Here is a 144,179-nt window from a genome sequence, read left to right as displayed (position 1 = left end):
CTGGCTGTGGAGGGAACTTTAACTCTGCGATCTCCATTCCTGCCAATCACAACGGTGACTGACTGATGATGAAGGCCGGGTCGATTTTCTGTGAAAGAGAGAACCGATCCGCCCGTCTACAGTTTGTTCAGCATGGGAGCAGTGCTCCTGTTCCTTTACTCCTGGGCAGTACAAGTACCACCATACCAGCTGTATGCTAGCATCGCCTCTCGGCTTGTCCTTTGTCTTTGCTGTTGGATCTTCCACTTACATGTCTTTTCGACAAACGAGAACAATATTTATTTATGTATTTATCTGGTTTTTTTCTTTTAGTCTGTTATATATATATACACTGAAGAGCCAAAGAAACTGGTACACCTGCCTAATATCGTGTAGGACCAAGTGAGCACGCAGAAGTTCCGCAACACGACGCGACGTGGGTCGACTAATGTTTGAATTTGTGCTGGAGGGGACTGACACCATGAATCCTACAGGGCCGTCCATAAATCCGTAAGATTACGACGGGGGGAGATCTCTTCTGAACAGAATGTTGCAAGGCTTCCCAGACATGCTTAATAATTTAATGTCTGGGTAGTTTGGTGGCCAGCGGAAGTGTTCAAACTCAGAAGAGTGTTCCTGGAGCCACTCTGTAGCAATTCTGGACGTGTGAGGTGTCGCATTGTCCTGCTCGAAATGCCCAAGTCCGTCGGAATGCACAAAGGACATGGATGGATGCAGGTGATCAGACAGGATGCTTACCCACGTGTCAGCTGTCAGACACGTATCTAGACGTATCAGCGGTCCCATATCACTGCAACTGCATACCCCCCAAACCATTACAGAGCTTCCACCAGCTGAAACAGTCCCCTGCTGATATGCAGGGTCCATGGATTCATGAGATTGTCTCCATACCTCCATACCCATACACGTCTGTCCACTCCATACAATTTGAAACGAGACTCCTCCAAACAGACAACATGTTTCCCGTCATCAACAGTCCAATGTCGCTATTGACGGCGTAAAGCTTTGTGTGGCGCTGTCATCAAGGGTAAACGAGTGGGCCTTCGGCTCGGAAAGTCCATATCGATGATGTTTCGTTCAATGGTTCACAAGCTGACAATTGTTGATGGCCCAGCATAGAAATCTGCAGCAATGTGCGGAAGGGTTGCACTTCTGTCACACTAAATGATTCTCTTCAGTCGTCGTTAGTCCCGTTCTCGCAGGATCTTTTCCCAGCCGCAGTGATGTCGGCGATTTAATGTTTTACCGGATTCCTGACACCCACCGTACACTCGTACAGAAAAATCCCCACTTCAGCACTACCTCGGAGACGCAGTGTCCCATCGCTCGTGCGCCGACTATAACACCACGGTCAAACTTACTTGAATATTGATAACCTGCCATTGTAGCAGCAGTAACCGATCTAACAACTGCACCAGACACTTGTTTTATATAAGCGTTGCCGTCGAAGTTCCGTATTCTGTCTGTTTACGTATCTCTGTATTTCAATACGTATGCCTAGAGCAATTTCTTTGGCGCTTCAGTGTAAAAGTACAGACCGAAAGTTGCACGTAAATTGGTATGAATAAAGCACATAATATTTTAACATAGTTTCAAACGTGTTAGTAATAATTAAGCTTTCTCCTATTTAAGGGGGAAAAATCTACATAGAATAACTCCATTCAAACAATAATAATAATAATAATATTAAAACAATAATAACAATAATAATAGTAATAATAAAATAAAAAAGCCTGCATACGACCGTTTGGCCATCTGGTGCACAACATCTACATCTACATTTATACTCCGCAAGCCACCCAACGGTGTGGGGCGGAGGGCACTTTACGTGCCACTGTCATGACCTCCCTTTTTTGTTCCAGTCCCGTATGGTTCGCGGTAAGAACGACTGCCGGAAAGCCTCCGTGCGCGCTCGAATCTCTCTAATTTTACATTCGTGATCTCCTCGGGAGGTATAAGTAGGGGGAAGCAATATATTCGATACCTCATCCAGAAACGCACCCTCTCGAAACCTGGACAGCAAGCTACACCGCGATGCAGAGCGCCTCTCTTGCAGAGTCTGCCACTTGAGCTTGCTAAACATCTCCGTAACGCTATCACGCTTACCAAATAACCCTGTGACGAAACGCGCCGCTCTTCTTTGGATCTTCTCTATCTCCTCTGTCAACCAGACCTGGTACGGATTCCACACTGATGAGCAATACTCAAGTATAGGTCGAACGAGTGTTTTGTAAGCCACCTCCTTTGTTGATGGACTACATTTTCTAAGGACTCTCCCAAGGAATCTCAACCTGGCACCCGCCTTACCAACAATTAATTTTATATGATCATTCCACTTCAAATCGTTCCGTACGGATACTACCAGATATTTTACAGAAGTAACTGCTACGAGTGTTTGTTCCGCTATCATATAATCATACAATAAAGGATCCTTCTTTCTATGTATTCGCAATACATTACATTTGTCTATGTTAAGGGTCAGTTGCCACTCCCCGCACCAAGTGCCTACCTGCATTTCGCTGCAATTTTCTAATGCTGCGACTTCTCTGTATACTACAGCATCATCCGCGAAAATGTCTGTCCATTCGGAATCCGGAAATCACACAGTACTTGTCTATCGCTCTTTGCAGCATTAGTAGACCACAAATTTTGTAATTCATTATTCCAAACTACATCATTACAACACTATATTACACAGCACTACACTACACAACGATACTGTAGTCGGTATTAGAACCGAGCTTGATTTCTCATTTGTCTGGATGGCTAGCCTCTGGCACACAGAGTTGCAACTTAGGATTGACAGGGGCTGTGCTGCTGTCCCACCAAAGGTGTAGAGACTGGGAGATGGCTGGCAGGTTCCCAGGAAATCTTTCGTGGTCCTCCCCAAGGCTCGTCTCCTCACTGCTTTCAGAAGGTTGTTTTACGTGGATGTTCTGCCACGGCGCGTCTCGTTATCATGATGTAAGGCCTCTTCTTGGTTGTCTCTCAGCCATGTAGGCTTACAGTTCATTTGCTGATATCTTAGGTATAACCGAGTTCAGAGAATGGCACAGTTATTCATTCCTTATTATATTATAGGCTGCTATATTTCCAAATGCATTCTTGTCCTGGTCTGTAACGGCACACTCCCAGATGATGTGATCCAAGGTATCAATTGCTCCATATTCACAAGTGTCTCTGGTGCTCTGTCTTACTGACAACACAAGCATGCAGGTTTCTGAGCCAAAGTGAAGCACAGCTTCATTCAAGAAGAGCACCGAGGCTCCAACACACATCAACAGCCCCCCTGGGCAGTGTAGTTCGCGCAGAATGCCGTGGTCGGTAGATGCGTAGGGCATGCGTTGGGAGAGCAGTAGTGGTGGGGGCTGCAGGCAGGTATTGTAGGGGAAATGCCGAGTGCTGGAGGGGAAGTGCCGTTCTAAACTGAAGCCTAGGCTCACACTTTTTGTCTGTATGCGCTTGCATGGGGACCATTCAAAAAGATCTGCTGTCACCTCCCTTTTGTTAGTATCTAAAAAAATATTACCGAAAATGCCTGGTGCGTTAACCATTTGTAACTTTCAGAGAAGTGTCACAAGTAGCGAATATTGAGTAAAACCTACAAATTTCTCTTGCTGACATGTTAAAATTTGCTTCTTTTCGCAAAACACAGCGGAGTTTACACAGTCTCGCCTCATCTACATGTTGTGCAGACGCAGTTGTGAGAGAATTTTGTAACAGTGGTTCAAAAGTGGGGAACTGAGGAAAAACAAGGTCCCTATCTTATGAAAAAGCACATCCTCGATACAAAAAACGAGTAATGTCTTCACATATGTTGTTCCAAAACCCATAGCATTTCTCGTTTAACCAGCTGTCGATGGCCCTTAGGAATTACATTCTTTCACCGAAAAAGTCTGTAGTTACTGGAATAACATGGTAGGAAATGCAGTTTTACATAATAACGATATGGTAAAATACTCCCCTATTTGCATGCTGTCATTTGCCAAAATCTCATTTCGATGTCTGAAACCGTTTATGAAATATGAGGAATGTAGTCGATATTTCACTCTGGCTTTATAGCTGGCCCGGCGTGATCGCAAATAAGTGTGCTACATCAGATCAATTTTCATGACAAGTCTAAAGAAAAATTCAATATGTTAGCTAAATTTCATACGCAACATGTTATGTAATATGCACCAAACGCAAAATCACAGCGACCTCTATATTTCAATCCATGCTTTTCCGAATTTCACACAGTGTCTTACTTTCATGTAAATATCACAATAACTATGACCTTTGACGAAATGATGGGCACATCATCATGAACCTGACATATAAAAATGTAAGTGAAGCAAAAATTTCTCATACACAAACAGCAGTTGACCGGCGTTGCCTGGTGAAACGTTGTTGTGATGCCTCGTGTAAGGAGGAGAAATGAGTACCATCACGTTTCCGACTTTGATAAAGGTCGGATTGTAGCCTATCGCGATTACAGTTTATCGTATCGCGACATTGCTGCTCGCGTTGGTCGAGATCCAATGACTGTTAGCAGAATATGGAATCGGTGGGTTCAGGAGGGTAATACGGAACACCGTGCTGGATCCCAATGGCCTCGTATCACTTAGCAGTCGAGATGACAGGCATCTTATCCGCATGGCTGTAACGGATCGTGCAGCCACGTCTCGATCCCTCAGTCAACAGATGGGGACGTTTGCAAGACAACGAACAGTTGGACGACGTTTGTAGCAGCATGGACTATCAGCTCGGAGACCATGGCTGCGGTTACCCTTGACGCTGCATCACAGACAGGAGCGCCTGCGATGGTGTGCTCAACGACGAACCTGGGTGCACGAATGGCAAAAGCTCATTTTTTCGGATGAATCCAGGTTCTGTTTACAGCATCATGATGGTCGCATCCGTGTTTGGCGACACCGCGGTGAACGCAGATTGGAAGCGTGTATTCGCCATCGCCATACTGGCGTATCACCCGGCGTGATGGTATGGGGTGTCATTGGTTACACGTCTCGGTAACCTCTTGTTCGCATTGACGGCACTTTGAACAGTGGACGTTACATTTCAGATGTTTTACGACCCGTGGCTCTACCCTTCATTCGATCCCTGCGAAACCCTACATTTCAGCAGAATAATGCACGACCGCATGTTGCAGGTCCTGTACGGGCCTTTCTAGATACAGAAAATGTTCGGCTACTGCCGTGGCCAGCACATTCTCCAGATCTCTCGCCAATTAAAAACGTTTGGTCAATGGTTGCCGAGTAACTGGCTCGTCACAATACTCCAGTCACAACTCTTGATGAACTGTGGTATCGTGTTGAAGCTGCATGGGCAGCTGTACCTGTGCACGCCATCCAAGCTGTGCTTGACTCAATGCCCAGGCGTATCAAGGCCGTTATTACGGCCAGAGATGGTTGTTCTGGGTACTGATTTCTCAGGATCTATGCACCCAAATTGCGTGAAAATGTAATTACATGTCAGTTCTAGTATAATACATTTGTCCAATGAATACCCGTTTATCATCTGCATTTCTTCTTGGTGTAGCAATTTTACCGGCCAGTAGTGTAAATGTCTGCTAACTCAACAGTGTCTCATTAGCAGCCCGCACTCCACAAGATCCCACCACCACACTTCCTCTCGTTTATCCTACACGCATGTAGGAGACCGCATCTGGATGGCTCCTACACCTGTTTCCCAGATCGTAACGTAAATAAATCAGACGCTGATATAGAGGCTACAATTAAAAAATTCAGCGGTTTGATTGTCTTCTACTTTCCTCTTTGGCTACATCTTGTGGTGGGTACTTCCAATATGCTCTAAGTAATACAGTGACTGCTGGTACCTACATCAAAACTTTCAAGCTGCTGTGCTAATACTACATTGTCATAAGTATGTGACACTTCAGAAAAGGTTTCTTTCTTTATTTATGTTTTATATCTCCATGTTGACCAGCGAGGATCACTTTCCATCTTTAATTACTATTGTTTCTTTGATTTTTCCATGTCATTTACTTTATTCTGTCCATAACGATTTATATTTTCTATTTCTCCAATAGTTTCTTTCTAAATTTAGTAATTTATCCTTAAATGAGTTATATTCGTTATTCTTTAATCTTGAAGAACGTTTCTTTTCAGACCTTCCTTGGTTTCCATCATCTGAACTATACTGACTGATTTTCCACACAGTGAAGTATGTTTGTTTAAACACTTCTAGAAAGATCACCTAGTTACTATCAGCTCTCTACTATCTAATTCTCATTCTTCACCCGTCTTTTGGTTCTACAGTATCTTTATTGCAGTTTTTTTTTGTGCCACCATCATATCTTGTTAACAATTCATTGCCAATCATTCACATGCATACAAAAGTTCTGGTCTAACTATTTTAATATGCTGTATTTCCTTTGTACGTTTGTCGTTGTAGGAGCTCTCTCCGTTCTAATGGTACTTGCTTTTGTTGCTGTTCTTTCCATTCCATTTCCTTGAATGATTTCTCCAAGATATATAAACTTCCTTTTATGCTATTTTTAAATGTTTCCATTAACATGTATTTCGGTAGATCTTTTTAAAAATAATTTGATCTTATGACTTACGTCATACACCATTTCTACTGTCTTGTCGCTAAACGATTTTTATTTGTAGCTGCCTGTTTCAGGTTTTTTAAGACTATTGAAGAGTCACATTTAAAGGTTAAGAAGTTAACCATGATTCTAAAGGAGTTTCTTCCTCAGATGATTTGTTAAAGTTTATGGACTCGCATTCGGGAGGACGACGGTTCAATCCCGCGTCCGGCCATCCTGATTTAGGTTTTCCGTGGTTTCCCTAAATCGCTTCATGCAAATACTGGGATGGTTCCTTTGAAAGGGCACGGCCGACTTCCTTCCCCGTCCTTCCCTAATGAGACCGATGGCCTCGCTGTCTGGTCTCCTGTCTCAAAACAACCCAACCCAAAGTTTATGACTTTACTCTTATGTATGCCTAGACCTTACTTCTTTGTGTTATACATTTGAAAAGTGAAGGCCATAGGCGTCCTTCGCTTCAACACCAGTTCTTATTTCGAAAGACGAAAGTCCTTACTTAGTTTACACTTTAAAAATACACTTCTCAGCATCATAACTACTGCCCTTCAAGGATATATCAGCAGAGAATGAATGTTACTCCATACACATCTATCGCAAATGCATCTTTACAGTTTATCATCATCAGCCAATTAACTTCCACTTTTAGCACTCAGTACTGTCTTCTGCTGTGCTGCTCCTCCGCGTTTTCTGAGGTTATCTACTCGTTTTGCATTAGGTTCAAAATGGTTCAAATGGCTCTGAGCACTATGGGACTCAACTGCTGAGGTCATAAGTCCCCTAGAACTTAGAACTAGTTAAACCTAACTAACCTAAGGACATCACAAACATCCATGCCCGAGGCAGGATTCGAACCTGCGACCGTAGCGGTCTTGCGGTTCCAGACTGCAGCGCCTTTAACCGCACGGCCACTTCGGCCGGCTTTGCATTAGGTCATTACCTTAGTCTCTTCTTATCTCTTGGACTCCAACGAAGACGTCCCAGATATATTTACTACCCGTTCGCCTTGCTACGTTTGCCGTAAAACTCTGTGTCTTTCTTTTCACTACGTCATAATTAAATATTTCACTTTAATTGGTAACCTGCTCTACTTTTTTCTGTTTTTGTGCCTCTAGTTGTAATCCCTAAAGTGAATCTCTCCATTACTTACTGAGAATTCCTCAATTCCTGAATATTTTACATTAAAAGTACATCTCATTTACGGAAATCGAAACTGTCAAAATATATGGAATACAAACTTAGCTTTCAGACAGAATAAAAGCTGTTGAGCTCTGCTTAGTTCACCAAAAGCACCCCAGGCAATTTTCAGTCATTTGTTTATTTACCAGGACGATTACATTTGGGAACATCTTAATAAGGGTCTTCAGCATCAGTTTGAATCACATACCGCTAACAGTCAACGCACAATCTTCAACTAATTCTTTGCAATTTCCGCAGATACCTCCACAGAGACAAAACAACATAACAATTCGTAGCTTTGTGAATCCATAGTCACTCCAATTTGAAAACGTTTTAGGTCTCCACAGGAATAAATGCGATATACACTGAGGAAACAAAAGTCATGGGATACCGCCTAATACCGTGTCGGAACGACCTTTTTGCCGGCACGGAGCAGAAAATTGACGTGGCACGGATTCAATAAGTCATTGGGAGGCCGTTGCAGATCTACTGGGCGACGCTGCTCTAAAACTGCCCATAACTGCGAAAGTGTTGCAGAGCAGGATTTTGCGCACGAATTCACCTCTCGATTATCTCTCACAAACGTTCGATGTAATTCATGTCGGGAGATCTGTACCGCCAGATCATTCCTTCGAACTGTTCAGAGTGTTCTTCAAACCAATCGCGAACATTTGTGGCCTGGTGACAAGGCGCACAGTCATCCATAAAAATTCCATAGACGTTTGGGAATATGAAGTCCAGGAACTGCTGTAAACGATCTCCAAGTAGCCCAACGTAACCATTTTCACTGAATAATCGGTTCAGTTGGACCAGAGGACCCAGTTCATTCCATGTTAACATAGTCCACACCATTATGGAGCCACCACCAGCTTGCACAGTACCTTGTTGACAACTTACTCCGTGGGTTCGTAGGGTCTGCGCCACACTCGAACCCTACCATCAGCTCTTACCAACTGAGGACTCACACATCAACTCCACGGTTTCCAGTAGTTTAGAGTCCAACCGATATGGCCACAAGCCAAGGAGAGGCACTGCAGGCGATGTCGTGTTGTTGGCAAGGACACTCGGGTCGGTCGTCTGCTGCCATAACCCTTTAACGCTAAATTTCGCTGCACTGTCCTACCGGATACGTTCGTCATGTCACTCAATGATTTCTAAGGTTATTTCAGGCAGTGTTGCTTGCATGTTAACATTGTACGCAAACGCCGTTTCTCTTGGTGCTTAAGTGAAGGTCGCCGGCCATTGTGTTGTCTGTGGTGACAGGTAATGCCTGAAATTTGGTATCCTCAGAACACTCTTCAAACTGTTGATTTCGGAATATTGGATTCCCTGACGATTTCCTAAATGGAATGTCCCATGCGTCTAGCTCCAGCTACCATTCCGCGTTCAATGTCCGTTAATTCCCCTCGTGTGGCCATTATTATGTCGGACACCTATACACCTATTCACATCAATCACCCGAGTACAATTGTCAGCTCAGCCAACACACTGTCCCTTTTATAATTTGCGCACGCGATACTATCGCCATCTGCGTATGTGCATATCGCTATTCCATGACTTTCGTCACCTCAGTGTGTTTATTTTAATTAAACTCTTCGAGGTCTGTCTCTTTCGTGAACTCCTCCTACAGCTGGCTGCTAGAGCCACAGTCTAATAAAAGCTTACCAACCATATCTCCTAGCACTGAACCACAACAGTTGCCAACAAACTTTGAAACGACTGATCAGAATGCCACGCTCGCTGACAGTAAACGTACTAAAGAAATCTTGTAAACAACCCTTGGCAAAAGAATTCACCACTTAGTGTAACCAGTGGTTTCTTCGTATCAACCCCTCCGAAACCCAGGCAATCATCATAGGCTGCACCACCCGCTCCTTCCATCTTCATGATTTCTACCTCACCATTTATGGTCATCCCACCCAGCTCACCCCCACCCTGAGATACCTTGGCCTCACCCTCGACCGTCATCTCAACCTGGATGCCCTCATCTCCTGACCATCCAGCAGAAAGCCCATTCCCACCTCTGCCTCCTGAAACGCCTGTCTGGCCGGACATGGGGATTGCATCCTTCCACCATCCTCCACACCTACAAAACCCTCATCCGCACTATCCTCTATTATGCCTGAGTTGCCTGGATCTCCGCCCCCTCCCCCCACTTTTAAAGGCCCTCCAAATCCTAGAGAACACCACGTGCTCCGTCTGTTTGACCTCATCCCCTTCTCCACCGCCTCCTTTTCCTCCAACATCTCTGCATCCTTTACACTGTCTGCAGGCTTGATCCCCCCGCCCCCCCACCCCCTGGTTTCTTCCTTCCTCTCCACCCCTCACCCATTGCTGGGCCTCTATTGCTGTATGCTTCCTTCTCACCACCTCCACACCCTCCATCTCCTTAATCAGGAAAATTTCCATCACCTCCCCCTCCCAGATGTTGAACTTCACCGTGACATCTACCCTTCCTACCAACTGTAGCCTGGCCTTGTTTGCCCCTCCCCCCCTCGCCCCTCTGCTCCACAGGGCTCCCCTTTTCTTCTCCCCTCCTGCTCCCACAGCAGATTTCCCTCCTTCCCCCTGTCCCTGCACCCCATCCTCAGCTGGTTTCCTCACCCAACCGTTCCCTCCCCAGCCCTCCTCCAGTGCGCCCCCCACCTCATCCCCCGTTCTCTCCCTTCCTTCCCACCTCCTATTCCCTTCTTCCTTGTCACCCACCGCCCTCCTGGCAAATTCATTCTAGTGTTGCAGTAGTGTTGTGTTCGGTGCTGTTATACAGTGTCACCAAGTGATGTGGTTTTAATTGTGAACTCGACCTGTGTATAGCCCATGATTGTTTGTGTGCTTTTTATACTGTGGACAACTTTTAACTTGTTTTGGCCTGTAGTGTTTTTTAAGTGTGCTTCACATTGCTAGCTGAGTTCTTTTAACTTTATGTCGACTTTTTAACTGTCCCCCAGTGCATGTCCCCATATTAGTGCGTATTTTAACTCCCATCATATATCCCCCTTTTCATCCCTCTTTTATGTAAGAGTTCGCCTTTGTGTATTTTTTTAAAGCCCTTTGGCTGAAGAGCAGTGGACTATGCCGCTGCCAGCCTTCCCATACCCATGTGGGGCAGGGGAATGAAATTACAATAAAGAAAAAAAGCAATAACTTTGTCAAACATTATGGATTACTAAATTCTCGCTCCATAAACGTGATGCTTTTGCACATCGCCTCTGCCCCAGGGGGTACACAACACTGCACATAGACCACAGAGAGTTCCTAACCAACTTCCATACATCCATACTTCACTGTTTCTGATCATACGTTACCGAGATAGTCTGACAGCTCTAAAAAGCCTCTAACCATTAAACAAAAGCTTCTAACCATTAAACAACCTAGCACACTCTGACGACAAGATTCAACATACACTGTGAATCGCCCTAACAATGCTTTTCAGGCGGATTAGGCTTTAAAACGTCTTGAGAAAAATCCTCTCTTACTTCGCTAAGAGCACCTCTGAAAGCCGCGCTCTCAATACGATCAGACTCAAATGAATGTAAAATCACTGACACATTCAAAATCAAAATTGTATGAATTCTATCAGAAGGAAGACTCTTTTGAGATAACAATAAAATTTCAAAGAGATTAAATGGCTGCCTGGTTCTCAGCTTCAAGAGGCGAAGTTCTAAGTACTACATATAGATACACACAAAAAAGGTGTTTATGCTTTCGGAACTTGTTTTCTTTCTAAGGGAATAAAGTAGGATATCCATAGTTTCATTTTGCGTATATGGAACGGGCTGCAGATGGCCATAAGACTTGAAGGAAAGAAATACCAATAGCTGTAACTTTATTAATTATGTTAGATGACTACCAGTTTCGGTGCCTCATAGGCGCCATCTACAGGCCCCTATACACGTGGTTAGACAAGTGTTCTAAACGTCCACTTTATTATAGGGATTACTAATTGAATCTGCATGCCGTAGATTTCTAACAGTTCTCTGTAGATGTAGACTCGCCACACCTCTAGCGACGACTTTCGACACAAGCCTTCAAAGAGGAATGTGTGGAGATTCGACGCCTACAGAGAAGTTTTAGAAATCTATGGCAGCCAGTTGAAATTAATAATCTCTGTAATAAGGTGGACGTTTAGATGACTTTTCTAATTACGGGTATAGCGGTCTGCCGATGGTGCTAATGAGGCATCGAAACTGATAGTCAAGTAAAATAATTAATGAAATTACGTCTGTACCTAAAACTATTACATTTGCATGACTGACTTCTATTCCTCAAGGTTAGTAAGCGATTAAGCTGCCAAATGGTGTTTCCTCAGGCACAGTTACCTAGTGAACGAACTGGAGAAGCGTACTACTGCATCTGCTGTGGGTTTTAGACCTGAGCTTTCTTGACCACAAATGTTTGGCTTACTTTTGCGGAACGGCTTATTGCAAAATAACACACGAGGTACTGACAAGCTTAAGCGTTGCGATAGCATTGCGTAACTGTAATTTTGTTACGTGACGTTACATGTGCAGGTGATAACCTCGCGTGCTGGAAGTGTTGCGCTCCGTTTACGTGAGGCTGCCAAGACGCACGCATACACAGGAGTTTTTACGATGGTTTGAAGTAGGTGGTCGGGACGGAGTGGAAGAGCGGCCTTCGTCGAGCCGGTTCTCCATGGCTGAGTGCCCCACGAAAGCGAGGCGTGAAAGGTCGGCGAGCCATGGGACGCCTCGGGCTCCACTGCGGCCGACAAGGTGGCAGGCGGGTGGGGCGTCGGCACAGACGGGTCGGGATGGGGTTGTCCAGCAGTCCAGCTCTGGGTGCCCAAAGTACATGTGAGGAAGTGCAGGGTAACTGGGACATGGTGTCTTTCCAAGGAACTGGTGGATGCTTAATTCTTTTAGTGTTGTCAGCATTGAATTAGATGTTTTATCTTTGTGAAACAACACACTGAATCTCATTCACAAACATTTATTAGACACACCTAAGCTATAATGTTATCACCTAGATAGGCTGTACTATTTTCAGTTGGTTTTCTTCCTAACAACGTGGTGTGGTTGGAGGCTTGGTTGATTCCCACAACAACCCAGTAACTGTTCCTTTTGTTCAAAATGATTCAAATGGCTCTAGGCACTATGGGACTTAACATCTGAGGTCATCAGTACCCTAGACTTAGAACTACTTAAACCTAGCTAACCTAAGGACATCACACGCATCCATGCCCGAGGCAGGATTCGAACCTGCGACCGTAGCAGCAGCGCGGTTCCGGACTGAAGCGCCTAGAACCGCTCGGCCACAGCGGCCGGCGTTCCTTTTGTATTGACTGTTTTTACATATACAGGGTGTCTCAAATATTTTGGGTCAAATTTAATCAGGTGATAGTGGGTCCTCATTACATTGAGACAGGAAATCAATGGTCGGAAACGCATATTTACTATGTTATGGGTATACACAGCGTAACACCAATGTAGCTCATAATAACTGTTCAAAGTGACGATCGCCAATTTCAGTGCATGCATGACAACGGCGCATCAAGTTCTGCAGCGCTCTCTCCAAGATCCCTGGTGTATGTTGTACCAGGAGACAGGCAGGCAGCTTGGATAATAGCAAGCAGGTCTTCATCCTTCTCTACGGGGATTTCACACATCAACGTCTTGACGTAACATCAGGGGAAAAAGTCGAGAAGTGAGAGATTCGGCGATCGCGCTAGCCTTGCGACAGGACCTCCTTTCCAATCCAGCGATGAGAATACGTGTTCTCCAGGCGCTCGAGGACATTAATAACATCAAGGTGGACGGGTGCACCGTTGTGCTGAAACCACATCCTTTCGCGAACAACTACGTACAGTCACCAAGAACTGTGGCAGTACATCTCGCAGGAACACCAGGTAACGTGGACCAGTCAAGTGGGGAGGCAGCAAATAAGGTCCTGTTAAGTGATCTTGGACAGTGCCTGCCCATACGTTGACAGAGAATGGTTACTGGTGGCCACTGATGTGTCTGGTGTGGGAATTGTCCTCACTGCAGACATGACAGTTGCGGCTGTTGAAAACACCATCACGGGTGGATGAGGCCCCATCTGTGAACAATACAAAGTGTACGAAGTTCGACACTACAGCAATGCAATGGATAATGCACTGACAGCAGTGAACATGGGGCTCAGAATCTATTAGTTCCAGTGCTTGCACTCGTTCTTTATGATAGGGGTGTAATACCTACACCACTAATACTCTCCATACTGTATCCTTCAAAGTGTGCATTTCACGGGCAAATTGACGGATACTTCTTGCTGGGTAGTCGACCACACGATCCTACTCCGTCCCCTCTGTCTGGTGTTCGGACATGTCTTCGGCGGGAACCTTGGCCGGCTCTCTGTATCGTGAACGACCCCGTGTCGAGGGAAGTTGGTATCCACAGAGACAAACTTCTACCATTTAGTATGACGCCTGTGGGAAAAGTGTTCTCTCTGCTGCTTTACGGGCACTACATCCTGCCGCACCGTACATTAAATGCATGTCTGCCAACTCTCGTGTCGAGTAACGTTCCATCTTCGATTACGCGTCATGCGCGGTACGCAGTAACTCACCTCATCGTGGACACATCGTAAGTTGTCTGATGCAGTGGACAACTTACACCAGACTAGTGGTGTGCGTGGGGCACAGGTTAATGCGCCGGTGAGATACATGTAGTCGTCACATGGAACACGTGCTGTGAGCTACGTTGTGTACAGTATGTACGTCTGGTCGTCAGGGCAGTACTGCGTTTATCCCCGTTGTCTGTTCCAGTGTACATCGATACCCGGGATCTTTGCAAGAGTGCGGCAGAACTGTAAGTGCTGTTGCAATGTATGCACTGAGGATGACGGTCGTCGTTTTGAACGAGAGCTATGTTGCTGTTATGCGGTGTACGCCGAGTATGTCCTTAAAACAACAAATATAAGCGCTTGTAGACTCCTATCACCTGTTTCAGTTTGACCCAAAATGTGTGAGACACCCTGTGTGGTAGACAATACAGATTGCACACGAGGACTTGTTCCTGATTCTGAAGTTACTGTTTTACTCCAGGCATGGGTGACCCAATTGCCCCCTACAAATTTGTGAAATGGGACAGCTGGTATATGCTTGGGGCGACTCGGCCAGGCGGGGTCATCGCCCCAAAATTTTGCGCCACTGTAATATTGAATATAGATCTAAAATGAATTTAAAGATGTCTTCGTGATAAAATTAACACAACTTTCATTCAGCATATTTCACGGTGCAGACACACAGGAGAAAATCAGAAGAAGGGACTGGATTTACCACAGTAAGACGTGAAACAAGCGATTTTGTACGACATTCGTTGCTCTACAGTATCTTAATGATACACGAAGAAAGGAAGATTCGGATTTAACGACCAATCGACAACAAGGTCAACAGAGACGGAGCACAAGCGCGGGATGTTTTGTTAAGGATGGACAAGAAAATCGGTCATACGCTTTCAATGCATTTCCCTGGAGCGATTTAAGGACAGGTACACGAGGAAAAGTGCATCGGTCTGTCCTGGGTATCATGGAGCGCTACTGAAAAGGAAAGAAACGACAATCACTATTCAAAAATCAACGACTGGCATGAGGTTTTTTTTTTTTTTTTTTTTTTTTTTTTTTTTTTTTTTTTTTTTTTTTTTTTTTGGGAAAGGTCGAACCTTGGCGGCTCCTGTGAGATCGTGCGCGATCCTCGGGCGCCAGTTGTGCTCGCGTTCCATCGATTCTGGGCCACGTCGTATCATCTTTGCTTGGTTGTGTGTTCCCTCTGGGGTGTGTGGTAGCAGCGGTGTGCGGGGCACGGAGCCGGACTGGTGTGCGTGAGTACTCGGCGACATGCCGGTTGCAGCGAATTGAAGCCGTTGACCGTGGGGCCAGTGGGGCCCGAGTTTACCTGCAGCGTTGACCGTTGCTACCGGCGAGTTTAGCGGGCAAGGAGAGACTCTCGGCGCGTGCAACCTGGTTACGAAGTGCATCAGTCAATTGTGGTGCGCTAAAGACGCCGAGATATATCAAACAACTTGTTAGCAGTTACGAGCAGGACGGCAGTATTATCTGGGGCCTACCTGGAGTTCTGAAGCTGTTGGCCTCCTTGGCATTTATTTGAAATTAGTATGAAGACTGTTCAGTAAGTACTGTGCTTAAGGACTTTTAATTCTGCCCCGGTGTCAGCTGGCCAGGAACCCGCTTCCTTTATGCCTTTCAGTGACCGCTTTTGGTGCTGTGTGTGTCAATCTGGAGATTTCTGTTGGTGCCAACCTAGTATTTTGCAGTGTTAATCTCGTACTTGAAATCAATGTTATCATTGAGTATTTGATGCTACTGATCGTAATTTCCGTTTGTTGTAGACCTTATGGCCCTTCCTGGGACGAGTTTTAGGTTTTTGCCTATAACTAAAGTTGTATGAGCTCAGCTTAAAGGTACGCACTTGTGGGTCATGTGTAAGTGTGTATGCTTGTTTGTACACATTGACTTACTCAGTGTTGAGCAGCTCTTCGGGTTATAAGTCCACATATTAACTGGCCATCTGCCATTTGACGCGTATCCAAATTACAGTGTCTATTACTCCCTAAGAGGCCTCAGTACAGGTATACCTTGACTTATTTAATCTTGTTTGAATTATTATGTTATTATTCTTTTAAATGACTTTGTATACATTTTTTCTTGTTATTACTAGGAAGGTTAACTTACAACGTTTATGAGCGCGCCGCTCCTATACTGAAGTTTTAATGGTTAGTTTCCTTGAAAATAATCTTTAATCGCCCGTTTAAGTATTGCTGTGTGCGTTAATTTCTATCAAACTTGTTTGCTGTTTACTGCTTGGTATATGCTGACAGCCTTGTATCGGCAGCACCAGACGCGTTGCTGTTCTGCTGGTCCGGAGCAGTGGCGCGGTTTTCTTCCGCTTCGGCGACTTTCCCGTCATCGCACGATGCTTAGGTGTTGGCAGGTCACATGCGCTTCTGTGGATCTCCCGTTACAGCCTCAAGTTGAGTAGTTTATTGGCATTCTTTTGGTAACCTGCCGCGGCGGGGGTGCCGCTGGATTAGGACTTGGCTTTAGTCATTGTGAAGAATTTACTCAGTATTTCTAATAATGTGAGGTCCTTGTGGGCGTGTGATTAAACCATTTGGCAAACTGAGCGCAGAGTTTTTTTATTTGTTTAAAGAACTAAGGGTTCAATCGTCATTATCATTTTAGTAGTGTTTTAGGAGCCTGGTAGTTTATTTAAGTACTTAACGTGATTTACGCGTAACAGCCTTACGGTCAATCAGTGGACTACCGCCATTTGTTACGGATTTTTAAACATGGATAGCGTTTGACCAGCTTGGCCGTATTTTGTCTATATGGAAGCAGAATAGCATTGTCTTATGACTCTCTTGTCCTAGGGGTGGGAAATTGCCCCTAAAGGCGGAAGAATCAGCAATGATCAACGACATGAGGATGTAGAAGGCAATGGATACCACTGCATTAAAGACACGTAACGTGTATCCACAGGACATGTGGCCTGTAATTGAAGAAGTGTCATGATGATCTCTCCATTGGCAAAAGATTCCGGAATAGTCCCCCATTCGGATCTCCGGGAGGGGACTGCCAAGGGGGAGGTTACCATGAGAAAAAGATTGAATAATCAACGAAAGGATAACGTTCTACGAGTCGGGGCGTGGAATGTCAGAAGCTTGAACGTGGTAGGGAAACTAGAAAATCTGAGAAGGGAGATGCAAAGGCTCAATCTAGATATAGTAGGGGTCAGTGAAGTGAAGTGGAAGAAAGACAAGGATTTCTGGTTAGATGAGTATCGGGTAATATCAACAGCAGCAGAAAATGGTATAACAGGTGTAGGATTCGTTATGAATAGGAAGGTAGGGCAGAGGGTGTGTTACTGTGAACAGTTCAGTGACCGGGTTGTTCTAATCAGAATCGACAGCAGACCAACACCGACAACGATAGTTCAGGTATACATGCCGACGTCGCAAGCTGAAGATGAACAGATAGAGAAAGTGTAAGAGGATATTGAAAGGGTAATGCAGTATGTAAAGGGGGACGAAAATCTAATAGTCATGGGCGACTGGAATGCAGTTGTAGGGGAAGGAGTAGAAGAAAAGGTTACAGGAGAATATGGGCTTGGGACAAGGAATGAAAGAGGAGAAAGACTAATTGAGTTCTGTAACAAGTTTCAGCTAGTAATAGCGAATACCCTGTTCAAGAATCACAAGAGGAGGAGGTATACTTGGAAAAGGCCGGGAGATACGGGAAGATTTCAATTAGATTACATCATGGTCAGGCAGAGATTCCGAAATCAGATACTGGATTGTAAAGCGTACCCAGGAGCAGATATAGAGTCAGATCACAATATAGTAGTGATGAAGAGTAGGCTGAAGTTCAAGACGTTAGTCAGGAAGAATCAATACGCAAAGAAATGGGATACGGAAGTACTAGGGAATGACGAGATACGTTTGAAGTTCTCTAACGCTATAGATACAGCAATAAGGAATAGCGCAGTAGGCAGTACAGTTGAAGAGGAATGGACATCTCTAAAAAGCGCCATCACAGAAGTTGGGAAGGAAAACATAGGTACAAAGAAGGTAGCTGCGAAGAAACCATGGGTAAAAAATGGTTCAAATGGCTCTGAGCACTATGGGACTTAACAGCTGTGGTCATCAGTCCCCTAGAACTTGAACTACTTAAACCTAACTAACCTAAGGACATCACACACATCCATGCCCGAGGCAGGATTCGAACCTGCGACCGTAGCAGTCGCGCGGTTCCGGACTGCGCGCCTAGAACCGCGAGACCACCGCGGCCGGCACCATGGGTAACAGAAGAAATACTTCAGTTGATTGATGAAATGAGGAAGTACAAACATGTTCCGGGAAAATCAGGAATACAGAAATACAAGTTGCTGAGGAATGAAATAAACAGGAAGTGCAGGGAAGCTAAGACGAAATGGCTGCAGGAAAAATGTGAAGACATCGAAAAAGATATGATTGTCGGAAAGACAGACTCAGCATACAGGGAAGTCAAAACAACCTTTGGTGACATTAAAAGCAACGGTGGTAAGATTAAGAGTGCAACGGGAATTCCACTGTTAAATGCAGAGGAGAGAGCAGATAGGTGGAAAGAATACATTCAAAGCCTCTATGAGGGTGAAGATTTGTCTGATGTGATAGAAGAAGAAACACGAGTCGATTTAGAAGAGATAGGGGATCCAGTATTGGAATCGGAATTTAAAAGAGCTTTGGAGGACTTACGGTCAAATAAGGCAGAAGGGATACATAACATAAAACGACTATTCACGTTAGTGTGTAGAATATATGAGTCTGGCGATATACCATCTGACTTTCGGAAAAGCGTCATCCACACAATTCCGAAGACGGCAAGAGCTGACAAGTGCGAGAATTACCGCACAATCAGCTTAACAGCTCATGCATCGAAGCTGCTTACAAGAATAATATACAAGAATGGAAAAGAAAATTGAGAATGCGCTAGGTGACGATCAGTTTGGCTTTAGGAAAAGTAAAGGGACGAGAGAGGCAATTCTGACGTTACGGCTAATAATGGAAGCAAGGCTAAAGAAAAATCAGGACACTTTCATAGGATTTGTCGACCTGGAAAAAGCGTTCGACAATATAAAATGGTGCAAGCTGTTCGAGATTCTGAAAAAAGTAGGGGTAACGTATAGGGAGAGACGGGTCATATACAATATGTACAACAACCAAGAGGGAATAATAAGAGTGGACGATCAAGAACGAAGTGCTCGTGTTAAGAAGGGTGTAAGACAAGGCTGTAGCCTTTCGCCCCTACTCTTCAATCTGTACATCGAGGAAGCAATGATGGAAATTAAGGAAAGGTTCAGGAGTGGAATTAAAATACAAGGTGAAAGGATATCAATGATACGATTCGCTGATGACATTGCTATCCTGAGTGAAAGTGAAGAAGAATTAAATGATCTGCTGAACGGAATGAACAGTCTAATGAGTACACAGTACGGTTTGAGAGTTAATCGGAGAAAGACGAAGGTAATGAGAAGTAGTAGAAATGAGAACAGCGAGAAACTTAACATCAGGATTGATGGTCACGAAGTCAATGAAGTTAAGGAATTCTGCTACGTTGGCAGTAAAATAACCAATGACGGACGGAGCAAGGAGGACATCAAAAGCAGACTCGCTATGGCAAAAAAGGCATTTCTGGCCAAGAGAAGTCTACTAATATCAAATAGCGGCCTTAATTTGAGGAAGAAATTTCTGAGGATGTACGTCTGGAGTACAGCATTGTATGGTAGTGATACATGGACTGTGGGAAAACCGGAACAGAAGAGAATCGAAGCATTTGAGATGTGGTGCTATAGACAAATGTTGAAAATTAGGTGGACTGATAAAGTAAGGAATGAGGAGGTTCTACGCAGAATCGGAGAGGAAAGGAATATGTGGAAAACACTGATAAGGAGAAGGGACAGGATGATAGGACATCTGCTAAGACATGAGGGAATGACTTCCATGGTACTAGAGGGAGCTGTAGAGGGCAAAAACTGTAGAGGAAGACAGAGATTGGAATACGTCAAGCAAATAATTGAGGACGTAGGTTGCAAGTGCTACTCTGAGATGAAGAGGTTAGCACAGGAAAGGAATTCGTGGCGGGCCGCATCAAACCAGTCAGTAGACTGATGACCAAAAAAAAAAATGACACCAAAGTGTCGTCATTTGTCTCACGCCCCCTAGTATTGTTAGTAAAAGGAAAATTTGACGTCAGCGTGTACCTTTGTGTACCTCCTAGTGATGAGGCGGCTAATGGACTTTGGACACCAATGTCATGTGTACTTGTGTCTAATTTCTTGCCTTGGAGCAGGCTTAGAGCTTACTGTTGCATTTTAATGTCTTTTGTTTAACGTATGTTGAAATTATATTCAAGTCCTGTTGTGGGATTATCTCGCAGTTGTGATGCTGGTCGCGCGGGCAGAATGGCGCAGCGGGTTTATTTAATCAATGAACATTTTGTAATCGGGCCACCATTGTATTGCACAGCTGGCATGTTCTTCGAACACCATTTGTAATTTAATGTATAATGCATTCTGATATTAATTTAAAAACATTAACTGTTTGTATGAATTTGACGAGAACCTAGGTAACTGTTAGTTGGCTTATAATAGAATAGTTATTATATAAAAATAGTTGTTTGGGAATGATAAATGACGCATCAAGTACGGCCACCCTTCCACGTATTTTGCTTAAATTAATCCCGATCCTTGTTCTGGTCTCAAAGGCATTCTTTATGAAGCAAACTCAATGTACTGAATATTTTCATTGTGATCACGTGATCAGGGGTTGATATATGATTTTTTCTAAAGGTCACTGCAACTGTGACGAACTAAATCTGTGGGGAAAGGGACGACAAATACACGACTTCAGATGGTTCAAATAGCTCTAAGCACTATGGGGCTTAACATCTGGGGTCATCAGTCCCCTAGACTTAAAACTACTTAAACCTAACTAACCGAAGGACATCACACACATCCATGCCCGAGGCAGAATTCGAACCTGCGACCGTAGCAGCATCGCAGTTCCGGACTGAAGCACCTAGAACCGATCGGCCACAGCGGCCGGCAATACACAACTGTAGCGAAACATTTTTCTCGGGACCCTTCCAAAAATAGAGTTGTCGCAGCAGTTGACATCAAAAACAAACGTAAGAATATTTGTTATGGGCGAGAAAATACTACAGTCTTATTGTGTCCGTCAGCTGATGATAAAATGATGCCAATGCTTTTGTGTGTTTAAAGGAAGGCATGCAATGGAAAACCGGATTGTCAGAGAGGTGCTTAGACAGTTGCAGTGTGAGCGAGTGATCGAGGTTTTGTGAAGATAACACTATATTTCAACTGATTTACAGATGTCATTTTAAAGAAAATATTCTCATGGAAACCAGCATTGTTAATTTATGTTGGACACGCAACCGACGTTTCAAGTTAATTGATCCAGTTATCTCAGGTAGACAATGTTACTATCATGACGCTGCAACACCACTGCTCTGATGTTGGTGATAGTGGAGCTACTGAAGAAAGTGATTTTTTTGTGCAACTTTAATACACTATTGGCCATTAAAATTGCTATGCAACGAAGATGACATGCTACAGACGCGAAATTTAACCGACAGGAAGAAGATGCTGTGTTATGCAAATGATTAGCTTTTCAGAGCATTCACACAAGGTTGGTGCCGGTGGCGATACCTACAACGTGCTGACACGAGGAAAGTTTCCAACCGATTTCTCAGCACAAACAGCAGTTGACCGGCGTTGGCTGGTGAAACGTTGTTGTGATGCCTCGTGTAAGGAGGAAAAATGCGTACCATCACGTTTCCGACTTTGATAAAGTTCGGATTGTAGTCTATCGCGATTGCGGTTTATCGTATCGCGACATTGCTGCTCGCGTTGGTCGAGATTAGCAAATACGGAATCCGTGGGTTCAGGAGGGTAATACGGAACGCCGTGCTGGATCCCAACGGCCTCGTATCACTAGCAGTCGAGATGACAGGCATCTTATCTGCATGCCTGTAACGGATCGTGCGCCACTTCTCAATCCTTCAGTCAACAGATGAGGATGTCTGCAAGACAACAACGAACAGTTCGACAACGTTTGCAGCAGCATGGACTATCAGCTCGGAGACCATGGCTGCGGTTACCCTTGTCGCTGCATCACAGACAGGAGCGCCTGCGATGGTGTACTCAACGACGAACCTGGGTGCACGAATGACAAAACGTCATTTTTTCGGATGAATCCAGGTTCTGTTTACAGCATCATGATGGTCGCATCCGTGTTTGGCGACATCGCGATACTGGCGTATCACCCGGCGTGATGGTATGGGGTGCCATTGGTTACACGTCTCGGTCACCTCTTGTTCGCATTGACGGCACGTTGGACAGTGGACGTGGCTCTACCCTTCATTCCATCCCTGCGAAACTCTACATTTCAGCAGGATAATGCACGACCGCATGTTGCAGGTCCTGTACGGGTCTTCCTGGATACAGAAAATGTTCGACTGCTGCCCTGGCCAGCACATTCTCCAGGACGAACAGTTAACATAATGAGATTCCAGCTTCGATAAGTCCTTGTCTTGCCCACCAAACCATGTCAAGATGCGGTGAGACAAAACCACAAACTGCCATTGACAACCCACAGCGAAGAACGTCAAAGTGTTTTGTATTCGTGTGCAACATGAAAGTTCATTAGTGCAAATTTAAGCAATAAGCAAATGCCGTGCAATTCACGCATAAAAAGAAAACAATAACTCTACAAAAGAGACAAAATCCCTAAACTAACTAAAATATCGTACAAATGTACAGACAATGATTAGTGTATAAGCCATCTACCTTTGATTTTCATGTTAGATTATAAGTTTCTCTCTTTTCAGCAAGACTGAATTTATTAAATTTAAGAATATGAAAACTAGATCAATCTGTTGCACAATTATATTTCAAGCAATGAAGGTCACCGCCTGTCCATAGACAGACGAACACAATGACCGTGGCACCAATCACAATGGACTGAAGCATAATAGTGCGAAAACAATGGACTTCAAATTCAAGGCATAAACACTTCTATGCACTTATTTGATAAATATTATGGATATTATGATGTATATGTTATGGCAATTAATGTAAGAGTGTGATTTTGACAATTTACGTTGTAAGTAGGCTGTTTATGTTTTCTTATTGGCAACGTTACGTAGCGCTCTGTATGAAAATCACTGGCTGTGCTGTGTGCAGTCTGTGGCCAGTTTGCATTGTTGTCTGCCATTGTAGTGTTGGGTAGCTGGATGTGAACAGCGCGTAGCGCTGGGCAGTTGGAGGTGAGCCGCCAGCAGTGGTGGATGTGGGGAGAGAGATGGCGGAGTTTTGAAATTTGTAAGACTGGATGTCATGAACTGCTATGTATATTATGATTTTTCAACACTATTAAAGTAAATACATTGTTTGTTCTCTATCAAAATCTTTCATTTGCTAACTATGCCTATCAGTAGGTAGTGCCTTCCGTAGTTTGAATCTTTTATTTAGCTGGCAGTAGTGGCGCTCGCTGTATTGCAGTAGTTCGAGTAACGAAGATTTTTGTGAGGTAAGTGATTTGTGAAAAGTATAGGTTAATGTTAGTCAGGGCCATTTTTTGGTAGGAATTTTTGAAAGTCAGATTGCGTTGTGCTAAAAAAAAATATTGTGTGTCAGTTTAAGCACAGTCGTGTATAATTGTTCAAAAAGGGGACGTTTCAACATGAATACATGTACTGTGCGCAACTACAATATCACTGGAATTACGTGTGGATCACGAGAATCCAGTAGAAGTTCTCGTTTTCCACACGGGAGGCGATGAGATGTATTTTGGCACTGCCACATCTCGTCACATAAAACACTGATTTGCATAATGAAAGAGGCCAAGAGGCATTTATTTGCCAGTATATAATATTTAACTACGCATTGTAATGAGATATTTTAACGATTTACAAGGAGAAATGAATCCAGCGCTACTGACGCGCCAAGGAAACTATAGACTAATTCAGCGCGCATGTAAAAAAATCGATATTAAAGACAGACTCTGAAGACATTTGAATATTACAAACGACAAGCGCGCAACGCATCGTCCACTGCCGGACGATATCTCTCTCTTTTTATATCCTGTATAATATGGACGCACCATTACATAGGCGTCATTATAAAATTGGTAATCTGTTTAAATCTATTGAGAAATACTGTTATTTTGTTGCATGTGAGACTAGTATGTGTGAAAAGCACAGAGTGGTTAATGAATGGACATTTCTACGTGATTTATAAACTCTTATGGGCATAACAAACCACTAAGGCTCTGTCATTGTTTTTGACGTAAGTGTTAATATGTTATATGTTTTCAAATCCAAGCTCGTAATTATAGTGTCAATTACTCTAAATTTGTATTTGCTTTAGTTGATAGACAACAATCACTTAATTTCTATGCGCCAAGTTTTTTTCATAGAGCCAACCGTGTCCGACGTGTCATTGTGTGGACAGTAAACTCGAGGCCGACGTTAACATACTACTTTTATTCCCCTACTTGTAATGTTCTTCAAACTCTGTTATAAAATGGCCCTTAGCTACATTTTCAGTGCGAGTGACGTCCGGGAATTTCTTAGCAATCTTCACTTCTCAAGTCGTATATCGCTCGCACAAAGCCTCTCTGTTCCACAATGGTACGCGGCACTTTCTAAACGGGAAACGGACAAATGGCTCTGAGCACTATGGGACGTAACATCTGAGGTAATCAGTCCCCTAGAACTCAGAACTACTTAAACCTAACTAACCTAAGGACATCACACACATCCAAGCCCGAGGCAGGATTCGAACCTGCGACCGTAGCGGTCGCTCGGCTCCAGACTGTAGCGCCTAGAACCGCTTGGCCACTCCGGCCGGCGGGAAAGGGACCCACGCAAGTATTTGTTGCTTCCCCTTCTCAATCTGATGCTTAATAATAATACTATTTCCTTGGATCAGAGAGCGTTGTTGTATTCCATATATATGATGTCGATGTCGACCCAAATGTTATGTGATGAATGAACCAAGACCTTTTCTTTCAATGTGTCATGATGTGCTCAGTGCTCTATAAAAGGCGTCAAGTTCAATGCTTCTCTGCAATTCTTCAGTGTAGAAACTTACTACTATTTCGATACCTTTGCTATCCTTGAGAATGCACCTTGTCAGATTTATCTGCTGCAGTTTGCATACTGTAATTATCTGTTGACTAGTTTGGTAAGTGTGATTTTTTGAATAAAGTTTTGTATTATGAAATTTGTACTAAGCACTTACACATTAAATTTTTATTTTCTTGGTTCCACTATTGTAATACGAATATTTGCAATATTTAGAAACTCATTATTGCAAACCTCAATTTGTTTCATGTTTATTGTTTGATGCATCATTCGGTTATAAGACTCAGTTATTTGTAAAAGAATATCTATGCATTTGTTTGACCAGCAAAAATTAAAACACATACACACATGGGTTTTTATAGTTTCATTCGAATGTTCTGCAATACTTGATTTCATATGAGAGAATGTGTACTTCATTAGTCCAGTCCTGCCTTGAAATGTCTGTTACAAAACTCACCACCATGTTTGGTTTGAAGGTTTAGTGGACTGTGATTCAAAGCTGTCTGCAGCAATTGGCCCCTCGCCTGTGGAACTGTCTTGCCTGTCTCTTTTCACAGGTTGTTGTTGTTGTTGTGGTATTCAGTCCTGAGACTGGTTTGATGCAGCTCTCCATGCTACTCTATCCTGTGCAAGCCTCTTCATCTCCCAGTACCTACTGCAACCTACATCCTTCTGAATCTGCTTAGTGTATTCATCTCTTGGTCTCCCTCTACGATTTTTACCCTCCACGCTGCCCTCCAATACTACATTGGTGATCCCTTGATGCCTCATAACATGTTCCTACCAACCGATCCCTTCTTCTGGTCAAGTTGTGCCACAAACTTCTCTTCTCCCCAATCCTATTCAATACTTCCTCATTAGTTATGTGGTCTACCCATCTAATCTTCAGCATTCTTCTGTAGCACCACATTTCGAAAGCTTCTATTCTCTTCTTGTCCAAACCATTTATCGTCCATGTTTCACTTCCATACATGGCTACACTCCATACAAATACTTTCAGAAATGACTTCTGGACACTGAAATCTATACTCGATGTTAACAAATTTCTCTTTTTCAGAAACGCTTTCCTTGCCATTGCCAGTCTACATTTTATATCCTCTCTACTTCTACCATCATCAGTTATTTTGCTCCCCAAATAGCAAAACTCCTTTACTACTTTAAGTGTCTCATTTCCTAATCTAATTCCCTCAGCATCACCCGACTTAATTCGACTACATTCCATTATCCTCGTTTTGCTTTTGTTGATGTTAATCTTATATCTTCGTTTCAAGACACTGTCCATTCCATTCAACTGCTCTTCCAAGTCCTTTGCTGTCTCTGACAGAATTACAATGTCATCGGCGAACCTCAAAGTTTTTATTTCTTCTCCATGGATTTTAATACCTACTCCAAATTTTTCTTTTGTTTCCTTTGCTGCTTGCTCAATATACAGATTGAATAACATCGGGGAGAGACTACAACCCCGTCTTACTCCCTTCCCAACCACAGCTTCCCTTTCATGTCCCTCGACTCTTATAACTGCCATCTGGTTTCTGTACAAATTGTAAATAGCCTGCCGCTCCCTGTATTTTACCCCTGCCACCTTTAGAGTTTGAAAGAGAGTATTCCAGTCAACATTGTCAAAGCTTTCTCTAAGTCTACAAATGCTAGAAACGTAGGTTTGCCTTTCCTTAATCTTTCTTCTAAGATAAGTCGTAAGGTCAGTATTGCCCCACGTGTTCCAGTGTTTCTACGGAATCCAAACTGATCTTCGCCGAGGTCGGCTTCTACTAGTTTTTCCATTCGTCTGTAAAGAATTCGTGTTAGTATTTTGCAGCTGTGACTTATTAAACTGATTGTTCGGTAATTTTCACATCTGTCAACACCTGATTTCTTTGGGATTGGAATTATTATATTCTTCTTGAAGTCTGAGGGTATTTCGCCTGTTTCATACATCTTGCTCACCAGATGGTAGAGTTTTGTCAGGATTGGCTCTCCCAAGGCCGTCAGTAGTTCCAATGGAATGTTGTCTACTCCCGGGGCCTTGATCCGACTCATGTCTTTCAGAGCTCTGTCAAACTCTTCACGCAGTATCGTATCTCCCATTTCATCTTCATCTACATCCTCTTCCATTTCCATAATATTGTGCTCAAGTACATCGCCCTTGTACAGACCCTCTATATACTCCTTCCACCTTTCTGCTTTCCCTTCTTTGCTTAGAACTGGGTTTCCATCTGAGCTCTTGATATTCATACAAGTCGTTCTCTTATCTCCAAAAGTCTCTTTAATTTTCCTGTAGGCTGTATCTATCTTACCCCTAGTGAGATAAGTCTCTACATCCTTACATTTGTCCGCTAGCCATCCCTGCTTAGCCATTTTGCACTTCCTGTCGATCTCATTTTTGAGACGTTTGTATTCCTTTTTGCTTGCTTCATTTACTGCATTTTTATATTTTCTCCTTTCATCAATTAAATTCAATATTTCTTCTGTTACCCAAGGATTTCTACTAGTCCTCGTCTTTTTACCTACTTGATCCTCTGCTGCCTTCACTACTTCATCCCTCAAAGCTACCCATTCTTCTTCTACTGTATTTCTTTCCCCCATTCCTGTCAATTGTTCCCTTATGCTCTCCCTGAAACTCTGTACAACCTCTGGTTCTTTCAGTTTATCCAGGTCCCATCTCCTTAAATTCCTGCCTTTCTGCATTTTCTTCAGTTTTAATCTACAGGTCATAACCAATACATTGTGGTCCGAGTCCACATCTGCCCCTGGAAATGTCTTACAATTTAAAGCCTGGTTCCTAAATCTCTGTCTTACCATTATGTAGTCTATCTGATACCTTTTAGTATCTCCAGGGTTCTTCCATGTATACAACCTTCTTTCATGGTTCTTAAACCAAGTGTTAGCTGTGATTATGTTGTGCTCTGTGCAAAATTCTACCAGGCGGCTTCCTCTTTCGTTTCTTATCCCCAATCCATATTCAGCTACTACGTTTCCTTCTCTCCCTTTTCCTACACTCGAATTCCAGTCACCCATGACTATTAAATTTTCGTCTCCCTTCACTATCTGAATAATTTCTTTTATTTCATCATACATTTCTTCAATTTCTTCGTCATCTGCAGAGCTAGCTGGCATATAAACTTGTACTACTGTAGTAGGTGTGGGCTTCGTGTCTATCTTGGTCACAATAATGCGTTCACTATGCTGTTGATAGTAGCTTTCCCGCATTCCTATTTTCTTATTCATTATTAAACCTACTCCTGCATTACCCCTTATTTGATTTTGTGTTTATAACACTGTAGTCACCTGACCAGAAGTCTTGTTCCTCCTGCCACCGATGTTCACTGATTCCCACTATATCTAACTTTAACCTATCCATTTCCCTTTTTAAATTTTCTAACCTACCTGCCCGATTAAGGGATCTGACATTCCACGCTCCAATCCGTAGAACGCCAGTTTTCTTTCTCCTGATAACGACATGCTCTTGAGTAGTCCCCGCCCGGAGATCCAATGGGGGACTATTTTAACTCCGGAATATTTTACCCAAGAGGACGCCATCATCATTTAATCATACAGTAAAGCTGCATGCCCTCGGGAAAAATTACGGCTGTAGTTTCCCCTTGCTTTCAGCCGTTCGCAGTTACATGGCCAGATCAGTCAATCATCCAGACTGTTGCCCTTGCAACTACTGAAAAGGCTGCTGCCCCTCTTCAGGAACCACACGTTTGTCTGGTCTCTCAACAGATACGCCTACGTTGTGGTTGCACCTACGGTACGGCTATCTGTATCGCTGAGGCACGCAAGCCACCCCACCAACGGCAAGGTCCATGGTTCATGGGGGGGTTTTTCACAGGTAGGGCCCAAGCAAATTTGGAATATGTATTGATGACCATTAAAATATATTTGAAACTTTTACTGTCCCATGAGTATTGCCTCGTATCTACAAGATCAGACTGCTTCATATTATAACACGTCTATATGGAAATATTTTGCATGCTGGTTTAGGGTGTTCTCGAACTACTGTCTCAGTGATATAATAATAATAATAATAATAATAATAATAATAATAATAATGAGAAGAAGAAGAAGTCGATATTGACTCGTTCTGAGCTTTGAAGTAAGATTTCTTTTGTATGACTAGTATATCTTCCAGCAGCAGATGTTTTGAATAGTCTTAATCATCCTAGTAATTTGTTGGCATCGTCATAAATATTCTAAATAGATGTAATTGTTTTCCTGCTAGATGGCAATATTGGCACTACTGCCAACATATCCAACAAATGCCAGTTTATAAACGTTTTTGTACTTCCCATTGTTTAGGTTTTTTAGTCGTACTGATGGGGCATTGTTTTCTCTATGTAGATTAGTAATAAATAATATTTTTAAATACAGTTTTAATTCTTTTCGTAAATATCTGTGACTATTAGTAGTTTTTAAGAACATTAGGTTCAAAAGCTAGATATTCTTTTAAATTCTCTATCCCCAACCCGTTCTGTGTGCTTGATTTTAAGTTACGTACCCAGGCACATACGATTCTATCCTGCTGACTGCGTATGTTCCATCTAACTCGGTATTGCTGTGAAATTAATCAAATAGATAAAATTATTCTTCCCTTGCGTTATTTCTCGTTTGTGATAGTCATTCAAGAATTTCAGCAACGGACTAAATCATGTCTCTGAGAGATAGGTTTCTCTCCAACTGCCCTACTTTTAGGAAACTAAATTTCTGTCGATCTGCTTAATTTTGCATTTTGTCGACACATTGTTGCGTATTACACAGACCGAGATAGTATACAGCTTATATTCTCTCAAACTAGTTGCGAGGGTTTTTTTTCTCAATCTACTCTAGCGCAGTTTGAAATATCAATGACCTTGCAGTTGACACTCAGTAACCTCCAGAATGCCGTCCATTTTGTTTTAACTGTTCTATTAAGGCCTTCTGCTCAGGCATTTATATAGCATGCGGACGTATGTTCTGTCTGTGCACCCTCTCACAAGAGGAGGGTCTGACCCGTGGATCACCGATTTTGATCAATTTTACAAAGGTTGAAAACGAAGAGAGATGTCTTTTGGCTTCTTACTTAACACTTCCTAGTTCTTGAAAAATCTAGGACAAAACTGATGACGGAAAGTCATATTTTCAACGCTATGTATCGAAGATCGTCTAAAACATTTTTTATTAATATAATATGAGTTCCAAATTTATTTATGTTTGCGTTATGAAAGTTTGAGTTTTCATGCTATAACTTGAGTATCCGTCATTCGACACGTCTAGCAGAGCGACATCGGCGGTCGAGCCGTCGAAGCGTTGGAATGGCTGGTCTGTTTTCGATTCCTGGTCGTATCTTTTTTTCACTCCACACACACACACACACACACACATACATACATACATACATACATACATACATACATATATATATATATATATATATATATATATATATATATATAAAACTGAGATTATTTTCTTTGCCTTTATTCGAAATAAAACACCAGGAGGTATGATGATCAATCAAGTAAGAATATACAACATGTTGACAATTATTTTCATGGTGATACATGGGCGTACTACATAGGACTTTTGTAGATGATGGTGGTGATGATGAACCAACCAGCACTGTGAAAGTGATACCACGGAATATACCTCACTTTGTCAACCGTGTAACGTTTACTTTTTCCGAAAATTAAAGAACTTCATCGTGTGACGTCAAAATCATACAACATGTAGCAAAGCAGAGAATTAAAACATAGGATAAATGCCGTCAAAATTCGCGAGTTGGACCATAAGCAGTTGTCAACGCCTGTCTTTCAATATACGCTTTTATATGCTTGGTACGCCTGCAAATTGGTGTCCGATATATATGTTTTTAGCTACGTGATTGAAGTATGTTTTCCATGAACAATGTACTGGAAAAAAATAGTGCGGCGAGATTTCGTGCGTGTGTTGCGCATGGTGCGAGAAATATTTATCTTTTGCCTGCTTTTCAAGCCACTGATTACGAGAACGCTCATGAACAGACGATCAGTTAGATTTACGCAATACCACACTTTAGACGTATTTTTATACTATGTATCACATTAAAAATTACTGTCAATTCATTGTACACAGTTTTTTGATTATTGATCATTCCTCCTGGTGTTTTACATAAAAAAGGGAAAGAGAAGTATTCGAATTATCAGAATATTATCTGATACACCGAACAAAAATATCGAATGAAAAAAGCGACGATCAAGTATCGAACACGGACCAGCGGTCTGATAGTTTAATATCTTGACTGCTCAACCGCTGGCCTCTCCCTTCTAGACGTATAGAGCTACAGTATGAAAGCAAAAACGTTAACAACACTATTACTACTAACTTTGGACCCAATATCATTTAATAAAAATTTTTGTTTGTAGTCGATCTTTCGATATATAGAATTGCTAATAAGATTTTTTTATCATCACTTTTGATCTCTGTTTCTTCAAAAACTAGCGAGTGTCTATCAAAAAGCCGAAAAACACGCATTTTAATTTGTCCATAGAGTAATGTATAGTGGTGTCTTTTCTTATTTCCACCTATATAGTTGCAAGATCCATCACTCGGTCTGTTCTTCCATAATTTTCGATGTTGATTTCTCGTTTTCAGTTAACTTATTAAACAATTTTGATGGTGTTTACATTCACTTGCAAGGGTGCGTCATGTGACTGTATCTGCCCATGATGCACTATGGGACTTAACGTCTGAGGTCATCAGTCCCCTGGAACTAATTAAACCTAACTAACCTAAGGACATCACACACACATCCATGTCCGAGGCAGGAATCGAACCTGCGACCGTAGCAGTCGCGGATGCACTATGTACTGATGCAATAAGGTACTGGTATAGTATTATCTTAAAAAAATAAAACTTCAGGTATTTCATCTATAACGCCGAGCATTCGGTCGTCTTTGTCAATAACCTAAAACCTGCAATTTGTGTACTTCCAGCAATCAGTGGAAAGAATGGTCCTAGAAACCTTTCGTGAAACGCATGAGCATAATGGTTGGACAACAGAAGAAAGAAAATTTACTAATATTTCGTTTTTCAAATGAGGTTAAATATTAATCTCATTGTAATACAGAATTTTCTTTATTTACAACTTAATTCTTTACAAGTCTTTTGCATATCTCCTCTTAATACTTTAACACATTTAACACCTTCAAAGGGAAAAAAATATTAACATTGTCCGCTGTGAGAACCCGCTAGCGAGATTGTTTCACATATGTTACATAGTTTTAAGGACGCTAACGATGTTCACAGGCTTTTACGAGATCAGTTTCCCAGTCTATTCCTTTGAGGAGGAGGAGGAGGAGGAGGAGGAAGAAGAATCACGAATAAAATATCACCAGTCACCAAACACTGCCCAGACGCGCTTCTGGTGAGATGCTGGTAACCGGGTACGAGCGTTCTAGGCCTTAGGTAGGGGACTGATTGGTGTCACCGACTGGTACTTGTGCCTCGTGATCCAGAGGAAGTTGTCCCCTGCGAAATAGTCCTCCACCTCGTTGAGGGTGCGGCCTTTCGTCTCCGGCAGTATCAGGTACACGAGGAGGGTGCCGAGGAGGCTGGCCATGCCGAAGGCCATGAAGATCCCGGCGATGCCGATGACGTCGGTTAAGAAGGGGAAGACTTTGGTGGCGACGAAGAGGCCCGAGTTGAAGATGAAGAAGGTGTAGCCGCCGGCGACGCCGCGCACGCGCGCGGGCAGCAGCTCTCCGATGGCGATCACGGGCAGCAAGAAGAAGCCGGCCGTGTTGGTGGCCACGTAGAGCAGCAATAGCGCCGCGATCACCATCGGCTCTGACGCCGGCACAGGCTCGGAGGCGGGCCGGTGTTCCTTCAGCAGGCAGACGACGCCCAGCGCGAGGGCGGCGAGCGACGACAGCGCGCCCGACACCATGGCCATCCGCCGGCGCGTCCACCAGACGAGCAGGCAGCAGCCCACCGCGCAGAAGACCATGCGCACCACCGCCACAACCACCGAGAACGTCTCGCCCTTGATCTGGCTGCCCGTCGAGCTCGCCGACTTCACCACGATGTCGACGCCGTAGAAGATGACGAGGAACGTGCCCGATACGATCTGCATGATATTCAGCAGGTTGACGATGACTAAGGGCTTGTAAACCTGGGGCATTACGAACACCTTGCAGCAGCCGCCCTTGGTCTGTGAGGCCTGCTGCTCGTCGTCCGACCGCGCCCGCTCGATCAGCTCTGTCAGCTCGCGAGCCACCTGCAATCACATCGTGTGATATGTTACAGTACAGAATAGTGACGGGTAGAAATTAGAAATCAAGTCACACCAGAGGCAGAGGCGGAAGCAGGAAGTAAGTTGCAAGTGGGTCATGTCGTCGACACATAACGACACTGTATGCTGAGTGAACATACACATGTAGCAGAAGCGAGAGCGACAGAAAACTGAAGGAAGCGAGACATGTACAGGGTGGTCCAAAAGTCCGGAAACACCCTCATAAAATCCAAATGGAGTAGCAGACAAGGAAACAGAGTCCCTACACACGAGGATCGGGAAGGGGGAATCTTTATAGGCTATGCCACCAACATGGCGGCCATCTTGAAAGCCACCATCTTGGATTCAACTCCAAAATTTCAAATGGGAATGTGGTCATGTGACATATCAAACAGATAGAGAATTTCACCAGAAAAACAATGCCGATGTTATTTTAAACATAGGTTAATTCATTCTCGGGTTATAACCAGTTACATGTGGCAGCAGTGGGACGCTCGGCAGCGTGAGTATTACGTACTGAGAAGTCATAAAATGGAGTCTGGAACGATGCAGAGTGACTATCCCATGCCTGATATGTTACTTGTGTGTAACTGTTAGGTATCATTTACTCATGCTAACGTTTTCATCATTGTTTCCCTATTTCCAGGTTACAAAATGTCCTTAACACATGAAGAACGCATTGAAATCATCTTGATATCAGGAGAAAGAAGCACACGGGTCATTGCTGAGGATTTCAACATTCGTCACCCAGCCAGACAGCCCATCACTCACAGCGCACTAGCCAAGCTTTTGGCCAAATTCCGAGCAACAGGTTCTGTTGCTGATAAACCTGAAGCTGGAGGACCAAAACCCGCCACTGATGAAGCAACAACAGTGAGCGTGTTGGCATCATTTAGCAAGAGTCCGCAATGGAGTACTCGTCGCCTGTCACAAGAATGTGGGGTTAGCCGTACCTCCATACTGCGAATTTTATCGTTGCACTAATGGCAACCGTACAAAATTCAGCTGCTCCAACACCTGAACGAGGATGACCCAGACCGTCGGTACAGTTCGCAGAATGGGTGACACAGCAGCTACAGATAAACCCACGTTTCCCTATCAGGTGCTGTTCAGTGATTAAGCCAATTTCTTTATCTATGGTGAAGTGAACAAGCAGAATCATAAATACTGGTCCGACAAAAATCCGCACTGGATTGATGCTTCCAAAACGGTCGACTCACAAAAAGTGATGGTCTGGTGTGGTGTGTAGGGTACCAAAGTCGCTGGACCTTTTTTTTATTGATAGTACGTTAACAAAAAATGGTTCAAATGGCTCTGAGCACTATGGGACTCAACTGCTGTGGTCGTAAGTCCCCTAGAACTTAGAACTACTTAAACCTAACTAACCTAAGGACATCACAAACATCCATGCCCGAGGCAGGATTCGAACCTGCGACCGTAGCGGTCGCGCGGTTCCAGACTGTAGCGCCTTTAACCGCTCGGCCACTCCGGCCGGCAGTACGTTAACAGCCAATGGGTTATCTGAGGTTATTGGATGAATAAGTGTTTCCCTCGTTGGTAACGGAGGACGGGAGATTTCCGGAATTCTTCCAGCATGATGGAGCCCCACCACATTATGGGCACAATGTGCGAGCATACCTGGATGTGCAGGTCCCTCAAAAGTGGATTGGTAGTAGGGGTGCTGGGGAGTGGCCACCACGTTCACCAGATTTGACTCCTTCGGATTTTTATCTTTGGGGTCATGTCAAAACACTGGTTTATTATGTGAAAATACGGGATTTGCATCATCTAAAGCAGCGCTTTGTTGACGCGTGTGGTCAAATTCAGACAGATGTGTTGGTCAAAGTTCATCAGGACTGGGTTCAGAGGATAGCATTAACAATCCAACATGATGGACAACATATCGAGCCATTCCTATGACTATTGGTGGTCTGTCGGGACTGTGTAACATCGGCGGAATGTCTCTTCGGCATATAACATGCTGCTGAGCGTCCCACCGCTGTCACATGTAACTGGCTATAACCCGAGAATGAATAAAGCTATGTTTAAAATCACAACGGCATTAGTTTTCTGGTGAAATTCTCTATCTGTTTGATATGTCACATGACCACATTCCCATTTGAAATTTTGGAGTTGAATCCAAGATGGCGGCTTTCAAGATGGCCGCCATGTGGGTGGCATAACCTATAAATTTTCCCCCTTCCCGTTCCTCGTGTGTAGGGACTGTTTCCTTGTTTGCTACTCCATTTGAATTTTATGAGGATGTTTCCGAACTTTTGGACCACCCTGTATTTTCGTTAGCTCATAGGACATTCTGTAAGAAACTCTGTCTCTCTCACAAGAGCACATAGTGAGGAACTGACAGAGCAGTTAAAGTGACTGTGGCAGAATAAGGAGGATACATGCAGTTATTACAAACCAAACCTTGCACCATAGTCTCATGCTTGCTTCCTTTAAAAACCCCAGATCTCCAGCTTTCATCATGAGTTGATCATTGGGATCGATGGAATTTACATTAATAGCTCGCGATTCCGTGATTACGATACTGTAGTGAATCTACGTCCTAGACGCTCCAGAGCATTCTATGAATTAACTGAAGATGACCCTGATGAACATCATGCTGGTCGCCACCTACCATCTACTGATGGAGGAACTGACTGTCTTCCAACAACACCACACCGCTGGGTGCTGCCAGCACTGAACTTTTACACAGAAGCCAGCAACAGGGCCCTGTGAGAGCCATGTTTCTGATCTAGACTCGGGTGCTTTTGCGTGCTGCTGGAGCTGAGGACACTATGCTGAGGAATGGCTTCTCCTGCTTGCCAGCAAGCAACTGCCGGAGCCAGCGTCACTGACATCATCTCCTGGGGCGTGCAACCGTTGAGCAGACTCTACGGGCGTCAGCTGGAATCTAACACACAGCTGAATAAGTAACAGCCGAGGCTGGTGCGGAAGAGCGACGACTTGTAGACGTTGTGAATAAATGACTGAACTGTAATATAAACATTAACGTCGAGAACACTTCACAGGTTCCCATCTCTGTCCAGACTCCACGCATGGTTATCTCTGCTCAGACTCCGTAGATACGTGACTTAACGAATATAGCTGTTCACAAGTGTAGAACAAACCCTGATCTCGTAGTCATCCTTCGAATTCACAAGACCAAACAAACAGTGATATTTATTGACTTCAGAAAAGGATATTAATCCATAGACAATATATATGTACTTGCGTTCATACGCAAAGTGTCCGCCCTGATACCACCCAATCCCTGTGGGTGCTATCCAGCCGCAGCAAGGGCTGGCCGATGCTCCAGAATGACAACAACCACTCCTAGGCATAACAGGGAGGAAGTAGCTCGGAATCACAAGTGCGATCCCTTTGTTGGCAGGGGGCTCAACCAAAAGAGTACATAACGATACCACTATTCGCATTAACTAATGAGCTAGCATTATCGGGTTTACAAGACAATGGCATCGAGTACAAAATGAAGAGGTAAGGCCATATGCTGAAGACGCTGACTCACACTACAGAGATAAAATTTGGATGGGGAGGTCAAACCCCAAAGTGGGACCTAAAACGTAAGGATAGCTGGGCCAATGTAATCAAAGACACCAAGATATGGGAGGGATGGGGTAAAGGGAAAGGATCGGGAACAGGAATGGCAGTGTGCAGGAAAAGGTTGGGAAAGGGAATGTGGCCTGGGAAGGAAGAAAGAGCTGTGAGCTGTGAGCCCTGGGACAGCCGTCAGCTGATGAACTCCAAAACAAATGCCCCCAGACAGGTTGTCAAAAATGGGCCACCAAAGTCTGAATGACCATATAACTCTCTGACAAGGCTACCTATTGCCTTGCAAGTGAGGAAGTGTCAACTCACCTGCTTGCTGGTTGCCGATGTGGAACCACGGAACCATGCGAGCGCCTTCTTGGCGTCGTCGAAGCGGCCCTGGCGCACCAGCCAGACGGGGCTCCTGGGGATGAAGCAGAGCGCGACGAGCGCGAGCAGCGGCAGCACGGGCCCCGTGCCCGCCACCACGTGCCACTCTAGTCCGGCGCCCAGTGCGTACACCAGCAGGATGCCCATCGAGTAGCTCAGCGTCGGCACGCCCGCTAGCAGTCCACGGATGTGCACCTCGGACAGCTCGCCCAAAAATGCCTGCCACAAACAACAACAAAGTTTTTCTCTCTACCGTTGAAATTTCCTGACGTCGGTGCCTCGGAGCTTCTGCGACATCACACAAAATCACACTAACGGCCACAGCCAGAATCCATGTACTCTTGGTGTCGTTCATCGTGCGAAGCAAGTTTTGCATCTTACGGCTCTGGAGATTTGATTGGAAGCGTTTATCGCGGACCTGCTTTAATGCTTTCCTTTGCTACACTACTAAATTAAACTAAATTTAAACTCCTGCCCCAGAAGCCGTAAAGGCCAAATGATACCGACTGGCCGCCGTGTGATCCTCAGCCCATAGGCATCACTGAATGCGGATATGTGGTCAGCACACCGCTCTCCCGGCCGTATGTCAGTTTCCGAGACCGGAGCCGCTACTTCTCAATCAAGTAGCTCTTCATTTTGCCTCACAAGGGCTGAGTGCACCACGCTTGGCAACAACGCTCGGCAGACCGGGTGGTCACCCATCCAAATGCTAGCCCAGCTCGACAGCGTTTAACTTCGGTGATTTGACGGGAACCGATGCGGCGAGACCGTTGGCTCTGCTACACTACATTACACTAAAAATCATTGTAAATAGCGTTTATTTATATACGCAGACTGAAGCGACGAACGAAAATTTGCACCAAGGCCGAGATTCGAACCAGTCTCCTGCATACTAGGCAGATGTGTTAACCACTACGCCATCCTGGCACAGTGGTCTTACACAACTGTGCGGACTACCTTAGCACGCCTCCCTCCGCAATCCTCAATCCAAATATTGATGCTGACGTACTGTTCCAACATGGTTGGGGAGTTTCTGCAATGTTGTTGGTGTTAGGGGCAATAACGACTGGTCTGAGGCGTGAAGGGTAATTTGGACTGAGGAGGGAGGCACACTAGGATATTCAGTGCTATTGTGCAAGGCCACTGTGCTAGGTTGGATACTAGTGGTTAGTGCATTTGCCTAGTCAGGAGGAGACAGGTTCGAATCCTGGTTTTGGTAAAGATTTTTCGTCGCTTCAGTCTGCATAAGCACATCATAGATGTTTAAGACATGAAAAGATCTCTGGAACCATGTAGCTACCTTTGATCAGCGCATTCTAAATAAGTTTCGCCGGCCTCGCTTTGACCCATGAGACAAGGTTTAACATCTCGTAATTCCACAGTCAGTAATTAAAAGCCCAATTTACAGATCGGGCCACTGGAGTGGAATATGTTCACCACTAACAATTCAGTGCGCCACCTGTTACTGGCTACTAGCAACTTCCTCTGATACAAATGGCTATGAGCACTATGGGACTTAACATCTGTAGTCATCAGTCCCCTAGAACTTAGAACTACTTAAACCTAACTAACCCGAGGACATCACACACACCCATGCCCGAGGCAGCATTCGAACCTGCAACCGTAGCGGTCGCGTGGTTCCAGACTGAAGCGCCTAGAACCGCTCGACCACTGCGGCCGGCTGAAAAAAAGTAAAACTGTTCCAACTCAGTAGGGGAAAAGCTACATAGAAACACGAAACAGATTAGTACGAAACAAATTAAATTTATTAGTACCAACTAACCATAGCCAAGTCTGTCACTTTTATCTAACACCACCTCCAGCTGGCTAATGGTCACACGCTCTGCTCTGGGGCCAGTTTTGACCGAACAGGTCCACGCTCACTTAACAACAACAACACTGGAGGAGGCAATGCGGTTTCGAAAGTTTCGTAGGTTTTTCGTAGCAGGAAAATATTCTCGTTGTTCACATAGGATCAGTAACTCCAGAATTCCGAAATTATGACCCCATTAAATTACAAACTCCGCCCCAGAGGGCCACGACTTTTCACCTTAACCCCACGAGGGCTGCCGGACCACTGCTCGATTTCGTGAGCCCCAAATTGCTCCACAACGTTACAGTAGACTCACGAAAATCCGACGTTTGACAGTCTGGTAAGTCTGTGATCGGAACTGCGCCTGTTCCAAACACGGATAGCACACACTTGCTGCGACAGGCGCCTCCTCCCCTCTGTCACTTTCCTCACGGCAATATAAAATGTGTGTTATCGACTGTGCTCTTTTCATGTTATTAGTGAATTTGAATTCTGCTACACGGATTAATTGTTCTGTTTCAATTTTTGTGTTGGAAAGTGTTGTGTGATTGCGAGTCCAAGTTGAAAAGCTAAACGTAAGCATAAAAATTAGCTCTTACTGATAAAAGAGAAATTATTTGAAAGGTACGACCGAGGTGAATCTCCAACTTCCGTTCCCGAAGCTTGTGATACCGGGCGACCTACCGTTTATAAAGATGACTAAGAGAAAAACCCTTCGCATGAGCGACTACCCTGAAGTTGAGGAAGCTCTGTACGTTTGGTTTAAACAACAAAGTAGCAGACATGTCCCTAATTCGGGAGATATTTTGAAACAGAAAACCCAGCTTTTTTATAGTGAGATGACCAAGAAAGTTGATTTTCGTGCCAGCGATGGTTGGTTTGAAAACTTTAAGAAGCGGCATCGCGTTCGTTTCTTGAAGATGAACGGAGAAAAACCATCAGCAGACGAGACTTCAGTTTCTCAGTTCAGTCAGGACTGAAATGCCAAAGTGAACGAACTAGGCATTACGCCGAAACAACTGCATAATGCCGATGAAACAGGCTTCAGCTGGAGGCAGCTTCCAACAAAATCTTTTGTAATGAAGGAAGAAAAAAAAGTTTCAGGAAGGAAGCCTCAAAACGACCTTACCACGTTAACTGTGTGTGCCAATGAAAACTTTTAGCTGTGGACAAATCCAAGTCTTCACGCGCATTCAAAAAACATGTAAGTCCAATCTCTTCCGGTGACGTACAAAAGCCAAAACCGACCATTGGTTACTACAGAAGTTTCTTTTAGACTGGTCTTCCAAATATTTTGTACAAGAAGTCAAAGAACATTTAAGGAGAAAAAAACCTGAAGGCCCTTTTGTTGTTAGATAATGCTCCAGGACATCAGGACAAGGAAGAAATGAGAGTTAAGATGGCTGATTGTTGCATAGAGGCTTTGTATTTGCCAAGAAAATACGACTGCATTGATTCAGTCGATGGGTCAAAATGTTATCCAAATATTAAAAGCACATTACAAAATGCGTCTGATATCGTCAGCCAACGCGACGCAGACATCACATCAAACTTGAAAAAATTTGACATCAAGCACGTCATTGTCAATGCAGCATTTGGGTGGCGTCAAGTCAAGCATTTAACTCTGATAAAATCCTGGGAACATATTTGGCTAGAAAACCCACTCCTTCCAAAGAAAGACGACAGAGATAACAAATCTGAAGATGATAACGAATTTACCAGGGCTGCGCTTACATTTTGGATGAAATTAACATTCCGCAAGAAGATGCCGATAAATTGAGAAGGTGTGTGTTAAAGATAACCTTGGTTCTGAACTAACAGAAGAGGTGATCCAGGACCTTATCGCTCATGTAGACGACGACCACATTGAGGCGACCACGGAACGTAAATGCACTATCACTTGTAATGAGGTTATGTCGGCTGCCAACCCTTTGGTATGTTGGTGGAACTCAATTACGAGAACATTTTAACGTAAAAGACATTCGAAACAAAAGTCATTACGGACTATTTACGAAAGAAGAAAAACTATTACAGATTTTTAAGCAATAATACGCTATTTGTATAGACTATATCTCTATGTATGTGCATTTGTAATACATACACACATAATAAATTTGACTTATACGTACAGATCTTTTTTTTATAACCCTAGTGATCGTAAAATGTGTGTGCGTGTGCGCGCTCAATATGTATTCCAGCAGTAGGCGTGCTATAGTATGTACAGTACATATTCAATATTTATACAAAACAAGTTTTCTAGACTTAGAAGACTAAATTTAGATTAAAAAATTCTACCTTTGGCAATCCGGCATTTTTTAATACTCCTAAACCATCTCGACCTCGTAACTGTCGCACTATCGCGAGCCTACTGTATTTACATTTGAGAGCTCCAGCCAATCGGAAACAGGGGTTAATTGAAGGCATTTTAATTGTCTTTTTCCTACTCCTGCTTATCGTGGTTCTGTCAACTGCTGAATATTCAACAGTAGTCATGTTCTATGGATATGGGCAGATAAATGAGAAACAGAAACAATAAGCGGGTTTAGAACATTTTCTGTGATATTCCTGAGACGCGTGGTTTGCCGCGAAATTATTGCCGCCACGTCAAATCTTCAGCAATGTTAACGATGTTTCTTTCCTGAGAGATCCATGCTAAGAAAAGTCGTTGTGGCAAACCTGCCTTCGTCTGATGGCTCCTTGTTTTCGGAATTTGTATGTTTCCAATGTCTCTGCGATCGGTATCATCCAAGGCAATGTACCAAATTTTCCTGAAGAATAAAATTCAATAACATAAGAACTTATATAACAATGAAGTATAGGCATATGAGACATTAAAAAGATTGTAACTGCTGACACACGTTACGTAATGTTTGATACTTTCTATGAAAATGAGTTATACTTTCACAGTTAATGTAACGCCTTTGTAGCCCTTAATTGGCCCGACGCGGTGGTCTCGCGGTTCTAGGCACGCAGTCCGGAACCGTGCGACTGCTACGGTCGCAGGTTCGAATCCTGCCTCGGGCATGGATGTGTGTGATGTCCTTAGGTTAGTTAGGTTTAAGTAGTTCTAAGTTCTAGGGGACTAATGACCACAGCAGTTGAGTCCCATAGTGCTCAGAGCCATTTGAACCATTTTTTTTAGCCCTTAATTTTGTGTGAAGAATTTTTGTAGTAATGTTGTAAGGACATGGGTAGACAAATGAAAAAAATATATGTTTATAAAATACACTCAACAATCGCGTTTCGAACACGGGTCGCACAAGTATTAAACCGCGACGCTAACAATTGCCACCGCTTCGGCTGTGCCAAAAGACACCGAGCACCGTTTTCTCAGAAACGGTGGAGTATCTACGGATTAGCCGAGACACGCGTTCGCTTATTTTGACCGCTCTTCCACTGAGCAAAGTTTCTGGGAAGTCAGCTGTGTGCTCCTCGTGGGTGCAGGTGTGTACGAAGTTTCCTTGCTGCCTGCCTGTCCCTATCTCCGCCGCAGCCCAGCCTGCCTAAAAGGAAACACGAGAGTACACGTGTACTGAAGCACGATGGTTAAAGCAGGGCAGCTTCGGCTACTGCAAGCCTGTCAAGCTTCGCGGGAACCGTTCAGCCTGCAGCATCTGGCAACAGGTTGCGCTGTCGCTCCAACGTGACTAACCAGGCATATTTCTGCGTAGGTAGTTTCACCGTAGCTCATTCATCATAAAGATGGCAGCAACAAAATGAACAAATCAATCTTAAACGAGAGTGAGGAGAAATGAAGACTCGGACTGTATACCAGTCAGGTAACAGAGCCAAAGGCCAGCAGGGGAAAAGTTGTGTGTTTATGAGGCAGCTTTAAATAAACCCGCAAGTGAGACGCAATGAAAACTGCATAAAAAGTTACTGAACACTTTTTTGGGAACATAGACTACCTTACGATTGGTTGGTTGTTTGAGGTTTAAGGGACCAAACAGCAAGGTCATCAGTCCCTTGTTTCAAATAGGCTCCATTCCGCTAATGGGACATCTCACTAAAGTCAGAACAATAAAACGGAAAAAGGGAAAAACGTAATAAGGCAGTCACGTTGTCATTGGTAAAAAAACAAAATGAGGGAAGTCGGCAAGAGAACGAACCCAACACTATGCTGAAGCAGCATAGGCAAGACCACCTGTGACTTAAAAGGTACAACTGCTATAATGTAGAAAGTACGTATGTGAATAGAAAGACTAACCAAGCCTTAAAAAAAAGGGTAAAAACAGAGTAAAAGGGGAAGAAAAGAGGATTCCGGTCAGGGAGGTGAATCGGGAATCTCCGAACACTGCCTACAGTGGGAGACACCCAAAACTCACCGCCCTGCCCCAACACCAGAGAGAGATTAAAAATCTTAAAACTGAGAATAAAAACCACTCTTCCGGAGGAAACCGAGAACCAGAGAGACCATCCGGGAATCGTCAGCCAACATCGAAGGTAATGTGGGGGGGAGTCTGTACTTAGCACGCAGAGCCAAAAGAAGGGGGCATTCAACCAAAATATGGGCTACTGAGTGGAAGGCTCGACAACCACATAGTAGGGGTGGCTCATCACGCAAAAGAAAACCATGGGTCAGCCTGGTATGGCCAATGCGGAGACGACACAGTGTGGTTGAGTCCTTTTGGGAGAGGCGAAAGGAAGAACGCCACGGGCCCGGTGTCACCTTAATTGCACGAAGTTTATTAGACCGGGGAGCAGCCTCCCAAGAATTGGCCCATGACTGTGCGAAGTGGGATTTGATGTGAAGCCGTAAATCCGCTGCAGGGGGGGGGGGGGGGTTTACAGATAACGGGGGGTAAGTAACTGCTCCCCCAGCCAAACGATCAGCGAGCTCATTACCCGGGATACCCACATGGCCAGGGACCCAAAGGAAGTCAATGGAACAAGCAGCACGGTGAATACCAGCGAGATGCTCATGGATGGCAGAGACCAAGGGATGGCGCGAAAAACACCGGTCAATAGCAAGAAGGCCAATCATCGAGTCCGTACTAAACAAAACGCGGTTGTGTTGGGATTGTTTAATAAAGGTAAGGGCCTGGGAAATTGCCATCAATTCCTCCGTAAACACCCCACATGTAGGTGGCAGCAGATGACTTTCCGTTCCAACAGAGGACGTGAAGGCATACCCAACATGATCAGCAGATTTAGAGCCATCAGTGTAAAAAACAACAGCATCCCGAAACTCCCATAAAATTTGGCGGAAAAAGAAACGGAACACCACCGGGGAGATGGAATCTTTCGGACCTCGGCGGAGATCCATCCGAATTCGAGGCCGAGGAACTAACCAAGGAGGGGTGGAGGGGAGGGAGCGAGGAAGACAGGACAAAGAAGGAAGCTGAAAATCACGGCAAAGAGACACAAGGCACAGCCCAACCGGTAAACCCGCCCGAGGGCGGGAGTCGGGTGGGCGACGTCCATGGTCTGGGAACAGGATAGAATAGGAAGGATGAGTGGGAGAAGAACGGATAGTGAGGGCATAAGACACCAGAAGCTGGGACCGCCGAGCAGAAAGGGGGGGTCCCAGCTTCAACCAGGAGACTATCAACAGGCTAGTAGGAAGGCACTGGTGGCCAAACGAATACCACAATGGTGGACTGGATCCAGCACGTGCAGTGTGGAAGGAGCAGCTGAACCATAAACTTGACAACCATAGTCCAAGCGAGACAGAACTAGAGCACGATAAAGACGGAGGAGGAGGGAACGGTCCGCACCCCCAAGAGGAGTGGGCAAGGAAGCGAAGGACATTGAGTTTACGGAAACATCCTACCTTCAGGAGTCTGATATGGGGCAGCCAAGTGAGCTTGTTGTCGAAAGAAGAGCCAAGAAACGAAACTGTGGGACCACAGGCAATCTTTGTGCAGCGAGATAGAGCTCTGGATCAGGGTGGATCGTAGTACGGCGACAGAAGTGGACCACTCGCGATTTTAAAGGAGAGAATTGAAACCCGTGTGAGAGGGCCCATGCAGAGGCACGCTGTGTAGCTACCTGGAGCTGCCGTTCTGCAGATGCCATCGAGGAGGAACTAACCCAAATGCAGAAATCATCCACATACAGGGCAGGGGTGACCAAGGGACCGACAGAGGTCACAAGTCCATCGATAGCAATGAGGAAAAGGAGGACACTCAAGACAGAACCCTGTGGGATGCCCGTCTCCTGGGTCCATGGAGAACTAAAAGCAGTACCAACTCGGACTCTGAATGACCGATGGATCAGGAACTGGAGGATAAAAATCGGGAGTGGGCCCCGAAGACCCCACTGACGAAGGTAAGTAAGATGTGATGGCGCCAGGCCGTGTCATAGGCCTTGTGAAGGTCATAAAACACTGCGACCAAATGGCGGCGCTGGGAAAAAGCCTGCCCAAGCGGAGTAAATGATCGATTGGAGACCGTCCCTCTTACCAAACTGGTAAGGGGACAATAGATCCCGAGATTCGAGGACCCAATTGAGCCGATGGGCTACCATCCGTTCAAGTAACTTACAAACAACATTGGTCAAACTAATTGGCCAATAGCTGTCAACAGATAGGGGGTTCTTACCAGGCTTAAGGACAGGAACCACAATGCTATCCCTCCACTGAGAAGGGAAGTCACCCTGGAGCCAAATACGGTTAAACACCCAAAGAAGATGTTGCCGTTGTGGAGCACTGAGATATTGAAGCAGTTGGTTATGAATGGAATCTGGGCCAGGGGCCGTATCATGAGAAGAAGATAGAGCAGAAAGAAATTCCCATTCAGTAAAAGGTTCGTTGTAAGATTCTGACTCACAAGGGGTGAAACATAAGGTGGAAGCTTCAGCCCGCTGTTTTTGATGAAGGAAAGCAACTGGATAGGAGGCTGACGCTGATGCCACTGCAAAATGGGTCGCTAGATGTTCTGCAAGAACTAATGGGCCCGTACAAATGCCATCTGGGAGGTGAAGGCCTGCGAGGGTGGACTGCCGATGGCAACCTTTGAGAGAGCGAAGTGTAGCCCATACCCGTGACAGAGGGACAGTAGAACCAAGGGAAGAAACAAATCGTTCCCAACATATCCGCTTGCTCTGTTTGATTAAATAACGGGCTTTAGCGCGAAGGCGTTTAAAGGTAGTAAGGCTGGCTACGGATGGGTGCCTCTTAAAGTGTTGCAAAGCTCGACGGCGATCACGGATGGCAATGGCAATGGCAATAGCCGTACTCCACCACGGGACTTGCCGGCGATGAAAGGGTCCAGATGAGCGCGGGACAGCAAGGCTAGCAGCGCGAACAATCGCGTCAGACACGTCACGTAGGACGTCATCAATACAACCTGACAAAGAGGGAGAAAACGCGACCTGTGCAGTGTATAGAGACCAATCGGCGCGTTGGAAAGACCAATGAGGCAACCTGTCCATCGGGGAGCGGAAAGGGAGCGTGATAATCACAAAGGTCGTCGTGTGGCGACCAGTGTAATGAAGGGAGGAGAGAGGGAGAATAAAGAGAAAGATCAATGGCAGAAAAGGTACCATGACCGGCACTGAAATGAGTAGGGGAGCCATCATTAAGAAGGCACAGGTCATGGTCCGCAAAATAAATTGGTCTATAAGAAGAGCTCGTCTAGATGGAAAGGCACTGCCCCACAATGGATGATGAGCATTAAAATCCCCAAGGAGGAGGAAGGGAGGAGGAAGTTGCTGAAGAAGGGCGGTTAAGGTAGCAGGTGTAAGAGTCCTGTCAGGAGGAAGATAAAGATTGCAAACTGTGATTGCAGAGTCGAAGTGGACCCTAACAGCAACCGCTTCCAATTTAGTTTGAAGAGGAATTCACGTGCTAGCAATGTCTGTACGGACCAATGTACAAACGCCACCAGAAGCCCGCAGGGGTCCGACCCGATTTCGACGGAAAACACGGAACCCACGGAGGTCGGTGAGTGAGCATCAGTAAATTGAGATTCCTGGAGAACCACACAAGCTGCAGAGTAGGACGAAAGAAGGGATTTCAGTTCCGGAAGGTGACGATAGTATCCATTACAGTTCCATTGGAGAACCACAGAACGATGGTTTAAATGGGGGCTGAACACTTTAAATCCAGTCATACCGACGGGTCCCCACCCGTCACCGACAAGGAGGGGGCGATATCCATGAACGACAGGTCAGAATCCGGTTGTGAAGTCGGGGAAGGGACCTCCGGTGACACCAGAGGCTCTTTGTCCCGGGACTTATGTTTCTTCTTCCGTTCAGGCTGAGACCGAGGAGGGCTGTGTGGCATGAAGGAGCCAGCGGCAGCAAGATCAGGAACAGAAAGAGACCGGGCGACCTGGGGGCCGACAGACCGCGGCTCTCGCGGTCGTCGCGCGGCAGCAGACCTTTGGCCTGGAAGGTGCCGGGAAGGGGCATCCTGGGAGAGGCGCCCTTGACCGGCAGACGCCGAAGGAGTGGGACACTTCTCCGGCTGGGGAGGGGGAGCAGCGCCCATAGGAGAAGGTGTGGGAGCCGCAGGGGAGGGGGGAGGAGAGGGGTCCGGGATGGGGGTAAGGAAGGGGGAGGAAGGGGTGAAGATGTAACCAAGGTGTAACTAGATGTCATGGACACAGGGTGGAGTCGTGCATATTTCTTACGGGCCTCTGTGTAGGTTAAACGATCGAGGGACTTATACTCCTGTATCTTTTTTTCCTTCTTATATACTGGGCAATCTGGTGAACGTGGAGAATGACTACCATGACAATTTACACAGACAGGAGGGGGAACACAGGGACTCCCCTCATGGAGTGGACGTCCACAGTCACCACAGAGAGGGGCCTGTGAACAGCGGGAAGACATGTGTCCAAAACGCAAGCACTTAAAACACCTCATAGGAGATGGGATGTACGGCTTCACATCACAGCAATAGACCATAATCTTAACTTTCTCAGGAAGGGTATCCCCTTCAAAGGCCAGGATAAAGGCACCAGTATCAATACGATTGTCTTTAGGACCCTTCTGAACACGCCGAACAAAGTGAAGACCCTGCCGTCCAAGATTGTCCCAAAGTTCCTCATCAGTTTGAAGGATGAGGTCCCTGTGAAAAATCACACCTTGTACCATATTTAGAGACTGGTGGGGGGTAATGGACACAGGAATTGTGCCAAGATGGGTACAGGCACGAAGGGCAGCAACGAACCCGACCGCATCTTGCTCAGGGAGTCCACTTCGCCAAACTTGTCTTCAATGTGTTCCACAAAGAATAAAGGTTTGACACTGGTGAAAGTATCTCCATCAGTCCTAGTGCAAACTAGACGACGGGCCTGACCCTCTTCCCAGGGGGTAGCCATGGAAGGGAAGGCCGAAGGGGCAAGAGAAGCAGCACTTGAGGAATCAGTTCCACGCAGAGAGACGACCGCAGAAGAACGGCCAGAGTTCTGGACCCGTATGCGTTTCATTTGCATAGCATCTGCCTTGATACCACCCACTCCGATCAGGGGCTCTCCTCACGGGCGCCACCCAGCCACAGCAAGGGCTGTCTGGCACGGCGGCCATTTTCGGGAGTTCCGATGCTCCAGGATGACGAGCAACCATTCCCAGGCATGCATGAGGAGGTCACAGCTCAGGTATCAGAAGTGTGCTCCCTGTGTGTTCAGGGGGCTCAACCAAAAGGGTACATAGCGACCCCACCACACGGGCTGGCAACCGTACGGGCTATGCACCCTAGCATCAGACAACGACGTGAAAGAAAAGGTGGAATGTACTAGGAGGGCGCACGTCGGAGACACTAGGTAAGGTGCTCTTCCCCAAATGGCTCACACTACGGAGGAGAAATTTTGTAATGGAGGTCAAACCCCAGAGGGGGACCAAGGAATGCCAAAAGGAGGAGATGATTATGCAACAAAGCCGGAGTGTAAAACCAACAGAACCAGGAGGATAGCGGGGGCCGACATAAGCAAGGACACCAATAGAGGGAGAGGAGAGGGCGAGGGGAAAGGAGCATGGAGGGGAAGGGAAAGGAAACGCAGCCCGGGAGAGAAAGAAGGCTGCAATGGCTCGGGGCCCCGTGCTCGCCACGCACGTATGCACAAAAGAGCTGTGGACCCCTGGGGGGGACTACCTTATGACATGTTTGTAAATTGAACACGCACTCACTTCATAGGTGTATGGAAGAAGACTAAGGCTTAGTGACCGCCGAGTGTGTGGAAATCTACATCTACATATACAGGGTGTTACAAAAAGGTACAGCCAAACTTTCAGGAAACATTCCTCACACACAAATAAAGAAAAGATGTTATGTGGACATGTGTTCGGAAACGCTTAATTTCCATGTTAGAGCTCATTTTAGTTTCGTCAGTATGTACTGTACTTCCTCGATTCACCGCCCCATACGGGATACTCTACCTGTGCTGCTGGAACATGTGCCTTTACAACTACGACATAACATGTGGTTCATGCACGATGCAGCTCCTGTACATTTCAGTCGAAGTGTTCATACGCTTCTCAACAACAGATTCGGTGACCGATGGATTGGTAGAGGCGGACCAATTCCGTGGACTCCACGCTCTCCTGACCTCAGCCCTCTTGACTTTCATTTATGGAGGCGTTTGAAGGCTCTTGTCTACGCAACCCCGGTACCAAATGTAGAGACTCTTCGTGCTCGTATTCTGGACGGCTGTGATACAATACGCCATTCTCCAGGGCTGCATCAGCGCATTAGGGATTCCATGCGATGGAGGGTGGATGCATGTATCCTCGCTAACGGAGGACATTTTGAACATTTCCTGTAACAAAGTGTTTGAAGTCACGCTGGTACGTTCTGTAGCTGTGTGTTTCCATTCCATGAGAAGTAATAAAATGAGCTCTAACATAGAAAGTAAGCGTTTCCGGACACATGTCCACATAACATATTTTCTTTCTTTGTGTGTGAGGAATGTTTCCTGAATGTTTGGCCGTACCTTTTTGTAACACCCTGTATACTCCGCTAGTCACCAAGCTGTGTGTGGCGGAGGGCATAGTTCGCGCCAGCGGAGAGCACAGTTCGCCCAAAGTCATATTCCCCCTCCTCCCTCCTTCCCCCCCCCCCCTCCCCCCCCCCTCGCGCGCGAGGGAAAAACGACTGTCTGAACGCCTCAGTACGAGCTCTGATTTTCCATATCTTTGAATGGTGCTTACTGCGCGATGTGAAAGTTGGTGGTAATAATATATACCCTACATCCTAGGCGAAGATCGGATTTCGGAATTTCGTGAGCAGCCCCTTCCGCTTAGCGCGTCGTCTATCTGCAAGTGTATCAAAAAAATGGTTCAAATGGCTTTGAGCACTATGGGACTTGACATCTGAGGTCATTAGTCCCCTAGAACTTAGAACTACTTAAACCTAACTAACCTAAGGACATCACACACATCCATGCCCAAGGCAGGATTCGAACCTGCTACCGTAGCGGTCGCGCGGTTCTGGAATGAAGCGCCTAGAACCGCGCGACCGTAGCGGTCACGCGGTTCTAGACTGAAGCGTCTAGAACCGCTCGGCCACAGCGGCCGGCTGCAAGTGTGTCCCACATCAAACTTCCTATGAGATTTGTAACGCTCTCGACTAAATGTACCAGTCGCGAGTCTTGCCGCTCTTCTTTGGACCTTCTCAATCTCTTGAATCAGACCCAACAGCTAAGGGTCCCATACAGACGAACAGTACTCTAAGACTGGACGGACTAACGTATTGTAAGCAATTTACTTTGTTCAAGGGCTGCATCGCTGCACGATTCCAGCAATAAACCGCAATCTAGAGTTCGCCTTGCCCGTTACTTGTGCAATCTGATCATTCCATTTGAGATTATTTCGAATAGTCACACCCACCAACTTGACGGATGCTACCGCTTCCAAAGACTGGGCATTTATATTGTACTCTTACATTAATGGGGATTTTCGCCTTGTTATACGCAGTAGGTTACACTTACTAATATTGAGAGATATCTGACAGTCATTACACCACGCATTAATTTTCTGCAAATCCTCAGTAATCTGTTCACAATTCTCGTGTGATACTTTCGTGTAAACTACAGCATCATCGGCAAACGGTCTAATACCGCTGTCAATGCAAATGTGTACTAAGGACTTAAGACCATTTAGCAGTATATAGGCTTCCTAAATTTAGGGCAAAATTGATCGAAACAGGAAAAAAAATGGCTCAGTGGGTGTTAAAAACTACGTTCTGGTAGAATGCAACGTAGTGCGAAGAAAGCTTAGCATGAAAGAAAAGGTTCTTCTTTTAGCTATGTACTTCTTAGATTAACATAACATGAATAACGAATTTGTTTGCTAAAATGCATTTGGGAAATACAGAATGACTTATTTTGGCCACTTAGAATGGATTCAGTATACCCGCTATACACAACCTGGAGAGATTAATTAAAATTGGTACAACTGGGGTCATATTTGCCTCTAACACACTAAGATTACAGAAACTAGATTTACAACACCTTATTTTAGTTGGGGTTGTAGTATAAAAAATGTTCAGGGTCATAGATGCAAAGGATGGTTCTCTTTGACACAGCGAACATTACAGGTGACCTGATGATGTTTCGAATTGAGAATAGCTGGTACTATCTAAAGAGGGCCAAGTTGCATAGAAAACCTTTCATATCGAAATAAATAAATAATTATTTAAATAAGCTGGAAGTACGCCGAACAGGAAAAATTGAAAAAAATCCATTTTCTGCCCTATCATAACCCTAAATGAATGTATATTTCGTTTAGCCTCGTCTTGTGATACTCGGGCAAAAAACGACTTCTCGTCAACTCCCGAACCCTACTCATAAAACTACAATGAAAGCGTACAGAATAAACTGCTACGCCGGGTAGCGTCCAACAAGTAGGCAAGTAAGATTCCTTCGCCCTGCATTCGCCGGACATAGCTTGCCTTGGGTGGGAGTAAAACAGCCTGCCCGTTCTGCTGATTATATGCAGCTGCCTGCCTGCTAGGCTAACAGGCAAGCATGGACTGGTTAAACGCGGAACGTGGCCCTGCCATGGAACTGAAGAAACAAACACTATAACAGTGACAACCGTACTTCTACGGATCTCGCTTCGCGTGCCGCCACCAGCAGCCATAATGGCGGTGTAGGCCTGAAAATTGGCGGAGGAAAGGGCCGAAACCGTTACCAACACAAAAAAATGTGGAAATGTGATCGTAACTATTTCTATTGTTTTTCTAACATTTTATACTGAGCACTGTAATCCAGTCAAGAATGTTTTCTAAAAGTTTAGACACTGTACAGCAAACATACAACATAGCGACACTAATGGGCGTGGGAAACGTTAGAATGCAGTTAGAATTTGTTTTTACATGTCGATTTTCCATGTTTTATACGGAAAAGGTGTATGCTGTATACCCGAGGTTACGACAGCGACTCAGTATTATAACGTACAACGAAAATTGAACAGATGCTCAAATACTGAATGTTATTGTCATTGATTTATCTGTGGAAATGTAAATCTGCTTGAGTGAATAGCTGATGAGGTAATGCTCACGTTGAGTCTGCTGCTAAAATCGCTGTGACATTGAGAGCTATATTCCACAGAACAAATTATAACTGTCAACTTTCTTTGTAATTAACAAAATTTCAATCCAGCAATATCGTAAGCTCTCTTGAGTAAACCGAGCAAGTGAATTAGTAGGACTCGTTACAGTTGATAATATTGACTGTACTGACTGGAAAGATAAAGGAAGCAGAGATGGGAATTATTCAAAAAATTTCCATCTTCATAGTTACCCCAATAAGGACACCACTCAAACCAAACTTTATCTCTAATGAAATATTCACGCCTACAGCTATTAGTTCTCTCTGTGAACACAAATAATTATTTATTACGTGTAAATAAAAGAACGTGTATCGTAGCATTCCAGCGAATTTTCTTTACTTCTTATGCAGAATTATATAATTAGTGTTTGTTGCTTCAGCTCAATGTAGTTTCCCCGTTTGATGAATCTTGTTAATGGTCTGTACAAAAATATACCACTATGGATCAGTGTAAGTTATTGCTGTTCATAACGATAAAGAAGCTAGCCGACGGAGGTCCAGATCATGAGCGCAGACTACAAAGCTAAAGGTTTGGGGTATGATCCCGCGTTGGTCGTACCAGTTTTTTCAGTTTTTTAGAGCTTCTTTAACCTTCAACAATGAGAATAATACCATACCAAGTGGCACAGCGTTTCAGAATGCATCTTGAGCTGTCGGTCTCCTTCTGACTAGCTCTCTAAGTCGGTCCAGAGCAAGGACACACACGATGCGTAGTAAAGCACTGCAGTGTTCAAAGCAACCTTCAGGTTGACCGCAACTTCCTCTTAAAACGTTTGTGGAATTGTGCTGGACGTCCAAATTCATTTAAAAGTGTTGTGAGGCTAATGCCGCCACGGGAATGGTCCAATCCGACATGTAGAAACCTACCCTGAAACTTTTTACGCCGAGAGAATACATCAAAAGAAACACTGACAAAATTTTACCTGCCAGGGCGCACTGCATGTATTTTTAATAAATGTTGAAAATGTCCAAATTCGTAGCTCGCCCTGCAGCTGGAGAAATGTTCACCTTTACCGTATCTGTAGCGATAACGCATGCGCAACAGATCATGTACTTATCTCTCATTGACGGCACATAGGTAAACATAACACGGCACAACGCGATCATAATTTGTAAAGCGAATTTCAGTTTCCGCTTTTAGTTTCACTGACACAGTTGCTTACAATTACTCTTCACTCAAATCTGCAAATACCCACAATAATTAGCAGTTGCCTTTGCGGCATCGTTACATGTTAAAAACAGAGATAAAAAAATTTTCTTTATGATGTCTTCATACATGTTTACTAATAGCATCTCTATTTGTGCAGGATCTAGAGTTTCACACTGTTTTCAACCTTCCAAAGAGAAAATAAGAACAACGTGGTATGCAGTCGAAATCATCTACTCCTGAAGATTTTCATATGTGTTATTTATTAGTTAATTTCTTGGACATTCTTTCAAATGATGTCGACATTTCGTTAGAAATTACGGGAAGATTAGAAAAAAAGAGGAAGTAATTCTGACTAATCTGTGAAACGTAGTTCGAATGATTATTGTAAAGCTAATTGAATTCCAGAGGAAAAAAGCAGTACCCTCCTATCCCAAAGAAAACGTGTAGACCAATAGCAGTAAGTGACAAAGGAAAAACTATAAATTTTTTGGTTCAACAAAAAAGGGAGAATACGCCTAGAGATAAGCTTTCTTCAAAGCCAGTTTCATTCTGTAAAATCCGGACGTGTATTGTATAAATGGAAGGAAGATTTACACTCAATATGAAACTCGTAGAAGTGTGAATACAAAAAAACCTACTCGAAATTTAAATTCACTCGTGAAAGTTTATGCACCGTTTACGGAGGGAAATCTATGAGATTACACCCCTCTGTATTGTTGGTGAGAGGAACATTACTGGTTTCCAGACTTCTTCAACCTGGTTAAACAGATTCAGCAAATTGCATGGATAAAGTAGTCGCAAAATTACGAAGTCTAATTGAAGTAAACGTGTAGAGGAGATGTCATTAATAGTTAGTAGTATAGACAAATTCGTAGCTTCTTGTTGTACTCTAAAATGCTGCGGTATCAGCCAGGTTTCCTACAAGAAATGCGTGCAAACCGCAATTCAACTTTCCGAGAAAAATAAATAAAAAGGGATTAACTGAGCGTCCCCATCCACTGACAGGGAAAATGACGGTGCCGTGCAGTCAGCTGGTAAGACAAACGCTACTGGGAGCATCTTGATGGAGGGGGGCAACCACAGCAACTGTGGCTACGAAATACGCGTATTATAAATCAGTCAACATGGATAGGAGTGTGTTTCTGCTAGAAAGAGCAGATAAGCCGTTGTTAGCATCTCATTTAGACACTGAACTGGCATAACTTTGAGTATAATGGACGTAGATGAGGAATTATGGGTGAAGTTTAAACAAGTTGTAGATTGTGCTCTGAAGAAATATATGCGTAGTAAGGGGATTAAGGACGGAAAAGACCCACTGTGGTGTAACAATGACATTCGGAAAACGCTGAGGAAGCAAAGGCTGTTGCATACACTGTCTTAAATGTACCGCACGAATGACTACAGGCAAATGTTAGTAAAGGTTGGTGCGTCTGTGTAAAAATTATGTGCGAAGCATACAACGACTACCATCGTCATATCTCGCAAAAGATCTGGCCGAGAACGCGCGAAAATTCTGGTTATATGTAGAATGGCTAAGCGGATCTAAGGGTTCCATCCAGTCATTCGTTGACCAATCTAGTGTGGCAGTTGAAGATAGCAAAAAGAAAGCCTAAGTTTTAAATATCGCCTTTAAGAAATCTTACACGCAAGAGAATCGTATAAACATACCGTCGTTTACGACCGAACAGATTCCCGTATGGACGACATTTTAATAAGCATCACTGGTCTAGAGAAACAACGGAAAGAGTTCAAAACAAATACGCTGCCAGGTCCGGATGGAATCCCAGTTCCGTTTTACAAAGTGTGCACTATGGAATTGGCCTCTAACATTGCTCTCACTTATCGCGAATCTCTCAGCTAGCACAGGGCCCCAAACCATCTGGCAAAAAGCGCAAGTCAATCTTGTATATGAAAAGGGCAAAAGAGTATAATAAATTTCCTTGAGACAGCGCGGGTTTAGAAAGCACTCAGCGAAACTCAGCTTCCCCTTTCCTCGAAATGAAAACGTAGGCATTGGTTTCGGCGACTGTTGCAAGACGACTTCCTCGGGGTGTATTGCTAACTGCTGCGAACTACCGATGAAGGGGAAGGGGCGGATTCCACATTTCTATGTTTCTGGAATGCGTTTGACAAGGTACCCACTGAAGACTTAAAGATACGGGCGTGTGGAGCAGGTTCCCAGATATGTGAGTGGTTCGAAGAATTAAGTAATAGAATCCAGTATGTTCTCTTCGACGACTAGTGTTCTTCAGAGGCAATGGTTTCGTCAGCAGTGCCTCAGGGAAGTCTGATAGGATCGCTATTATTTCCTACATACATAAATGATCTGGCGGACGGCATGGGCAGCAGTCTGCAATTATTTGCTGATGATGCTCTGTGTATGATACGGTGTAAAAATGAGTGAGTGTAGGCCGATACGAAATGACTCTGACAATATTTCTAGTTACATTTAATGCATTCGCAGTTGCGGATATGGACAACCATCAGCTGTAGAATGGAATGTCAATGGAAACTTGTGCCGCACCGGGACTCGAACCCTGATTTCCCGCTTACTGCGAGCCGTTCGCCTCTCCATTTGGCTACCCGTGCACGACTCATGGCTAGATACAAATTTCACTATGTCGTTAGCCATGGGTCTACAACCTGTACTCTTACATCCATTATGTATATTCCCGAACATGTGAGACACTTTACTGAAATGAAGATGGTATCAGTACTTTCGGACATGTCCGAGAGAACAGATACCATCGGTGACAATGTAGCTCTCGTAGAATTAAATGATAATTAAGACCCTAAGCCGTCGACAGGCGTAGATATACGTCAACGGGGACAGTTGAAAATGTGTGTCCCGACCGGGACTCGAACCGGGGATCTCGTACTTACATGGCAGACGCTCTATCCATCTGAGCCACCGAGGGAACATGATAGTGCGAATGCAGGGATTTATCCCTTGCACGCTCCCCGTGAGACCCACATTACCAACTTAATGTCCACACACTGCGTTTATAGCACCCCTGCCCATTATTCGCGGCAGACAATCTTACCGGGTCCTATAAGAGTTCGGGCAATGCGTGTGCATCCAGCACAGAAGGAGGTCAATGGCCGGTTAGCCTTAACTATATAAAGATGGTATGTGTTCTTTCGGACATGTCCGCCGCGAGTAATGAGTGTAATGGGCAGGGCACTACGGATGTAATGTGTGGACATTAAGTTGGGTATGTGGGTCTCACGGGGAGCGTGCAAGGGATAAAACCCTGCAGTCGCACTACCATCTGTGCCCTCGGTGGCTCAGATGGATAAAGCGTCTGCCATGTAAGCAGGAGATCCCAGGTTCGAGTCCCGGTCGGGGACCACATTTTCAGTTGTCCCCGTTGATGTGTATCAACGCCTGTCGACAGCTTGGGGTCTTGAATTAATTATCATATCACTTTGCTTAAAAGTCGCTTGCCCGGTGTCGGCGGATAAATGCTATGCATGCAGGCATGTCCGAAGGAACTTTGCATCGTAATTCATAATAACACAGGCACTGTAATATCAAAAATTTGTAGTTGGCGTGATGAATGGCAATTGGGTCTAAAACTAGAAACATATGATGCGGATGAGTAGGGAAAACAAGCCAGTAACGTTCGAATACAGTTTTAGCAGTGTCCTGCTCGACACAGTCTCGTCGTTTAAGTATCTTGGTGTAATGTTGCAAAGCGGTATGAAATGGAACGCGCGTGTGAGGATTGCATTAGGGAAGGCGAGTGGTCGACTTCGTTTTGTTGGGAGAATTTTAAGAAAGTGTGCGACATCTGTAAAACAGACTGCATAAAGGACGTCAGTGCGACTTATTCTACAATACCGCTTCAGTGTTAAGGGAAGGCAACGGTCTTTTCGTGGAACACTGTCAAGGAAATTTGGAGAATCGACTTTTGAAGCGGACTCCCCTACTGTAGACGACATACATTTCACGTAAGGAGCACGAAGGTAAGATACTAGAAATTAGGGCTCGTACAGAAGAACACAGTCTTATCTCACTCTATTTATGAGTGGAACAGGAAAGAAAGGGCGGGAAGAAAGGGCGGGAAGAAAGGGCGGGAAGAAAGGGCGGGAAGAAAGGGCGGGAAGAAAGGAGGGAAGAAAGGAGGGAAGAAAGGGAAAAAAAGGAAGAAAGGGAAAAAGGAAAGGGAAATAACGCCGGGAAAAAGTAGTGGGAGATGCTAACATAAGAATAATTAAATGTGAGCAGTAGCGGGGAGTGAATTATGGGAAGTGGTGTTACCTGACAGGGTGAAGCGGTGACGCCGACGGCGAAGCCACAGACGATCCGCCCGACCATGACGACGGGGTAGCTCTGGGCGAAGGCGAGCAGCAGCCAGCCGACTAGGAAGGGCAGCGCGGTGAGCTGCAGTGCGGTGCGTCTGCCCACCTTCTCCGACAGGTACGAGCTGAACAGCGCCCCCAGCGGAGTCGCCGCCGAGTGCACGCTCGCTGCGGGAGGCACACACGCTCTAAGGAATGTCTTCGCAGTTAACCAAATAGTCTTAGAGGGAAATATAATAGATCAGACTACGGTTCATTTAAAAAGAATCATATCAACTGTTACTACTTTGTTAGACTAATGTTAGACACATACCCAGTTACCCTTTATAAAAGTAATTTTCAGTGCAGGCAGTGTATTTGAAAAACTATTTCATTGTTTTCGGTTAGCTAATTTCGTCCCCCTCAGGCCGCATCAGGCTACGTGATGGTAAGGACAATAGCAACAGTTAAGGATAGCATCAGGTTAAACAAGAAACGACGAATAAAAATGTGTACGTAGACCGGGATTCGAACCTGGATTTCCTGCTCACTTGGCAGTAGCGCTAACCACTGCGCCAGCCTGATACAGTGGCTGTGCCCAACTGCGCGGACTACCCTCGCACATCTCCCTCCTCAATCCAAATTCCCATTCAGGCCTCAGCCAGCTTGGTATTCCCCCTAAACTCAAACAGCATTGAGGCGTGAATGGGAATTTGGATTGAGGAGGGAGGTGTGCTAGGGTAGTCTGTGCAGTTGGGCACAGCCACTTTGTCAGTGTGGCGCACTGGTTAGCGCTACTGCCAAGAGAGCAGGAGAGACGGGTTCGAATCCCAGCCTTGGTGCAAATTTTTATTCGTCACTTCAGTCTGCATATATGCATCATAGATGGAACGGTGTCTGGGACCATATAGCTTGTTTTGAACAAGAAATTGCAAACACACACCTCACCTACTTACATGAACGCAAAATTTAAGTTGTTGTTACATCATTCTACGATCCATACAGCATTGTATTTTCTCCTTTTTTACGTTTCGATCTCTAGCCCAAAGTGTAGAGCAATTTGTTTAACGTAAGATCCAGGTAAGTAGATAATGGGTCAGACAGGATCCTATTTTAGGCTATTTAGGGCTGGCAGCGTCCAATTGCCGTTCTTTAGCCATTGCACTATGAAAACTTTATAACTCAGGTATTGAGAACGTAAGGGCCAAAGCACAGAAACAAAGTTTTGAGAGAATCAGGTGTTTGTGAATATCAAATTTATAGACTAACTACCAGTGCCATAGGTCTGATTTTTTAATTTTTAATTAATTAATTAATTAATTTTTTTACCCAAGTCCCAACATCCTGTACTTTCTGTGAAAAAATAATGCACTTACCTAACGTTCTGAAATATGGATTAATATTTGAGATTATACTTACTATTAGCCTTTAGTCACAAAATTTCCATGCACAGGCTAGTGACGAAAGTGTCTTTTTTAAAGTTCTAAACTTTGCAATTAATTTGAAACTGAATGAGAACATAAAGAATAGATACTCAGTGCAAAACACACACACACACACACACACACACACACACACAAGCGCGCGCGCGCGCGAAATTAAGACCTATTCGAACACGAAATGGTCCTCATTATAACAATTATGCAGTGCAGAGGAACAAAACTATACTTTGTGCCTTGGGTCTACATAGAGATGAATATCCGAGAAATCAGTGAGACAGCTTTTCTTGAATATATATATATATATATATATATATATGAGTGCGACTGCAGATACAGAGGGCGGTTGAGCAGTTTTTACTGACAGGTTTCATGCAACCCGCAGTGCCTTCTAAAACCACGCACGAGATACTCAGATTCTCTCGCTTGCTATACAAAAACTATTAGTCCTACAGGAAAAATGAATAATACCTCTTTGTAGGAAATTTTTTGTAGTTAATTTTTGTACTAAGGTACGTTTTCACGGGAGCCATGGTTTTCGAGTTATTTAAGACGACCGGCTTTGAAGATCACTTTTGTACTTTCTATTAAATAATTCTAAAACTGTGGCCTGGAGCGAAAACTTATCCCCCAGTACAAAACGTCACCACATTAAATTACCTAAGATATGTCCCGTTCACTTTTTCTGTAGGACTGATAGTTTGCAGGTAATGAGCAAGAGTATATGAAAATTTTGCACACGGTGTCCGAAGACGTTGTGGGTTGCATAAAACTCATGGATAGGGGCAACTGAATCACCCTCTAGAAGAAGCTGGTTTACCATAGGCTCAACAAATATCAAAAACGGTTCGAATGGCTCTGAGCACTACGGGACTTAACATCTGAGGTCATCAGTACCCTAGAACTTAGAACTACTTAAACCTAACTAACCTAAGGACATGACACACATCCATGCCCGAGGCAGGATTCGAACCTGCGACCGTAGCGGTCGCATCGTTCCAGACTGAAGCGCCTAGAACCGCTCGGCCACCGCGGCCGGCCAACAAATATCAGTAGCATCCATAAATACTAGAATCTCAAAATCGGTAACACTGTGCTTTAGGTCCTTACTGTTCTCAGCGCTTCAGTGTTTGCACCAGAGTACATTTTGGATAAGGCACCTTCGTCGGTAACAGGAAGCGTCGCCGACTTGCCGGATATTATCGCAGAGCAACGAGGGGAGAGCGGCCGGCACTGACCTATCCAGGATTCCATATCCTCGTCGGTGTGGATGACGGAGTCGTTGTGTCGCAGCTGGGGCAGCATGACTGCCGAGAAGCCGATGGGGAATCCGCAGCCGGCGGTGAGCAGGAGGCAGGCGGAGGCGGCCAGCAGCTGGTTGCGCGTCCCCGCGCTGCTCCACCTGGGGCGGTGCCGCCCCCCAGCGTCGTCGTCTCCGTCGTCGTCCGCGTGCGGCGCCGCCGGTGGCAGCCGCAGGGCGAGGGCGGCGGCGGCGTCGACGGGGCCCAGCTTCTCCGACGCCAGCAGCTGAGCCTGCGCGCCGGCGCCGTTCTGCAGCATTGGCGCGTCCGGTCTGGCGGGGAAACAGAGCAGGCCACACGTTATTAGGCGGTACCGTGACGTAAGGTAACGAGTCTACTTTCGCGTCAGTATCGTCTCTTCAGGGTGATTCAGCTGCCCCTACCGCTGTCGTTTTATGCAGCCAGCAATGTTACTAGGTTGGTGCGTAACTTACAAGGGAAACTTCCCATCGGACCCCCCTTGTTGTAACGTTACTATAAACCTGTACGATTATGAGCAAGTGAAGAACTGTTCGAAACAAAAAAACTGATGGACTTTCATTTTACGCACCAACCACGGGGGATTTCGAAAAAAATTAACTTTCCGATAAATCCCGGTGCACCGTTGTAATGTACATTAAAAACGAGAATATTTTTATTTGAGATGTTTTTTCATACCTGCTACCCTTTCAACGTTAATCATTCGGAAATACTGAACTCATTTTTTTCCGAGGTGGTGCCTCACCCCCTTAATCGTTGCATGGGCACAATACAAAAAGTCTCTTATTTTGCTCTACTTTATATTCAAAGCCTATCGACCTCTGAGTGTATCCCTCGGTTTGCTTGTAAGCACTGTGACCTTTCTTGCAGAACAACACTAATATAGACAAGCAATAGACAATTGGATTAGAAGCCACTTGCGACGAATGTTGTCAAATTTTGTAGTACAATACGCATTCTAACTCTACGAGCTAATTCATAGTAATTGTCACTGCAGACGCAGATTTGTAAATTAGGCACAGTGGGCCAGCTCGCTTCAAAACCTGGAGAGATGTTTTTTTCAAGTGCGCGTTCCGACTTAAGTTCCGCGAATTTTTTTATTTATTTTTCTTTTTTTTTTAAATTACACCGATGCATACTTGCCCAGTGCTGCAGTGTCATTCCATACAGTGAATCAGACGACGACAGATGTTTTCAGATACTGTTTGTGTAGCCTGTTTAATATATTACAGCTGCCTAGTTGTCAGGATAAAGTAAGGTGGATAGCCTCCAAAGGCTGTTTAGGACATTTTTAACCGGTGCAGTGACATATATGGAATTAAAACTAAACTGCTACTAATATTTTCCGAAATCATTGGCTACAAAATTTACTCTGTATGGGTCTACCCTCCTAAATGGCTCTTCTACTACTTTAATGCACGTGTTATACGGAAAGCAAGATCTGATCGGTCACGAAACGAGAACGACATTGAAAAATTTGCACAGATGTGTTAGGCTGTGTCTTTAATGTGCCTGTCGATCGCGTCACGTGACTATTTTCAGTTCTTAGCACACAGTTAGCACGTATAGATGCTTAGAATAGCAGTGTCTCCCTCCAAGTATCGGTGCCCGTAGAGAGGTTTCGTACGATTTCATGCAACCCTACACAACGTAAATGTGATCCATTTCCTTCTTCGGCCCGGACTTGGCTCTCTCTGATGCTCATCTCTCTGCTCACATGAACCGCTGGCTAAGAAGACAACATATTGGCACAGAAAATGAACAGCAGAACAGCGTAGAGAATTGGCGGCTGCCTTCTATGACGGCGCTATTGGAAAGCTGGTAAACGCTACGAAAAATGTCTAACTCGAAGCGGCGACTGTGTAGAGAACTAGCTGGAATGTGCAGCAAACTCCTGCAAATAAAACATTTTTAATTTTCACTGTGGTTTCTATTTCACGACCGATCAGACCTTACTTTCCGAACAGTCATCTTAGTACACTAAACAATTTCAAATGCGTCTGTGTGCGTATATTTGAACGTTTTAGTGGTTCAAATGGCTCTGAGCACTATGGGACTTAACTGCTGAGGTCATCAGTCCCCTAGAACTTAGAACTACTTGAACCTAACTAACTTAAGGACATCACACGCATCCATGCTCGAGGCAGGATTCGAACCTGTGACCGCAGCGGTCGCGCGGTTCGAAACTGAAGTGCCTAGACCCGCTCGGCCACACCGGCCGGCTCGTTTCAGTGGACGGTAATTTCTCTACCGAGCGGCAGTGCCGCATGGTAAAAATGCGTCCTTCATTGTTGCAATTATCTCAAACTAAAATGGAAGTAATTAGTATTTTCGGTAGTATTCTTTGGGGGCTATTCCGAATTGCGATCAATTTTTTTCGCAAATAATTTTTTTTACAAGATTAAAATTTCCCCGAGTAATATTTCTTTCTTCGCGAAATGCTGCAGAAGTATTCAAATTTTGTACAGAGAACTCTAGAACTGAAAGGCACATTTCTTCTCGACCAGATTCACGGGACCCACAATATTCGGCTATATAATACACGATGCCGACATAAGCCCACTTAGTTTTGATGTACTGATGTGCCATAACCGAAGCAGCCCTGTTGCCAATTGGTCGACTATTTGAAGATGCGCAGGAAGCTCGGGATAAGGACACCTGGTATTACTGGGACTTTACACACAAACATTCCAGTGAGATAACCATGCATCTCGTATTCCATCAGCTTCTGGCCTCTATGGATCCTTTCATCTCGAGTCTCCAGAAAATGGCAATTGAAGAAGAGAAACAGCTGCCACCTGAGATAAAAGATGTGCTTTTCGAACCATTTCCCGGTTGACAACCCAGCAGCGACTTTTCTGAAAGCAATAATGACATAAGCGACGAATGTGGTTACGTTTTAGATAAAAAAATATACAATAACGACTAAAACATTTCAACACGACAGTTTCGGCTTCTAATTTGTTATCAGCGAAATTTTGCTTGAATCCGCTAAATTTATAATTTTTGATCCGCCAAATGGATCCGACATTTTGAAATTTGTAATTTCGACATCCGATTCCTAATGAGCGATCCAAAGAATCTAAAAAGAGCACAGTTTTATAGGATTTTATATCCATTTTTCTGTTATATCCAGGTTGCGAAGCGATCTAGCCCACTGTGCGGCGCCAATATGAGTAACTTGCCCCATACCGGGGGCGCACACGGACGTAGCTGTACAGTAAAGCCAGTGTTCTGTTCTAAGTCTCATGCATCTGAACACGAGACTTTTTCCCAACGTGCAACCTGTGCTTTCGGTGAAGCTCTAGTGTACGAGTTTACGCGAAGTTTACGCACAGTCATGGACTTCCTGAACATACACTATCAGTAATGAAGGAGCTAAAATGGAAATTGTCCGCATGTTAAAGATAGAAAACTGTAGAATCGTGGTCGCTCTAATCGCATTTTAATTTGCGTTCGACTTCCAAAGCCATTCCTGCTTGACGACAACCTTCTAAACGAAAAACCGGTTAGCAATGGCAGCAGATCAAACACAGCGAGTTTTTCATTTTTTAGTATGGAAGTATTCTCTCAATGTGTGACGGAAGAGTTACTTAATGTGGCTGTATTTTTATCTGCAAGGACCAACAGTAAAAATAATTTACTACTTCCACTTACTAATTTTTATAACGCTGCTGAAGGTTGCCTTATTTGTAATAAATATCATTTCGTACAGCTTTTATCGATTTCTGAATCTCAATGACGATCGCATAATTTGCACAGGCTGCAAAGCACCAGAAGTATCAATAAAAAATGTTCTCTCTCTCTCTCTCTCTCTCTCTCTCTCTCTCTCTCTCTCTCCCTCTCTCTCTCTCTCTCTCTCTCTCTCTCTCTCTCTCTGTCTGTGTGTGTGTGTGTGTGTGTGTGTGTGTGTGTGTGTGTGTGTGTGTGTGTGCCGCGTGTGCGTGTATACGTAAACTAACTCCGGCAGCAGCAACTTAATGAATTTAGTTAAGTCACAAGAAAACATGTTTTATGTCATCAATAAAGGAAACATTTATTCGCCGACAAGATTGGAACTGAACTACCTACACTATCGGAAAGATGTTTATCGTAGGTTTTGTGACCTCGGCGACCTTGGCAACGTTTGCCAGCAACGCGGACAGGCGGGAGTCTGTGAGAACCAACTTGCTTCGCGTCTAGCAGTTTCTCGTTCGAACTACAAAGCGCCTCGAGCGACTGGGAAAATATGTGTGACATTTCAATTTGAAGTAAAAATTACGGCACAGACGATCGTAGTCATGTAGTAATGCTGCTGAAGTAAAACTGGTAGAATTACGACCCATATACCTCAAGCAGCATTCCACCGAAACTCAGCACATGCCATGTTTCTTGACTTTCGGAAGTCATATGACACATTTCTCTACAGTCATCACGTGAACAAAACACGAGCTTGTAGAATACAGAATCAGATTTGTGACTGGCTGGAACCCTTCTTAGAAGTTAGTCTTGAACGTAAAATGTGGAAACTGCTTCGGGTCTATCCCAAGGCAGTCTTGAAAGACCGTTACCTGTAAACGACCTGATCGCTACAAGCTCAAAGAGCCTTAGGATGGTGTTTTTACTTCCCACATGAAAGAAGCTGAAAGAAGGACAAATGTCAGTCTGATTCATTGAATAGTCTTCCAAATAAATTACTTCAGTAACGAAGGTGTCAGCCTACGAAAAACCTTCGTAGATCAATCCTTGACTGTTCTTCGCCGAATGATTTGGAGTCATCCTGGAGTCATAAATAGGTACTGCGAGAAGAGCGTGTTCCATTACACAGGGGATTAACAGAAAATGTCCGAGAGGTAACGTTTCAGTAGTCTACTAACAACGTATTACTTCTTCCGGTATATGCCTCAATCAGTTACCGATTAAAGAATTACGAGCTACAAGAGAATGTCCTTCTTGGAAGATAATTAAGAAACGGAAAAACACTAGGGTGAAATGATGTAATGAATAGAGCGTTCTCTAAATGTGGACAGATACGTGATAATGTCTATGACGGAGAGAAAGAAATCGGTAATATTACAAGATTACTGACTAAGGTCTAGAGCACATCAGAGTATTTAAATACTTACAGCCAATATACTAACTAGCGCGATGAAATAGAACGAACACCTGAAGGCGAATAGAACAGATCGAGGAAAGACAATTACATCATTAAAGGGGATCGCTTAGAGGACAATAGTGCGACTAATTAAAGGGTGTTGCTGTAGTGTTTGGAGTTCTTATGAAGCGGTGATGATCACTACAATTGCTCTAACCCAGGACCGTGATTTTACTAGAGTAATTGCCAATTTACTGGACAATCGAAGATTCAGTGTTGAATTTCAAGCAAGTGACAGCCCTTGGAGGGACAAAAGAAATGATATAAACCAAGGGAGTGTATTGTTACCGGTGCTCTTTGAAGTTTACACAAATGATCAGCCAAGACGTAATACACGCGAAAGTTTCAGATATGCTGATGACCTTGCTTTGACGATACAGACAGATGACCTTGAACAAGGCATTGACAAGAGCTCAAGCAATATTTTCTGATTACTACACTGAGGTGATAAATGTCATGGGTTACCATGTGGGACCTCCTTTTGTCGGCGTAGTGCAACGACTTGACCTGGCATGGACTTAACAAGTCGTTGGAACTCCCCTGCAAAAATACAGAACCATGCTGCTTCTAAAGCCATTTATATTTGCGAAAATGTAGCCAGCGCAGGATTTTGTGCACGATATGACCTCTAGCTTATATACCATAAATATTCGGTGGGATCTGGATGGCGAAATCATTCGCTCGAACTGTCCAGAATGTTTTTCAGACCAATCGTGAACAAGTGCAGCGCACTGTCGTCCGTAAAAATTCCATCATTGGCTGCAGAAGGTCTCCAAGTAGCCGAACGTAAACCATTTCCAGGCAATGATCGATTCAGTTGGATCAGACGACGTAGTCCACTCCATGTAACCACACCTCACATTCCATTAGCATTACGGATCCACTATCAACTTGAGCAGTGCCTTGTTGACAACTAGGGTCCATGGCTTTGTGGCGTCTGTGTCACACGCGAACCCTGCAATCAGCTCTTACCAACTAAAATCGGGACTCATCTGACCAGACCACGGTTTTACAGTCGTGTAGAGTCAAAGCGATACAGTCACGAGCCCGGGAGAGGAACTGCAGGCGATGTCGTGCTGTTAGCAAAGGCACTCGCATCGGTTGTCTGCTGCCATAACCCTTTAACGACAAATTCGGCCGCACTGTCCTAGCTGGACAGGAACAGGGAATCAGCGATCACAAAGCGGTTACTGCATCGATGATTTCAGCCGTAAATAGAAATATTAGAAAAGGTTGGAAGATTTTTCTGTTTAGAAAAAGTGACAAAAAGCAGATTTCAGAGTACCTGACGGCTCAACACAAGTTTTGTCTCAAGTACAGATAGTGTTGAGGATCAGTGGACAAAATTCAAAACCATCATACAATATGCGTTTGATGAGTATGTGCCAAGCAAGATCGTAAGAGATGCAAAAGAGCCACCGTGGTACAACAACCGAGTTAGAAAACTGCTGCGGAAGCAAAGGGAACTTCACAGCAAACATAAACATAGCCAAAGCGTTGCAGACAAACAAAAATTACGCGAAGCGAAATGTAGTGTGATGAGGGCTATGCGAGAGGCGCTCAATGAATTCGAAAGTAAAGTTCTATGTACTGACTTGGCAGAAAATCCTAAGAAATTTTGGTCTTATGTCAAAGCGGTAGGCGGATAAAAACAAAATGTCCAGACGCTCTATGGCCAAAATGTTACTGAAACAGAGGATCACAGACTAAGGGCCGAAATACTAAATGTCTTTTTCCAAAGCTGTTTCACAGAGGAAGACTGCACTGTAGTTCTTTTCTAGATTGTCGCACAGATGACAAAATGGTAGATATCGAAATAGACGATAGAGGGATAGAGAAACAATTAAAATCGCTCAATAGAGGAAAGGCCGCTGGACCTGATGGGATACCAGTTCGATTTTACACAGAGTACGCGAAGGAACTTGCCCCCCTTCTTGCAGCGGTGTACCGTAGGTCTCTAGAAGAACGTAGCGTTCCGAAGGATTGGAAAAGGGCACAGGTCATCCCCGTTTTCAAGAAGGGACGTCGAACAGATGTGCAGAACTATAGACCTACATCTCTAACGTCGATCAGTTGTAGAATTTTGGAACACACACTATGTTTGAGTACAATGACTTTTCTAGAGACTAGAAATCTACTCTGTAGGAAGCAGCATGGGTTTCGAAAAAGACGGTCGTGTGAAACCCAGCTCGCGCTATTCGTCCACGAGACTCAGAGGGCCATAGACACGGGTTCCCAGGTAGATGCCGTGTTTCTTGACTTCCGCAAGGCGTTCGATACAGTTCCCCACAGTCGTTTAATGAACACAGTAAGAGCATATGGACTATCAGACCAATTGTGTGATTGGATTGAAGAGTTCCTAGGTGGCAGAACGCAGCATGTCGTTCTCAATGGAGAGAAATCTTCCAAAGTAAGAGTGATTTCAGGTGTGCCGCAGGAGTGTCGTAGGACCGTTGCTATTCACAATATACATAAATGACCTTGTGGATTACATCGGAAGTTCACTGAGGCTTTTTGCGGATGATGCTGTGGCATATCGAGAGGTTGTAACAATGGAAAATTGTACTGAAATGCAGGAGGATATGTAGCGAATTGACGCATGGTGCAAGGAATGGCAATTGAATCTCAATGTAGACAAGTGTAATGTGCTGCGAATACATAGAAAGAGAGATCCCTTATCATTTATATACAATATATCAGATCAGCAACTGAAAGCAGTTAATGCCATAAATTATCTGGGAGTACGCATTAAGAGTGATTTAAAATGGAATGATCATATGAAGTTGATCGTCGGTAAAGCAGATGCCAGACAAATTCATTGGAAGAATCCTAAGGAAATGCAATCCGAAAACAAAGGAAGTAGGTTACAGTACGCTTGTTCGCCCGCTGCTTGAATACTGCTCAGCAGTGTGGGGATCCGTACCAGGTGGGGTTGATAGAAGAGATAGAGAAGATCCAACGGAGAGCAGCGCGCTTCGTTACAGGATCATTTAGTAATCGCGAAAGCGTTACGGAGTTGATAGATAAACTCCAGTGGAAGACTCTGCGGGAGAGACGCTCAGTAGCTCGGTACGGGCTTTTGTTGAAGTTTCGAGAACATACCTTCACCGAAGAGTCAAGCAGTATATTGCTCCCTCCTACGTATATCTCGCGAAGAGACCATGAGGATAAAATCAGAGAGATTAGAGCCCACACAGAGGCATACCACAATCCTTCTTTCCATGAATAATACGAGACTGGAATAGAAGGGAGAACCGATAGAGGTACTCGAAGTACCCTCCGCCCCACTCCGTCAGGTGGCTTGCGGAGTATGGATGTAGATGTAGATACGTTCGTCGTACGTCTCACATTGATTTCTGCGGCTATTTCACGCAGTGGTTGTTGTCTGTTAGCACTGACAACTCAACGCAAACGTCGCTGTCTTGGACGTTAAGTGAAGGCCGTGTGCCACTGCGCTGTCCGTAATGCGAGGTATTGTCTGAAATTTGGTGTTCTCGGCACACTGTTGACACTGTGGATCTCAGAATATACAGGGTGGTCCATTGATCGTGACGGGGCCAAATATCTCACGAAATAAGCGCCATCTAGCGGGCCAACCATAGCGCCATCTGGTTTCCGCTTCAAGCTAGACAAATTTCGTTCTTTGTAGTTTTTTCGTTTGACGCTTATTTCGTGAGATACTTGGCCCGGTCACGATCAATGGACCGCCCTGGGTAATTCCCTAACGATTTCCGAAATGTCCATGCGTCTAGCTCCAATTACCATACCGCGTTCAAAGCCGTAAGTCCCGAAGTGCGGCTTTAATCCCGTAGGAAATCTTTTCACGAGAATCACCTGAATACCATTGATAACTCCGCCTATGCAATGCTCTTTTATACTCACGACATTTGTCACCTCAGTACATAGATCCCCAGGTGAATGCTGCTAACTCGAATAAATAAATAAATAAATAAATAAATCAAGCAGGGGTTGGAGCAACCCTTCAACGAATTCAGGGACAAGCTTGGGGGTAGCATTCGCAACAGAGTGAGATAGCCAGCCCATACGGAATCTAAGAGGAGTGCCCCAAGAACTTAAATGAGCATCTTCGGAAGAAGGGTGACACGTTTCTCGCAACACCCTGTTGGTTGAATTAACATGACTAGTGCTGCACGAATGTGCGACGTTTATGCTGCCACCGTCGTTTATCTCGCCCTGAGAACAACAGAGAATAGGTTGCGTACAGAGGCATATAGGCACGCATTCTTTCCTCACTCACTACACGAATGGAAAATTAGAAAATCACAAACATCGATACTAACAAGGGAACCTCCCCATCGCACCCCCCTCAGATTTAGTTATAAGTTGGCACAGGGATAGGCCTTGTAAAACTGAACACAGATCAATCGAGAAAACAGGAAGAAGTTGTGTGGAACTATGAAAAAAATAAGGAAAATATACAAACTGAGTAGTCCATGCGCAAGGTAGGCAACATCAAGGGGAGTGTGAGCTTACGAGCGCCGTGGTCCCGTGGTTAGCGTGAGCAGCTGCGGAACGAGAGGTCCTTGGTTCAAGTCTTCTCTCGAGCGAAAAGTTTAATTTTTTATTTTCAGACAATTATCAAAGTTCAGGCACTCACACATAATCAACTTCGCTCTCCAAAATTCCAGGACATCTTCAGATTTGCTTGGACATATGCAGGATTTGACGGTCTAAACACGGAAACATTTGAAAACGTAAAAAAACATATGTTTTGACAGAGCACAGGGAAAACTGTGCGACTGTGAAACTGTTGCAGTCATTTGTTGCAGTTTATGTGACAAACTCTTATGTTTTCATCACTTTTTTGGGAGTGATTATTACATCCACAAGAAAACCTAAATCGGGCAAGGTAGAAGAATCTTTTTACCCATTCGCCAGGTGTGCAAGTTAGGTGGGTCGACAACATATTCCTGTCATGTGACGCACATGCCGTCACCGGTGTCGTATAGAACATATCAGACGTGTTTTCCTGTGGAGGAATCGGGTGACCTCGGGACCACGGCGCTCCTCAGCTTACATTGTCCTTGATGTTGCCTATGTTGCACATGGACTACTCAATTTGTATATTTTGCTTATTTTTTCATAGTTCCACACAACTTCTTCCTGTTTTCCCGATTGATCTGTGTTCAGTTTTTCAAGGCCTATCCACTGTGCCAACTTATAACTAAATATGAGGGGGGTGCGATGGGGAGGTTCCCTTGTAAGCACCCTGCACCTCGCACGTTGTTCTTGGTTGCGGAGAGTGCAAGTAGATGTAGATTTATACAGAGTCTTACCAGTGCCAGTTTGTGATGGGAAAAGAAAGGATGATGGTAGAACACAAGGAACACTCCTCCACACACATTAAGCTGACCTGCGGAGCATAAAAGTGAAAGTGAACTGCAGGTACTGGGGTCGGCAGCCATCAATATGCTGATTAACATAGTGCATAAGCGTCATATCCCGTATTTCCCAGAATTGCCACCGTGTTGAAAATGGGTCAAATTAAGCTTATCCGTTTACGTTCAACCGTTTTTTAGAAAACGACGGTCAAAGTTTTGGAGGTAATTTATGTGCCTTTCAGCGAGTAAATAGACCAGCCGAAGAGGGGCTTAGGGCTACTGCCGCATTTTCACAATTTTGCATTTTGTTCAAAACCCGATCATTATTTTTATCTTTGTTTTTCGTTTATCTACCAATGGCTATAGAAAACTACTACACGGATATTTTCCAGTGCATATTTAAATAACGTTGTCATTCGTCTCCTAATTGTCTGTCTGGTGAATAAATTTACAAATAGAAAAAGTAATACTAATAAATCCGTGGGAAAATTAATTGAAATTGTTTTCGGTGAAATTCCAGTAGCGTATCTTGATTCATAATCAGTTGCAAGCGGCAGTTTTCGGAGAAGCGTTCAGTGATGCTTGATTTGATGTGAAATTATTGCTAACAAGTGAAATAGTCGGTAGTGTTAACGACGCGTCTTTCTGGAGTAAGAGTCATATGAATAAATGTCGCTGTGGCAAATTTGGAATTTCTGTGTTTCCAATGTGTCTACTAACGGTATCATTCAATGGAAACGCACCGTATCTTCCTCAAAATAACTATTTGAATAAAATATAATAATTAACAACTGATAAGAGTGGAGGATAAGAATGAGAATTTAGAAGTCTGTAACCCCAGAAAATACCAAAACACACATACAATATAAAATAAATGTGTGACTCTTATTGTGAAACCCAGCTGCAATTTTACAATTAATGTAACGCATGTGTATTCTCTAACCTGATAAGAAAAATTCATTTAGTAACCTTGTAAGGTTATGTGCGGATAAATGAAAAAATCAAATAAAAATTATCGGGTTTCGAACACGGGACACAGAAGTGAGAGGCCGTGATGCCAGTCACTATGCCACCAATTGGACTGAGGTTATAGCGCGCTAAAAGGCATCTAAATTGCGTCGAGACCATTGACCTCCGTTCTTTGAGAAAAGGGCGAATATTTACGGATAAGCCAGGACACGTGTTCGTTTATTTTGGCTCTCTTCCACTGAGCGTAGTTTCTGGGAAATCGGATTTATGGCACTTGCCGTGGTCTCCTCTTAAGATTAGGAGAACCTTGCCGACACGTACATCCGCTTATTGGACGCCCTAGTTGACGGTCAGAAAAATGAAACCTTGACCATCACATGCAGCTGACAAAGTTTGCGCGCTGGCAAGCCGTTAAGTAACAGGGAACATCGATTCTCCTGTCAGTTCTCGCGAAGTCCATCCAGACCGGCTGACGACCAGACCGTGCCGACAGAAGAGGAAGCGCCACGGCGTTGTTATTTCGGCCGAAGTTAGGGTCGGTGGCAAACAAACACTAAACTTGTCGACAGGCAGCATTATGTAATGGATTATAACAGTAGTGGTATGTTTTACTATCGTGGTTCTGATACACGGATTTACGCATGCTGCGACGTAACGCGATAACTGCCGATGTCAGCAGCGTCTCTTTCTTGGTGCTGTTGTCGTTTCTCAGCATGACGCATTTCTTCACTCCCTTTGTCACGACAGTCGCGGCCACTAACAATCACGATGAGCTGTTTAAAATGGAGCTCCTCAGATTTCGAAGAACTAACACCTGTTACGTCAATATTTTCTGCACAATCTGCTTGGAGCACAAAATCAAGCGGTTTTGACGGATAGAATTATACGTTACTCAGAATGATGAATACTCAACAGGAAAGAACCTAATATCAATTATACCACAGGGAAACTTAACACACTGCGGACGGATCCTGAGTACACACTTGTTTAGTGCGCCATCCGTTACGGACGGATCTCGAGGTAACACTGTTTTCTGCATGCTGTCTGTAGATGCCATCTCTTGTGATCGTCTATTTAGTTGTTTACGTCAGTAGTATCAAACAAGATTGCCTTTATGTACTTTTCGATTATTGAGCATTTTAATGTATTTTGATATTTCAAATAGTTTTAAATGATTTAAATAGTCAAAACTGCAGGAGTTAGTTTTTTTATGCTTAGTACAACGAGTTTAAGGAATTTATTCTCATTTTCAAGCTTATTTGCGCATTTGTTTGCATATAAGCAAATGCTCTTGAAAATTGGCGTATATTCTCTCAACGCGTTGTGCTAAGCATAAAAAAATGAGTGACTGGGCAGTTTTCACTATTTAAACCACGAATGACACAGCTGCAGGCTTTCCTGAATCATCTAATATGATGAACGAAATTAAGTTTCAGAATTACTACTTTCGCAGCAGACTTTGAAATCATGGCTGCCGGAGCCTGGATATATCATGTTGAAAAGATAACTATAAGACTTGGCACACCTAGGTTCGCTGCATTTTAGCTTCATCATCGGGTGCAATAAAATCAAGTCATGTTCAAATCCAAAAAAGAACGGTTATGAATGTTGGGTCAGCCCATTCTCTTCTTTCGGTCTGAACATGACTTGATTTTATTGTACCTGATGATGCAGCTAAAATACTGCGAAACCGATCGTGCCTCTAAATAAAGACTTTCAGCTAAAGCGGTCTAATCTTTCCAGAATTTATCATTTCCCTCCTAAAGGTCCTCCTGCTCTTAGAGACGGCACTATTCAGAAAACGGAAGGAAATGAACGACTGTGAAATAAATTCTGGACAGTGACATCATTAGACCTGTGAAGAAGCGGAAGGGTCCAGTGTTTTCAAGTGATTCCGACCATAACGCTGAAGATGATTCTGTTCTTGTGAATGATTCGTTTTATCAGAACGTTAATCCTTTTGAGACGGCATTCGAGTCTCACTCACCAATTTCCTCGTTATATTCAAATGATGTACCAGATACGCTCTGAAACACAAACTGTTCACTGTCAATGCTTTTGTCTGCATGGAACTTTGACGCGGGATGATTTTAAGGAAATTCAGAACGATCTTGACTGTGTGTCCACTCGCTACACGAAATGCCTCTTTACTGAACTGCTGATAAATGCTACATAACAAGAAAATGAAACGTCTAGACACCGTCACGTCATTTAAATAAGGGGGGCGTTCAATATGTAATGCGACACATGTTTTCTGAAAGCAGGTTGTTTTCATTCAGAATTCCAATACATCATATTATTCCCCTAAACCCTATTTTTCAACATAATCTCCTTTCAATGCGACGGCCTTAAGCCGTCGACACACGGACCGTGCTGTCGAATGTTAACGTTGAGTGAGCCAAGTTCAACGCGCTGCTGAACGCTCAGGAACGATGCGACTTGTGCACACGGTACGTACGCCCCAACGCGGTTACGCGATCGCAACGCACTCCAGCGGCAGTTGAGGGATGTTCCTAGTTCGTAAATCAGACTGTTTACTCAAAGGGCGCGCGTAAAATTACCACGTTAGTTCCATTAAAACGCGCATTACCTCCATCGCCCACGAAAAGGAAAATACCATGTCCAGTCAATAAGGACACAGGCTTATAAAAGTGCCATGACAAATAGTGCGGTACAAATTTGGAATACTTCTCCCCATAAGATAAACATTACTTCGTCATTCCTACATTTTAGTAATACCCCAAGGTCAGTCTTACTTTATCACTGTTCCTTTGCAACGTGTTACAGACGCCATATTGAAAGTTAAGTATAGCGCTGCCGCCTATCGGAACTTCATGAAACTATGGGCTGAAGAGGTACCAGTACCCCACAACAGATCCCGAATTTTTTTTTTTTTTAATCGAAACTGTCCGAGAGAAAAACAATTTTGTTGAATTACTTATCGAACGCCCATCGTACATTTCGCGTAAGGGCCACAAAAATAGGACAAATTATTACTCGTAAGGAGTCAGAGTGCCATTTTTCCCTTCGCTTTATTTGCGCGTGGAACACGAAAGGAAAGGAGCAGTAGTAGTGCAAAGTACCATACAGTGATTTGCGGCGTATATGAGTAGATGTAGATTTAGACGTAGATGTTCTCACTAGATTATTGAAACAACAGTACAAGAGTTTACTGGTTGTAAAAATTATCTGTAATAGTGCAGTGCACACTGGTAAACCGTCGAGTTTCCTTCGGTCAGAAAACGATTGTGTATACTACGTGTTTGACATTATAATAGTTCGGTGAATAATACACTTTCACCATGTAGTAAAGAACACGATACGTTCTATAAATTTACTACGCGACACAACAAGTAACGATTGTCAACTTCATTATCATGAAAGTGGTTTGTAATTGATCCACAAGTTTTCCTGTGTTTTTGTATTTTTCGAAAACTTAATTATTTTTCATGTACTTTATTTAACATTTATTCTATTGCGCCATTATATTGCTGAATATAATTACAATATTATGTCTCACATTAGTATCGTTTCTTAAAACTTTTATATTAACTTATGAAAATATTGCCATAAAGTAACTACTTCATCAAGGTTTCATACCCTTAGCTGTATGTATTATCTTCGTTGTTCTGAGCTCTGTCGTGGTTGGCAGGAATACACACGTGTTTAGAGTTCTGCGTGTTTGTTTAGTGTGTAGTAATTGAATATATAGTGCTTGGCCTAGTGAAGTTATCAAATATCATTTAAAAAGAATCAAGAATGTAATCAAACCGTACGACTTTTCATTCAAGGTTTTTCGTAAAATAAAATGAAGCCAACGACCTTGTTCATAAGCAGGAAAAAAATTCGTACTCAGACTGTTACAGGAAGTCGTTAAAAACATGCATATACACTCACCAGTACTCACTGTCAGATCAGTTACATAGAAATCCTAACCGTACTCTATTTAGTTCTTTGAAGTACTGAAAAGCTTTCACGTAAATCAGTTCAGTGTGGAAAATGTGAGATTTACCAAAACAACATTTTAATACTCTATATTCTTATTATATAAGGCAGATTATGTTAGAAAGTGTAGTGCATGAGCAGCACCCACAGCATGAATCAAATCCGCACGCATGACAGTCTTGTTTCACTGGAGCTCTGTTTAAATGAGTATTGCAGGTTTGACGTAAGGTAACACACACTCTTAAGCTTCCTGGGCAAAATGCTGTGAAGTTTAACAAAGATTTGGGAGACTTGGGCGGAACTGAACGGTCGTAACCCTATGGAATAGTAAACAAGTAACAGAGCGAACTGTTTCATCTGAGCACGCGCATCAAAAGTACCGATTACAAATACTTAACATTTTTTGGCTCACATCAGCCGGAGGACACACATTCGCCATCTAGAAGTTTTAGCTTTGCACCAGCAGTGAAGGAATTGAGAAATAAGAAAAGCCGTCATAGCATGACGGCGGCTGTTGCTTGAGATTGCGGTTACTTGCCGTGTTATTTTCTCTTTTTTTTTTCAAGGAACACGCCGGAATGTAACACGTGACACGCGCAACATCCATCTTTCTGAGAAAGCCTTGTAGCGATTACGTCTAGCAGAGAGAAAATATTCTAAACAGGATGCGTTCACGATGCTGTTACCCTCCCTTGCTGACGACGTACGTACGGGAAAGTTTAGTCGTAGAGTGAGTGTAGAGCAATTTGTCCGCGGTTCTATAAATGGAAGCTTTTTGATGAATGTAAGTTATTGTGGATGGGTAGGATAAACATTCCTCTAATGTTCGAATACAGTAGTAATGCTATAAAGCTGGATTAATCACGTCAAAAAATTCATTGGGAAACGACATGAAAAGTAACGAGCACTTGATGTCGGCTGTACAGAGGGCAGATGGTCGACTACGGTTTATTGGGAGAGTTCACAACGCTTTAACAACTTATTCTTGAGTACTGCTCGAGAGGTCGGGAGCCCCTTCAGGTCAGATTATGGGAAGACATCGAAGGAATTAGGGGTCGAGGGGGGTGGGGGAAAGGGGTTAGTAGTCGGAGATGATATTACTAGAGTGTCACGGAAATGGGAATTACTCGAGGAAGCAGGAAAATATTTTCAAGTTAAGCTATCGATGAAATTTAGAGAATTAACTTTTGCGGCAGATTGAACAACTGCCTCGAACGTTCAAGGACAAAACAAAGAATGCGAAGGCTTGTCCACCCGCTCCATTTGCGAGTGAACATGAAGGGGAAGAACTATTGATAGTACCCTCCACCAATCAGTAGCTTTCGGAATTTGTATGTAGATGTGTACCGCAAGCATTTCGCCTGCGACGTATCACATTTCGGGTGGGTTAGTTAATTCTGAACAACAATCAGTCAGCGGAACCGAAATCGAGTATTAGTGCATGGACGATGTGTACAAGTGGGAAAGAAGTGTTACACACGAACTCATCCTGTGAGTGTTTCAAAGCCATTTCTTTGCTGACGATGTCAAGATCGACATTTTTCTTCTTCTTTAACCGGGGGGGGGGGGGGGGGGGAGGGGGGGATGAGGGAATTTTTTGTAGCACACACATGTGACTGGTTGAAAACAGCTGTGTCAATGCGCAGCGCAGCTCCATTTTCCTGACTAGCTTCTGAAGGTAGAGTTCCAACTACCACAGTACTCAGTAAGTCATCGCTGTTGACGGACTTTACCACCGCCTCCTTCGCTTCCCAACATTTTAATTCAGTATTTACTTACATCATGCATACAAATGACGTCCAAATAATTAGAAATATTGACAGTGGATACCAGCTGCTAATGTTTAGTTAACTAGATGTGACCTGAATAACGCCATTAAGTTCGAAAAAGCGAACCACATGCCTAAAAGTTTGTTAAATTAATTTGAATATCATCAGCACTGGCATTGTAAGGGTACTTTAAGTATCATTTCGGTTATCTCGTCAGGTGCAGTTTGTCGGCTCATCTGTCGGAATTCGTGCTTTCTCTCAACAAATCATCTCTTCCTGCACAGATGGTATTGCACTTTGACGCACAGTTAACTTACACATCAACAAACACAAGAACAATCTTAACGTTTGTTTGACATTTTTCAGTTTGCCTCCAGTTATTTCATGGGAGTAATATCCAAGCAAATAAACATTCTACCCTAAATGATTTGGTGAAAATATTGTTCTTACTTCGACTGCCACGTTTTCTAGAAAGACACTTGGGGTATTCCGGATTGGGTCGTAAACGGTATGTTTCAGCTCACTCTGCCATTTCTCCACCTGTTTCGGAACCGCTGACGCTTGATGTTACTCAGTCAATGCGATCTGTGCCATGAGACTATTTTCAGTTTCGGAGACTGAAGTAAACATCGGGTGATAAATGAATTTGTTGTGCAGGAGTAACATGCTACGAAGCTGATATTATTTGTAATGGATTTTGCGATTTTGGTGGTCCAACTTCATTTGTACATGAAATGTAACCATACTGGAGGGTAGCCCGAGAAAAACTATGAATGAATTGAAGTGACAAATAAGGGGCACCTTACTCTTCAGGTCCAGTCTCCAGTAAGACTGCTTCGAGCTCTTCACTCTGTAAAGTTATTACACAATACTGCAACGTCTTCTGCTGACTTACAGAGCCCTCCATTTTGCTTAAAAATCTTGGTGATATGACATTCCCTACACTCCTACTTAACAGCAGAATCGTCCTCCATTTGAGGTTTCTGTCTCATTTACTCTAACAATGTTGGAAGTCCACTGCTCGTTCTTGCTGCTGTAACTATTGCGAACTCCTCTTCGCTAGAGCCTGAAAACAAGCCAAAGTTATTTCTAAGCTAGAGCTGGTTCTTTTCGTGATGTCTTCCTGCCAACCGCCAGTTGCCATTCCATCTTCTCACTTCCCAGCCTTTCCGCTTCTTGGTTTGCTTTCTCGTGTCGTACCCGAAGGGCACACGATAGAACTAACTGCTGCACTTTAAATATTTTCCTACTTTAAGTCTTGCAGTTGCAGACTAGCGCCTCGCTGAATTCTCTGCTAGGCTTCCCTTATATTCTTCCCAATGAAACGCCCACTACACTCCATTATTCATGAAACTATGGAAAGTCGTGTAACTCTCCTACTCGGGCTCAAAGTATGAAGTATTTTATACATTGATAATGAAGTAACAAGAAGTTTCACAAGCAATTAACTGCGTTATCAAGTTCAGTTACGCACAAATGTTAAGAGAAACGTTTCCTAACTGTGTAACACGAATACCTGTGTATTTTCCACAATCGAGCTTAGTTCTGAGACGTCTTATTTTCCGTGTGCCTACCCGCCATTTTTACAATAAACGCGTAACTGGAGCTTCCTGAAAACTTTAAACTCATTTGAAGTAGTGGGAAAAGAAGCAGCTTACTGCCAGTGGCTGTCCGTCAATACCACAGCGAAGGTCTTACAACACAGTTGTGGAAGCTGAAGGTACAGCATTCCGTTCGAAACACATTGCTAACCTCTTTTTGCCGTCAGCTTACAACTTGCAACAGCGATACTACCCACGTAACCTGCCGTCTCCTCCACCACCGTTGATTCCTATAATCGACAGGGTTCCTTACTCGTTTTCAGCATAGGTTCAGAAAATATTCTGTCACGGATAACTTGACTCTGCTGAAAGTGACAGTGCATCTAAGCTTCTTGCGCAGGCATAACCTGATGCGGTAAATGGGAAGACCCGCAAGGCTACTAGGTGGCATACTGCCCTCAGCCACATCGCTGAAACAGGCTTTTTTGGACATTTTCCCATATTTATACGGCCCTCCTCATTCACAATTTATTTTAAAAATCGATTTGCGACATTCCATCTAACCCTCGTTAAGAAGAGATCTGGTTCATTTGAGACGGTGTTTTAAGTCTGACTGTCATAGCTATCACTGTTAACACTCGTCCACTGTAGGAAATCCTACCTAGTGTTCTATGCTTGCAGAAAATCTCTCCTCCTCTTGGTCATCACCATCATCATCATCATCTTCTTCTTCTTCTTCTTTCTTCATAACGGCAACACGTCATTCGCAGCTGACAATTAGGCAGCTGGAAAACCGGGCGTATTAGAAGGGTTTCAAACTCTGAATTGAGAACTCTATTTGTGAGCTTTTTAAACGTTCGTGTTCATTTTTTAATGTTCCTGAGCAGAAGATGAGCGAGTCATCCGGTGGCCATGTCTGATTTTAAGTTTATGTGGTTGTTGCATTTTCGAAACCTAGAGATAGGCCCCACAAATTTAAATATATCTTAAGATGTATGAATCACAGTTCATGGGGAGCAGATAGTGTCTGAATTCTGAAGTTTCACAGAATCATCGTGCAGTACAGTAATGTGAAGCATAGTCTATGGGTTTACAAGACCACCTAAGAAGTGTTAGACGTGGACCACCATGAGGGGATTTAAAAGTGTTATGTTGCGAAAACTATAAAACAGAAAACTAAGTAGTTTCCAACGAGAATAATCAACATAAAAGTAAATGAAAATTGTTGTCTTTGACGGCTTAGATAAATCAAAGTTAGATATACTTTAACGATACCGCGCTTCACGGAAATTGTTGGAATTAGTAAATTATTTAAATGAATTTCATGAGTGAAGTTCTGTTTTAAACTGTGGTGTGTATTCTTCCTAATATCACTCAAAATTTGTCGTTTTCCGACTATTTATTTAGAGTTAGGACAGAAAATAATATTTCTTAAATTTTGAGACTTTCAGGAAACGTCTAAGTTTAAGAGACACAAATTTAATCAGGACTGCCAGAAACTTCTTAAAATTTGTAGACAGCATTTCTGTAGACATCACTACATGCAGCAGGCCACTGCCAAAAGGTACCAGTACGGGTGTAAATGAGTTCGCATAGCAATTCGATAGCGAAATAGCCAGTGGACCTAAGTCCAAAAGAAGTGTTTACTCTCCACACTGCATCATACGTACAATTTCGTTTATACCATGCGAAATTTGTCTTTAGGATGCAGATTGTAATGAGTTCAAAATTTTGTACTACTACACACACGGATAGGTACAATGAGACTGAAATGGGAATGGAGCTCAATAAGCTGGACCGCCAATTTAAATCAAACTTGTATCTTACTACAAGGAACTGTCAAGCTCTAATTTACAAATGGGAGACGTAGGACCAATCTTTGATGGGACCAGTTTTGGCAACCAATCACTAAGTATTTTTCTCCAGTGTTTATACGCACCCAGGGCACACACACACAAAATCTACGTCTTACATTACAGCGAACATACTTCAATATTTAATGCGAAATAAGACAGCGAAATTTTTACCTCGTCTGATTCGTTTACGCAGCTTGCGGAGGAACTATTGAATATGAATTTGATAACGTACCCGCATCAGCCAATTATTACTTGCCAAAACTCTTATCGATGAAAAGTCTTCCAGAAATGTTGAGATCCCTGTCATGTCTACTACTGCTGATAATGTCTTCTATTCACCAATTTATTTTGCCTTAAAAATGTTAGTGCGTAACCGTTTTATGTATGCCGGTATACGTATCAAGGTAACAGCCATGTACCTTGCACTGTGTGTACCCATTTTATTTCTTAAAATAAATGTAAGCGATTACGGTTTTCCCTTCAATCATCAAAACCAATCACCTTCCCTCCCTAGCTCAGTCCAAGGTTTTGTCACTGATAACCAAGAGTTTGATCTCCAGTGATACCATGTAAAAATCGCGTTAAATATAGAAAACAGAAACGGAATGCACCTAGGCCAAAGAGTTCCATATCATTACTGACAATGTAGTAATCTTCGAATGACAAGCGCGATGACTAAAGGAGAATGCAACCGCTAAGTATTTGATTGGATTTGTTGATGACACGAATAGTTATCAGGATGTAAGTATCCTTACTAACATTTCCAGGGACGAAACCTCGTGGGAAACCAAAAAGGCACCGTCGGGTAGCTTGTGCAGAAGATGAGGTGTAGAAGCAGAGACAAAATTTGCAATGATGAAAGACAGTTTGTAGGGAGTGTTCATATGTCGAATCTAGAGGGGGGAAAAAACCTATCATTCGATAGTATCGGTTGGAGAAGAGTTTTGTATGCTCTCTGCTCCTTGTATGCTCTCTCCTTCGCAACTGCAGTACGTTTACTGGAGAGGCTTACAATGAATCTTAGTCAGATATCTGCCTCTCCTGCGATTATTTTTGTGTGTCATTTCAATTTAAATCGCTCGGTACGCGAACTCCAAGCTATTTACATGATATTACTGCTTCCAGTCATTTGAGCGACGCAAGACAATAATAGGTAAGAATCTACTTCAATGTCAATGATGAACTAAGTGTGGCACAAATTTACAAGAGCCACTCATTAATCATAACTTGTGGGTTCATCATTAAAGACTGACTTCCGCTTATACCATTCCATGTTTCATTAGTTTCTAGTCCATCATCCAGTCATTTCCGTGAATCACAATCTAGTTGTATCTGAGAAACTGTGACTGTCACAATGTTACCGTCACTTTTGTTCTTCGGTTTTATTTAGGATCACGTAATAATTGCAGTGGTGCGAAAATAAAGAAAACTAGAATTGCATACGTCACATTATGCATGGAGGGCCTCAGTCTTGTTTCACAGCGTACGCAGGAGAAGGGGGCGGGGAGGGGGGGAGGGGGAGGCGGTGAGAAATTGATGCATACAAGCTTAGGGACGTATCGCAGGGACAGCGAGATGTTTCCCCACCAAGGGCGCAGGTATAGGTGGGAGAACACAGAAACTTACTGGGAAAAAAGTTAGACAGAAAAAAAGTTTAAGAAGTAGCCGGGAGAGGTATCCGACGTATCCCATCCCTTGTGTTCTTATCTTCTACCAACAAGAATAAGTCTTTCTGTGAGTTTGCGACTGTGACCGAACACAAATTGTTGTTGTGTCATTTGTAAGCGGCGTTTCGTTCAAGTTGCATCAAAAAGAAACGACTATTACCAAAGAGAAGTCTGTCGCTGGTTGATGTGATGTAACTGGACAAACCGTTGCAGTGCTTGGAGCCAAGGACGAAACACCAGGAACCGGGCATCGACCGCTGCCGGTCATCGACCCATCTCCTCAACACCCTCAAGCAGTAGCAGGACGCTTCCATGACAAAGTTCTGCGTAAAATTTTTTTGTTTATCTATAGACACAATCACATATTTATGACACAGTCATAACTGGTTTCGGGCATACAATATCTTCAGATGCTAAAGGCGACACACACTGAACACAGGTTCATGCGTTGCGTGTCAGTGCCCTCGGCCCAGCTTTCAGGGGGCCACTCCGCTATGACTGAGTGTGAAGTGACGAGAGCTGCTTCCATCATTGTGTATGTTCCAGAACATTACCGCATGACAAACAAAGTCAGCTAGGAGCAGCTGCATTTAAACCCCTCCCGAACTAGTCGTCGTCGTCGACGAACAGCTGGACAGTAACGTGACACCCAGTCGTCCAGCCTGTATTGACCACTACTGTACTGATGACACAGCCGCCACTGTCACCAAGCAAAGCAGTCACACGGACCGTCCACCCTACACCCGAGTAACACGAGACTACTCCTATGCACTAGCGGCCACAGCGGTACCACATGTTCAGCGTTTGCACCAGCCAGGCTGGGCCATAGACTGACGTACTGAGAGACACTGTGACGGTATTTGCCTCTTTCTCCATCGACACCAGCAGCTTCAAGGTCCAGCGCTGTAAACAAACAGCAATGAAAGATTTCTTGTATCCAAAAACTACCTACTTCTGCTGCATCCAGATCCATCGCTGGCAGAGAATCATTGTCCGCACCCAGGCATTTGAGAAACCCCGTCATCATTGGCGTCGAAAGTCTGTCGTCTTCTGCACCGCTTTAGGAGCAACACTGTACTTTTTCCCCTACAGCTGCCAATCTGTTTCACTCGGTGACTGGAGGCGGCTGTGTCATCAGTAGAGCAGATCTCGGTGTTCGCTCCTCTCACATTGGAGCTCTGATTGCTACATCGCTACTGTATTGTAGATCTCTGAAGTCTCAATTGTGGCCTTCTCGGCGCATGATGATTTTGAAAATGTTCTCCAATATTCGGATAGATATCATCCAGATGGTCGACGACACCATCCAGCTGCATACTCGAGAACATTTCAAAGTCTTAAAGGTCAGCTAGCGGATGCTGTACCTAATAGGGGAATGAAATATGTTCTTTATTACACTGTAAGTAGGCTGTTTAGGTTCTTATGTTGGTAACGCCACGTAGCGCTCTGTATGAAAATCACTGACTGTGCTGTGTGCAGTCTGTGGCTCGTAGGACTCATTGTTGGAATATTCGCTATTGTAGTGTTGGATGGGAACAGCACGTAGCGTTGCGCAGTTGGAAGTGAGCCGCCAGCAGTGGTGGATGTAGAGAGAGAATGCCGGAGTTTTGAGAGGTCACTATAAGCGGACGATCTGGACGTGTGTCCGCCGGAAAAAGGAAATTTGTAAAGATGGATGTCATGATTTGAGATATATATATATATGTGATGAGTTTTGAACATTATTAAGGTAAATACATTGTTTCTCTATCAAAATCTTTCATTTGCTAACTATGCCTATCAGTAGTTAGTGCCTTTAGTAGTTAGAATCTTTTATTTAGCTGGCAGTATTGGTGCTCGCTGTATGGCAGTAGTTCGAGTAACGAAGATTTTTGTGAGGTAAATGATTCATGAAAGGTATAGGTTATTGTCAGTCAGGGCCATTCTTTTGTAGGGATTATTGAAAGTCAGATTGCGTTGCGCTAAAAATATTGGGTGTCAGTTTAGTGATGATCAGAATAAGTAAAGAGTAATGCCTGAGTACGTTGAGTTTTGCTCAGCTGTTTGTAAATCAAATAACGCAACAGGTTTGCCAGCACAGTAATTCATAATTTTTCTAAGTGGACGTTTCAACACATCATTTTAAAACTAGAGCACGGTAGCTGTAACAAACAGTTACGTATAGAGTTTGTATTACTTTCAATTTTTTGGAACGTTCATACAATTTTTAATTTATTACAATGACACATTTCTATTGGCGTGTGCAATACACTGAGGTGAAGGAAGCCATGAGATACCTCCTAACATCGTGTTGGACCTCATTTTGCACGCCGTAGTACACCATCTCGACGTGACATGGTCCCAGGAGGTCGTTGGAAGTCACCTGCAGAAATATTGAGCCATTCTGCCTCTGTAACCGTACATAATTGTGAAAGTATCGCCGGTGCAAGATTTTGTGCACCAACGGACCTCTCGATTATTTGCCATAAATGTTCGATGAGATTCATGTCGGGCGATCAGGGATTGCCAAATTATTCACTTGAGTTGTCCTGAAAGTTCTTCAAAAACCAATCGCGAACGGTTATGGCCCGGTGATATGCCGCAATTGTCATCCATAAAAATTACACCGTCATTAGGAAACATGAAGTCTTTAAATGCCAGCAGATTGTCTCCAAGTAGCCAAACAACCATTTCCAGAATGAAATTTTCACTCTAAAGTGGAGTGTGCGCTGATATGAAACTTCCTGGCAGATTAAAACTGTGTGCCCGACCGAGACTCGGGACCTTTGCCTTTCGCAGGCAAGTGCTCTATAAACTGAGCTACCCAAGCACGACTCTCGCCCCCGTCTTCACAGCTTCAATTCCGCCAGTACCTCGTCTCCTATCTTCCAGACTTTCTAGTCAGTGGTCGGTTCAGATGGACCAGAGGATTCAGTACATTCCATGTAAACACAGCCCACACCATTACGATTCACCAGCAGATTGTTCAGTGCTTGTTGACAACACCAGTCCATTCGTAGGGTCTGCGCCGCACTCTTGTATCAGCTCTTACCAACTGAAATCGGGACTCATCTGACTAGTCCACGGTTTTCCAGTCATCTGCGGTCCAACCGATATCGTCCCGAGTCCAGCAGAGGCGCTGCAGGCGATGCCGTGCTATTGGCAAAGACACTCGCGTCAGTCGTCTGCTGCCATAGCCGATTAACGCCAATGTCGACGTACCGTCCAAACGGATACGATCGTCGTATGTCCCACATTGATTTCTGCGATTATATCAAGCAGTGTTGCTTGTCTGTTAGCACTGACAATTCGACGCAAATGTCGCTGCTCTCTGACATCGAGTGAAGGCCGTCGGCCACTGTGCCGCCCGGAGTGAAAGGTATTGCCTGAAGTTTGGTTTTCTCGCCAATCTCTTGACAGTGTGGATTTGAGAATACTTAATTTCCTAATCACTTCCAAAACGGAATGTCCTGTGTGCGTAGCTCCAGCTACCACTCCGCGTTCAAAATATTAGTTCCCGTCGTGTGGCCATTATCACCACGGAAAACTTTTCACTACTCACCTGTAGACAAATCACAGCTTCGTCAATGCACTGTCCTTTTATATCTCGTGTAGGCGATACTATCGCCATCTGTATATGTGCATATCGCTATCCCAGTTCTGCCAGTGCCTCATGATCACCTCCATACAGCCCGCCACAGGCAAGGCAGGCAGCTGATCGATGAGGAAGCAGCTACGTAGGTAATGAGGCATGACAACTGTTTTAACAGCGACGCTACGCCGAGCACACTGAAGCTATTAAAGAGATTACTTGACCTCCGCTCGTTGCGCCAGTGACGATCTGTTTTAACAGCGACGGGAAATTCGTTGTCCAAGACTGTGAGTTTCTGTTTTAATCTTACCACATATCTGAGTTATTGTAAAACATCTTTAACGAGGGTACGTGTCCTATAATTATGAATGTAGTCGCAGCCTATATTACTAAGTTCACATACGCTGCGAGTCCATCTAGTCGCTATCTCAAACAAATACGTACTAGCGCGATCTGTAATATGTTCTCGTTTTACAATGGTTGGAACGTTGAATAAATATTTAAGAAGCCCAACTAATACCCGTGACAGACAACAGAACGCCAAGACAAACACCTGCAAGTCAAGACGTCAGGCGTGATGCAGATCCTCAGCAAAAGTGATTAATACGTTGTGGTCGCTTGCATGCAGTAATAACAAACGCAAATTTAGTTCCTGGCACCTCAGCCTATAATAATTCATTCGGTTCAAATCGAAATTGAAACATTATTGCTAGATGAAGATCGGCAATAGTAGAAACAAGGGTACTGGAATATAATCTCATTAGAACAGGCGATGTTGAGGGAGTTACATTAGGAAATGAGAAATTAAAAACAGTAGGCGAGTTTTGATACTTCGGCAATAAAACGATGGCTGAAAGAGAGAGAATATAAAATGCAGACTGCCAATAAATGAAATAATTTTTCCTCAAAAACAGTTACTTTACATCGAATATAAATTTAAGTGTTCGGTAGTCTTCTCTGAACATATTTGTCTTGAGTGTGGCCTTGGACGGAAGTGAAACGAGTCCGAACAACTGCTCACCCACAAATAGAACAGAAGCTTTCCAGAATGAGATTTTGATTCTGCAGCGGAGTGTGCGCTGACATGAAACTTCCTGGCAGATTAAAACTCGAACTCTGAACTCGGACCTATGCCTTTCGCGGGCAAGTGCTCTACCATCTGAGCTACCCAAAGTCCCGAGTTCGAGTCTCGGCCCGTCACACAATTTTAATCTACCAGGAAGTTTCGGAACAGAAGGTTTGTAAGGCAGTGCTACGGAAGACTGCTGGAGATGTTATGGATAGACCGGTGAAGTAGTCTTGAGTTGAAATGGAAAAAAAAAATTATGGATCAGTTCAAAAGAATGGATCTATTGATAGAGCACAGACAGTTTGGTGGAGAGTAAAGGTGCAGAAGAAGGCCCAGGCTGAAATACACTAATCAGCTGATTAGCTCCTGTTTTAGCACGACGTCTGCACTTGTTACGCTTTCTTATACTACTTTTGTACAGACACGACGAACCACAGACCATGGTATTTTGCTTTATGCATCTTCTTGTTGACACTCTCACATAATGTGACAGGTATAATCTTCCGAAGAGGGGCACTAAGAGGGGCACTAAGAGTCCGAAACCGGTAAAGAAATTAAATTTCTTTTATGTACCTAGTTGTTTATTGTTTCGTTATATACGGATACTGCTGCTGAGGACGTATTTTAAAAATCCTCTTGTACTTCGTTTGGAGTGGCTTGGCAAGATGAAAACAAATGTTAGTCATTTTCGCCTTGGAAACAAAAACGGCTCTTAAAATATTTAAGTTTTATTTAAGTCATTTTTCATACTTACAATTAATAAAATTGTAAAAATTATTTACTAGCACGGTAGTGGAATTCCTTGCGATGAAATTAAGCCTAAAAACCATTACTATAGGGCCATCCGCTGAGGAGATGTAGCTAGTTATCTAGAGCGCCTTTTTTTCTTTCAACAAATTGATGTATCTCGAAAAATAACGCTTTTTTAAAAAAATTTCAAACAAGTAAATTTTTGGCTTACCGCCGGCTTTACTTACTGTAAATAGTAAGTATGTAAACGTGAATGCTTACGAGTTCTTTTATCCTGATTTTTAACGGTTTTTTCGATGTATCTTTAACTGTAAGAAAGCAATCATTACTTCAGAAAACAATTATGGAATTTTTGAAGCCCTAGAACTTTCTCGTTTAACGGTGGGCGCTACAGAATAAAACTTTTGCTCTGCAGTGGAGCATGCGCTGTTATGAAACTTCGTGGCAGATTAAAATTCTATGCCAGACCGAGACTGCCCAGTTCTTACAGTTTAAATCTGCCAGGAAGTTTCAAATCGGAGCTGTAGTTTAAAAAGAACAGTATTTTGCAACTTTGTAGATTTTTTAATCATGCAAGACATCTTGGATCGAATTTCATAAAAAAATACTATCTAAAATTTAATTTTCTGAACGATCATATTTTCTGTTTTCAGGTAATAATTTTGCAATCGCTTCTCCATAGTGCATGGATCAGCTACTACTGCCATCACCGCGCGCTACCTGGTTTTGCTACTGTTAATAACTGCCGCCTGAGCCAACACACGCCGCTTGGCGCAGACCGCACCCAATCGACAACCACGACTGATGTGCTGAGTGAATACGCTATTGCTTTCTCGCTGTTTAATTCTACGACAGCTGTTCACGTGGTTGACATACCTGCTGCCCCTCCAAACCATCCTGCACCAACATTGCGGCCTGTTTATTTTATTTTATTTATTTATTTATTTTTTTTTCCATCAGTCTACTGACTGGTTTGATGCGGCCCGCCACGAATTCCTTTCCTGTGCTAACCTCTTCATCTCAGAGTAGCACTTGCAACCTACGTCCTCAATTATTTGCTTGACGTATTCCAATCCCTGTCTTCCTCTACAGTTTTTGCCCTCTACAGCTCCCTCTAGTACCATGGAAGTCATTCCCTCATGTCTTAGCAGATGTCCTATCATCCTGTCCCTTCTCCTTATCAGTATTTTCCACATATTCCTTTCCTCTCCGATTCTGCGTAGAACCTCCTCATTCCTTACCTTATCAGTCCACCTAATTTTCAACATTCGTCTATAGCACCACATCTCAAATGCTTCGATTCTCTTCTGTTCCGGTTTTCCCACAGTCCATGTTTCACTACCATACAATGCTGTACTCCAGACGTACATCCTCAGAAATTCCTTCCTCAAATTAAGGCCGGTATTTGATATTAGTAGATTTCTCTTGGCCAGAAATGCCTTTTTTGCCATAGCAAGTCTGCTTTTGATGTCCTCCTTGCTCCGTCCGTCATTGCTTATTTTACTGCCTAGGTAGCAGAATTCCTTAACTTCATTGACTTCTTGATCATCAATCCTGATGTTAAGTTTCTCGCTGTTCTCATTTCTACTACTTCTCATTACCTTCGTCTTTCTCCGATTTACTCTCAAACCATACTGTGTACTCATTAGACTGTTCATTCCGTTCAACAGATCATTTAATTCTTCTTCACTTTCGCTCAGGATAGCAATGTCATCAGCGAATCGTATCATTGATATCCTTTCACCTTGTATTTTAATTCCACTCCTGAACCTTTCTTTTATTTCCATCATCGCTTCCTCGATGTACAGATTGAAGAGTAGGGGCGAAAGGCTATAGCCTTGTCTTACACCCTTCTTAATACGAGCACTTCGTTCTTGATCGTCCACTCCTATTATTCCCTCTTGGTTGTTGTACATATTGTATGGCTCTGAGCACTATGGGACTCAACTGCTGTGGTCATCAGTCCCCTAGAACTTAGAACTACTTAAACCTAACTAACCTAAGGACATGACACACATCCATGCCCGAGGCAGGATTCGAACCTGCGACCGTAGCAGTCGCACGGTTCCGGACTGCGCGCCTAGAACCGCGAGACCACCTCGGCCGGCGTACATATTGTATATGACCCGTCTCTCCCTATAGCTTACCCCTACTTTTTTCAGAATCTCGAACAGCTTGCACCATTTTATATTGTCGAACGCTTTTTCCAGGTCGACAAATCCTATGAAAGTGTCTTGATTTTTCTTTAGCCTTGCTTCCATTATTAGCCGTAACGACAGAATTGCCTCTCTCGTCCCTTTACTTTTCCTAAAGCCAAACTGATCGTCACCTAGCGCATTCTCAATTTTCTTTTCCATTCTTCTGTATATTATTCTTGTAAGCAGCTTCGATGCATGAGCTGTTAAGCTGATTGAGCGATAATTCTCGCACTTGTCAGCTCTTGCCGTCTTCGGAACTGTGTGGATGATGCTTTTCCGAAAGTCAGATGGTATGTCGCCAGACTCATATATTCTACACACCAACGTGAATAGTCGTTTTGTTGCCACTTCCCCCAATGGTTTTAGAAATTCTGATGGAATGTTATCTATCCCTTCTGCCTTATTTGACCGTAAGTCCTCTAATGCTCTTTTAAATTCCGATTCCACTACTGGATCCCCTATCTCTTCTAAATCGACTCGTGTTTCTTCTTCTATCATATCAGACAAATCTTCACCCTCATAGAGGCCTTCAATGTATTCTTTCCACCTATCTGCTCTCTCCTCTGCTTTTATCAGTGGAATTCCCGTTGCACTCTTAATGTTACCACCGTTGCTTTTAATGTGACCAAAGGTTGTTTTGACTTTCCTGAATGCTGAGTCTGTCCTTCCGACAATATCTTTTTCGATGTCTTCACATTTTTCCTGCAGCCATTTCGTCTTAGCTTCCCTGCACTTCCTATTTATTTCATTCCTCAGCGACTTGTATTTCTGTATTCCTGATTTTCCCGGAACATGTTTGTAATTCCTCCTTTCATCAATCAACTGAAGTGTTTCATCTGTTACCCATGGTTTCTTCGCAGCTACCTTCTTTGTACCTATGTTTTCCTTCCCAACTTCTGTGATGGCCCTTTTTAGAGATGTCCATTCCTCTTCAACTGTACTGCCTACTGCGCTATTCCTTATTGCTGTATCTATAGCGTTAGAGAACGTATCTCGTCATTCCTTAGTACTACCGTATCCCACTTCTTTGCGTATTGATTCTTCCTGACTAATGTCTTGAACTTCAGCCTACTCTTCATCACTACTATATTGTGATCTGAGTCTATATCTGCTCCTAGGTACGCCTTACAATCTAGTATCTGATTGCGGAACCTCTGTCTGACCACGATGTAATCTAATTGAAATCTTCCCGTATCTCCCGGCCTTTTCCAAGTATACCTCCTCCTCTTGTGATTCTTGAACAGGTTATTCGCTATTACTAGCTGAAACTTGTTACAGAACGCAGTCTTTCTCCTCTTCCATTCCTTGTCCCAAGCCCATATTCTCCTGTAACGTTTTCTTCTACTCCTTCCCCTACAACCGCATTCCAGTCGCCCATGACTATTAGATTTTCGTTCCCCTTTACATACTGCACTACCCTTTCAATATCCTCATTCACTTTCTCTATCTGTTCATCTTCAGCTTGCGACGTCGGCATGTATACCTGAACTATCGTTGTCGGTCTGCTGTCGATTCTGATTAGAACAACCCGGTCACTGAACTGTTCACAGTAACACACCCTCTGCCCTACCTTCCTATTCATAACGAACCCTACACCTGTTATACCATTTTCTGCTGCTGTTGATATTACCCGGTACTCATCTGACCAGAAATCCTTGTCTTCCTTCCACTTCACTTCGCTGACCCCTACCATATCTAGATTGAGCCTTTGCATTTCCCTTCTCAGATTTTCTCGTTTCCCTACCACGTTCAAGCTTCTGACATTCCACGCCCCAACTCGTAGAACGTTATCCTTTCGTTGATTATTCAATCTTTTTCTCATGGTAACCACCCCCTTGGCAGTCCCCTCCCGGAGATCCGAATGGGGGACTATTCCGGAATCTTTTGCCAATGGGGAGATCATCATGACACTTCTTCATATACAGGCCACATGTCCTGTGAATACACGTTACGTGTCTTTAATGCAGTGGTTTCCATTGCCTTCTGCATCCTCATGTCGTTGATCATTGCTGATTCTTCCGCCTTTAGGGGCAATTTCTCACCCCTAGGACAAGAGTGTGCCCTGAACCTCTATCCGCTCCTCCGCCCTCTTTGACAAGGCCGTTGGCAGAATGAGGCTGACTTCTTACGCCGGATGTCTTCGGCCGCCAATGCTAATTATTTATCAAAATTTAGGCAGTGGCGGGGATCGAACCCAGGACCGAAGACTTTTTGATTATGAATCTAAGACGCTACCCCTTTTTTTGCATTTTGTACGTTATTGATCGTTGTGTTTGGTCGTTGCGGACGTTGCATGACATCCTGTTCAAGTTCGATGGTTGATCCTTCCACTCAGTTTTTTACTACAGAGGCCAACCGGCTGTCTGACCGAACACGCTGAGCTACCGTGCCGGCTTACCCCTAGACCACGGGTACTACTAATGCGGCCTGTAGCAAGGTCATTAACACTCAGTCCGTCATGACCACGCTGTAACTGGTGTCAGAAGTGGCCAGTGGATTCGAGCAACCTCATGGGTCGACTTACAGCACAGTAGGATGAGTGAAGAAAGCACCTTTCCTTCGAGAGTCGTGGCAGATCGAATGGAGTGCTGGATGAATTATAAAGGACACTTGTTAGAACCAGAGGGGGTAGAGATGCGAATCAGTTTAAGGGAGATGTCAAGGAAAACTATGACGGTATGAGCCCTGTATGAGGCACACAGTATTAGGTCAGATAATCATATATGGAAGGAAAGGATGAATAGTATTAGGGTATATTTGTTTTGTACATAAAACCACCTCTTCTTGCTGCAACTTAATTTATTTTTCTCAGATTTCGATTTCTTTCTCTAAGGCATCTTCAGTGGGATGCATACTGATACAGTTTTGTTATTTTTAGATTGGCAAACAATTCAGGTCGTGATTTGTTATGTAAATAAGGAATTACAGTTTGCTGTGATCTGCATTTCCTCTCATTGGTCTGGAGTTCGCACTATCACATTATTTCTTTGTGTGTGTGTGTGTGTGTGTGTGTGTGTGTGTGTGTGTGTGTGTGTGTGTGTGTGTGTGTGTGTTTGGAAGCTTTTGAGACATCTGACTTTCAAATGGTTCAAACGGCTTTAAGCACTTTGGGACTTAACGTCGGAGGTCATCAGTCCCCTAGACTTAGAAGTACTTAAACCTAACTAACGTAAGGACATCACACACATCTATGCCCGAGGCAGGGTTCGAACCTGCGACCGTAGCAGCTGCGCGGTTCCGGATTGAAGAGCCTAGAACCGCTTTGACTTTCGATGTTCTGTGGAGGGGTTCATGGTTGAGTGAGTGAAAAGGTGTTGGGTGGTATCTGATAATCTAAAAATAATAAAATTGTGTCGTTATAGATCCCACTGAAAAGCCTTAGAGCAAGAAAAAGGCGAAACACGTCTCGGAAAAATAAATTAAGTTGCAGCAAAAAAAGGAGGTTTTATTTACAAAACAAGTATTTCTGTGCTTGCTGCGGAGGTCGGCCACGGAAGCAAACTCATTATTAGGATAGCTTGCAGTTAGCTGTACTTCTGTTAACCCCATTTTGTTCCTCACATTGTTTTTCTTGTGTATTAGATAAAGGTTTCATAACGACAGGTATTGAAGCACGTGGGACACTTAGATAGGAGAATGGAGACCTGCACAGACAGTTACATGCAGTGAGGACACTGAGCCTCATCCTGTTTAGATTTTACCACCCTGGATTCAACTGCCACTAACCTAGTTAATCCTGTTTCAGGAAGGACAGAAGAGTAAATATTAGCTTTGGTAGATGTAGTATTGTAGCTTATCCATACTGCCGGAGCCGGCTCGCCGAACATTCCTGCAGGCACCGCGAGCGCAATCTCTTAATCAAAGTTTACTTCTGGTTGGTAGTTGGTGCCGAACGTTACGAGTTGTTGATAGCTAGCTCTGCCGGCAAACATTCTGTGTACCTAGATGCACACCCGTGTCGGGCCTCGGCCGTGAGTTGTCGACATTTGCATTCAGACAAAAGCTGAGTACCATATATTTATTTAAATTGCGGTTGTATCAATCTTTTGCCTGCCCGTCCAGATTCCTACGGCGACAGATTCCCTGACCACGTTCCACCCATTGATCCCTAGCAGCGTAGACGTAACATTTTGCTCCTCGGAACGTAAAGGTTACCGACTCGCAATATAACAGTAGATAACCTGTTGACAGCTGAAAAGCTGCGATCTTGGACAGATGAGTAGTTGTTACAGAATTAGCAAGTTACGTTGGAGAGGAGACGTGGAAACTCATAAGACGGTCGTTCAACAGGGAATGCAACACATTTATTTCTCGGTCAGTTTCGTCTGAAAAAAGGCGGAATTTGTTGTGGGAGGTCATGGAATGCTCTCGCTTCGGCTTCTACAGTCTCATGAAGTTCCGATACGAGGCGGTGCTATACGTAGACTTCAGAATGTGGCCTGTAATGGAGTTAAGTTCCAAGCTGAGAGCTGTCATTGTGTTTCTTTTGGCGGAAAACCAAATCATCGTAGATATTCATAGGCGTTTCCAGAATGTGTACGGAGACCTGACAGTGGACAAAATCATGGCGAGTCTTTTGGCGAGGCGTCTGTCGTCATTGCAACAAGGTTGCCCGAACTTGTCCTATCTCCAGCGAAACTGTGACTCCTGCATTGTTGGAACGCGCGGTCGAACTGATGCGAGGTGATCGACGTATCACAATCAAACATCTTACTGCTCAACTGGGCGTCCATTTCGGTAGCGCAGACATTCCCGTCCACTAGTTAGGATAATCAGAGGTGTGTGCCTGCTGGGTTCCTCACCGCCTAATGGAAGACCATGGAGATCTATTAAGGGTGCACTCCGCAGGAAGCAGAACGTGGGTGACGGGGAGGTTATTGATGAAGATGTTGGATCCGACACCGACCAGTAGAGAAGTACCATGAAGGCATACAGGTCCCCCTAATGCGGTGACGTAAGTGATATGGCGCCCGCCGCTATCCTGTGACCTTGTTCAGAGCGCGCACTGTAATCGGTTATAGTTCGCTGTCCTGGTGCGGGTGGCGCTCCGGTGGCGATTTGCTATGACGTCGCTGGCGTGTGTTTGCGGTGGCCGGCGGAAAGCGAGAGGGTAGTGGGTTTCCGGGGATTGCACGCAACGTGAAGTTCGCTCTGCATGACCTGCTAGTGACTAGCGCTAAGATTGTAGTGCCTCGCAATATGACCAGAGTGGTCTGCGGCGGAGGCGACTCGCCGCTGTACTAGCCATGCGGTGGTGATTAATTAGAGTCTGCGTACTTGTTCTGCCTGCCTGTCTGATGTGGAGGTCCGGTGGGGTCCTGTGATACTCTGGCCCGGAGACAACTAGTTGCTGAATTTTGGAGTCGTCTGCCAGGTTAGGGTGTGGGCTCGGTTGGCTCGTCAGATTTTCCCCTGGAAGCTCCAGCAGCGGTTTCTGAACTTCATTCTGATGTGGGACGGCGTTGTTGGAACTTTTAGGTGTGTGTGTGTGTGTGTGTGTGTGTGTGTGTGTGTGTGTGTGTGTGTGTGTGTGTGTGTGCGTGCGTGCGTGCGTGTTTCGTTACGATATTTGTTGGTACTAATTTATTTGCTCAACTGGAGTCCTGCCCGGAGTTGCGTTCATGTATGGTATATTTGGCATTTGATGTGTTAAGTAAATTCTGCCTAAGAAGGGCGGTTTTGTACAGTATATACATAGTGAGTTACTGCTGGTTGTTATATGTGGTCTTCTGGGACCTGAACAACACGATCTCGTCAATTTGGTTGTGTAACAGCATTTAGTGGTATGTTCTGTATTTTTCCCACTGTGTTACTATTAACTTGGTGGAATAGTCGCGTTTGGTGTCGTTAAGGCACTTCTAAGACTGTGGTTTGACTATTCATATGCGCTTGGCTTTCATTGTTTCGTTTTAAGAAGCGAGAATTGTTTATTAAGATTTGTGTGTGTTGGCTTCCGGCTCTTATTAAGAGCGCCCGAGTTAACGGCGCCGTGGTTATCATGTGCTGTCGGGATGTTGCACTGTATTTTTGAATTTTATCTTGTGTTGATATTATCTGTCGTGTGTTACAGAACATAACCAAGGTGCGTAAGTGATGAGCAGTTGTGGGAGCCATGTCGGGAAGCTCTCAGCGGTTTATTTCGGGGACCGTTTCTAGTGGGAAGGCTCCGAAGTGTTGAGAGCTCGCTTGTCTGTGATTGCGTTGGGAGTTGTCCTTGCCCTTTGGTTGTATCAAATTATTACTTTGCTGTTATATTTATTAGTTGTGTGTTGCGCTTCTTTTATTCTATGTTGCCAAGCGCCATTATCTTTCTCAAAGTTATTTTTATATAAATCATTTTAAATTGCAATGCTAGTTAACTTATTATTGGATTTTGTGTTTTGGGTAAACTCTAAAAGCACTATTCTAAAAGTTTCTTTGATTTTATGGTGGCAAGCGGTCGTTATTGCTTTCAAAGCTCACTCTTTTAACCATTTGTTAAGTTCTGTAAGTTATATGAATTTGTTGTTATTTAAAGGAGTTCAGTATTGGCAAGTTAATAAATTGTGTACGGAGTCTGCTGTTTGGATATTATTGGGTGAAACTCCTTGGGTAGTTGTCCTATAAGAATACACATTTCAATAAGGCCTTCGTATTCAGCGGAGATTATGTTGACAAAAGGGTTTTGTAGCCAAAAGAGTGGAGAATAATATGCTGTATATAATCCTGAATAAAACCAACCTGATTTCAGGGGAAAAAATGTGATGCATCACTCACTGAACACCCATCGTATTATCTACCATGATGACCTAAGGAATGGTCATTCGACGAACTAAGGAGAGGTCTGGCAACGTTATAGAAGACATCTGTAGGTACTACAATCGCGAAGCGTTGAATGTGTCTCAAAAGCAAAATGAATCTGTCTAGAGTTTTGTAGACGGGATATGGAAAATTATTGTTATTACCCACCAATCGACAGACATTGATTAAATAAATAAGGCTGTTCCGCAGAAAGTGGAACAAAGGGCTCTGGACATTTCTGCAGTCGCTTCGACTCAATGTGCCAAGAAAGGTACATGCAATATTTCTAAAGGACTTTGCTGACGCCACAGGCGTAGCTACGGCTTTTGAGGAAATAGACGCAGTAACTGGAGGCCGCGACAGAAGAAATGTCTTTTCCACTGACAAAATGTTATCGTTGTGGCCTTATCGTCAGTCAGAGTGTAAAAGATGTGGCTGAGTGGGACGCAGAAAGCGAGATTGCAAAACTAAGAGGCATAATGGGAAAGGACGGAATACGAATAATCAGTCATTTTGTGACGATCATTTCTCCCTATGTGTGGGTCAACGGAATATTCTCGCATTTGGAGGTGAATGCTGGAGACTGAAATTCCGTGTATAGATTGCACCTGAGAACAATTTTATTTTATGACAGCATCCCCTGCAAACAACCTAAGAAGAGTCCTCACATTGTCTCCTAACCTTTTTTATAGATAAGAACAGCAGAGGGCATTTAACACTTCCTCTGAGAACGCCAAATATCGCTTCCGTTTCACTCGGTGACCCTCCTTCAATTGCTAAGAACTGTGATATTTCTGACACAAAATCACGAACCCAGTCGCAGAACTGAGACTATACTGCATGGGTATGCAACGTGATTGTAAGCCACTTGTGAGGAACGGCATCAGAATCATTTTGGAAAGACAGAAACAGGAAATCAGTTGGAGATCCCCTGTCCTCGTAACATTGTGAGAATAACTATCTCGTGTGTTGCATAAAAACAATGTTTTCTGAATCTGTGCTGACTGTGTGTCGATAAATCATTTGCTCATAGGCAATTCATAATGTTCGAACACAGTATATGTTCCAAAACCCTACCGCAAATCGACATCAGTGATATGGTTCCGTAATTTAGCAGATTACTTCTGTTTCCTTTCTTGAATATTGGTGTAACGTGTGAACGTTCCATATTTCGGTTACGGATCTTTCTTCTAGTGGGCAGTTGTGTATGACTGATATGCGTGGAGCTGGAGCTATTACAACAGCGTACTCTGAAAGGAATCTAGCTGGTATACATGCTGCACCAGAAGACTTGCCTTTATTAAATGATTTGAGTTGTTTCACCACACCCAGATATCTACTTCCAAGTTACTAATTTTGGCAGAGGTCTGGACTCGAATTCTGAAACACTTCGTACCCAAAAAGTCCATCTCTCACGAAAGATCAACATAATTAATCTGCAAGAAAGAGTATTAAGAACCAGTTCGCGTGATGAAGTAAGACAGATTACAAGAAAAGCACTGTCGGTTAACGTGAGAACAGAACTATTAGTAAATACATTCGTGGTGGGACCACTGGAAGAAAATCGTGAGCTAGATAACGCATGGTATTCTGTGTGTGCAGGAGTATTACAAGCATATGGGGATTAGATAGTGAGCGAACTTTGCTCATTAGTGTTGATAATTTTGGGACCGAAAATTTAATCTAAAGGACTGTTTAATCTAAAGGACTGTTGGTCGCCAGTTTAGAAGTTCTGGGCAAAGATGATGTAGACAGGCCAAGTTTAGACCACAGCCATAAGCAAGATGTCAGTATAACTGCATTTAGTGTAAAAGTAGAGCATTAAGTAAGAGTAGCAATGGAGAAGTTTACCAACAATCCTGGTGACACAACATGGGATCCCGATTGGGAATCAATGACCTGTCTACTATTAGCCTTGTATGGTGCCCAATCACTAACAACCAGTAATGGAAAAATTCATCAGTTAACAACAACGCAATGGCATCACTGAGGGAAGTACCAGGACATGAGGTGCTCCTGTGCTGATCGTACCAAGGAAAAATTCGGACAGTAGGAGTAAGTATCGATTCTGCTGTTATTACGGATAGTAAAACAGTCTAACAACAACAGACATGTATCCAGTACAAAATATAACTGAAACTCTGGATAACTCTGGACAATGTAGATGCTTCTCCACTGTACCTCTAAGAATTGGCTATCATCATGTGGAAGTAGTATCTGAGAACTGAGCAAAAAGCAGCATTATCCGTTCCTTGCAGTCATTGCCAGTACCAGTGAATGCCTCTTGTTTTGAAAAATCCACTAGCAATGTTTCAGCGGTTGTTGGACCGAGTTTTGAAGGGATTGAAGCCACAACAGTGTATGCTGTATGTGTACGATATTATTTTGTTTACTAGTGATATAAAAGAACACTTGGAAAATTCTGAGCGATACTTTTAAGACACTGTGCTTACCACACTTAACTCATAGCGTAGAGAAGTGTCATTTTGCACTACAAGAAGTAAATTACTTGGGACATGTAATAGGCAGAATAGTAAAAACAGACCAAATATTAGTGAAAAACATATGAAGTTTCCCAACAACTCAGACACGCAAGGAATCACAGTCGTCATTGAGGATAGCTAATTACTATAGGAAATTTGTAGAGGGATTTGGAGAAATAGTACGACCTCTGATGCACGTGTTAAAGACATGTATGAAGTTTCAGTAGACGCTGCAATGTGGAAGCGTGCTTGAAATATTGAAAGAGTTGTTAACAACTGATCCTGTATTGGTATTTCTGGACTGCAGGAAAGAATTCATATTAACAACATGTGATGCTAGGAATCGTGTGGTAGGTTGTGTTTTAAGCTAAGAAATATAAAGTCAGGTGCTTATGCATCAAGGCACTTTAACGTACCGGACAGTATACCTCTGAAAAGGAGGTGTTGAGCTTGATAGTAGAAGTGATTATGGGAATTATGGGGATTAAAGGATCCTCTGAGTAGACAAGATGGGCATTAAAATTGAGCGAGTTTAATTTTGAAGTAATTCGCAAACGCAGTAAGAAAGACAATATTGCGGATGGACTTAGCAGAAAGAAATCACGGGTCTAGGTTGGTTGTTTGAGGTTAAAGGGACCAAACAGCAAGGTCATCAGTCCCTTGTTTCAAATAGACTCCATTCTGCTAACGGGACATCTCAGTATAGTCAGAAAAATAAAACGGATAAAGGGGAAACGTAAAAGGGCAGTCACGTTGTCATTAGTAAAAACAAATGAGGGAAGTTGGCAAGAGAACGAACCCAACACTATGCTGAAACAGCATAGGCAAGACCACCTGTGACTTAAAAGGTACAACTGCTATAATGCAGAAAGTACGTATGGGAATAGAAAAACTAACCAAGCCTTAAAAAGAAGGGGTAAAAACAGAGTAAAAGGGAAAGAAAAGAGGATTCCGGTCAGGGAGGTGAATCGGGAATCTCTGAACACTGCCTACAGTGGGAGACACCCAAACACTCACCGCCCTGCCCCAACACCAGAGGGAGATTAAAAACTTTAAAACTGAGAATAAAAACCACTCTCCCGGAGGAAACCTAGAACCAGAGAGACCATCCGGGAATCGTCAGCCAACATCAAAGGTAAAGTGTGGGGGAGTCTGTACTTAGCACGCAGAGCCAAAAGAAGGGGGCATTCAACCAAAATGTGGGCCACTGACTGGAAGGCTCCACAACCACATAGCGGGGGTGGCTCATCACGCAAAAGGAAACCATGGGTCAGCCTGGTATGGCCAATGCGGAGGCGACACAGTGTGGTCGAGTCCTTGCGGGAGACGCTAAAGGAAGAACGCCATGGGCCTGTATTCACCTTAATGGCACGAAGTTTATTAGACAGTGGAGTATCCTCCCAAGAATTGGCCCATGACTGTGCAAAGTGGGATTTGATGTGAAGCCGTAAATCCGCTGCAGGAGGGGTTACAGAAAACGTGGGGTAAGTAACTGCTCCCCCAGCCAAACGATCAGCGAGCTCATTACCCGGGATACCCACATGGCCCGGGACCCATAAGAAGTCAATGGAACAAGCAGCACGGTGAAGATCAGCGAGATGGTCATGGATGGCAGAGACCAAGCGATGGCGCGAAAAACACCGGTCAATAGCAAGAAGGCCACTCATCGAGTCCGTACATAACAAAACGCGGTTGTGTTGGGATTGTTTAATAAAGGTAAGGTCCCGGGAAATTGCCATCAATTCAGCAGTAAACACCCCACATGTAGGTGGTAGCAGATGATTTTCCGTTCCAACAGAGGACGTGAAGGCATACCCAACATGCTCAGCAGATTTAGAGCCATCAGTGTAAAAAATAACAGCATCCCGAAACTCCCATAAAATTTGGCGGAAAAAGGTACGGAACACTACCGGGGGGATGGAATCTTTCGGTCCGCGGCGGAGATCCATCCGAAGTCGAGGCCGAGGAACTAACCAAGGAGGGGTGGAGGGGAGGGAGCGAGGAAGACAGGACAAAGAAGGAAGCCGAAAATCACGGGTAAGAGACGCAAGGCGCAGCCCAACCGGTAAACCCGCCCGAGGGCGGGAGTCAGGCGGGCGACGTCCATGGTCTGGGAATAGGATAGAATAGGAAGGATGAGCGGGAGAAGAACGGATAGTAAGGGCATAAGACACCAGAAGCTGGGACCGCCGAACAGAAAGGGGGGGGGATCCCAGCTTCAACCAGGAGACTATCAACAGGGCTAGTAGGGAAGGCACCGGTGGCCAAACGGATACCACGATGGTGGACTGGATCCAGCACGTGCAGCGTGGAAGGAGCAGCTGAACCATAAACTTGACAACCATAGTCCAAACGTGACAGAACTAGAGCACGATAAAGACGGAGGAGGAGGGAACGGTCCGCACCCCAGGAGGAGTGGGCAAGGAAGCGAAGGACATTGAGTTTACGGAAACATCCTACCTTCAGGAGTCTGATATGGGGCAGCCAAGTGAGCTTGTTGTCGAAAAGAAGACCTAGGAAACGAAACTGTGGAACCACAGGCAATCTTTGTGCAGCGAGATAGAGCTCTGGATCAGGGTGGACCGTAGTACGGCGACAGAAGTGGACCACCCGCGATTTTAAAGGAGAGAATTGAAACCCGTGGGAGAGGGTCCATGCAGAGGCACGCCGTATAGCCACCTGGAGCTGCCGTTCTGCAGATGGCATCGAGGAGGAACTAACCCAAATGCAGAAATCATCCACATACAGGGCAGGGGCGACCAAGGGACCGACAGAGGCCACAAGTCCATCGATAGCAATGAGGAAAAGAAGGACACTCAAGACAGAACCCTGTGGGATGCCCATCTCCTGGGTCCGTGGAGAACTAAAAGCAGTACCAACTCGAACTCTGAATGACCGATGGATCAGGAACTGGCGGATAAAAATCGGGAGTGGGCCCCGAATACCCCACTGATGAAGGGTTAGTAAGATGTGATGGCGCCAGGCCGTGTCATAGGCCTTGCGAAGGTCATAAAACACTGCGACCAAATGGCGGCGCTGGGAAAAAGCCTGCCGAACTGCGGATTCCAAGCGAAGCAAATGATCGATTGGAGATCGTCCCTCTCGAAAGCCACACTGGTAAGGGGACAATAGATCCCGAGATTCGAGGACCCAAGTGAGCCGACGGGCTACCAGCCGTTCAAGTAACTTACAACCAACATTGGTCAAACTAATTGGCCGATAGCTGTCAACAGATAGGGGGTTCTGACCAGGCTTAAGGACAGGAACCACAATGCTATCCCTCCACTGAGAAGGGAAGTCACCCTGGAGCCAGATACGGTTAAACACCCGAAGAAGATGGTGCCGTTGTGGAGCACTGAGATGTTGAAGCAGCTGGTTATGAATGGAATCTGGGCCAGGAGCCGTATCATGAGAAGCAGACAGAGCAGAAAGAAATTCCCATTCAGTGAAAGGTTCGTTGTAAGATTCTGACTCACAAGTGGTGAAACATAAGGTGACAGCTTCAGCCTGCTGTTTTTGATGAAGGAAAGCAGCTGGATAGGAGGCCGACGCTGATGCCACTGCAAAATGGGTCGCAAGATGTTCTGCAAGAACTAATGGGTCCGTACAAATGCCATCTGGGAGGTGAAGGCCTGGGAGGGTGGACTGCCGATGGCAACCTTGGAGAGAGCGAAGTGTGGCCCATACCCGTGACAGAGGGACAGTGGAACCAAGGGAAGAAACGAATCGTTCCCAACATATCCGCTTGCTCTGTTTGATTAAATAACGGGCTTTAGCGCGAAGGCGCTTAAAGGTAGAAAGGCTGGCTACAGATGGGTGCCTCTTAAAGTGTTGCAAAGCTCGACGGCGATCACGGATGGCAATGGCAATGGCCGTACTCCACCACGGGACTTGCCGACGACGAAATTGTCCAGATGAGCGCGGGACAGCAAGGTTAGCAGCGCGAACAATCGCGTCAGACACGTCACGTAGGACGTCATCAATACAACCCGACAAAGAGGGAGAAAACTCGACCTGTGCAGTATATAGAGGCCAATCGGCGCGGTGGAAAGACCAACGAGGTAACCTCTCCATCGGGGAGCGGGAAGGGAGCGTGATAATCAACGGGAAATGGTCACTATCACAAAGGTCGTCGTGTGGCGACCAGTGTAATGAAGGGAGGAGAGAGGGAGAAGAAAGAGAAAGATCAATGGCAGAAAAGGTACCATGACCAGCACTGAAATGAGTAGGGGAGCCATCATTAAGAAGGCACAGGTCGTGGTCTGCAATAAATTGGTCGATAAGAAGACCTCGTCTAGATGGAAAGGCACTGCCCCACAAAGGATGATGAGCATTAAAATCCCCAAGGAGGAGGAAGGGAGGAGGAAGTTGCTGAAGAAGGGTGGTTAAGGCAGCAGGTGTAAGAGTCCTGTCAGGAGGGAGATAAAGATTGCATACTGTGACTGCAGAGTCTAAGTGGACCCTAACAGCAACTGCTTCCAATGTAGTTTGGAGAGGAATCCACGTGCTAGCAATGTCTGTACGGACCAACGTACAAACGCCACCAGAAGCCCGCAAGGGTCCGACCCGATTTCGACAGAAAACACGGAACCCACGGAGGGTCGGTGAGTGAGCATCAGTAAAATGAGATTCCTGGAGAACCACACAAGCTGCTGAGTAGGACGAAAGAAGGGATTTCAATTCCGGAAGGTGACGATAGTAGCCATTACAATTCCATTGGAGAACCACAGAACGATGGTTTAAATGAGGGCTGAACACGCTAAATCCAGTCATACCGCCGGGTCCCCACCCGTCACCGACAAGGAGGGGGCGACATCCATAAACGACAGGTCAGAATCCGGTTGTGAAGCCGGGGAAGGGACCTCCGGTGACACCAGAGGCTCTTTGTCCCGGGACTTATGTTTCTTCTTCTTTTCAGGCTGAGATCGAGGAGGGCTGTGTGGCATAATGGAGCCAGCTGCAGCAAGATCAGGAACAGAAAGAGACCGGGCGACCTGGGGGCCGATAGACCGCGGCTCTCGCGGTCGCCGCGCTGCAGCAGACCTTTGACCTGGAAGGTGCCGGGAAGGGGCATCCCGGGAGAGGCGCCCTTGACCGGCAGACGCCGAAGGAGTGGGACACTTCTCCGGCTGGGGAGGGGGAGCGGCGCCCAGAGGAGAAGGTGTGGGAGCCGCAGGGGAGGGGGGAAGGAGAGGGGTCCGGGACGGCGGTAAGGAAGGGGGAGGAAGGGATGAAGATGTAACCAAGGCGTAACTAGATGTCATGGACACAGGGTGCAATCGTGCATATTTCTTACGGGCCTCTGTGTAGCTTAAACGATCAAGAGACTTATACTCCTGTATCTTTTTTTCTTTCTTATAGACTGGGCAATCTGCTGAACGTGGAGAATGACTACCATGACAATTTACACATACAGGAGGGGGAACACAGGGACTCCCCTCATGGAGTGGTCGTCCACAGTCACCACAGAGAGGGTCCTGGGTACAGCGAGAAGACATGTGGCCAAAACGCAAGCACTTAAAACACCGCATAGGAGGTGGGATGTACGGCTTCACATCACAGCGATAGACCATAATCTTAACTTTCTCAGGAAGGGTATCCCCTTCAAAGGCCAGGATAAAGGCACCAGTATCAATACGATTATCTTTAGGACCCTTCTGAACACGCCGAACAAAGTGAACACCCCGCCGTCCGAGATTGTCCCGAAGTTCCTCATCAGTTTGAAGGATGAGGTCTCTGTGAAAAATCACACCTTGTACCATATTTAGAGACTGGTGAGGGGTAATGGACACGGGAATTGTGCCAAGATGGGTACAGGCACGAAGGGCCGCAGATTGGGCAGCCGAAGCAGTTTTTATCAGTAACGAACCCGACCGCATCTTGCTCAGGGAGTCCACTTCGCCGAACTTGTCTTCAATGTGTTCCACAAATAATAAAGGTTTGACACTGGTGAAAGTATCTCCATCAGTCCTGGTGCAAACTAGATAACGGGGGAAAGGTTTTGCCCCTAGACGACGGGCCTGACCCTCCTCCCAGGGGGTAGCCACGGAAGGGAAGGCCGAAGGGGCAAGAGAAGCAGCACTTGAGGAATTAGTACCACGCAGAGAGACGGCCGCAGAAGAGCGGCCAGAGGTTTGGACCCTTATGCGTTTCATCTGCATAGCGTCCGCCCTGATACCACCCACTCCGATCAGGGGCTCTCCTCACGGGCGCCACCCAGCCACAGCAAGGGCCGTCTGGCACGGCGGCCATTGCCGGGAGTTCCGATGCTCCAGGATGACGAGCAACCACTCCAAGGCATGCATGAGGAGGTCACAGCTCAGGTATCAGAAGTGTGATCCCTGTGTGTTCAGGGGGCTCAACCAAAAGGGTACATAGCGACCCCACCACACGGGCTGGCTACCGTGCTGGCTATGCACCCTAGCATCAGACAACGACGTAGAAGAAAAGGTGGAATATACTAGGAGGGCACACGTCGGAGACACTAGGTAAGGTGCTCTTCCCCAAATGGCTCACACTACGGAAGAGAAATTTTGGAATGGAGGTCAAACCCCAGAGGGGGACCAAGGAATGCCAAAAGGAGGAGATGATTACGCAACAAAGCCAGAGTGTAAAACCAACAGAACCAGGAGGATAGCGGGGGCCAACATAAGCAAGGACACCAATAGAGGGAGAGGTGAGGGCGAGGGGAAAGGGGTATGGAAGGGAAAGGAGGGGAAGGGAAAGGAAATGCAGCCCGGGAGAGAAAGAAGGCTGCAATGGCTCGGGGCCCCGTGCTCGCCACGCACGTATCCACGAAAGAGTTGTGGACCCCCTGGGGGGAATCACGGGTCTAGCACAATACAAGATGGGGTACGGATAAAAGATGTTATTGTTATCTGAAGTAATCAAACCAAAGATCGGGGAAAACGGTGAACCGGTATGAAATTTAGTGAGAACATTGAAATAAATGTGGAAATGTGCGCAAAGAGATGATACCAAGGCCCTGGAGTGTCAAGAAAGAGTGGAACAATGCAGTGCTAAGTTATCAGAATATTAAGTCACTGGGTGATGCTGATAAGCCCATATATCAAGAGGGGTGAAACAAAAAAAAACTATACCCCTTACCAAGGCCATATTACGTTGCTGAATTGACCTTTCTAGATAATAAACTACAGCTGTCAACACGTGTGACTGTTGTGCATGATGGGCACAGGGACGCCCCAGTTACCCTGCCACCTCTACCAGTAGACCTTCCAAAAAAAGGTGAAAAGATCAGGAGGAAAAGGAATATACCAGTCTTCTACACAAGCTGCAGATGCAATTCCTTAAAGATTAGGATCAAGAAAGAAGCAGCAGCAGCAGCAGATTTCGATCATGTTCGGGAAGAATAACTAGTGGTAGGTGAACATTTAAGTGTCATTGATGGGTAATAGTAATTTCTGGATGTTGTGTATATAAACTATTTAGCTTATGTGGTGGTAATTCAGAGGACCTTGTGTTATATAGGAACGTCAGATGATACGAATAGAGTGTTCTTTTATTTTGTGAGGATTACAGTTATGGGTGTTGTTTGTAGACGAGGGACTTGGATCGAGAAAGGGATACTATCCTCTTGATTTAAAGCGTCTGGGAGTTTTCGTGTTAGCTACTCGAGAGTGAAAACTGGATATCTCGGAGAAAGCTGCCGTCGCCACGGTAAACTGCCATTATCATTATCTTGTTGACGGCAGCAGCGGCCACCATCGACCATCACAGACTGTAACTACAGATAGACTGGCCACAATGCAGCGAATGACAGAATTCGATGCTGGACAAGAGCCGGCAGCAATGCCAATCAGAAATACTCCCTTGCTATGCATTCCTTCAAACATGAAAATGTGGAAAATAGTTTGTGTGAACAGATTGTTCAGTGTAGCCTGTACCACAAGTGTGACTGACTGTTTTACCATTAGCCGGCCGTGTGACCGAGCGGTTCTAGGCGCTTCAGGCTGGAACCGCGCGACGCTGCGGACGCAGGCTCGATTCCTACCTCGGGCATGGATGAAAGTGATGTCCTTAGGTTAGTTAGGTTTAAGTAGTTCTAAGTTCTAGGGGACTGATGACCACAGATTTTAAGTCCCATAGTGCTCAGAGCCATTTATTTTTACCATTACTTGTGACGTTAACCTAGAGATGTGACAGCACACTTACGTGCCAGCTGTAACGTTTTAAGCGTACACACATCTGTGCACTCAAGAGTACTAGGCAAAATGGCGTTCCTCACCTTCAACACATACAATAGACCTGTGTGGCAATATTCGTACTCACAGAACTGTGATGGCGAAACAGCCAACGAATGGCACCACTTGAAAATGGCGCCAGGTCAAACTTGTGCAGGAGCGCACATATTAAATTCAGCAGTTGCAGGCTACAAGGAGTCATTTAACAATTTCAGAGAGAATAACTAAACTTGTACAAAAAGAAGCTTAAATAGTTGGACAAATTTCGCTACTTGTAAAGAATAGTAAATGAAGGGAGAAGATACAAGACGACACAGTACCAGGTTTTGCACAAAGCAAAAGGGCGATGTGCAAGTATGTATAGTTTCTAATATGCAGGAAAGGCCTTGAGCCTAGCAAGAGATTCACGGTAACTTGTATTTGAACTTAAAGGTGTACGGTGGTGAAAACGTACATGAAACGAATAGTTGCTACTGAAAGAATACTATGAAGGAAGCAACAGTGGTCCTGAAATGCAAACTACAGGGTGACCCGCGTAAGACGTAACACCCCCATTATTCCGGGGGCGATTGCACGTATCGACAAGCGGTGTTCGGCGAATCATAGACGACTATGGGGCACATACTTTGGTACATGCACAATAATCACAACATTTATATTGACCGAGATAATGAGGCAAGTACATGTTTTTTAAATGGGACGCTATACTTTTTTTAGCATCATTCGCACGCTCTGGAAAAAACGCGTATAGTGATGTAACACATGTTGCTATTGTGATTCAAACTTCGCTTAAAAGACGCTGGGAAATATTGTACGATTGAAGGTCGAGGCGGTCGGAAGCGGCTGCAGACTTAACACGCCTCGCGCGACCCGCAGGCCGAGTTGCCGTGCTCAATGCAGCATGCACGGCCTACGCTACATAGGTAAATCCTCATCCGCCCTCTTTTAAGCAAAGTTTGAATCACAATAGCAACATGCGTGACTTCACTAAACGCGTCTTTTCCGGAGCATTCGAATGATGGCAAAAAAAAAGTATAGCGTCCCATTTTTAAAAATGTACTTGCCTCATTATGTCGGTCAATATAAATGTTGTGATTATTGTGCATGTACCAACGTATGTGTCCCATAGTCCTCTATGATTCGCCGAAAACCGCATGCCTGTACGTGCAATCGCCCCCGGAATAAAGCGGGTGTTACGTCTTACGCGACTCACCCTGTACAGGCGGCTAGCTGAACATACAATCCGGAGGGTTGGTGACAAATATGAACAATTCACCATTGTTGGTTTCCAAATATCCCCAGAAAATATTGCGATGACTAAAATTCGGCACTAACGAGGAAAACGAGAGGTGCATCAAGTTTGATTTGCGAGTGCATTATTTGACACAGCAGTGGTCCTTCTGCTCTTGTCGACTGCACATTTTTCTCTTGATATCATCTTTATTCCTCTCCGACAATGCCACGGCCGGCGTAAAAAACGAGGCGACGATGCGCGCTCCCGCCAGCTCAGCTGTTGCTCGGAAGGGCTGCGTCACGGTGTAGCGGCGTTGCCTTTCCGCCCCGCGTGTCCGACAGCTGCGTTTCTTATCGTCAGGCTTTATCGGCGGAACGCAGAGTTAACTGCCCAGCAGAGCTTACTGCGCCTGTGGCTTATCCAAATACTACATTTACACCAGCGTACACAGTGCTTAGGTGGAATACGTGGGCATGGAATTCTTATACCAAAACAAAGAAAAATATCAAACGTGTCTGGAGAGTAAAATAGGTAAAATAGTCCCCCATTCGGATCTCCGGGCGGGGACTACTCAGGAGGACATCGTTATCAGGAGAAAGAAAACTGGCATTCTACGGATCGGAGCGTGGAATGTCAGATCCCTTAATCGGACAGGTAGGTTAGAAAATTTAAAAAGGGAAATGGATAGGTTAAAGTTAGATATGGTGGGAATTAGTGAAGTTCGGTGGCAGGAGGAACAAGACTTCTGGTCAGGTGAATACAGGGTTATAAATACAAAATCAAATAGGGGTAATGCAGGAGTAGGATTAAGAATGAATAAAAAAATAGGAGTGCGGGTAAGCTACTACAAACAGCATAGTGAACTCATTATTGTGACCAAGATAGACACGAAGCCCACGCCTACTACAGTCGTACAAGTTTATATGCCAACTAGCTCTGCAGATTATGAAGAAATTGATGAAATGTATGAAGAGATAAAAGAAATTATTCAGGTAGTGAAGGGAGACGAAAATTTAATAGTCATGGGTGACTGGAATTCGACAGTAGGAAAAGGAAGAGAAGGAAACGTAGTAGGTAAATATGGATTGGGGCTAAGAAATGAAAGAGGAAGCCGCCTGGTAGAATTTTGCACAGAGCATAACTTAATCATAGCTAACACTTGGTTCAAGAATCATGAAAGAAGGCTGTATACATGGAAGAACCCTGGAGGTACTAAAAGGTTTCAGATAGATTATATATAAGACAGAGATTTAGGAACCAGCTTTTAAATTGTAAGGCATTTCCAGGGGCAGATGTGGACTCTGACCACAATCTATTGGTTATGAACTGTAGATTAAAACTGAAGAAACTGCAAAAAGGTGGGATGGGACCTGGATAAACTGAAAGAACCAGAGGTTGTACAGAGTTTCAGGGAGAGCATAAGGGAACAATTGACAGGAATGGGGGGACGAAATACAGTAGAAGAAGAATGAGTAGCTTTGAGGGATGAAGTAGTGAAGGCAGCAGAGGATCAAGTAGGTAAAAAGACGAGGGCTAGTAGAAATCCTTGGGTAACAGGAGAGATACTGAATTTAATTGATGAAAGGAGAAAATAGAAATATGCAGCAAGTGAAGCAGGCAAAAAGGAATACAAACCTCTCAAAAATGAGATCGACAGGAAGTGCAAACTGAATAAGCAGGGAGGACAAATGTAAGGATGTTGAGGCTTATCTCATGAGGGGGCAAGATAGATACTGCCCACAGGAAAATTAAAGAGACCTTTGGAGAAAAGAGAACCACTTGCATTAATATCAAGAGCTCAGATGGGAACCCAGTTCTAAGCAAAGAAGGGAAAGCAGAAAGATGGAAGGAGTATATAGAGGGTCTATACAAGGACGATGTACTTGAGGACAATATTATGGAAATGGAAGAGGCTGTAGATGAAGATGAAATGGGAGATACGATACTGCGTGAAGAGTTTGACAGAGCACTGAAAGACCTAAGTAGAAATAAGGCCCCGGGAGTAGACAACATTCCATTAGAACTACTGACGGCCTTGGGAGAACCAGTCCTGACAAAACTCTACCATCTGGTGAGCAAGATGTATGAGACAGGCGAAATGCCCTCAGACTTCAAGAGGAATATAATAGTTCCAATACCAAAGAAAGCAGGTGTTGGCAGATGTGAAAGTTACCGAACTATCAGTTTAATAAATCACAGCTGCAAAATACTAACACGAATTCTTTACAGACGAATGGAAAAACTGGTAGAAGCTGACCTCGGGAAAGATCAGTTTGGATTCCGTAGAAATATTGGAACACTTGAGGCAATACTGACCCTACGACTTACCTTAGAAGAAAGATTAAGGAAAGGCAAACCTACGTTTAAAGCATTTGTAGACTTAGAAAAAGCTTTTGACAATGTTGACTGGAATACTCTCTTTCAAATTCTCAAGGTGGCAGGGGTAAAATACAGGGAGCGAAAGGCTATTTACAATTTGTACAGAAACCAGATGGAAGTTATAGTAGTCGATGGGCATGAAAGGGAAGCAGTGGTTGGGAAGGGTGTGAGACAGGGTTGTAGCCTCTCCCCGATGTTATTCAATCTGTATATTGAGCTAGCAGTAAAGGAAACGATAGAAAAGTTCGGAGTAGGTATTAAAATCCATGGAAAAGAAATAAAAACTTTGAGGTTCGCCGATGACATTGTAATTCTGTCAGAGACAGCAAAGGACTTGGATGAGCAGTTGAACGGAATGGACAGTGTCTTGAAAGGAGGATGTAAGATGAACATCAACAAAAGCAAAACGAAGATAATGGAATGTAGTCTAATTATGTCGGGTGATGCTGCGGGAATTAGATTAGGAAATGAGACACTTAAAGTAGTAAAGGAGTTTTGCTATTTGGGGAGCAAAATAACTGATGATAGTCTAAGTAGAGAGGATATAAAATGTAGACTGGCAATGGCAAGGAAAGCGTTTCTGAAGAAGGGAAATTTGTTAACATCGAGTATAGATTTAAGTGGCAGGAAGTCGTTTCTGAAAGTATTTGTATGTAGTGTAGCCATGTATGGAAGTGAAACATGGACGATAAATAGTTTGGACAAGAAGAGAATAGAATCTTTCGAAATGTGGTGCTACAGAAGAATGCTGAAGGTTTGATGGGTAAATCACATAACTAATGAGGAGGTATTGAATAGAATTGGGGAGAAGATAAGTTTGTGGCACAACTTGACTAGAAGAAGGGATCGGTTGGTAGGACATGTTTTGAGGCATCAAGGGATCACCAATTTAGTACTGGAGGGCAGCGTGGAGGGTAAAAATCGTAGAGGGAGACCAAGAGATGAATACACTAAGCAGTTTCAGAAGGATGTAGACTGCAGTAGGTACTGGGAGATGAAGATGCTTGCGCAGGATAGAGTAGCATGGAGAGCTGCATCAAACCAGTCTCAGGACTGAAGACCACAACAGCAACACCCCCACCAACAACGACAACAACGACAACAACGACAACAACAACAACAGCAACGTCTGGAGAGTACCCAGGACCCGAACGGGGATTGGAGTCGTGGACGGAGATGCATTTTGAGATTCAGTTGTTCTGGGTAAACTTGCTGCTAATTTCCATTGTGTGTGTTCCGCCTTTCTTCGAACTGAGTGATTTCCCTAAATCGCTTCAGGCAAATGCCGGGATAGTTCCTTTGAATGGACACGGCCGATTTCCTTCCCCATTTTTTCCAATCCAATGGGACTGATGACCTCTTAGTTTGGTCCCCGCCCCCAACCCAACCAACCTTCAAACTGGTACTGTACAGATACCTTTACGTTTCTGTGGGGCGGAGCAGAATTCGATTTTGATTTGTGAAGATCGATTTTTTCCTGCGCGGCAAAGGATTTTTTTAGGGGGGGGGGGGGGGGGGGGATGGCGTCAGCTCTCCTATACGCAGTCCCTTACCCTGCAGGGTAAACAGATGGTCAAAACTGACAAGACAGCAGTAACTTACTGGCTGGTGAAGTGTTTACGATATACGAGCCGTGTCGTTTAATGCCAAGCTCATGAACTACTGTGCTCTCATTCGATGAGACGATCTGTTGGCAGAAGATTGCCTTGCAATGTATAGTACAGATCTGCATGACAGAAACAAGGAAAGAACCAAGTCGTTATGGTCGGTGAGACTGAATGGTATCTTCGACAATGGGGCATCACTGCTGAAAACCAGGAAGGTGGCATTTCAGAAAGAGGCGTTAAAAGCACCAGCGTTTGCTAGAAATGTCAGAGCTGAAACCGTGGAGGACTTGAAATGAAGATCGAAGAGTCTCTCGATGAAAAATAATGAGAGATTACTTGGTGCAAGTTGAAGCTCACAAAAAGCTGTGTTTGAAATAATGTAGTTCATAGCTGGTCGAAACTAGAGGAGACTGGAATGCTCCGTTTTTTAGTTATTGCTGGAAGAGACTTAATGTGCTGCATACAAGTCAACTCTAATTGAATTAAATTCCCTGAAGTAATGTGAATGAAATCTGTAAAATACACTGATGTGAAATGATATTCACGAAATCCGTTGAGAAATGACGGACTTGCTGCGTAAGATACCGAGACCGTTGCCGTTGCGGACCTTCTTGTCCAGTTGTCCAAACATCCCGGCAAGACCCAACTGTGTCCGATTTTGCAGAATACAGTTACGAGCTTCGCTCGAGTACTGAAGTAACATCATCTGTTACGGCAACATGTAAATGCAGGTTCAGTTTTATTTATATCAAGTTTATGTCGACAAGGTCGTCTCGCAGGTGGCACTACATGTTACGTATCCTGTATCGATTATGCAAGCACCATCATTCGAGAAGATACCGGACTTCTCCAGTAGTACGGGACTGGAACTATTTAGGCAGCGACATATGGAAGAATCGGTTTCCATTTGAATATTGATCTGATAAGACGATTCTTTCTAAACGTAACACAAGCAACGAGTACAAGTTAGTACTACTTGAAGTGCTTATTGCAGATATATATGGGGCGTGAAGCGTATAGTGAGTCAACTGTTTACCGTCTAAAAAACTTATCGTCTACGAAAATGCCTAAGAATGGAAAGAGAAAGTGCCACTTTTCTGTTTTCAAGAAAGGACGTACGAATCAGGAAGCGTTGAGAGAGATTTATAGCTGTTTCATCTCAGTAACGCACGGAAGTAAGGCAGATGTGGGGCATCATATTTCTACGAAGAATTATATAAATGGATTCGCGTAACATCGACATCAAAGACTATTTCTGCATTCAAGATTGAAAAGATACTCAAGACTAATTCCTCGTTGCTGCTGCAAAACTAACAATAGCTCATAAAGTTGTCAAACATCATCAGTCCTTCAGTTCTCTTGATCATACCGTAAAACTGAATCCCGTAATGTATCTTGACTCCAAAGCCGCTACAAAGCAGTCTACAGCCGGGACCAAAATTGGCTCAAAATATTCTCGCGCCGCACTTCGTGTCTGAATGCGTAAAACAATTACAAGAAGTTTCATTTTACGGCATAGGTACCAACCCATCGAACAACAACGCTTGAAAGATGTTTCCTTTTGTTGTTCAATACTTTACTGAAACTGATGGAATCCAACAGAAGCTTCTGAAGCTTGATTCGCTGAACAAAGAAACATTGGAGACAACTGCAAAGTTTTCTCTAGACACTTCAAGACAACTGTAAATACCATTAGAAAAATTAATAACTTTTTGTGAAGACAATACCAATACCAACTTTGAAGGGCTTTATCCAAATTAAAGAAGAAGTAGGAAAACATGTAGAAGAAATTGGGTGCCCTGCTCACATTCTTCATAATATTGTATCAAGCGCTGCTGGAGTCTTATTTGTCGACATCGAAATAATGGTCATGAAAATATTTGATTATTTTTCAATATACACAATAAGGTCAGATAAGCTGAAGGAGTTCTCTTATACGTTGATGTCAATCACCAGACCTTTCTATCCCACTCAAAAACAAGACGGCTGTCGTTAATGCCAGCAGTTGAGAGAATTCTTAAGCTCTGGATTCCATCAAAACAAGTTTCTGAAGCCAAAGACAGGCTACCTAATATAATTTAAGATTTTTTCATAAGTTTGATCAGCGAAATTTACAGTATGTTCCCGCAGTCAAACTAGGGTCTGTTTGAAAAGATATAAAAAGCATGGAGAAGAATAAAGTCACGATAACTGAAAAAAAGAAATATATTAATCGACACTCAAAGAAGTCTGAGTGGAAGGAAGACTACCAGTTTTATTGACATGCAAATCAAGAGGAATTTGAAAAAATTAAAAAAAATAGGAGCCCTAACCAAGAAATAATTTGATTTCAAAGTTTAAGGAAGAAAGAAAGACTCTATACCACAGCATTTGATAACTTAAAGAAATGGGCTATTTCATTTGATAAATATCAAGTATTTGATTGGATGACGCTATTTGAAACCCCAGTTTGGATAATGATTGAAAACATTATATACCTGACTAAAAACAATGTTAAGATTTCAATCGATAATTTTTTTCAGAAATATATGTATCTGAAGAGCTTTTTAGAAGCTAAGCTTGATTTTGAAGAAAAGAAGTCTAAACACTCCATCGAAAAAAGGTGGATTTACTTTCTTAACGAAACCGAAAATCTTTAAGGCTAATGCCAACTGCTAAATTATGCCAGTATTTCTTTTCTATTCGCGCAAACAGTGGCACTGAGGAAAGAGTATTTTCGCTGATGTCGGCCCTGTGGACTGATGAAAAAAAACTGCTGCCAGGGACTGTGGAATCAATCTTACAGCGCTAGTTTAGTTACAAGCTGACTTGCGTGGAGTTTTATAAATACTTAAAAGGGAAAAAAAGACATACTGTAAAAGCTGAAATCTTCTGAAAAAAATATTGTGTACCAAATACTTCTGCCGCCCAAGTTCCATGCAACTGTTTTCTAAATAAAAAGTAATTAAACAATTTTTTTTACTTCGTTTCTACATCCCTATCTCTGAGGTTCCCGACGAGGTCCCAGCTACTGTAGATATGGCAACACTATGTGCAATAAACGTGTTGTGACAAATGAAAATTTGCACCGGCCTGGAATTCGAAACCAGACCTGTCGGTTATCGCAGAATATAAGGATTTTATGATATGATTACTGCTTGTCTTTTTAAAAAAAGATCTTACAACAAGCATGGAATACTTTAAGACTACTGATATTGAAACCCCACCCCAGCACCTTCCTTCTCCCGAATGTGACATCAGATATTGCTACTGTTAAGAGCTACTGAATTCACAAGCATGTGAAACACTTTCAAACTGAAATTCCGGGCGGGAGGGAAGGAAAGGGAAGGGAAAGGAAAGGAGGGTAGGGACGGGTGGAGGGTGAGATGATAGGTTCATTGTATCACTGTATTGTACGGTATGGTATGCCGTTCTCGTTTCTACGCTGCCTCGCTTTGCCACACACTGCAGGCAACAGCTGACCGACGAAAAGGGTGGAGTTAATTTTCGCTGTTGTGCGGTAAACCGTAACAGATATGGAACCCAAGTCGCGACAAGACACCTAGCATACGGTTAACGTTTGTGTAACGCCCCCGAAAAGGCAACGTTTAGTTGTATCGCAATATCATGCAATATGTGGAGAAATGTCCATTTCTGCGAAGATTAGGAAACGGCTGATTCACGATGACGGCTGATAACTGGTAGCGCAGACCAGAGATCAAGGTCACGAGCTGTGGCTAGCCACAACGGCTGCGGCCGTTCCTCTCTCTGGTAAAGACAGCTTGCCTCCCTGCGGGCTGCGCTAGCTACAGATAAGCCCAGAGGCTCCCGAGCACAACCATTATTAGCGTTCGGAACATAAACGTACCCAGAGGGTGAGGCGGCTCTGGCTTTCTAGTTCCCAAAGCACGAGGACCAAACAAAACAGCGGTAGCCGCTTTCTCACAAGCCGTTCTGAGGAGACTTGTGCAACGTCATCGTTAACTGCGAATCTTGGGTGAAGGGCCTCCTTCGCTACTTTCACTCACACATAGCTGCCTCACTGTCGGGAAAGACAGAAGAAATGAAAAATAACATGATTTGCTGTGTATTCTACTTCAGAACGCTGCCAACATGAACGAACTTTCCCAGACACGTCTTAAAGGTAGGAAGTCGTGTCCGTAGCCCTTGTGCCTACTGTTAACGGTGGAAAATATTGTTCCTACTGTTCTGATAGGGCGGTCTTCATGTTATAGTTCATAGTCATGAAAACGCAAAGGTCAAAAGAACGTAAGGCTTAGTCAACAGTTTTGTGTATGATGCACGTCTGCTTTAGGTTTCACATGGATTATTTTAACTGTTGACTAAGCCTTATGGCCACGCCATAGCATTTGTACGGATAATTTTACTGTTGCCTAAGCCTTATGACTTCGTATCTTTCTTTACACAATGCGTAACACGTGTTATTACTTCTTCTGAGTAAGACAGGTTTATATCTGTGGTAACCTAGATAAAGGTTTGAAAAAACTTTTGACGTGGAACTGGCTGCCTGTATAGTTCCCATTGCATCCGTAATTCTGCTGTTGCTGACTACAGCCATGTTCAAGATTTTATAATGGCCCAATCTAAAATACTTAACAATCTGCTAACAGACGTAACTGTAGTTTGAGGACGACATTTTTGTCCACACAGAAGAACCCGCATTTAAAATTGTAGTTTGAAGAGGATAAGCTCTAGCGAAACGATATTGTGATGCTCTTCTCTATTACTTATCTATTAATACATATTTTCACTGACGTTGGATGTAACTGGCCTATGATAGTTAACACAACCTGTGCTGGACCCAAGTCTTTTTGGGAGACATGACTGCGTTTTATGTGACGCTACAATCGTTCTTACCACACGCGGTAAGCTTGTAGTAAGGCGTGTAGCATATAAATGGTTACAGTGTTAAGCAAATGGGCTAAGGTAAAAAAAAAGAAGAAAGATTTGGGTTCGACGTCTCATCGACGGCGAAGTTGTTAGAAATGCCCGAAATCATATCATCTGCAGATTTCAGATTTTCTGTTTTTTTTCCTGTTCACTGCGTATTATAAAACTCGCATAGATCTCTTATTAGCCCTACTGCAAGAACCCTTATCTGTGCAAGGCCACGTTCTCTGGGAACGTCTACATTAATGTATTCGGGGTGTATCAATAAATAGCTAAAAATGATATGTTTCGAAAATAGACGATAATAGAAAAAGGAAACATTCCAGTAAAAATGGTTCCGATTGTGATTATATGGTTACGAGCCGACAATATTTCAATATAACTTGTTGCCCTACTTCATACAAATGTATCTCAATTGTAAGCTTTTTGATTAAGTCCAAACTAACTGGGTTCAAAATGCCCCCATAGCCTACCTTCATAAGAAATACAATACCGCTTCAGTATGTTACATGTTGCAATTTATTGGGCACTCGTACCCCTTCAACGAAGTGTTCCACGTGTCGTTCTCGTCTTTGGATGCAATAATACACTACTCTTTACAGGAGTTACGAATTCTTTCAAACACCCCCGGATCATATCGTGTACTTCGTCAAGACCGTACTATTCGCTGCTGCAGGTATCAACTGCATTAACTGGAGTGCTGCACACTTGAGATGATCCAAGACAGAAAAATCCAGAAGTCAGATGATCCCGGAGGCCAAGATTCAGGGAAGTTCCCCACCTATCCATCTTCCATCGTGTTTCAGTGATAGATGCGTTACATCTGCGGTGAATGTACTGGTGCGCCATCAAGCATGTACTACGTTCCTCGATGTTGGCTCACGGCGTATTCGCCAGTGCTCTCCTCTCCCGGAGCGGAGCGTTTGTTGACAGCCTCTGTCGCTTCGTCAGAGAACATGAATTGCATAAGCTGGTGAGGTAAGATACACTGTTCGTCTGCGTTGCTCGGTACTGAATCAGCATATCGGCCGTCGCCATAAGCATGGCAACAGTTTAACACTGTCACGGTCAGTTACACAGGAGCTTGGCAACTAGAAAGCAGGGGAAGTTTGGGCGCCCCGTGTAATATGCTGTAATTGCACATACAGGTCTCTATACAAAATGCAGTGTGGGTTTTCTGTAGCGTTACTGGCCGATTCGATTTCTTTCCTGTTCTGTTCTTGTGAGGAACGGTCGAACGACGACTTGACTCACTCCTTTACAGCAAACTTAAGGATGCATGAAGCGTAACTGAAATACTGATTTTTCTAAATTTACACGGTAGCCTGTCTCTAGAAGAGCGTCATCCTTACTTCAGTGCTCTGGATACCTAAGACTCATTTTGGCTGAAAATGAAGTCTTATGGCAATGTTGGGTTGGAGGCTCCGAGGAATCTAGGGGAAAAGGAACACTCTCCTTCGTGTAGGCGATATCTGCGCACTGTATTTGATGGTGTTCAATGTTAATAGGGTGCAGTGTCGTGTCTTTGATAATACTGACGTAAAAAGACATGGGAAAATGAAACCGTTGTTACCCCATGTAGAACAACAGGGCGTTCACGGCTGTCAGTGTCTCCGTCTAACGAACAGTTCATCAGTGGTCACTTCATGAGTGAGTACAATAAGGTTAGAAACTAAGGCCTTGGCGTCCAATGTGAGAATCAGAAACTTCACGCTACGATCTGCCCTCCTGCCACCGCCCAAATAGCGCGAATGTAAATTCATTATGCCACCAGCATTCGAAACGGGTGGCTGCACCAGAGTGCTAACGTGCGTTAGTGATCAGACGGGTTGTGGAGGGTGATTTATTGTAGATTAAATAGCGCCAGGTCTCTAAACACTTGGCCGCGCGCTCCCCCCCCCCCCCCCCCTCCCCGGTCAGAGGTCTCCCTCGGGAGCGTGTGTGTGTGTGTGTGTGTGTGTGTGTGTGTGTGTGTGTGTGTTTTTCCAAATTTTCTGTCGATTTGTAGCGTCCCTCCGATCTGAGATGGCGTAAATGGCATGGATAAAACCATTCTCTAGTTACGTTACGATACGCGCCTTATGTCTTATGACGCAGCGTTAAGAGTTTAAAAACTCTTAGAGTCGTTTGTTTTGGCAAGGATATTACACCAATAGTAATTTAAATCTTAAGTACATGAAATAATGTAATGGATACCATGAATTATTCATTGAATAGCTTACAAGGTCATATTTCTTGGTCAGTAAAAAAATGGAAGGCATTTGCATGCATTAAATCACTCCTTACACTCCACAAGTATTAAAAAAATAAGGTGTGGAAGTTAATAAGTTGAAGTACTGACTGCAGTGACATTGGAATTGTAAGAAGTGATTACTCAGTATTAAGTAGCTGTTCTAAGGTCAGCGATAATACCATACCAGCCACGGAAATAGCTTATCTTTGACGATAGGAAAATGGTGTTGTTACCTGCATTGGATGGCCAGCTTTTACTGCCACTAATTTACAGGCAGTTCAGATTACCTGATGGCCTGTTACAAAAAGTGAAGTACCCAGCAGATACGGTAAGATGTCAACTTAACTTCGAACGTCACGTAAATGATTAGAGTTGCAAGTGTCTGTAGAGAGGCCAACAGAGTGCACTGGCGTTGTTAGATGTTTGGTGTTGCCTGGTCCGATGGGTAATTAAGGGGCGTCACATGTTAAGTGGCCATTGTGAAGAACACGGAGATGCCTGGCGCTCGTGTGGGAGACCGTTATCTGCATCAGACGGTTTGAAAGGGGCCACGTTGAAGATGGTCAAATCATGAGTTATTTAGTTTTTGAGGCATTCGGACGTGACAGTTGTCCGATGTTTGACTGCCTGGAAACGTCAAGCCAGGCATACTTGTCAAATTTCCTGTCGACCGCATGTCACCACCAGGGAAGATCGCTATACTGGTCTCTCTATAGAGACTTGCAACTCTAATTATTTACATAACGGTCGATAGTGTGTTCGTGTTCGAAGTTACGTTGACATCCTACCGTGCCTCCTGGGTACTTCACTTTTTGTCAGGCTAGCACACCGTAACATCTCTGCCGACCATCCGAGAACAAGTAATAGATACACTGTGTCATCCTGAATAATTGGTCGGAGACTAGGAACATACTGAGTAGGGAATTACCGTCCAATGCTGCGCCGTCAGCTGTTAATGCCGAGGCACAAACGGCTGCGCTTGGAGTGCTGCAGTGAGCGGGAAGCAGGGAGCGCCGATGAACGGTTTCCTACTGTGATCAGATGACCACCGTCGGCGAGTATGTAGGGAATCTGGGGAGAGGTACATTCTTCTAATGTCTGGAGAGGGTCAGCGGTGCTGCTCCTGGCATTATGGTGAGGGGGAGCCATCGGGTATGACTACAGTGTACGTCTAGGAGAGACTGGCGAAATTACGACAGTCCAACGGTACTATCACGAACATCCTGCATCGTTGTGCGTTACTTCTCGCGCTACAATATCGTGGTGCCATTTTTGAGCGGGACAGTGCTCGTACATACATGACACGTCTGTCTACAAACTGTCTGCGTGATGCTCAGGCACTTCCATGGCCAGCAAGATCCCCTGCCCCTGATAGGATGTGTGTGGGGCCAGCTCGGACGTCAATCCATGCCAGTGCCAATACCTTGCTTATCAAGGACCGCTTGCAACAGTTGTAGACCAGCTTGCCTCAGGAGAGGCCAACCGGATCAGAGCACACATCGAGGCCAGAGATGGTGCAACGTCATAGGAAGAAGTACGCTCATACTGCCGAGTTCTTGACTCGCGGAATGAGCCTTTCAGTGCTACTGAATTGCCGAACTGCCGAACTGCCGAACTGCCGAACTGCCGAACTGCCGAACTGCCGAACTGCCGAACTGCCGAACTGCCGAACTGCCGAACTGCCGAACTGCCGAACTGCCGAACTGCCGAACTGCCGAACTGCCGAACTGCCGAACTGCCGAACTGCCGAACTGCCGAACTGCCGAATTTACACTGACGGGACTGATGCTCCCTTTCTAATGACCTCGTCGTCGATGGAATGTTAAATCCTACTCCTACTTCCCAGTTTTTACACTGATGAAAGCAATTTCGTTGCCTATTATGAAAAATAAGACTCCTGCTGAAATGGACAAATCACAGGCAACTAATAAAATTGTGGAAAAGTGAAGTATAATTTTCCAACAGTCGTGTATTCATGTTAGAAATGAAGACTGTGTCACTGAAATTTCCTGGCAGATTAAAAGAAGCGTGTGCCGTACCGAGCCTCCAACTCAGAACCTTTGCCTTTCGCGTGCAAGTGCGCTATCTACTGAGTTAGCCAACTCATGGCCCGTCATCACAGCTCTACTTCCGCCAGTGCTAGGAGACGAGATACTGGAGGAACTAAAGGTGAGAGAACGGCTTGTGAGTCGTACTCGTACTCAGGTAGCTCAGTGCGTAGAGCACTTGCCCGCGAAAGGCAAAGGTCTCAAGTTCCAGTCTCAGTCCGAGACACAGTTTTAATCTACCAGTAAGTTTCACATCAGCGCACACTTAGTGATTAAAATTCTTCTGGATATTATGCCCCGTCATTACTAAAAACTAACTTCCTCAGGGAAGGCCGTTGCAATTCGGCCGAAACGTCGGTTTCAGTTTTTTATTGTTGTTAATTTTTAGCAATGACGCGACGTAATACACAGACGAATTTTAATCACTATGACACCGGCCGCGGAAGCTACGTTCTTATGTCAGCGCACACTTCTCTGCAGAGTGACTACTGTATTCTCTGTGCCATTGTCGGGGATGACTACAATTTTGGTTTGCATTGCAAAGACCGTAATGGACTAACGCATATGTACACATCGATCGGTAGCTCCCAAGACGTTTCACCACAGAACTGAATAAATATGCAAATGACAGTAAAAACCGACCATCCAATACGAAACAGCAGCACTTTCCTGCTGCAAAGATACTCTTGTCTTGCGTGGTTGGTATGGAGTTGGTACTGACCTTAGGACAGCCACTTAACATTGGGTAATATCACTTCTTATCTCTGCAGTGCCCCCGTAATCAGTACTTGAACTTATTGATTTAACTGTGTCGCGAGACAGGAAACGTGACTGAATGACTAACTCGATAAGTTAGATTTATATGACGATAAAATCTATCGCTGGCAAGACTGATGTTCATGATCTGCTGTCTGGGAATACCAGAGGTGTCTTCTACAGATAAATCTTTTAACGTAGAGCAGAGCACATTATTACGGCAGTAAACGTGGGCAGAACACAGAACTCGTGTTTTTTTTTTAAAAAGATAATCTTTCACTCTATGCTGGCCATTATGGCCGATGCTTGTAGAAATAATAGCACTTCAGTTAGACGAGCTTCACCTAGGGGGATTAATTCAGCAGAATTTTCCTTCCTCTGGGAAGTAGAAAAGATTGCTGAAGTTTCTTACACGTCAGGACTAAAACACACGGCGTCTTCACCTCCTCCGAATTGGTTCGCCTGACCCAGTATTCAGAAACAGAGAAATGGGATAAGAATCATGACCATGTGGGGAGCGTTTAGAGGCAGAGTACGGCGCTAAATACTATTTTTAACATCATTTTCTCATCGTGGCTCACCAGCTTATTGTCAGGCTCTCGAGGGCGAACTGATCTGTCAAATTTCATACTTTCACGTGTATTTCTTCAACATGTAGCTGTTGAGTTTTGCCCTCAAAAATACGACTATTATATTCAATTCGTCACTTCTGAGTATCAGTAACACATGTTTTGAGAAGGAAAAAAGTTGTTCTCAAGTTAGTCAACTTACGAATCGGAGTGGAAAAACCTAATCCACTGGAAAACGAGAAATGACTAAGTTACGTGACAGTTCGTGGTAAGTCGCATATTTTGGAAGTACATTAATGTATACATACGAAAAATTGTCGCTGAAAGTACCACGCACAAAAATGGATTTGAGTAATGCACAGCAGACGAAAGAACTTGGAAAAGTTGGACCCACTGGCTAAAAAAAGTTACCAAAGCCGGAAGGAGGTGCCCAACGGATCGCTGGTTTGTTGCGGCAAACAACGAATACGGCAAAAAGTGTGGGACAGCTTCCGACAGTACCACTGCACGATTATAGAGACAACAGAAACTACTATTTACTCATTGGTTGCTGAACATGTCAGCTGAAAGTCAACTAGTTTTTCGCTGACAATGAAATGTAATAGCAGTGACACATTGTAGCAGCGGACAGGAAGGGGACAGCTTTCGCGTTAAGTGTCTCACTTCTAGTCAGCAATGAATGAGAAATACTTGGCACAGGTTGATTATATTCCTAGCAACGTTTCATGAAACAGTCTTGTGGTCCACTCGGACGAATTTGGAAACTTCCCATTCGTCTGTCACACTCAATCTCAACAGCCAGTGAAAAGAAAAACTATTAATTTACTGGCACTCCAGATCGCCTGTTCTACAATTTGTCCATAATCGGTTTCCATGATATTTCCGTCTCTAGCTCTTCTTTTTGATGTGTTATAAAGTGTATTTTATCACAGAACGCATACGTCAATATCAGTGATGTAACGATATACATTCTAAGGAAAACCGAAGACGCACTACGAAGTAACTATCCGGACGGGATGGAAATCGGTAGATTATTGCAATTTCAGAAAAACTTGTTCAGTTATTCAATAGAAAGAGCTTCACAAATTGAGCAAGTCAACAACGCGTTAGTCCATCTCTGGCTTTTATGCAACCAGTTATTCGGCATGGCGCTGGCAGAGCTATTGGATGACGTCCTAACGGATATCGTGCCAAATTCTGTCCAATTGTGGCGTTAGATCCTCAAAATCCCGAGCTGCATGGAAGTCCTTGCGCATGATGCTCCAACAGCTGAATGGATTGTCCAAAGCAGCATACTAATGAAACCAAGCTGAAAGCCCCTAAGTCAAGTCTCCATCTACTAGAAGGTAAACCACACCCCAAGTGATCAGTATATATTCGACGTTGTCAGCTTTTCTCACGTCCTTTTTTCATTTGAACAAAATTCCCTGGAGTCCCAGAAGTTTCTGTTCAATGAACAATTAATCTGTTCCAGAGTCAGCCAATGTACTAACGTTTAACAGTTTTTGTAAGAATTTACTGTGATTTCAGTGGTCAAGTTACCAGTTTGGCACTACCTTCAGCAGCTGTTGCAAAATCGTAAGTAGTGCGGCGTGGCACGTATCTTCGGATTTGTAATGGACCTGAAATGATTTGAAGGTTAAATAAGCTGTTTTCAGATCTTGCACTCAGAAAGGCGATACCCGCACCGACTGCAGCTAAAAGGGTCTGACGTTTTAGTTCGCTGTCCCTTGAAGATGAAAGCGAGAGAGATGAGTGAGCTGAAGTATACTCGCCTTAAACTCGCCTATGACATCATCTCTGAATTCGTCCTCCCCCTACGCTCGGACACTCAACTCGCGAGTCTTCGCCATTCTCCAACTAACGGAAACTCGTCACTTGAATGTTATGGGGTACAGGTGGACTGTATCAGCGTAGAAAGGAGAGCGAGAACACGAGTTCGAAAGTACAAGTGGGCGCTCGCATTACAGGTATGTACGCAACAGTTGCGCAATACGATTGTTATACACAGTACCCATACAATGCCGTCGGTTAGCACGACACGAGGATGATGTGTATTCTTTAAACTGTGTTTAATTATTAAAATAAATTTGTAATAGTTTTTGAAAAAATTGTAGAAATGAGTGATTTAGCCCATAAACGCATGTTGCCTTGACCAATAGAATACACAAATAGCGCACATTTTGGCCGCAGGGACATAAGAGTGACATTGCTCTGTGTCAAGTTTGTCGGATTACATAAGTTTTCTGATGGTGGAGTTGGAATAAACAACAATACAACAATTTTGTTTGCAATATATATTCAGGATGTGGCACCTCACAGCCCTTATGAATTTGAAAAATGTCGTATTGCCGCCTTGAGCTGCTGGTAAAATACTTTATGTATACAACCAGTTTCAGTCGTCATAAAAATATTCACAGCATCATGTCATGCGAAATATAAAATCGTTATCGTCAGTTGATAAAAGTACGAATGATACACTTATCATATCTTAATGTACTTAGTCAATCTATGAAACTGTGTTGGGAGTGTTAAAACTGTAACCATCGTTAATGCCGTGAACAGATTCATATATACCTGTATATGAATATGTGCATCTGCTAATTATTCCCTCTATGTCTCAATTTATTGATGAGGTAGATAATTATTTTCCTCATATAAAAGGTGTATTTAATTTCCAATCGAAAAGTTTGATCATTAATAAGTGAAAACAATCAGACTTATCTACAAGAATTTTCATTAGTTTTCTTTTTCCTGTTAATTTTATTATTCTTGCAACAATGCTTTCAAAAAATTAAGATCACGATTTGAATTCGAATCCGACCGAAGAAGATCAGCACGAACGTCTTTTTCTCTTAGATTCTTTGTAATTGCTGTAATCTTTCTGATCTTTGAAGTAGAAATTGCGTTATTTTACTAATCGGAATCATTATAAAAACATCAGATACTATAATCTGAGCATTTTCAGCAATATTAATTTTATTTCTTCTACACGAATGTACCAGTCTGTTCACAGCGTTAACGTCGATTAGAATTTTGATGTAAATTGGTACACGCCCTAGAACAGTTTTTAGAGACTGACTACGTAATTTATATTACGATATGATAACCGCGTATTATTCACGATTCTATCACGTGGCTGTAACGATGTGAAATTTCGGCTAACATGATGCTGTGAATACTTTTATGTACCCGGTGATGGCCAGACGACTGAACTGGTTGTATAAACAAAGTATTTTACCAGCAGCTCAAGACGGTAATGGGATATTTTTCAAATATAACGTTTTATTTTTGTCGTTATTGCGATTTTTATTCTAGACTTTTTAGCCATGTTAGCACATCTGCATTGAAACCCCTCAGCATATGTATTATTATTGTATTGCAGAACTTAAGTTCTGAACATTGTCTAAACTGTAGACAGAAACCGGTTGCCAACCATAATGTTTTATTCAATTTTGATACATTTTAGTGTACGAAAGTCTTTTAAGATGGTATTTCCCTTGACTTGATTTTTACGGAAGCGAAACGTGCACTGTAAACTGTCCACCCGTAAATACACTGCAACACTTAATATTTGTCTTAAAACACTCTACAGTCTCACAAAACTCAGCTACGTTAGATGCCGTCTGATGGTGACAGTTCGTCATTTCGCCCTGTCAGTGCTATTTAACAACAGCGTGATCGTGCACTCAACTTGGATACTGAGTCGCGACTAGCCTCATTCCAGAACGCTGCAGTAGGGGACAACGACATGACGAGTAGGAAGCGACCGCAGCGCCGCAGCTGTCACACTCGTGCAACTGCTGCAGAAAGGAGCGCAGCCGATGCTATTGACGTAGCGGCGACGCTTTGATTTTCTGGACTATGCAACCTCCAGCGTTTCATTCGTACTTGCGCAAGTCGTGTTGTGTGTAGCTGGGGCTCCCGCGCGGCGGACTCACCGGCTGTCCTCGTGGTCCATGACGGCGCCAGGTCTGCTGCTGCTGCGGCGACGTCGGTGGGTGAGCGCGCGGCGGCCGCAGCTGCGCTTGTCTGAGCCGGCCGGCCGCCCGCGCGCTGCTACGCGCCTTCGCCCCACCCCACGGCGGCAGCCGCGCGTCAGCTGACGTCACAGCTGTGAGGTAACCGCACCTCACCTGTCCGGCCAGGTGATCCGCGGGCCCCTGCAACTCTGCCGCCCCCGCAACGTGGTGCCTCCGCCGTCAGCTGTCCGTGCTGGCGGACTCAGCCACGCCCCCGCTCTGGTGGCCCTGACTGCCACAGACAGCCGACACGGGCCTAGCGACCTTCACAGACTGTCCGGCTTCCAAGGGCAGAAAAAGTCCCGATAAAAGGCCCTACACACGCTCCGACCGACCGACCGACCGACCGACCCACCGAACGAGGTGGCGCAGTGGTCAGCGCACTGTTCTCGCTGTCGGGAGAACGGCGGTTCATACCCGCGTTCGGCCATCCTGATTTAGGTTTTGCGCTATTTCCCTAAACAGTTTCGGGTAAACGCCGAGATGGTTCCTTTGAAAGAGCACTGTCGATTTCCTTCCTGATCCTTCCCTAATCCAATGGGATCGATGATATCGTTGTTTGGTCCTCTCTCCCGAATCAACCCAACCGGCCAAACGACAGATCGACTGACCGACCAAACAACCGACAGATCAACCAACCAACCACGACCGACGAAGATTTCTTGTATTAAATATGGAAAGCGATTTTTTTTCTTACTTGATTCACAAGTACTATCGTTCTTCTCAACAGATTTCTTGCCCATTCCAACTACTACCATTCTGGTAGTAAATGTCTTACAATGAGCTTAATTTATTTTCTTATTCAGCACCAGAAACGAGCACCAGATTTGATGATGATGATTGGTTTGTGAGGGCACTGAACTTCGCTGTCATCAGCGACCATACGAAGTCCCAATTTTTTCACACTCCAATTTTTTATACAGTCCATTCTAGCCACTATCACGAATGATGATGAAATGATAAGGACAACACAGATACCCAGCCCCGTGCAGAGAAAATCCCCCACCCGGGCAGGAATCGAACCCGGGATCCCGTGATCCAGGGGCAGCAACGCTAACCACTGGATCATGAGTTGCAGACAGCACCAGATTTGAACATGAATGTACTTATAACTTTATATTCATGAAAGCTTTTTACCTCCGTGTGTCATTCCTAGCATTGCAAATAAGAGGTTCAAATGGCTCTGAGCACTATGGGACTTAACTTCTGAGGTCATCAGTCCCCTAGAACGTAGAACTACTTAAACCTAACTAACCTAAGGACATCACACACATGCATGCCCGAGACAGGATTCGAACCTGCGACCGTGGCGGTCACGCGGTTCCAAACTGTAGCGCCTAGAACCGCTCGGCCACCCTGGCCGACGCAAATAAGGGGTACGACGTGCAGAATGCATAAATTTGGTGACGGCACTGTATGGGAAACGTGCTCCTACTTATGTGACAGAACGTGCGCTTCTGTTACCCCCTGATTGCCTGTATCAAGAAAACATACGCATTGTAAAAGTAACGTACATTCGGCACAAAAAACACATACATTACTGCATTGGGATTTAATGGAAGTTGTACTCTGTTGTCTGCAATGTTTAGTCGACATTTCACACCTGCTTCGTCAGAAATTGCTCGAAAATACTCCAAGCCTATTCCGTTTTGTCCGAAAGAGTGGCTTCCCTCGTAAACTTCGTTTTCCTAGATAACAGAAGCAGATTGACAGGTGAAAATATGAAAGAGATCCACTAACGCCTGCCGGTGATGATTTCTGGTTCCATTAATTAGTTTTTCTTGTAAATAACTGATTTTACAGTACATTATGTCTTTCATTGGTTAATGTTGAATATAATAAAGTATTTATCAAATTTTAAATGATTTAAATGTTTGTTAATAATTTCTGTAACTTCGATTTTTCTATTCTTGTAAATATTGAAAATATCGATTGATATTTCCAATATTCTTGGCTCGACACTACCGATGCCTTTTACAATTATCCGTACGATTTATCTCGATATTTTAAAAATTTGCCCATCCCTACGCCACTTCACGCAACACATTGTGCCGTGTGTAGCATTGTCGCGCCAGCCGCCCGAAAGAAGTTCTCTGGTTTCTGTGCAGAGGATTCAGTGCTATGTTACACAGTGAGAGGTGGACGAAACTTTGACAGTTTCTGAAGAAACAAAGTCTGGAGATGTTTGTGGCTCATGCCATGCGAAGAGTATAGCAATAGAGACGCAAGAAATGAAGCAAGTGTTTAATTTTGTAACAGGTTTATGCGGCACAGAGTAAAAGATATAAAATTTATAAATTAAAGTCAGTCGACCTTCTGTATTTCGGTTTTAAAATTTTATTTCCGATACTTACGGAAATGAAGACTAAGAACCGAAATAAAGGCAGACTATATCTTAGATTCCATTTCCGATACCTATCGGAAATAAAACGGTCAAAAGACGTTTATTCATAACATGCTTCATTGTTACAAGTGTTAAGTAGTCTAACCTATATCCATGTCTTTTGCCATGAAGAGCGAATGTGGGACAAATTTTATAGATGTTCGAGGTACATTTCTTATACACCTCTTGTGTTTATTTGATGATGTGCGCAACCAGCATTTGTAATCTTTCTTGTTCTCATTTGAAATGAGTTCCTTAAATTTACGGGGTATCTTTTATGCAACATACATAATTAGTAATGTTTCTATGAATTTATATCATTTTATTTACTTTGATATACCATGATGTATTTCTTCAGGCAACTATAAACCATGCTGCAGATTTCAGAAATTATTTAGGTAATAATTGTGGAGATACACCACCACTGAATTTGAGGTGGTATTAATTTCTGCCAGTAGCTAGAATCCGTAATGTAGCCAACAGCCTTCCCTTACAGATTACAGCCTGTCATGACTGCACTCTTTTTTCCTTAAGAATGGTTTCATGATGATCAGTAGCTCCGAAATACATATTTCGTACATTCTTAGATAGTTACGAATATCATCTGCTCCCCGCTCGTAAAGTACAGGGTTATTATAAATGATTGAAGCGATTTCATAGCTCTACAATAACTTTATTATTTGAGATATTTTCAAAATGCTTTGCACACACATACAAAAACTCAAACAGTTTTTTTAGGCATTCACAAATGTTCGATATGTGCCCCTTTAGTGATTCGGCAGACATCAAGCCGATAATCAAGTTCCCCCCACACTCGGCGCAGCATGTCCCCATCAATGAGTTCGAAAGCATCGTTGATGCGAGCTCGCAGTTCTGGCACGTTTCTTGGTAGAGGAGGTTTAAAACACTGAATCTTTCACATAACCACACAGAAAGAAATCGCATGGGGTTAAGTTGGGAGAGCGTGGAGGCCATGACATGAATTGCTGATCATGATTTCCACCACGACCGATCCATCGGTTTTCCAATCTCCTGTTTAAGAAATGCCGAACATCATGATGGAAGTGCAGTGGGGCACCATCCTTTTGAAAGATGAAGGCGGCGCTGTCGGTCTCCAGTTGTGGCATGAGCCAATTTTCCGCGGGCTACGCGTGAAACTTGCCCGCACGCGTTCAACCGTTTCTTCGCTCACTGCAGGCCGACCCGTTCATTTCCCCTTACAGAGGCATCCAGAAGCTTTAAACTGCGCATACCATCGCCGAATGGAGTTAGCAGTTGGTGGATCTTAGTTGAACTTCGTCCTGAAGTGTCGTTGCACTGTTATGACTGACTGATGTGAGTGCATTTCAAGCACGACATACGCTTTCTCGGGTCCTGTCGCCATTTTGTCTCACTGCGCTCTTGAGCGCTCTGACGGCAGAAACCTGAAGTGCGGCTTCAGCCGAACAAAACTTTATGAGTTTTTCTACGTATCTGTAGTGTGTCGTGACCATATGTCAATGAATGGAGCTACAGTGAATTTATGAAATCGCTTCAATCATTTGTAATAGCCCTGTAACAGAGCGTTGGTTAAACTCATTCTCTGCATTAGCCACTTTGTTGCTCATAGCTTTCCCTCGGCATTTTTGGCCTTGTTACCTCCAAAACACTGTTGCAACGTGTGCAGGCTGGCACGAAATAAGCCGATCCGTGGGTAGGTCGATAAACTAGTGTGCGTGTGTGTGTGTGTGTGTGTGTGTGTGTGTGTGTGTGTGTGTGTGTGTTCAAGGGCTTTAGAAGAGACAGCAGAAACGGAGTTCAGTAACTTGCGAATGCCTAGGCCTGTCTTGTTTGCTGACATCCAATACGTGCGGCCAAGGCCATAGCCCGACAAGGCGCAGCGTGTTTTGCCGCGACAGAGACCACTTAGATAAGTATAGCTGGGTCGAGCTGAGCGCTGCGAGTGGTTACATACTGGACGATACGTTTCGAAATTTAAAAATAAATACTACAGAGCTCTCTCCTTCCTACAAAATATACGTACAACAAGCACCCATTTATAATTACGTGAATTATCCGTCTTGCAAATTATTATAGTTATTATTGTTGTAATTGCTGTTGTCTTCAGTCCGGCGAGTGATTTGACCAGCCCTCCATCTACTCTGTCCTGCGCAAGTCTCTTCGTCTCCGAGTAACTACTGCGACTCATTTTTTTGTACCTACTTACTGCGTTATCCCTTGGTCTCCCACTACAATTTTTACTCCCCACACTTTCCTCCAGCATTAAATTAGTGATCTCTTGAGGTCTCATAATGTGTCCTATCAACCGACTCCATCCATTAGCCAGATTGCACCGCAAATTTCTATTCTCTCCAGTCCTATTCAGTACTTCCTCATTAGTTACGTGATCCACTCATCTAATATTCAGCATTTTTCTGTAGCACTACATTTCGAAAGCTTCCGTTCTCTTCTTGTCTCAACTCTTTATAGTTCATTTATCACTTCTAAAAATGGCTGCCCACCAGACACTTACCTCCAGAAAAGACTTCCTACTGTCTACATTTTACATCCTCTCTACTTCGGCCAGAATCAGTTGTTTTTGCTGTACAAATAACATAACTCGTCTACTACTTGAAGTGTCGTTTTTTAATCTAATGCCCTCAGCGTCACCCGATCGCATGTAATGTCAACAGATGATCAAAACGAACTGCAAAATGATTTAGTCAAGATACCTGTATGGTGCAAAAAGTGGCAATTCACTCTAAATAATGTTAAGTGTGAAGTCATCCACCTGAGCGTTAAAAGAATCCGCTAAATTTTAGTTACATGATCAATCACACAAGTCTAAAGCCTGTAGACTACTACATACTTAGAGATTAGAGTTACAAATAACTTAAATTGGAACGATCACATAGATAATGTTGTGGGCGGAAAGCAAACTAAGGACTGCTGTTTATTGACAGAACACTTGGAAAATGTAACAGGTTTACTAAAGAGACTTCTTAAACTACGGTTTTCAGCCCTCTTTCGAGTATTGTTGTGCAGCGTGGAATCCGTATCAGACAGGACTGAAGTAGGACATCGAAAAAGTTCAAAGAATGGCAGGTCGTTTCGTATTATCGTGAAATAAAGGATTGGAATGGCAGTCATTAAAACAAAGGCGTTTATTCGTTGGGGCAGGACCTTCTCATGAAATTTCAATCATCAGCTTTCTTCTCAGAGTGTGAAAATAATTTGTTGATGCCCATCTACATAGATAGAAATGATCATCATAATAAAACAAGAGAAATCAAAATTATCACGGAAACGTTTGTGTTTGTTTTTCCCGAGCGCTGTTCGCGAGTGGAACAGTAGAGAAGTAGATTAAAGGTGGTTCGGTGAACCATCTGCCAGCCACTCAATTATGGATTGTGGAGTAATCATGTAGATATAATTTGACTTCATTCCGTTATCCTTGTTTTGCTTTTTTGTGTTCTTTTATCATCTTTCCGTGACACTGTTCACTCCGTTACAAAGCTCTTCCAAGTCATTTGCTGTCTCTGACAGAATTACAATGTATCAAACTTTTTTCTTGATCTCCTTAGACTAATTCCCACTCGAAAATTTTCTTTGGTCTACTTTACTGCTTGCTCAATGTACAGACTTAATAGTCTCTCACTGTCTCACACTGTTTCCCCTTTCATGCCCCTCGACTCTCATACATGTCATCTGGTTTCTGTAGAAGCTGCAAATAGCCTTTCGCTACCCGTATTTTACCACCGATACGTTCCCTGATTTTGTAGGAAGGGTTCCAGTCAACATTGTCAAAAGATTTCTCTAAATCTACAAATGCAGTAAACGTCCATTTGTCTTTTCTTATCTTCTAGGATACGTCATAGAGTCACTATTGACAAATACGTCCCTACATTTCTCCGGAATCCAAACTGATCTTTCCCGACGTCGGTTTCTATCACTTTCCCTATTCTTTCGTGAAGAATTCGTGTTAGTATGATGCAACCATGAAATAACAAACTGATAGCTCGGTAATATTCACGCCTGTCAGCACCTTTCTTTAGAACTCAAATTATTACATTCATCTTTAAGTGCAAGGGTATCTCGGCAGTCTCATACATCTTACACATCAGATGGAAGAGTTTTGTCATGGCTGGATTTCCCAAGGTTATCAGTAGTTCTAACGGAATGTCGTCTACTCCAGGGGCCCTGTTTCGACTTAGGTTTTTCAGTGCTCTGTCAGATTATTGTCGCAGTATCGTATCTCCCATTTCATTTAATCTACGTTCTCTGCCATTTCTACAATATATTTTCTTTGAAGTTCATCTCCCTTGTGTAGACAATGTATATACTATTTTCACCTTTCAGCTTTCCCTTCTTTGCTTAGGACTGGTTTTCCATCTGAGCTGTGGTTGTTCATACAGCTGCCTGTCTTTTCTCTAGAGACCCCTCTGATTTTCCTTTAGGCGGTATCTATCTTCCAGATACGCCTGGCATAATTGGGCGATTTAGAAAAATTAAATATCAGAAACAGAAGTATTCCATTGGGATTAAAACGAATATTTTCATTTAGATTAAATTTCTGGTTGCGAAGACGCAGAGTACAGCCACACCCCTCAAGCGGAGGGTGTGTACCAGCACCACCCCCCCCCCCCCCCCCCCCCCAACCACCGCTTGTTCTAGTCGTGTGGGGTTCGCTGGAAGAACGATTGCTAGTAAGCATCCGTGTGACCTCGCATCTTTCATAGTCTTTCCGCAGTAGCATTTGTTGACTCTTCTAAGGACGTACACTCTCTGAATTTTAAGAGCAGACCATGCCATGATGCAGAATGCCTCTCTTGCAGCGTCTGCTACTCGAGTTGGCTAAGAATCTCTGTGACGCTTTCACATTTACTAAATGAACGTATAATGAAACATGCTTCTCTTCTCTGGATCTTCTCTATTTCCTGTATCAGTCGTATCAGGTACGAATCCCGTACTGACTAGCAATATTCGAGTATTGGTCGAACACATGTTTCGTAAGCTACTTCCTCTGTTGTGGGCCACATTTCCTGAGGGTCTTCCAATGAATCTGTCTGCGTCTGCCTTACTCACGATTAATTTTATGCGGTCGTTCGACTTCAGATCGCTCCGTACGCATACTCCTAGATATTTTATGGATGTAACTGCTTCCCGTAATTATTCTGAAATTGTGTACTCATACAATTAAGAGGCTTTGTGTATTCTCAGTACATCACATTTCTTTTTGTTGTGGGTCAGTTGCCACTCTGCACCAGAAATCGATCCCGCACAAGTCTTCCTCCATTTCGCTACAGTGTTCTAGCGTTGCAACTTCTCTGCATACAGCATCACTGCGAAAAGCCTCATGGAACTTCCGATGTTATCTGCTACGTCATTTAAATGTATTGGGAAAAGTAATGATTCTATAAACCTCCAGCGAGGGACGTCCCAAATCACTTTTATGTCTGAAGATTCCTCTCGCTGAGAATGACATTCTGTGTTGTGCTTTCCAGAAATTCTTTACGCCAGTCACACAGTTGCTCTGATATTCCGTACGCTCTTCATTAGGCGGCAGTACGGAACAGTATTAATGCCTTCCACATATCCTGGATCGCAGCATCTACCTGGGCGCCTGTATCTACTGCTTTCTGCGTCTCGCGGGTGAACAGAGCAAACTGGGCTTCACAAGATCGTTGTTTTCGGAGCCCCCATTGGTTCCTGCAGAGGAGATTTTCGGTCATAAAACTGGAGCATATACATGTTCCAATATAATTCATCATGCTTTCCCGACGAGGCGTTGTTATGTTGATTAATTGGGTTTCTGCTATTATTCGCGTCTTTCATGCATGATATTTCAGTTCATACAATCAGTACCACACAGCACCTGAAGAAGACTACGAGTCACACAGTTGAAATGTCGTGCAGGAAAGACGCGAATAACCGGCAGAAATCCTATTAATCAACATGACTTGTTCCAATATTCTATAACAGACCAACGTCAGGGATATATACCTATTGTTTTGTGCGTCTGTCAGACGATCCTCATTGAAAATTTTGCTTTTTTTCCAATTCTTAGAAACGCTTTGCCCCTTGCCCCTTCAGACACCTACGGTACATTGCCACTAGAAGAGGAGCAAGGTCTTTCACATATTCTGTGTAGAATGGATCTGGCATCCCGTCATGTCCAGATGCATTTCCATTGTTGAGCTATTTCAGTCGCTTTTCTATCCCTTGGTAACACTTATTTCGATGTATGTAATTTTGTCGTTCGTGCGAAGATTTAAAGGTGGAAGTACGGTCCGAGTTTCCTGTGTGAATCAGAGTGCAATCTTCCTCAGTGAAACAATTTTGGAAAAAGATGTTAAGAATTTTCGGTCTTTGCTGTGTCGTTGTCTCTTTCAATGGCATTATGGTCAGAGTGTCCGGGCAGGTGGCTTCGATTCGTCTACTTAAGGCCAAAACTACTTAGAATTTTCTGTCGAATTGATGAGAGTTTTACTTTCACATTCTTCTATCGTTTCACGATAGCCCTCCATACGCTAATTTTGGCTTCGTTAAGTTTTTGTTTGTGAGGTCTTGGTTACCTTAACATTTGCAGTGGAGCTCTCTTTGCTTTCTTAGCAGCTTGCTAACACGATTGTGAAACCACGGGTGTCTTTTCCATCATTCAAAATTCTGCTCGGAACATTGTGATGAAAATATCCACGAGCAGCTGAATAGTGGAGCTATGAACCGGGATTTTAGTACTTAAGTGAGGCAGATGTATTCGATAGAAGAAGAGAGCAAAGACGAGACGATCGAGAAACCAGGAAGTCAACTGAAAGAATATGTACGAAGTAACATGTATTTTAAGAGCAATTTTGTAAATGTGTTATCAGTTTCTGGCTATTAACGAGTAAGGAATGCAGCAGGTTTTCAAGCATAACACTGGCATGATTACTACAGACAGTAAATATTTTAGCGCAAAAACATATTTAGGATTGTCTTTGTTTTTCGGTTATTCGTGCAGTCTCGAGTCCGCATTAACATGTATAAGCAGGAGTTTGCTATAATTGGAGAAAATTAACACAAAATAGGGGGTAGTGCCTAAGGGGAAAACAGTATGTGTATTTTTTCAACCAGTTGGTGGCAAGTTCCACAGTGCAAGATATTCCAACGATATCACCACGCCTGCCACGATATCTGTAACATGTCTACGTAAACAAGACTCACGTTCATAAACCATTCTGCATCCAGAGACTTGTCAAACTGATAATTTCACTATGTTTTAATTTAATCTTGGCTGAGGTTTTTTATTGTATTTTCAACCTGACGTCACACAAGGAGTAACATGATCGGTTTCGACTTCTTAGTGATGTATCTTTAGATGTTCTGAATCCGGTAAGGATTAACTCGTGAATTGACAGCTGTATTACTACGTAGCGGATTGAAGACGTTGTTTTTATGAGAGAGAAAAAACAACTGAGGTCATAAGCGCCGATGTCATAATCTCGGAAACTAATACGAAAACGAAGTTAAAAGTGACTACACTTGAAGCCCAGTCAGCGGAAGGAAAGAGCTAAGAACAAGGACTCCCTCTTGGAGAAAGATCCACGAAAGACGCCGTAGAGATAGCGGAGGTCCCTAACCAAAGATTAAATGTCCTTCGTCATATTGCTACGGCGGATAGAAAGCAAAACGCAGTCTACAACCCTAGCGCCATTCGCTTAAGCAGCCTGTAACTCAAACGGCAAGCATACATTAGGACGTACAGTAAGTGGTTAAAAACGGGAATTGGGTCAGGAAATGGCGAACCATCAAAGGCTGACGACAATGAGCAAAAAGTGGTGGGAGATCACCACTTAACAAATGGCGATGGCTGAAACGAGAGCCTAGCTAAAACGATCTTCTGGCGGCGAGAGGAGGAGGAGAAGCCGCTGGGAATGGTTTAGTTCCGTGGAGCTTGTTCCCCTGAAGAGAAGATCAGTGATGATGCCAAAGTGACACCATCTGTCGAAAGATGGCAAGGTGGAGATCATCCGATGGAAGAGCTAGCGTGCCAAGATGGGAGGACTGCAGCCTTGGCAGCAGCGTCAGCAGCCTCATTTCCTGTCAGACAGATGTGAGCAAGAACCCCCATGATGATCACAGCGGATGCCTCAACAGCGAGCAATTGGAAGCTTTTTTGGAACGCTTGCAGTAAGGGATGGATGGTGTACAGCACATAGAGGCTCTAAAGGGCACCGAAGAGTCGGAGCATAGGACAATTAATAAGTCAATGTCGCCGGATGTCTTATGAAGCCAATGAAGTCCAAGATGAACACAGGCCATCACACGAAGCCTAGGCTGTGAAGGGTTCACATCCATTGGGAATGTGGCAGATAGCGTGAAGTTAAGCTGCCGGGGCAGGAGCTGAAAGTGAACTCTGGGAGGTAACACACAAGAAGGACGCGACCCATACTGGCGGTCAGGGGAGTCATCGAAAAAGGAGGCAAAGGATGGGGGGCAGAAAATGGGATGCGTACCTGCTGAGGAGAACGACACGCCGGCATGACAGCAGTAGTTCGGCAGCTTCTGCGTAGAGAGACTCAGCCGGGGTAGTGTAAGAGGCGCCTGTGGGCAAACGGATTCCACGATGGTGGATTGTATTGAGACGACGTAAGACGGACGGCATTTCAGATGAGTTAACTAAACACCCAGTCTAGTTTCGAACAGACACAGGATCCAGAATGAGATTTTCACTCTGCAGCGGACTGTGCGCTGATATGAAACTTCCTGGCAGATTAAAACTGTGTGCCGGACCGAGACTCGAAATCGGGACCTATGCCTCTCGCGGACAAGTGCTCTACCAACTGAACTACCCAAGCACGACTCACGCCCCGTCCTCGCAGCTTTACTTCCGCCAGTACCTCGTCTCCTACTTTCCAAACTTCACAGAAGCTCTCCTGCGAACCTTGCAGAACTAGTTCTGCACACAGTTTTAATCTGCCAGGAAGTTTCATATCAGCACACACTCCGCTACAGAGTGAAAATCATTCTGGAAACATCCCCAGGGCTGTGGCTAAGCCATGTCCTTTCTTCCAGGAGTGCTAGTTCTTCAAGGTTCGCAGGAGAGCTTCTGTGAAGTTTGGAAAGTAGGAGATGAGGTACTGGCGGAAGAAAAGCTGTGAGGAGGGGCGTGAGTCCTACTTGGGTAGCTCAGTTGGTAGAGCACTTGCCCGAAAGGCAAAGGTCCCGAGTTCGAGTCTCGGTCTGGCACACAGTTTTAATCTGCCAGGAAGTTTCAGACACAGGATCGATGCACCTGGAGGAGGGTGTTACGATCCGCTCCCCAGGAAGTACCGCTTGGGACACGTAGGACATTGATGGACTGGGTGCAATATGTGGCTAGGTAAAACACGTTGGAGGACCAAGAAAGTTTTCGTTCAAGCACGAGCCCCAGGAATTTCGTAGTCTCAGCGAACAGAAGAGCAACAGAACCAAGATCCCCGCCAGAAATTCGTACAAACGGTTTTGCCTTGCCGCACCCAGTTCTCCTGGATAAAGGTGTCTGACAAGGAAAAACAGACACGTACCTTGAAAAATCTGCCTATTAGAAATTCCTGAAGTAAACGATCAGACAGGCATGGAAGCCCCACGTGTATACAGTACGGAGGATACCAGTCCTCCAGCAGGAGTCGTAGGCCTTCTCCAAATCAAAAACCCGGCCACAGTCTGGTATTCAGTTCATGACATGGATTGACAAAGTGACGAGATGGTCAACTGCAGAATGGCGCGCTTGAAATCCACATTGTGCGGTTCTTAGTAGAGTGCTGGATTCGAGCCACCATACCAGCCGGCCATGAATCAAACGTTCCACCACCTTGCAAACAAGGCTGGTGAAACAAATGGGCGGTAGCTTGAAGGGAGGTGTTTGTCCTTGCTGGCTCAGGCCATCGTGTGGGAAAAAATACCATCTGCCCAAACGCGATTGCACGCTGCGGCTTATCACTAACAGGAAGTTCCGGAGCTGGCGCCATATCACTTCCGGTTATGTGACCTTTAGCGCGGACCATGCCTAGTAAAACTAGAGCACGGCCGCAGCTATACGAGTATAAGTAATGTATCTGGAAAGACGCTGTCAGTCGTCGTGCACCTGCACGTGCAACAACACTGGACTGGAAGCAGAGATGCCGCACTATAGGAGGAGATTTAGACGTTCGCGCAAGTCGGTGTATAAGGGCACTGACAATAAACAAGTGACCCTGAGTACTAATGGTGGAGCGCAAGTTGTTCTGCAAGGGCCGTCCGTGTTTGCGGAAGTGTTCTTAACTTTACTCTGGAGCAGAAAGATACAAGTCAACCTGGTAATGACTGCTGCAATTGTGCGTTATCCAGAAGGTACAGTGAGGGCCGTCGCAGGAGTGGAGGCTTTTAATTGCAGAGATGTCATTGCTTATCGCACGTTTCAAGTATCCGATGTCTTCAACAGGGATATTGGTACGTCATATTTCACGTCAAATATGCCATTTGTTGTGAGGACAAGGAATCATCGTAAAATAAGACCGAGTCCGTGTCTGTATGGTTTAAAGGACAAGTCCAAAAATTAAAGTGACAGGTGATCTAACCTTTTATTATAGAAACTGAAGTAAAGTACGTATCCTTTCCTTATCTCGCGTCTGATTTTCTTAAATAAAAAAATCACACATTGATCTTTCCAAAAGGCGAGAAGCTATTCTTCTCGGTGCTGTAGTTCTCAGGGGCACCCAGGGATGCTCTCTGTGGGAGGCAACTCTGGACATCTCTGCGAGGCTCTCTGCCGCATGCTGCCGGAAGTGAGGTGTGTGTGTGTGTGTGTGTGTGTGTGTGAGAGAGAGAGAGAGAGAGAGAGAGAGAGAGAGAACAGACTGTCCTGATGTCAGGCTATTAGAACTTCAGAATACTTTCCCAGAAGTATCGCAGACATGTTCCCCAAGGGAGGGGGCAAAGAATAGCAGGACGACAGACATACAGCACGGAAAGAGAAGAGGCGCTGCAAATGCTGAGGCCCCATTGTAGCCAGGCACGAACTCACCGAAGAGTGGTGAGCTTGCTGGGGTGGCATCTCGTGATGACTCATAAAAAGTCTAAATCGACCGTTCTATTTGTGTGATACGAGACAGAGAAATACAGTAACAGAATTGCGGAAAAAAAATTAGATTCAGAAGAAAGAATGAAGAAGGCTCTGTCCAAATTTACAAAATATACTGAAGAACAGCCTTAACTCCGACACTGATCGGAACGATGTCTAATGACATAGACCGTTTACTATTCTCCTTTGATAATAACACTGCTAGACGTACTGATTTGTTTTATTTCCAAAAACTTTTAATTTAAGATTTTTCAGGTAGCTTTCAGAGGTTACTTAAAATTACTGACACTCTGGCTAACTGACAGATTTTTAACTTTATAAATTAAAGATAATAAACAATTACCTCTGGTCGATGATGTTGCGAAGTAGAGTAACCAATTGATTAGTACTGAAAACGATATCCATACTGAAATTAATGGCATTTACAACGAGTTTGAAAATAATGAAGCTTGAAAAGTAGCTTTTCTATGTATATTTTTTGTTATTTTTAAAACAGACTATACGCGTTTGTATTACGTTTGTGGATAAAAGAAGATTCTATAAAATGTGCTTTTGTGTAAATCCTAAAACAAAATTAACATCCCAATAATTTTTTCTATTTTAGGGCTGGATTAGCAATATCATCCAGGCTAATGCTCGCACCCCGGCTATGGATAGGTTGCGGTTGTCTGTATCCTCATACGTCGTGTCTGTTACAAATTTTGGTGGATTTCCTGTCAGAGGGTTCACAGTTCGTTGTAATTGACGTAAAGCCATCGAGTAAAACAGAAGTGATTTCTGGCGTTCCCCAAGGTGGTGTTATAGGCGCTTTGCTGTTCCTTATCTATATAAACGATTTGGGAGACAAGCTGAGCAGCCGTCTTCGGTTGTTTGCAGATGACGCTGTCATTTATCGATTAATAAAGTCCTCAGAAGATCAAAAACTGCAAAACGATTTAGAAAAAATATCTGAATGCTGCGAAAAGTGGCAGTTGACTCTAAATAACGGAAAGTGTGAGGTCATCCACATGAGTGCGAAAAGGAACTCAAACTTCGGTTACACGATAAATCAGTCTAATCTAAAAATCGTAAATTCAACTAAATACCTAGGTATTACTATTACGAACAACTTAAATTGGAAAGAACACATAGAAAATGTTGTGGGGAGGGCTAACCAAAGACTGCGTTTTATTGGCAGGACACTTAGAAAATGTAACAGACCTACTAAGGAGACTGCCTACACTGCGCTTGTCCGTCCGCTTTTAGAATACTGCTGCGCGGTGTGGGATCCTTACCAGGTAGGACTGACGGAGTACATCGAAAAAGTTCAAAGAAAGGCAGCACGTTTTGTATTATCGCCAAATATGGGAGAGAGTGTCACAAATGATACAGAATTTGGGCTGGAAATCATTAAAAGAAAGGCGTTTTCCGTTGCGACGGAATCTTCTCACGAAATTCCAGTCACCAACTTTCTCCTCCGAATGCGAAAATATTTTGTTGACACCGACCTACATAGGGCGGAACGATCACCACGATAAAATAAGGGAAATCAGAGCTCGTACGGAAAGAGATAGGTGTTCCATCTTTCCACGCACTATACGAGATTGGAATAATAGATAATTATGAAGGTGATTCGATGAACCCTATGCCAGGCACTTAAATGTGATTTGCAGAGTATCCATGTAGATGTAGAACACAGTTTAATTATTCTTTCATTTGGTCTTATGGCTAAGCTACTGCCCTTTGTTTGTGACCATGCAGTAGCACGTCAAATGTCATCCAGGCGTTGAGAGATGAAGTAAAACATATCGTTGCTAGCCGACAATAGGTTGTTAACGTTAAGTGCAGTCCTCTCGAAAGTCTTTTGTAGTGGTTGTCAGTAAATGTTAGTTTACATGGAAACATTTCTTTGCTGCTAGGAACTACGCTTGCGTGACCTGCAGTAGCGAAAGCCGTTAGTGAAACTATTCAGTTTCCGGGCGTTTGACGGCTTTACCAGACCAGCAAGCCAGGACTGTGGCAGACACTAGTCAGCCAGTGGATACTTCGGTTTGGGACACATGAAATCATAATCGCGGATGAAGATGCAAATGTAATGTTGGAATTAATGCAACAGCTATGCAGGCTGTTATGCATTAAAAAATTACCGACTAGCGTTGTGCATCCTCAGGCTAACGGACGCGCAGGACAATTGTGAATATGTTGAGTTTCTACATAAATGCCATGCATAACAATTGGGACGTCTAATTGGCCTACTAGAAAGTTCACCAGAGCACTGGGTTATAAGCAATTTTTGGGTGCAAGGCCCCTTCGCCCTTTGAGTTACGCAAGGCCCCTTCGCCAGCGAACGATTTTGCTAGGACAAGTACAAAAAATGAATACGAGGGCTTTAGAGAAACAGGAAAGGGTGTAAGGTGTGAAAGCAGGTTACCTTAGTACCGTGTGAGTCAGTGGGTTATGTTAACGAATCCTTTTGTGCCGGAGAGGAAAACGAAGTCTGTATCACGGTATAATGGCCCTTACCAAGTAATAGCGATGACGTTGTCGGTTAGACTTACAGCTCCACACCCGCCCTTCGAAAATGCGTATCACTTCCTTGGTGATTTGGGGCCGATTAAGAGGTGTTGCAGGTAATGGATCCGACTGACTAAATAATTCCACGTACTCATTCCACAGTTTTACCACTAATGT

At 44.0% G+C, this 144,179-nt stretch overlaps 1 protein-coding gene across 1 annotated transcript; it reads right to left on the bottom strand.

The window, feature by feature from the left end:
* Positions 1 to 32,476: 32,476 nt before the first annotated feature.
* LOC124788464 (facilitated trehalose transporter Tret1-like) lies at positions 32,477 to 141,482 on the bottom strand. The gene is made up of 6 exons (XM_047255735.1): positions 141,453 to 141,482; positions 127,937 to 128,181; positions 61,013 to 61,347; positions 58,316 to 58,524; positions 37,533 to 37,811; positions 32,477 to 33,641 (listed from the first exon to the last, which is right to left on the bottom strand). The coding sequence occupies exons 1-6, from the start codon at positions 141,480 to 141,482 to the stop codon at positions 32,820 to 32,822; spliced, it is 1,920 nt and encodes a 639-aa protein (XP_047111691.1). The 3' UTR covers positions 32,477 to 32,819.
* Between the last annotated feature and the right edge of the window lie 2,697 nt (positions 141,483 to 144,179).

The sequence above is a fragment of the Schistocerca piceifrons genome, chromosome 3, assembly GCF_021461385.2.
Source record: "Schistocerca piceifrons isolate TAMUIC-IGC-003096 chromosome 3, iqSchPice1.1, whole genome shotgun sequence".
In the NCBI taxonomy this organism is placed as follows: domain Eukaryota; kingdom Metazoa; phylum Arthropoda; class Insecta; order Orthoptera; family Acrididae; genus Schistocerca; species Schistocerca piceifrons.
The sequence above is the reverse complement of the archived record's forward strand: the minus strand, read 5'-3'. Positions and strand labels throughout refer to the sequence as shown.

Excerpts from the sequence above, each read along its gene's own strand:
- LOC124788464 (XM_047255735.1), bottom strand. The coding sequence starts at position 141,482 with ATGCCACCCCAGCAAGCTCACCACTCTTCG. Across the intron at positions 58,525-61,012 it reads GGATATGGAATCCTGGATAG|CGAGCGTGCACTCGGCGGCG; the intron begins GTCAGTGCCGGC and ends TGCCTCCCGCAG. Across the intron at positions 33,642-37,532 it reads CATCGGCAACCAGCAAGCAG|GTGGCTCGCGAGCTGACAGA; the intron begins GTGAGTTGACAC and ends ATGTGATTGCAG.